General features: G+C 40.1%; 1 protein-coding gene across 2 annotated transcripts; it reads right to left on the reverse strand.

Annotated features, from left to right (window-relative positions):
- Positions 1-53,555: 53,555 nt before the first annotated feature.
- Positions 53,556-116,337, reverse strand: LOC126458147 (transcription factor E2F6-like). Of its 2 annotated transcripts, none has more exons than XM_050095001.1 (9): positions 115,961-116,337; positions 110,314-110,409; positions 109,977-110,122; positions 107,411-107,543; positions 103,577-103,790; positions 79,503-79,615; positions 64,594-64,742; positions 64,212-64,482; positions 53,556-55,165 (listed from the first exon to the last, which is right to left on the reverse strand). In XM_050095001.1, exons 2-9 carry the CDS (start codon positions 110,387-110,389, stop codon positions 55,020-55,022), a joined length of 1,248 nt encoding a protein of 415 aa, XP_049950958.1. In that variant the 5' UTR covers positions 110,390-110,409; positions 115,961-116,337; the 3' UTR covers positions 53,556-55,019. The 2 variants fall into 2 exon arrangements, with proteins under 2 accessions (XP_049950958.1, XP_049950959.1); XM_050095002.1 differs by lacking the exon at positions 115,961-116,337 and adding an exon at positions 114,071-114,214.
- Positions 116,338-144,179: the final 27,842 nt, after the last annotated feature.

A 144,179-nucleotide genomic window follows, 5' to 3' on the forward strand; every position in this document is an offset into this window, starting at 1 on the left:
TGGTGCAGACTATGTTTTTTCCAACTAGGCTGCAGGGGCACAGTAGTACAGCCATAGACAATATTTTTATTCACTTTTCATTATTAGATGGGCATTCTGTTAGTAAAAGGGTGAATGGCCGGTCAGACCATGATGCACAAATTTTAACACTGAAAGGCTTTTGTAGTCAAACAAGTGTCACATATAATTACAAACTATGTAGGAAACTTAACCCAACAGCAGTAAAGAGTCTTTTAAATCCTGTCAAGGAACAAGAGAGGCAGGATGTTTATTGTGCTGATGACATAGATGATAAATATAATGCTTTCCTTAACACATTTCGCATTTTCTTTGAGAGTTGCTTTCCATTAGAATGTTCTACACAGGTACTAGCAGTAAAAGGCGCCAGGATGGCTGACTCGAGGGATAAGGATATCATGTAGAACAAAGCAGGAATTACATCAAAATGTTAGAAGTAGTCACAATCAAGCTACTATAGTCCACTACAAACAGTATTGTAAGGTGCTTAAAAATGTTATTAGGAAAGCAAAGACTATGTGCTATGCAGACAGGATAGCTAATTCACATGACAAAATTAAAACCGTATGGTCAGACGTGAAGGAAGTGTCTGGTCAGCAGCACAAGGTAGACAAAAAAGTCAGTTCATAGTAAAAATATTTCTGTTACTGATGAGTCAGGTATATGTACAGTATTTAAGAATCACTTTCTGAGCATTGCTGGTGAATTAAACAAAAACTTAGTTTCTACAGGGAATCGTATAACTCTCTGGGAAAACACCTTTCCAAGATTGATATCTGAAATACTTCTCTGTGATACTGACAAGGGGGAGATGGAGTCAATAATTAAATAAATGAAAACTAAGGACTCTCACGGATATAATGGAGTGCCTAGCAGACTATTACAGGACAGTGCTGCACATATTAGCCCTGCTCTTAGACATATTTGTAATTTTTCCTTTAAGTGTGGTTAGTTTCTTGAACGATTAAAGTACTCAGTAGTAAAGCCACTTTATAAAAAGGGAGAAAGGGAAAATGTAGATAATTTTAGACCTATTTCTATGCCATCAGTGTTTGCCAACGTTATTGAAAAGACTGTGTATGTAAGGATAATTGATTATTTTATATAACACGATTTGCTATCAAATGTACAGTTCGGCTTTAGAAGTCGTTTAACAACTGAAAATGCTATATTCTCTTTTCTCTGTGAGGTACTGGATGAGTTAAGCAAAAGGTTTCGATAGATAGGCGTATTTTTTTAACTAAGGCATTTGATTGTGTTGATCACAAAATATTGCTTCAGAAGTTGGACCATTACAGAATACGGGAAGTAGCTCACAATTAGTTCACCTCTCACTTTAACAACAGACAGCAAATGTTCATTATTCATGATGTCGAGAATGGCTGTGATGTGGGGTCTGAGTGGGGTACGGTAAGGGGGGGTGGGTGCTCCCTGGATCAGTGTAATCCTTATTTACATAAATGATATGCCATCTAGTACTACAAGTAACTCTAAAATATTTCTGTTTGCTGATGACACTAGCTTGGTAGTAAAGGATGTTGTGTGCAACATTGGCTCGGTTTCAAATAGTGCACCTCATGACATAACTTCGTGGCTTGTAGAAAATAAACTAATGCTAAATCACAGTAAGGCTCAGCTTTCACAGTTTCTAACACATAATTCAACAAAACCTGACTTCTAATTTCACAGAATGGGCATATGATTAGTGAAACTAAACAGTTCAAATTTCTAGGTGTTCAGATAGATAGTAAACTGTCAAGGAAAGCCCACATTCAGGATCTTGTTCAAAGACTTAATGTTGTAATTTTTGCTATTCCAACGGTATCTGAAGTGAGTGATCGTTTGACACGAAAATTAGTCTACTTTGCTTATTTTCATTCGCTTTATGTCTTATGACAATTTTTGGGTAACTCTTTCCATTCTAAAAGGATATTTTTAGCTCAGAAATGGGCGGTTCAGGCAATAAGTGGTTTAAGTTCACGAACCTATTGTCAACACCTGTTCACGAGTCTGGGTATTTTGACATTGCCCTCTCAATATATATATTCCTTACTGCCATTTCCTGTTAACAATATTAGCTTATTCGCTAGAAAAAGCAGCTTTCACTCAGTCAATACTCGGCAGAAATCAAACCTGCATTTGGATCGGACTTACTTAACTCATGTTCAGAAAGGTGTGCATTACACTACTGCATCCGTTTTCAGTAAGTGTGATGTAACTTTTGCATTTCTTACTTTTATGTTTTTGTTTTCTTTAAAGGCAAAGAGAAAAGGTGAAGTGGTAGCCCAGCATAGAGCCTTCGCCTACGTCATGTATCTATGATTTTCAAATGTTAAAAAAACATAAGATGTTTTTCCTGTTCCTGGGTAAGAGGAAGGACTCTCTCTCTGATAATGAACGAAGGTAGATGCACGTTATTTTAGAGCGTGATCAGAGATAGTCATTTTAGTTATGTGAATAAGTGAAAAGTCTGTATTTTTATGTGCATTGAAGAAAAGAATATAGTATCATTTGCTAACTGAAAGATTGTATCAGTCATTATTCCAAGTAGTACTGTAATTAGAAGAACTGAAGCCCACCTGTGTACATCTGAGTATTCACAAAGATCCAATTAACATAATACGGACATGGTCAAGATTTTGTATGTGGATATAGCAATCGGACGTAGTATTATTAAATGGTAAGCGGAAATCTACGACAAGAAAAAGAATATTTCCTTAATGCAGAACTAATATGAACTAATATGAATCCATTTGCAGGTATAGCCCAGCTTATTGTGGTTGTTGGAGTGCCGAAAAATTAATCTCATTAACTCAATATATCCAAACGTTTTTTTAATATTTTTTATTATATTATAAAGTGGCGACAAGTGACAGGCACGATACATAGTGGGCAAAACTGAGAGCACTAGTATCGTTAAGACAATGAATATACATGTACGTTAATAATTTCTTTATGTTCCATGTACGTTGATGCCATGACAGAGACGATGATGTAACACTGTAAAAACACTAACAGTAAGAAGAAATAATAAATAAATTAGAAGGAAGAAGACAACAATACCAAGAGTGGACAAAAAAGCACAACAGAGGGAGTGCCAGCCACAAGATAACAATACGGTAGGACCACGCAATGCATGTACGAGGGCAGTTCAATAAGTAATGCAACACATTTTTTTTCTCGGCCAATTTTGGTTGAAAAAACCGGAAATTTCTTGTAGAATATTTTCAAACATTCCCGCTTCGTCTCGTATAGTTTCATTGACTTCCGACAGGTGGCAGCGCTGTACGGAGCTGTTAAAATGGCGTCTGTAACGGATGTGCGTCGCAAACAATGGGCAGTGATCGAGTTTCTTTTGGCGGAAAACCAGGGCATCTCAGATATTCATAGGCGCTTGCAGAATGTCTACGGTGATCTGGCAGTGGACAAAAGCACAGTGAGTCGTTGGGCAAAGCGTGTGTCATCATCGCCGCAAGGTCAAGCAAGACTGTCTGATCTCCCGCGTGCGGGCCGGCCGTGCACAGCTGCGACTCCTGCAATGGCGGAGCGTGCGAACACACTCGTTCGAGATGATCGACGGATCACCATCAAACAACTCAGTGCTCAACTTGACATCTCTGTTGGTAGTGCTGTCACAATTGTTCACCACTTGGGATATTCAAAGGTTTGTTCCCGCTGGGTCCCTCGTTGTCTAACCGAACACCATAAAGAGCAAAGGAGAACCATCTGTGCGGAATTGCTTGCTCGTCATGTGGCTGAGGGTGACAATTTCTTGTCAAAGATTGTTACAGGCGATGAAACATGGGTTCATCACTTCGAACCTGAAACAAAACGGCAATCAATGGAGTGGCGCCACACCCACTCCCCTACCAAGAAAAAGTTTAAAGCCATACCCTCAGCCGGTAAAGTCATGGTTACAGTCTTCTGGGATGCTGAAGGGGTTATTCTGTTCGATGTCCTTCCCCATGGTCAAACGATCAACTCTGAAGTGTATTGTGCTACTCTTCAGAAATTGAAGAAACGATTTTAGCGTGTTCGTAGGCACAAAAATCTGAACGAACTTCTTCTTCATGACAATGCAAGACCTCACACAGGTCTTCGCACCCGAGAGGAGCTCACAAAACTTCAGTGGACTGTTCTTCCTCATGCACCCTACAGCCCTGATCTCGCACCGTCGGATTTCCTTATGTTTGGCCCAATGAAGGACGCAATCCGTGGGAGGCACTACGCGGATGATGAAGAAGTTATTGATGCAGTACGACGTTGGCTCCGACATCGACCAGTGGAATGGTACCGTGCAGGCATACGGGCCCTCATTTCAAGGTGGCGTAAGGCCGTAGCATTGAATGGAGATCACGTTGAAAAATAGTGTTGTGTAGCTAAAAGATTGGGGAATAACCTGGTGTATTTCAATGCTGAATAAAACAACCCCTGTTTCAGAAAAAAAAGTGTTGCATTACTTATTGAACTGCCCTCGTAGAAAAAGCGTTCCTAGTAGACCTATTAGAAAATCCAAGCACCTATTTCCTAAAATCCAGAACCTAAAGCTTCAGAGGTGAACGGAATTACAATCAAGTAGAGAGAATGACATTTCTTTATTAGCACAAAAAGCATACTGAGTGAACAACAATTGTGACTACAATTAGAGATAGCTGTATATGCATTCTGTTGCGCGAGAAATAGCGCGGAAGTAAAATCCAAACAGAGAAAATATTAATTTTGTTAACTGCAGAGGCGTAAGGATTTGTATAACGGATGGACAAAACAATAAGGGAATGTCTTCCAAAATCAAAATGCCAATGTAGTAGCCTTCAATTTGCAAAACGCAGCTATGAGTGGTCTGGAACCGTCAAGCGATGATTATTTGTATGCTGGGCGCGACATGCCATTGTTCCATTCGACGCCAGTGAATACGAAAAAAATTCATTACAAGTAATACGTTGATTACAGCAGACGAAATTAATGACACCTCAAGGCAAAGGAACATTTTAAATAAAGGTAGTACGCGTAGTACAGACGCAGATGCTGACAAGCGTAGGCCAGAAGTGACTAGGGAAGATACGCAAGCCTTATTTCGAGCCTTAACAGACATAAATTCAAAGATGGCGAGTTTAGACACAATACAAACAGACATGAATAATATGAAAGCAGACCTGATTACAGCAAATTCAAAAATGTTGAGTTTAGAAACAATACAAGCAGACATGACCACAGTAATGTATGAAGATGGTCTACGAAAGAACAAAACATGGTTCAAATGGCTCTGAGCACTATGCGACTTAACTTCTGAGGTCATCAGTCGCCTAGAACTTAGAACTACTTAAACCTAACTAACCTAAGGACATCACACACATCCATGCCTGAGGCAGGATTCGAACCTGCGACCGTAGCGGTCGCTCGGTTCCAGACTGTAGTGCCTAGAACCGCACGGCCACTCCGGCCGGCTACGAAAGAACAGATACCATCTTCATATAGTTAAGGCTAACCAGCCATTGACCTTCTTCTTGTGTGCGGATGCACACGCATTGCCTGAACTCTTACGGGACTCTGTAAGATTGTCCAAGTTATGAGTGTAGTGGGCAGGGGCACTACGAATGTAGTGTGTAGACATTAAGTTGGGAATGTGGATCTCATGGGGAGCGTGCAAGGAATAAATCCCTGCAGTCGTACTATCCTCTGTGCCCTCGGTGGCTCAGATTGATAGAGCATCTGCCATGTTAGCAGGAGTTCCCGGGTTCGAGTTCCGGTCGGGGCACACATTTTCAACTGTCCCCGTTGACGTATATCAGCGCCCGTCGACAGCTTAGGGTCTTGATTTAATTAACATTTCATTGACCACAGTAAAGTCCGAGATCGGGAAGGTAAATACAAACATGACACACATTTCAGACGAGGTAAAAAATTTGTGCACAGAATTCAGTAACTTGGATACGAAGTTCACAGAGCAGATTTCGCAAATCTCCACAGAAGTGGATTGGAAAATTAACGAACAAGTACAAACTTCAGTTCACGATGTGAGTGAGAAATTAAAATGCATAGTGGAAGAAAAATTTGAAACAGTCACACGCACGTATGGACAGGAGCTATCCAGAATCAGAGACACTCAGGATAATTTACAGGTAATGCAAAAGAATACGCAGGTTAACATAGATAATGTACAATCAGAAATAGTGAGGCTGCATTCTTTCTGTGAAGACTTACCAGAAAATGTAGAGAAAAATCACAACGGAGATAGGATTAGTTAAGTTAGAACATAAGAGAATCAACTCAGACATTTGTAACTTTACGATACAGTAAAGGGTAATACAAAAGATGAAAACACAACGTTCGCGGTGTGGAAGTCGTAAAGGAAGTGATGCGGGACAAGGAAGAAGAAATTTTAAAACGCGTAGAACATGATATCAAACAGGTAGAACAAAGGTTAAGGGATGAAATAGTTAACAAAGAAACTACGGTAATACCATAGCCAGGGGCGGTAAGCGGAGCTATAAGCAACCGTCCGCCGGTGAGTAACATAAGTGGCGCGGACAACAATGCCCAACCCACGCCGCGCGACCGCATGACGACGCGCGACGCGAGCAACGGGCAAAACTTTTGTGGACCAGATATGTCATCACCGCGTGTAATTGCCGTTCCGTCTTGCTAGACAGCGTTGTTAGTGGACGAGAGTTCAATAAAACATCAACAGTTTCCTATATTTTCAAATGAAACAAAGCGAACGCACTTGGTAGTGTTTGTCCGAGGCTGTAGGAATGTACTGCCTAGGACTTGGACAGAAGCTCAAAAGATCAAGTATGTGGTAGGACACACAGAAGGTGACGCAACTTTTGTGGGATACCGTGATGTTGGAACTCTGCGAGACATTTCATCAATTTGAGAATGCGTTTTTAGATAAATACTGGTCAACAGCTGTCCAGGAGAGATTAAGGCGAGAGGTATTTCATCCAGTATTATATCATCCAAAATTCCGAGGGCTAAGAACTATTTTGAAACATATCTAAACAAGACCCGCTACTGGAATAATCCAATACCTCATGTCGATGTATCGAAAATCTTAAAGAACAAGTTGCCTGCAAATGTTAGGGAAAAAATTAGTAACCATTCCCGAATATGATCTCGAGTATTTTCTCTCAGCGCTCGACTCAATAGATCTAATTCATGAAGATGGGCAAGCCATGCCTAGTTATCTTAATGGTAATGAACACAACCTAAATGGGAAGAACAACTATGGTAACGGCAATGGCTTTGGAAAATATAATGGTCGTGTGCGTATGAACGAATGGCATCCTTATGCACCGGCGCGCCACAACGAAACTCCGTAAAATCGGTTCACCTATCAGCCACAGGGCGACCAAAGGTACGAAAATAAATATCAGCCTCATAGGTACGGCAATGGCCGAGATAGGAGAAATTCGAGAGAAAACTTTGATACTCGGCGACAAGGAAATGCAAATTACCAGGATCGGAATGTGGAACACAGGGATCCGAGAGAGAACCGGCAGCCCGTACAGTCAAACCGAATCAACCGGGACACGAACTGGCAAGCACGCGAACATACGGTGAGCATAGTAGGAGTGACGGCAGAAAATGAAACAATATCTTTACTGCCCCCCAGGAAATAATAATCGAGCATGACTACAGGAAAAAGGTAATGAACTGTCAGTGTGCCACAGTAATAATATTAGCGACATAAACACTAACACGAGCAGAAATAGAAAGGAGGAAGTAGACACTGAAACAAACTTACACGTACAGCATATCCGTAATCTATTTTTAAGATATGATAACGAAGCAGAAATGAAAGAAGATTTGAGAACGCATGGTAAGTGAAACTATTCAAGCAACAATAAAGGTTAAGGTAGGAAACATAGATGTACCAGTAATTTTGGATACTGGCGCGTCAGCAAGCCTGACGTCAACCAGCTTGTTTAAAGAGATATCGCGGGAAGTAAATGTACCCACACTACCCATAGAGAACTGTAAGATCGTAACGGCGATGGGAAGTAAATCTAAAGTTATAAAATTACAGGCCAACATACCCATTAGCATATGTGGTGAAATTTTGAAAAGTACTTTCTTGTTGGTAGACAGACTTATAGTGAACTATATACTTGGTAAGAAAGTGTTCAGACATTGTTGTAGTTGTTGTGGTCTTCAGTCCTGAGACTGGTTTGATGTAGCTCTCCATGCTCCTCTATCCTGTGCAAGCTTCTTCATCTCCCAGTACCTACTGCAACCTACATCCCTCTGAATCTGCTTAGTGTATTCACCTCTTGGTCTCCCTCTACGATTTTTACCCTCTAAGCTGCCCTCCAATACTAAATTGGTGATCCCTTGATGCCTCAGAATATGTCCTACCAACCGATCCCTTCTTCTAGTCAAGTTGTGCCACAAACTCCTTTTCTCCCCAATTCTATTCAATACCTCCTCATTAGTTATGTGATATACCCATCTAATCTTCAGCATTCTTCTGTAGTGCCACATTTCGAAAGCTTCTATTCTCCTCTTGTCCAAACTACTTATCGTCCATGTTTCACTTCCATACATGGCTGCACTCCATACAAATACTTTCAGAATTGACTTCGTGCCACTTAAATCTATACTCGATGTTAACAAATTTCTCTTCTTTAGAAACACGCTCTTGCCATTGCCAGTCTACATTTTTTTAACCTCTCTACTTCGACCATCATCAGTTATTTTGCACCCCAAATAGCAAAACTCGTTTACTACTTTAAGCCTCTCATTTCCTAATCTAATTCCCGCAGCGGCACCCGATTTAATTCGACTACGTTCCATTATCCTCATTTTGCTTTTTTATCTTCATCTTATATCCTCCTTTCAAGACCCTGTCCATTCCGTTCACCTGCTCTTCCAGGTCCTTTGCTGTCTCTGACAGAATTACAATGTCATCGGCGAACTTCAGAGTTTTTATTTCTTCTCCATGGTTTTTAATTCCTACTCCGAATTTTTCTTTTGTTTCCTTTACTGCTTGCTCAATATACAGATTGAATAACATCGGGGATAGGCTATAACCCTGTCTCACTCCATTCCCAACCACTGCTTCCCTTTCATGTCCCTCGACTCTTATAACTGCCATCTGGTTTCTGTACAAATTGTAAATAGCCTTTCGCTCCCTGTATTTTACCCCTGCCACCTCTACAATTTGAAAGATAATATTAAAATCAACATTGTCAAAAGCTTTCTCTAAGTCTACAAATGCTAGAAACGTAGGTTTGCCTTTCCTTAATCTTTCTTCTAAGATAAGTCGTAGGGTCAGTATTGCCTCACGTGTTCCAACATTTCTATGGAATCCAAACTGATCTTCCCCGAGGTCGGCTTCTATCAGTTTTTCCATTCGTCTGTAAAGAATTCGCGTTAGTATTTTGCAGCTGTGACTTATTAAACAGATAGTTTGGTAATTTTCACATCTTTCAACACCTGCTTTCTTTGGAATTAGAATTATTATATTCTTCTTGAAGTCTGAGGGTATTTCGCCTGTCTCATACATCTTGCTCACCAGATGGTAGAGTTTTGTCAGGACTGGCTCTCCCAAGGTCGTCAGTAGTTCTAATGGAATGTTGTCTACCCCCGGGGCCTTGTTTCGACTCAAGTCTTTCAGTGTTCTGTCAAACTCTTCATGCAGTATCATATCTCCTGTTCCATCTTCATCTACATCCTCTTCCATTTCCATAATATTGCCCACAAGTACATCGCCCTTGTAGAGACCCTCTATATACTCCTCGCACCTTTCTGCTTTCCCTTCTCTGCTTAGAACTGGGTTTCCATCTGAGCTCTTGATATTCATACAAGTGGCTCTCTTTTCTCCAAAGGTCTCTTTAATTTTCCTGTAGGCAGTATGTATCTTGCCCTAGTGATATAAGCCTCTATATCCTTACATTTGTCCTCTAGCCATCCCTGCTTAGCCATTTTGCACTTCCTGTCGATCTCATTTTTGAGACGTTTGTATTCGTTTTTGCCTGCTTAATTTACTGCATTTTTATATTTTCTCCTTTCATCAATTAAATTCTACATCCCTTCTGTTACCCAAGGTTTTCTATTAGGGCTCGTCTTTTTACCTTCTTGATCCACTGCTGCCTTCACTATTTCACCTCTCAGAGTTACCCATTCCTCTTCTACTGTATTTCTTTCCCCCATTCTTGGCATTCGTTCCCTCATGCTCTCCCTGAAGCTCTGTACAACCTCCGTTTCTTTCAGTTTATCCAGGTTCCATCTCCTCAAATTCCCACCTTTTTTCAGTTTCTTCGGTTTTAATCTACAGTTCATAACCAATAGACTGCGGTCAGAGTACACATCTGCCCCTGCAAATGTCTTACAATTTAAAACCTGGTTCCTGAATCTCTGTCTTACCATTATATAAACTATCTGAGACCTTCCAGTATCTCCAAACTTCTTTCATGTATACAACCCTCTTTTATGATTCTTGAACCAAGTGTTAGCTATGATTTAGTTATTCTCTGTGTAAAATTCTACCTGGTGGCTTCCTCTTTCATTTCTTACCCCCATTCCATATTCACCTACTACATTTCCTACTCTTCCTTTTCCTACTATCGAGTTCCAGTCGCCCATGACTATTAAAGTTTCGTCTCCCTTCACTATCTGAACAATTTCTTTTATTTCATCATACATTTCATCAATCTCTCCGTCATTTGCGAAGCTAGTTGCCATATAAACTTGTACTACTGTGGCAATCGTGGGCTTCGTGTCTATCTTGGCCACAGTAATGCGTTCACTATGCTGTTTGTAGTAGCTTACCCACATTCCTATTTTCCTGTTCATTATTAAACCCACTCCTGCATTACCCCTATTTGATTTTGTATTTATAATCATGTATTCACCTGACCAGAAGTCTTGTTCCTCTTGCCACCGATCTTCACTAATTCCCACTATATCTAACTTTAACCTATCCATTTCCCTTTTTAAATTTTCTAACCTACCTGCCCGATTAAGTGATCTGACATTCCACGCTCCGATCAATAGAACGCCAGTTTTCTTTCTCATGATAACAATGTCCTCCTGAGTAGTCCCCGCCCGGAGATCTGAATGGGGGACCATTTTACCTCTGGAATATTTTACCCAAGAGGACGCCATCATCATTTAACCATACAGTAAAGCTGCATGCCCTCAGGAAAAATTACGGCTGTAATTTCACAAGTTTATATGCCAACTAGCTCTGCAGATGATGAAGAAATTGAAGAAATGTATGATGAAATAAAAGAAATTATTCAGATTGTGAAGGGAGACGAAAATTTAATAGTCATGGGTGACTGGAATTCGAGTGTAGGAAAAGGGAGAGAAGGAAACATAGTGGGTGAATATGGATTGGGGGACAGAAATGAAAGAGGACGCCGCCTGGTCGAATTTTGCACAGAGCACAACATAATCATAACTAACACTTGGTTTAAGAATCATGAAAGAAGGTTGTATACATGGAAGAACCCTGGAGATACTAAAAGGTATCAGATAGATTATATAATGGTAAGACAGAGATTTAGGAACCAGGTTTTAAATTGTAAGACATTTCCAGGGGCAGATGTGGACTCTGACCACAATCTATTGGTTGTGACCTGTAGATTAAAACTGAAGAAACTGCAAAAAGGTGGGAATTTAAGGAGATGGGACCTGGATAAACTAAAAGAACCAGAGGTTGTACAGAGATTCAGGGAGAGCATAAGAGAGCAATTGACAGGAATGGGGGAAATAAATACAGTAGAAGAAGAATGGGTAGCTTTGAGGGATGAAGTAGTGAAGGCAGCAGAGGATCAAGTAGGTAAAAAGACGAGGGCTAGCAGAAATCCTTGGGTAACAGAAGAAATATTGAATTTAATTGATGAAAGGAGAAAATATAAAAATGCAGTAAGTGAAACAGGCAAAAAGGAATACAAACGTCTCAAAAATGAGATCGACAGGAAGTGCAAAATGGCTAAGCAGGGATGGCTAAGGGACAAATGTAAGGATGTAGAGGCCTATCTCACTAGGGGTAAGATAGATACCGCCTACAGGAAAATTAAAGAGACCTTTGGAGATAAGAGAACGACTTGTATGAATATCAAGAGCTCAGATGGAAACCCAGTTCTAAGCAAAGAAGGGAAAGCAGAAAGGTGGAAGGAGTATATAGAGGGTCTATACAAGGGCGATGTACTTGAGGATAATATTATGGAAATGGAAGAGGATGTAGATGAAGATGAAATGGGAGATATGATACTGCGTGAAGAGTTTGACAGAGCACTGAAAGACCTGAGTCGAAACAAGGCCCCCGGAGTAGACAATATTCCATTGGAACTACTGACGGCCGTGAGAGAGCCAGTCCTGACAAAACTCTACCATCTGGTGAGCAAGATGTATGAAACAGGCGAAATACCCTCAGACTTCAAGAAGAATATAATAATTCCAATCCCAAAGAAAGCAGGTGTTGACAGATGTGAAAATTACCGAACTATCAGCTTAATAAGTCACGGCTGCAAAATACTAACACGAATTCTTTGCAGACGAATGGAAAAACTAGTAGAAGCCAACCTCGGGGAAGATCAGTTTGGATTCCGTAGAAACACTGGAACACGTGAGGCAATACTGACCTTACGACTTATCTTAGAAGAAAGATTAAGGAAAGGCAAACCTACGTTTCTAGCATTTGTAGACTTAGAGAAAGCTTTTGACAATGTTGACTGGAATACTCTCTTTCAAATTCTAAAGGTGGCAGGGGTAAAATACAGGGAGCGAAAGGCTATTTACAATTTGTACAGAAACCAGATGGCAGTTATAAGAGTCGAGGGACATGAAAGGGAAGCAGTGGTTGGGAAGGGAGTAGGACAGGGTTGTAGCCTCTCCCCGATGTTGTTCAATCTGTATATTGAGCAAGCAGTAAAGGAAACAAAAGAAAAATTCGGAGTAGGTATTAAAATTCATGGAGAAGAAATAAAAACTTTGAGGTTCGCCGATGACATTGTAATTCTGTCAGAGACAGCAAAGGACTTGGAAGAGCAGTTGAATGGAATGGACAGTGTCTTGAAAGGAGGATATAAGATGAACATCAACAAAAGCAAAACAAGGATAATGGAATGTAGTCTAATTAAGTCGGGTGATGCTGAGGGAATTAGATTAGGAAATGAGGCACTTAAAGTAGTAAAGGAGTTTTGCTATTTGGGGAGCAAAATAACTGATGATGGTCGAAGTAGAGAGGATATAAAATGTAGGCTGGCAATGGCAAGGAAAGCGTTTCTGAAGAAGAGAAATTTGTTAACATCCAGTATTGATTTAAGTGTCAGGAAGTCATTTCTGAAAGTATTCGTATGGAGTGTAGCCATGTATGGAAGTGAAACATGGACGATAAGTAGTTTGGACAAGAAGAGAATAGAAGCTTTCGAAATGTGGTGCTACAGAAGAATGCTGAAGATTAGATGGGTAGATCACATAACTAATGAGAAAGTATTGAATAGGATTGGGGAGAAGAGATGTTTGTGGCACAACTTGACCAGAAGAAGGGATCGGTTGGTAGGACATGTTCTGAGGCATCAAGGGATCACTAATTTAGTATTGGAGGGCAGCGTGGAGGGTAAAAATCGTAGAGGGAGACCAAGAGATGAATACACTAAGCAGATTTAGAAGGATGTAGGTTGCAGTAGGTATTGGGAGATGAAAAAGCTTGCACAGGATAGAGTAGCATGGAGAGCTGCATCAAACCAGTCTCAGGACTGAAGACCACAACAACAACAATTTCCTCTTGCTTTCAGCTGTTTGCAGTACCAGCACAGCAAGGCCGTTTTGGTTAGTGTTACAAGGCCAGATCAGTCAATCGTCCAGACTGTTGCCCCTGCATCTAGTGAAAAGGCTGCTGCCCCTCTTCAGGAACCACACGTTTGTCTGGCCTCTCAACAGGTACCTCTCTGTTGTGGTTGCACCTGCGGTACGGCTATCTGTATTGCTGAGGCACGCAAGCCTCCCCACCAACGGCAAGATCCATGGTTCATGGGGATGTAGATTTATGTGGAAGACTTTTAATGAATAATTATATGGGTATATGACGATGAATATGAAGAGTAATATTACAGGGATACCTAGAAAAGGGCACGAAGGCGATGTAAGAAAGAAAAGATTATATAGTTTTAAGTCTTAGAAAGAATGATTGTATGAGTGTGAAAAGTGAAGTATGACGATATGTGTACGGTAAGTAATTGTGAAAACGAACATCTCGAAGAAGCAGTGAAGAGTAAAGAAGAAACAGTGAAGTCAATAGTAACAAAGGTACACGGTACATTTAACATACACCACAGCTTCACATACATCATAATGTAAATCAACTTAGTATGAAACATATTTCATTAGCGACTGTTACAGCTAGAGCAACTATAAGGTGAATGTAAATGAAAATATGATATACAATTCGTACGAGGGATGAACACAAAATGCAGTGAAACAATGTTTTCTACATTGAGCTCTTGACACACGGAGAAGCGAAAGAAGTACATTTAGCTTAAGCACCTTCTCCTTTAGTGCGAATTAATTATGAGTGGAATTACACATGACAAAAATACAGTAAAATTACCGGTCAGACGTTACGAAGGTAAACATGTATACATCGTAGCACCAATAAGGCGGAAATGCAGATTGAAATATGTGTACATGAATGTGAATTATTACGACGGTTAACCAGTAGTGATGAAGTCAGGATTGTCAAGGGATAAAACATCCCCCATACTCGCTGACAAATGAGCACTTGTCAATATTGTACATATTTATCAAATGCCAAGGACAGAAAAAGTACACTAACGGCGCACTACAAGTATCAGTCCTAGAAGTAGCTTGATCTCTGAAGCAGGCCCTAGCAAATCCCCTTTTTTCTTTGTAGTGAGTAGTGCTGGAAAGTATTTTCTATGTGTAGCCGTGAAGGTAAAAATGCGCAGGAAGTTGGTCCTGCAAGACAAAAAAAGAAAATGGAAATATTCAGAATAAATGCAAGATTCCTTCTAATTTACTTATTAGTGTGTAAGATGGTGCCTAACACGGAGCCTATATATGAAATGTGAATGTGAAATGGACATTTATTTGTCAACTTTAATACTGTCAATGTCTATGTCTATTTATAATGTATGTACTATTTTCTACGTGTAGTTGTGTAGGTAAAAACGCACAGGATGTCTACCCTGCAAGACAAGACAAGAAGATGCAAGTTTTCAGAATAAACGCAAGATTCCTTCTGATTTACATACACTACTGGCCATTTAAATTGCTACACCAAGAAGAAATGAAGATAACTGACATGTGATTACATTTTCACGGAATTTGGGTGCATAGGTCCTGAGAAATCAGTAACCAGAACAACCACCTCCGGCCGTAATAACGGCCTTGATACGCCTGGGCATTGAGTCAAACAGAGCTTGGATGGCGTGTACAGGTGTACGGAGCCTATATATGAAATGTGAATGTGAAATGGACATTTATTTGTCAACTTTAATACTGTCAATGTCTATGTCTATTTATAATGTATGTACTATTTTCTACGTGTAGTTGTGTAGGTAAAAACGCACAGGATGTCTACCCTGCAAGACAAGACAAGAAGATGCAAGTTTTCAGAATAAACGCAAGATTCCTTCTGATTTACATACACTACTGGCCATTTAAATTGCTACACCAAGAAGAAATGAAGATAACTGACATGTGATTACATTTTCACGGAATTTGGGTGCATAGGTCCTGAGAAATCAGTAACCAGAACAACCACCTCCGGCCGTAATAACGGCCTTGATACGCCTGGGCATTGAGTCAAACAGAGCTTGGATGGCGTGTACAGGTACCCCTGCAGCTTCAACACAGTTCCTCAAGAGTAGTGACTGGCGTATTGTGACAAGCCAGTTGCTCGGCCACCATTGACCAGACATTTTCAATTGGTGAGAGATCTGGAGAATGCGCTGGCCAGGGCAGCAGTCGAACATTTTCTGTATCCAGAAAGGCCCGTACAGGACCTGCAATATGCGGTCGTGCATTATCCTGCTGAAATGTAGGGTTTCGCAGGGATCGAATGATGGGTAGAGCCACGGGTCGTAACACATCTTAAATGTAACGTCCACTGTTCAAAGTGCCGTCAGTTCGAAACTGAGGTAACCGGTACGTGTAACCAATGGCACCCCATATCATCATGCTGGGTGATACGCCAGTATGGCGATGACGAATACACGCTTCCAATGTGCGTTCACCACGATGTCACCAAACACGGATGCGACCATCATGATGCTGTAAACAGAACCTGGATTCACCCGAAAAAATGACGTTTTGCCAATCGTGCACCCAGGTTGATCGTTGAGTACACCATCGCAGGCACTCCTGTCTGTGATGCAGCGTCAAGGGTAACCGCAACCATGGTCTCCGAGCTGATAGTCCATGCTGCTGCAAACGTCGTCGAATTGTTCGTGCAGATGGTTGTTGTCTTGCAAACGTCCCCATCTGTTGACTCAGGAATCGAGGCATGGCTGCACGATCCGTTAGAGCCATGCGGATAAGATGCCTGTCATCTCGATTGCTAGTGATACGAGGCCGTTGGAATCCAGCACGGCGTTCCGTATTACCCTGCTGAACCCACCGATTCCATATTCTGCTAACAGTCATTGGATCTCGACCAACGCGAGCAGCAATGTCGCGATACGATAAGCCGCAATCGCAATAGGCTACAATCCGATCTTTATCAAAGTCGGAAACGTGATGGTACGCATTTCTCCTCCTTGCACGAGGCATCACAACAACGTTTCACCAGGCAACGCCGGTCAACTGCTGTTTGTGTTTGAGTAATAGTTTGGAAATTTTCCTCATGTCAGCACGTTGTAGGTGTTGCCACCGGCGCCAACCTTGTGTGAATGCTCTGAAACGCTAATCATTTGCATATCACAGCATCTTCTTCCTACCGGTTAAATTTCGCGTCTGTAGCACGTCATCTTCGTGGTGTAGCAATTTTAATGGCCAGTTGCGTATTAGTGTGTAATATGATGCATGTCATGGAGCCTATATATGAAATGTGAATGCGAATCGGACATTCATTTGTCAACTTTATTGTCAATGTCTGTGTCTATGTGAAATGAATGCACTATTGTGAATTTTATGTGAAATATGTATTCTCGAAGAAGAACCATTTATGGATGTATGTGAAGTGCAACGCGATGGACGAGTAAAATACTCGCACGTGTGAAGTGATAGAAAAATAGTAAGGCCTGATAATAGTGACAATAAAGGCTGAGCCGCGATAAGAGTAAACGCTACAGTAAAGCGAAGTGATTACAGTGAGTGTGATGCGTGCGCGACGGAGAAATCAGAAGAAATCCGTATAACAACTAGTTAATGTGTGAGGACCGCCGAACTACAGTGCACAACGGAAGATAATGCCGAGTTCTGCAGTGTGGCCCTTACCTTCAATGGAAATTCCGTGTGGCAAGGGCCTCCCGTACGGTTGACCGTTCGCCCGGTGCAAGTCTTTTGAGTTGACGCCACGTCGGCAACTTGCGTGCCGATGGAGATGAAATGATGATGATACGGACAACACAACACCTAGTCCCTGAGCGGAGAAAATCTCCGAGCCAGCCAGGAACAGAACACGGCCCGGTAGGTATGACATTCCGTCGCGCTGACCACTCGGCTACCAGGGGCGGACACCTTCAATTCCGCTGGCTGAAAACCTCATCCAGGTGTGAAATGAGGTATTGGTGTTCTTCGGGTTGAGCGTTGGAGTTGAATCTGTTGTATCCAGTCTCCGGACTGGAGGGCATGTACAACACCGACTTCATAAGCCTGGAGCGACATTCTGATGAATGCGCGGGCAGTGCTGCTGCTCACATGGCCCTTGCGTCACTGTGGACGTTGCGTTAAACAATGAGCTGCTGGTGGTAGCGAACAATGAGGTAACATGTGCCGAAAGGACACCTGCTCAGAATTGCCAATAAACCGAAAGCAAGTGAGAAAAACAATTTTTAAGACCAGGATGGAAGGACGATTTAAGAATTTTAAAATTTTTCCTCTGTTCACACCATACAGCTTAACAAATGTTAGAATAAATAACAGACTAAGACGTTAGCGCAACATGGACGTGTAATTGTGTAATATAAATATATGTGAATGTATTTATATGTATGAATTGGCAATAGACAAAGAAATGAAGTTTTGTAGATATACTTGTAGTAGCATCAGGGTATTAAAACTCCACTGACGTCCACTAAGTGACCAAACTATGAGCCCCAATGTATATAAGGCTACTGTATACTGTCTCTCTAAATAAAGAGACTTATTTCCGACTATACAGTAGGGGGCAATTGTGATGTGCCTTTTGCATTTCTTGCTTTTATGTTTTCGTTTTCTTTAAAGGCAAGGAGAAAAGGCGAAGCAGTAGCCCAGCGTAGAGCCTGCGCCTATGTCATGTATCTACGATTTTCAAATGTTAAAAAAACATAAGATGTTTTTCCTGTTCCTGGGTAAGAGGAAGGACTCGCTCTCTGCTAATGGATGAAGGTAGACGCACGATATTTTAGAGCTTCATCAAAGGTAGCCATTTTAGTTACAGGAATAAGTGAAAAACCAAATTTTAATGTGCATCAGAGAAAAGAATATAGTATTATTTACTAACTGAAAGACTGTATGAGTCATTATTCCAAGTAGTACTGTAATAAGGAGAACAGAAGGTCACCTGTGTACTTCGGGGTATTGACAAAGATCTGATTAACGCAACATGGACACGCTCAAGATTTGTAGGTGGATACGGCGATCGGACGTAGTACTTTTAATTGGCGAGCACAAATCCACGGCAAGAAAAAGAATGTTTCGTTCATGCAGAACTAATATGAATCAATTTACAGGCATAGCCCAGCTTATTGTGCTTGTCCAAATGCCAAAAAATTAATCTCATTAATTCCATATATTCTGACTTCTTTTCATATTTTTTATTATGTTATATAAGCTACCACTTGTACTCAAAAATCTTAGCAGTAATCCACGCGCTTTCAAATCGAAACTGAAGATTTTCCTCCCAGGTCACTCCTTCTATTCTGTCGAAGAGTTCCTTGAAAAATTAAGCTGATGCTTCTTGTATTGTTGATTGTGTTTACTGAAATTTATGGATTGACTTTTTTCGAGTTCACAAACATTTCATTTTTCACTGTTATTACTTTTACGTTGTAATTTCATGTACTGAGACGTTCCATGACGTTGAAGACTTGCTCTTCAATTTGGTCCTACGGAACTTGACCTGTAAATAAATAAACCGTTGCTCCAGAACTGTAAATGGTAGCTCTGGAAATGTTTGCCATGACTTAACGTGTGTTTGTTCAGAATTACTTCATCCTTTTCGCCATTGTGTGTCGAGAAACATTTTCCTTCGGAGATGTCGATTATTGTGTCTTTCTCTCTCAGAAAAGCTACCGACTATCAGTTAATCAGTAACTAAATGATCAGTTACTAGGAAACAGGTGTTCCATCAGCCCATTTCCAGGCTCAATTATCACAAAAATATGCATTCTAGCCCCATGTGACTTAACGTCTACTGCATTCGTGATTCAGCATTTCTCGATAGGAAAATATGAAATGGAGCCTGTTGTTGTTGTTGTTGTGGTCTTCAGTCCTGAGACTGGTTTGATGCAGCTCTCCAAACTACTTTCTACTGTGCAAGCTCCTTCATCTCCCAGTACCTACTGCAGCCTACATCCTTCTGAATCTGCTTAGTGTATTCATCTCGTGGTCTCCCTCTACGATTTTTACCCTCCACGCTGCCCTCCAATACTAAAGTGGTGATCCCTCCATGTCTCAGAACATGTCCTACCAACCGATCCCTTCTTCTAGTCAAGTTGTGCCACAAGTTTCTCTTCTACCCAATTCTATTCAATACCTCCTCATTAGTTATGTGATCTACACTTCTAATCTTCAGCATTCTTCTGTAGCACCACATTTCGAAAGCTTCTATTCTCTTCTTGTCTAAGCTATTTATCGTCCACGTTTCACTCCCATACATGGCTACAATCCATACAAACACTTTCAGAAATGACTTCCTGACATTTAAATCTATACTCGATGTTAACAAATTTTTCTTCTTCAGAAACGATTTCCTTGCCATTGCCAGTCTACATTTTATATCCTCCCTACTTCGACCATCATCAGTTATTTTGCTCCCCAAATAGCAACACTCCTTTACTACTTTAAGTGTCTCATTTCCTAATCTAATTCCCTCATCATCACCTGACTTAATTCGACTACATTCCATTATCCTCGTTCTGCTTTTGTTGATGTTCATCTTATATCCTCCTTTCAAGACACTGTCCATTCCGTTCAACTGCTCTTCCAAGTCGTTTGCTGTCTCTGACAGAATTACAATGTCATCGGCGAACCTCAAAGTTTTTATTTCTTCTCCATGGATTTTAATACCTACTCCGAACTTTTCTTTTCTTTCCTTTATTGCTTGCTCAATATACAGATTGAATAACATCGGGGATAGGCTACAACCCTGTCTCACTCCCTTCCCAACCACTGCTTCCATTTCATGGCCCTCGACTCGTATAACTGCCATCTGGTTTCTGTACAAATTGTAAATAGCCTTTCGCTCTCTGTATTTTACCCCTGCCACCTTCAGAATTTGAAAGAGAGTATTCCAATCAACATTGTCAAAAGCTTTCTCTAAGTTTACAAATGCTAGAAACGTAGGTTTGCCTTTCCTTAATCTTTCTTCTAAAATAAGTCGGAAATAAATCGTAGGGTCAGTATTGCCTCACGTGTTCCAACATTTCTACGGAATCCAAACTGATCTTCCCCGAGGTCAGCTTCTATCAGTTTTTCCATTCGTCTGTAAAGAATTCGCGTTAGTACTTTGCAGCCGTGACTTATTAAACTGAGAGTTCGGTAATTTTCACACATGTCAACACCTGCTTTCTTTGGCATTGGGATTATTATATTCGTCTTGAAGTCTGAGGGTATTTCGCCTGTCTCATACATCTTGCTCACCAGATGGTAGAGTTTTGACAGGACTGGCTCTCCCAAGGCTGTCAGTAGTTCTAATGGAATGTTGTCTACTCCGGGGGCCTTGTTTCGACTAAGGTCTTTCAGTGTTCTGTCAAACTCTTCATGCAATATCATATCTCCCATTTCATCTTCATCTACATTCTCTTCCATTTCCATAACATTGTCCTCAAGTACATCACCCTTGTATAGACCCTCTATATACTCCTTCCACCTTTCTGCTTTCCCTTCTTTACTTAGAACTGGGTTTCCATCAAAGCTCTTGATGTCCATGCAAGTGGTTCTCCTTTCTCCAAAGGTCTCTTTAATTTTCCTGTAGGCAGTATCTATCTTACCCCTAGTGAGATAAGCCCCTACATCCTTACATTTGCCCTCTAGCCATCCCTGCTTAGCCATTTTGCACTTCCTGTCGATCTCATTTTTGAGACGTTTGTATTCCTTTTTGCCTGCTTAATTTACTACATTTTTATATTTTCTCCTTTCATCAATTAAATTCAATATTTCTTCTGTTACCCAAGGGTTTCTACTAGCCCTCGTCTTTTTACCTATTTGATCCTCTGCTGCCTTCACTATTTCATCCCTCAAAGCTACACATTCTTCTTCTACTGTATTTCTTTCCCCATTCCTGTCAGATGTTCCCTTATACTCTCCCTGAAATCTGTACAACCTCTGGTTCTTTCAGTTTATCCAGGTCCCATCTCCTTAAATTCCCATCTTTTTGCAGTTTCTTCAGTTTTAATCTACAGTTCATAACCAATAGATTATGACCAGAGTCCACATCTGCCCCTGGAAATGTCTTACAATGGAGCCTAATCCTCTTATATTCGTACACAAAATTATATGATACAGTTTATATTGCTACCTCTGTATCTATAACAAATGTGATTGGTACACCATCCTGATGTGCTGTGGTCTGTATTATTTCATTTTGTGTGCCACAGCATTTCATATTTTGTTTGGTTAACTCATTGTGAAGATCTATGTCTTTGTTGCCCCTCAACAGGAATACAGGATCTGTCTGATTACTATTTTGTTTATTCTGGTTCTTGTTATTAGCTTGTAACAGGTTGTTGCCCACATTATGATCCCAGTCATCATCTGGGGTTTAGGTGACACCGGATCTAATTTGAGGGGCCGTCATTTGAAGGTTGACGCTGATTCGCTAGCTTTATTGCGTTAACATGAGGATGCTGTGTCCACCAGTCACCTGGGACCATACGACTTAGCGTGCTACTTGTGAACTATGCTGGTTGTCACTGTTATCATTATTACTATTGTTACTGCTGTTATTATGGTGGTTACAGTAGTTGTGGTTTCCATCGTCATTTCTGTTCCTATTCCACTAGCTATGTCTGCTATGACTACTATTGCATCCTGCATGGAAACGGCTTGCATTCTTTCTTATTAGGCGCATTCGGCCCACAGCTCTGAGGGGGCCAAATTCGTATTTGACAACTGATTAGCCAGTACTATATAGTCAACAAATTAAGTTGGCTGTTAGTTTTTGATTATACATGACCTAAAACTTGGGTAAGTTGTCGTGATGCAAGTGGAAGTCTAGCTGATACCGACTTAATTTCTTTCTTTTCTTATAGCCATGTGGACAATGAGCTAGTTCCCATACGACTGCAAGATCAACTAGCAACAAAATTCTTTGAACATCGTTTCAGATCTGTTTGTGTTTGAACAAAACATTGCAGAACATCAAAATATGAGACAATTTCATTATTTGCCCCTACTATACAACATGAAACTAGTGGGGAACTGAGCACCAGACATTTTCACACTGCCAAAATTTCGTGCAGTTTGCATGTGACTGAAACTTTCAGGTGTGGGTGCAACTGTGAGTGTGTTACAGTGTCCTGCACTTGTTTTTAGTTACTTTTGCAAATTAGACAACTGTGAAGACAGATTTTGTTGCCAAACAGGCAGATCTTTGTCAAATGTTTGTTTGAACTGTTAAAATTCATGACTGTTCAGGTTTTGAAATCTCATTACTTGCAAAGTATTAATTCACCAACCATTGCAGCACTTGCAGTAACTCTTCACTAATACATTTATCAATGTGCTTATCTTTGTCATCTATACATTTGGAATAACTAATGCTAAACATATATATTTGGTCATCGAATTACAACATAAAATCTTTTGCCCATTCAGTAGTGAAATGTGCTATTTGAGATTGAAGTGTATGTTAAGAGTTACAGAGAATGGTATTTTCGCCAATGTGCTTCCTGTGGTAGCAGGCACAGTATGACAAACACTACTTTTATTCAGTTGGGATATTTGCCCCATATGCAGGGAAAACATACTAAACTGTGACTGCAAATCAGATACAGTCGATGAAAGCTCTGAACCTTGTGTTGTGATATTATTTGTTGTTTCTTCGAACTTTGAGTCATTTCGTCTGACATAATTGTAGCAGTTCCTTTTTTAAAAATACAATGGTATCCAAAATTAAAGCAACAAACCGCTATTTCCCCACCTTGTGTCTAATTCATAATATAATAATGCAGCATCAAGAAATGTCCATACGATCGTGTTCTGCACGGAAGATGGGATTTTGGTCAACGGAAAACCACGCCAACGATGACGTCAGGGGACTTATCAAACAATCGCTGTGTACAAAGTCACAGACGGTGCAGTATGACACAGAGAAAACATCTAACAGACACTCTGTGGTGGAGGGCCATTGGAAGAATGGAAGCAGGACAGTCGCAAACTTATGTGGGTTGATGACTTAATGTGACTCGTTCTGTTGTATCTCGGATGTGGAGACAGTTGATAGAGACCTAAACTGTATTCCGAACATCATGGTACAGCCGACCACGAGTAAAATCAGAAACAGAAGACCGTTATTTGGCTGTAAGGGCATATTCGCACTGCCTTAGTACTGCGCAGCGACTGCCATTTGACCTTGCAGCATCCACTGGAAATGTATTATTGAGGCAAATGGTGTAGAGAAGGCTTCGACAGAGTGACATTTACTATTGGAGATCTGCCGAATGTAAGCCTCTGACACGTCTTCTCTGAAGGGAACATCTACAATGGAGTCAACAACATGCCACTTGAACAGTCGAACAGTGGGCCAATGTTCTTTTCACAGATGCATCCCAAAGTGGTCTGGAGAGTGATTCTCGACGGATTTGCGTCTGAAGGCAATGTGGAAGACGATTTCGAGACCCGAACATTGTGGAAAGAGACCGATATCCAGCAGGATCGCTAATGATGTGGGCAGTGATTGTGTTGACCGCTCGAACACCTCTTCATGAAAGTGTATAGGTGAATCGGAAAGGTTTAACTGCTGTCAGGTAACGTGACGATGTCTTGGGGCCTCATGTATAATTGTTACGAGGTTCGCACCCAGACGTCATACTGATGGACGATAATGCTCGACCTCACAGAGCACAAGTGGTTGATGTTTTCTTGGAAATGGACGATACAGCACACATGGAGCGGCCTGCTTGCTCTCCCTATTTGAATCCCATAGAGCATGTCTTGGATGCCCTAGGGAGATGGGTTGCATCACATCAACATCCACCAACCACTCTTCAAGACTTCCAAGCAGTTCCACGGGAACAATAGGCGTTACTGCCTCAAAATGACATTGATGACGTTGTTCACACCATGCTCCGTCGTTATCAGGCCTCTGTTGCTGGCAGATGTGATCAAACACCAAGGTGAGCACATTAATAAGTTGTCAGAGTGTGTCTGCTCTTCTGCATGTTTCAGTTGTTTACTTTCTCTGTTCTTTACAGTTTCTACTTTCCTATCACCTATTTATACTGTTCTGTGACAAAATAAACGCAACGTTGCAGAATTTCGGTTTGTTGCTCTAATTTTGAACACCAGTGTAGTATTTCATCGTTAATGGTAATATTAACTAACATCTTTTGGAACATTTTCTGTACATCAAGTTCATTAGAAACTTGCACAGGCGGAAAAACAAGGTCAGCTAAAGGTCGAACTGTTGCATTCGTGGTCTGTACGTAACTTGTAGTTGATTAAACATCTGATTGAAATGTGTCACTTTCCGAGTGTGTTGGTTTCTCACACAGCGGCATTAGTTTGGATTAATTTCTATATCGTTACTTTCTTCTTCTCAGGATATGTTACCAGAATTTGTTTCTGCCATTTTTTGTTCCTTTCCAATTTTGACCATAACATTACTTGTTCACGGAAAATATTAACGCTGTTGCAAAAATGACCACGATACAGACTGCATTTACCTCAATACCGAAACGTGCCATTATGTGTGAGATACAACGAGATTGTCCATCTTGGACCAACAAAACTGCATATTGTTACTTCTGTTACTGTTAACTGCATTATACTGTATGAGAGAGTGTTTGTGACTAACTAAGATAGAAAAGTAATGTACTGCTGAGGTACTTAAATAAAAAATCATAAGATCACAGCTTAGCACTCACTACTTCAAACAGTACAACACAATAATGAATTATCTCTTACCTTAAATATCTTCATTCCGCTTCAGCTTCTTAATTTCTGATTTATATATTTCTTTGTCTATTTTATTTCTTAGTTTATTACATTCAGTTTTAGTTTACAATTCGTTTGTATGTCAATTCTACAATGAGGTTACAAAAGTCATGGGATACCTCCTAATATTGCATCATACCTTCTTTTGCTTGGCACATTGCAGCAACTCGATGTGGTACAGACTCAATAAGTCATTAGAAGTTCCCTGCAGAATTATTGAACCACGCTTCCTTTATAGCCGTCCATAATTGCCGGTACAGGATTCTGTGAACGAGCTGACCGCTTGATGGCATTACTGTCAGGCGACGTGGGTGGCCAAATAATTCGCACGAATAGTCCAGAATGTTCTTCAAACGAATCGCGAATTCTTCTGACCCAGTGACATGGCGCATTACCATCCATAAAAATTCTATCACTGTTTAGGAGCCGGCCGGGGTGACCGAGCGGTTCTAGGCGCTACAGTCAGGAACCGCGTGACCGCTACGGTCGCAGGTTAAATATCCCGCCTCGAGCATGGGTGTGTGTGATGTCCTTAGGTTAGTTAGGTTTAAGTAGTTCTATTTTTTTTAACTGTTTAGGAATATGAAGTCCACAAATGGCTGCAAATGGTTTCCAAGCAGCTGCACATAAACATTTCCTTTCTTAATTTGTATGGCTATGTTGTCCGTAGTTGCTTTACAATTCCTGAGAGTATTTTCGTTCTGTCGTTGCAACTACAAGAAAATGCGTGCTTTTTTCACCAGATGAGTTTCGCTTTATTGAGGTAAAGCGTCATCAGTGGTGGTGATTTCCGCTTGGTTTCTCGCCAACATCGGGAAATGCCGTGTGGTAGCACATCTTCGGTGTTTTTCTTCATTAGACACTAATACTTCTAGTTTGATTTTTAGTTTCTCTGCAGAACTATGCATTTCTTATGTTTCACACAGTACACTTTTTCACACACCACTGAAAGAAAGGCATAGTTCTGCAGAGAAACTAAATATTAGACTTTTTTGTTTTTAACTCTTTCAGTTGTTTGTCTGCGCCAGGGACGCTTGTTACTATGTTGTCCATACAGAGTCTGTCTGATGGTCAAACGAAAGTATGTTTGTACAGTTCGCCTGCATGAACGATTTCTTGAATGTGAAATTTAAAACTTCTGCTTTCGTTTTGCTATCTTCAACTGCCACACTAGACTGGTCAACTAGTAACTGGCTCGAAGCCTTAGACCGACTTAGCGACTTTACATAGGACCAGAATTTTCTCGAGTTCTCTGGCGGATCTTTTGCTAATGTATGACGGTAGTAGTAGTTGTACGCTTCACGCATAGATCTTTCCACAGACGCACAAATCTCTACTAACTTTTGCTTGTCATCATTTGCGTGCTCTCTTCTGAACTGAGAGATCATCAGCCTCTGATTCCTCAGTATTTTCCGAATCTTGTTATTAAACCATACTTGATCTTTTCCTGCCTTGATCCACTTACAAGGCATATAATTCTCTAGGCCACGAGTTATAATCTGCTTAAAATTTGCACATAATTCCACTAAGTCCAATTTACTGGAACTAAATGATGTCAATTCACTGTCTACGTGAGATGCTAACAACACCTTACGCGCTCTTTCAAGCAGAAACACTCTCAACCTTCTTAACTGATTTGTTAACTTTCGTAACCATAATTGCTATAATGACATCATGATTGCTACGCCCAGTTTCTATACTGACATTGTCGATAAGGTCCGACCTACTTGTAACTGCTAGGGCTAAGATATTTCTGTTGGTTGCAGGCTGCCGATCTAGCTTCTCAAGAAAGTTTTCAGAAAATGTATTCCAAAGTACTTCACATCTCAGTCCTTCTGTGCCCATTGCGGCCGGCCGGTGTGGGCGAGCGGTTCTAGGTGCTTCAGTCTGAAACCGCGCGACCGCTACAGTCGCAGGTTCGAATCCTCCCTCGGGCATGGATGTGTGTGATGACCTCAGATGTTAAGTCCCATAGTGCTCAGAGCCATTTGAACCATTTTTGCCCATTGCAATGAATCTATAGACATCACAGTCTATATTCAGTACCCTAAAGTCGCCTCCAACTAGTATTGCATAGTCTGGGTATTTACGACCTACTGACTGTAGACTTTCTTTGAATGATTTTAAAACTGTCACAGTAGAATTGGGTGGGTGATAAAAAACATCCAACAATTAACTTGGTTTCACCTCGACTTGGTTTCACTATCACACTCAACTTCGATCTCAATGGAGACAGTATTTTTGTCATCTACAATGAACACTCCACCGCCTATGGCCTCTATTTTGTCTTTCCGATATATACCCCATGGCTCACTAAATATCTAAGAGCCTTCTACTGTGGATTTCAGCCAGCTCTCGGTCCCGAGAATAATTTGAGCGCGAGAACTTTCCTGGAGGGCAGTTTGTTACGAATAATTCGAAAATTTACTGATTAAATTTTGACAGTCGAACTGTCTTTACTCTGAACACAGTCTGACTTCCCTGCATGCTTATCGACTGGAGAGTGTTGATCAGAATACCTCAAATTACTGCCTAGCCTAAAAAACCCTCATGTGCACTCCACAGGTACTCTGCTACCCGAGAAGCTGCTTCCTTTGTGTAGTGCACCCTTCACTTATCACACGGGCACTCCTACAAATACCCAACTGATAACGCAGGTCTAGAAACCTGCAGCCAAGGGCGTCACAGTCAACAAATACTTTGGTTAAGACCCTCCACTTGGCTCCAAACCAATCCTGTCATTGTCGCAGGTGAATTGGTTTCCACCTCCTCTCAGTAAATAAGTACTGAAACAGTGAAGTAATGCATACTATAACTATCCCAGATTGGTGTCGGAAACAGTGCAATAAAAGATGTGGACCAATGGAATTTTTGAAAATGCACATTGAATATCATGATCTGATAACCGCCCTATGCTGTGCAATTAGTCTAAATTCTCAAACTTCTTCCAGTGACTGCAGATTCAGGTTGTACAATAAGAGAAAACAAGACACTGAAAATTAGTAACAAGGGCACGCCAATGGCGGATCCCTGCCACATCGAAAGGTGTCTCTCCCACAAAAAGCTGAAAAATGGAACTAGCAGCACAATGATTATAACATAAAAATGTGGACTGGTATCGTAATAAAGTATTAACACATTTTGGGAAAAGTTAGTTCACTATATTACAAATTATTCAGGGCTACAGAGAACAATGCTTACATAATAAGATCGGGATGATGAAAGACAAAAGCGAACAGCCAGGTATCTCCTAGCTGCCCTAAGAAAAACTGAAGGCCACACCCCTACTTATTTCTACAGATAGTATAAGTATTGGCATATGGACTCTTTGGTCCTCAATCAAAACATCAATTACATGTTCTTTTGCATACACAAAATTTTACTCACAAAAATAAATATGTTACCAACCACTATTCTCGTAGAAAATATCATACATTCCCATTATTTCCATTTGCCAAATTTTTTATTGCTATAATTCGACTCGTACATAAGCATTTCCCATTATCAGAAATTGCTGTTATATGCCTGGCACACATTAGTTCATTTGTTGGACGGCTCTGTGGCGGTTGGTTATGTTATTGCCGATGAAACAGGCACCATCGAATCCACATAGAAATTTTTATGATGAATTTTACAAGCACAAAACCTGAACCTAATTTTTTGGCTTCAGAGCCACCATACAAGTGTCCCTTGCCAGGAGAAAGAATGTGAATCTTTAGATTTTTCAATTTCCATGCAATATGTATGTATGGGTTATTTTATATTCACATAAATTTTGGCTCCGTCATTTGGGTTAAAGTACAAGTGAACACCCAAGATGCAAACGCAGCTATGTGACCAAAAAACAAAAATTGTGTTAACGCCGCCATCTTGTACCGTTTTTCACTGGCTATCTAATGCTGTATCGATCAGGCTGCAAAAATTATTCTGACGTTTAAAATGAGGTGCGAAAATCGCACGCAGTGGAAAGGCGGCCATGTCTTCAGTGCACTGGGTTGCAAAACCTATCAAATCCTAATTGGTTGCAAAAGAGGTAAATTGTGTGGGTGCAGAATCATACATGTCGCCATGCCATACAGCACCCCGCCACTTCATAAAGTTTGAATTTTTGAGCAACCTGTGACTAAACTGTTTAGGTTGGCAGTATTGGAGAGAATCGTTGCAGTCTTGAGTAACCTGTGACTAAAATGTTTACGTTGACAGAACTAGGGATAATCTTATATGTTTTGCTTCTATTGCTCCCTCATAAGAAGGAAAATGCGAGTAGATTTTTTTAATTATAAACTGACCAGCTGGCATGTTTATGCCATTGTTGATTTTAGAACAACTTTGTGGTCAGTTTTATTGTAGGACAGTCTGTAATGGACGAGGATAATGAAGAGGAAACTTCTACCATTGAAGAAGTCAATGAGCCCAACGAAAATAATGCTGAGTGGCATTAGTGATGACAGGGAAGACACTACGAGAAACTGTAGTTCCAGGAGGAGACGAAGGAGTACAGAGCAATGGCAACAAAATGTTGAGAAAAAGAAGCAGTAAGGAAAATCATTTCTTATAGTAATATTCAAATATTTATAAGTTACGTGTTTACTGTTGGAGGAGGTGGAGATTAATGTTTAACGTCCCGACGACAATGAAGTCATTAGACAGAGCACAAGCTCTCACTAGGGAAGGATGGTGAAGGAAAGTGGCCGTACCCTTTCAAAGGAACCATCCAGGCATTTGCCTTAAGCAATTTTGGGAAATCACGGAAAACCTAAATCAGGATGGGTGCATTCAGGTTTGAACCATCGTCCTCGCAAATGCGAGTCCAGTGTGCTATCTGCAGTGCTACCCCACTCGGTAATATTGTTAGAATTAATGACCTAGCCATATAACTAATCCTGTTCTTAATCTCTTCATTGCTGGGTAACTTCTGCAAATCTAAAATATGATTCTCCCTTCGCACACATTACTTGGTAACACAGTGTACCTGAAAATATAAACAATGAACTTTTGATTGTTTTGACATACAACTATACTCCATTCACTGAAACGAGATATGGCCTGTAAACACCTGAAGACGGATAACCATAGCGCTGCCGCCAAGGGGTGTATAAGGCGGGGGCTACTCGCTCCATATGATCGTTTCCTATCCAGATATAAGTAATCAGTGTGTCTTGTTTTATAGCAGTGTTCTTAGAATCTGATTATAAAGTTCATCACCTATGCAAGACCGGTTTTTGATTATTAACGTTAAGTATCAGTGTTTATAATCACAGTCAGCAGTCATTGTTGCTCTGCCCACCGAATAACTATTCTTTATTCCCATTCGTAAGATGTACGAGTAAACTTGTTATGTAATCCTACACGAATTCGGGGAGCGAGGTCAATATGTTAGTTTTGAGACCACCCAGGAAGCGACTAAAGAAGAAATCATTAAGTTTTGCAGAAAAACACATGGTTCTTCGTGTGTGTAAGACGGAGTTTTTGTATACCTAGCAGTCAATGACTGATGTTTTGAAAACAATTCGTTCTTCAGTGTATTTTGCGGTAGGTGGGTACAAGGCCACACACGCTTCGCAGAAGAAAGAAATCACGACAAAAGCTTTCAGAAAGTGTTGGTGACTTACATAGTAACACAGTACGAAAGAAAGTACACGAATCTTTTTCGTAAGGAACTGCTAACAATTGTCAATGTGCTTGCTGCCATGAACGAAGATCCAGATTTGGGCAATTTTCGTAGAAATACATTTTATAAATTACTAAAAGAAATAAATTTTAAATATATTCAGCATGAATGCAGTAACATAATAACAGGCAGGGATGACATCATTTTATGGAGGTAGTGTTATCTATGAACCATTAAATTGTTGAGAGATGGAGGAAGACCATTTTCTACTTGGAGGAGAAATGGATGAACGCAGGATATATCTGAAGTAATGGCTGCATAGATAACGCCATAAATCCTCGAAGCATGCGTTTATATTCGGATTATCCAACGGAAACAAAGGGCCACCATATAAAGGAAAATGCGTGACTATCACACACAGGGAATGAGGCAGATTTCGTCGACGGCTGTTTGTGGATTTTTGAGTCCAAGAACAGTGGAAACCACTATGATGAGATGGGCGCCGATACATTCGAGAAGTGGTTTCAAGGTGTTCTTTTTCAGCTTCAGAAAAACGCAATTATTGTTCTTCACAACGCGCTGTACCGTTCTCCTCGAAAAGAAAAAGTTCCTAATGCAAATTCCAATAAGCACAAGATATCATAATGGCTAAAATCTAAAAATATCGCGTTTGGAAACGGTATGTTGAAGAAAGAAATACTGGAAATCGTAAGAAAAAACCCACAGAGTAGTGCACAATGAATACACATTAGATAAAATGGCTAAGAATGCAGTTGTGGTATTTCGGTTCGGTTGTAGCCCTAGGAAACACACTCATTTCTGTAATACTTGGTATATTTCATACAGACGTCCACATTACAACAAATCATACAGCAAACTGAACAACCATAGTGGCGGTGGGCCCTTATGTTACAGAGTCGAAGAATCTGCGATGGCGGAAATATGTCGTTCATACCTGTCAACGCCCCCCCCCCCCCCCCCCCCCCCCTCCCCGCAATTTGGAGCACAGTGGAAGGCAGCAGTGAGGGAGACGGCAGTGATGTGATGGGGATGTCCATCTCCAGAAGTTGTTGTGGCATGGACCACACTGAGGATGCAGAGGTGTGGGGAGGGACTGTATTCCTCGCATGACTGGCTGGGAGCATTCAGACTGTAACCAGAGGAGCGTGTTGTCGACCCCAGGCGGAAGCAGTCGGGAGCCAGTAACCGACTGCCAAACCGGGCCCCGGTTGGGTTAGGCGAGTTGTCTCGCAGCAGGATGAAGGTGTGGTTGTCGCTGAAGAGGATAGTGACATCCTCTACAAGTTCGGACGGGACATTGGTTTGCAGAACCACTAGTGGCGGTAGGGGGGAGGAGGTAGAGAGAGAGAGAGGATGAGAATCCGAGGAATGGCATTGATGGTGACACAAATGCATGTTCGGGTGAGGACTGTGGTGGCATCTCTGAGGGGTCATAACTTGAGCGTGTTTCCTCCATGCTGGGAGGCTGCATAACATCATCGGGTGTGAAAGACGCTGGGTCAAGGTGTGCCGGTTTCACATGGTGGAGAGAAATAGTGAGTGGTGAACCTTTAACCCAGATGTCCGTAGTGTTAGCAGTGCAGTTTATGGCATATGGACCTGAATATGGTGGGGCAGGTGGGGCCCAGATGGTGTCATCACAGAGAAAAACAAACTTGCATGAAAGGAGATCAAAGGGCATGTAGGAGTGGGGGAGGGGGTATGGCTAGATGGGGGCTCAGGGAAACATTTGCAAAATGCATTCAGATCTGGCTTACAAAGTCGGGGAGGGGGGTAGGATTGTCAGGGGAGGTAGGTTGCAACAGATCCCCAAGGAGGACGGGGTTTTCATCAGACAAACTCACTTGTGGCACCCTCAATATCTGGTTTGTATGACGACTGCAGGCCAAGGAGCATCCACAGGAGGGCCTTGATCCAAAGACTGTCATGACACCGCAGTGGTGTCTTGAAAGTGCGATGCCACCATTCTACCAGTCCGTTTGCCTGAGGGTGGTAGGCAGTCGTGCGACATTTGTTGATGCAACACAGCTAGCAGAGTTGGGTGAAGAGTGCTGATTCAAACTGCCAGCCCTGGTTGGTGGTGATGGTTGTGGGGTAACCGAAGCAAGAAATCCAGGAAGAAACAAAAGCCTTAGCCATGGTTTCGGCGGTTATGTTGGTGAGAGGTATGGCCTCTACCCACCAAGATAAATGATCGCTGCAACAAAGATCACAACAGAAGTCCTCTGGGGGGGGGGGGGGGCGGGGGCAGGGGGTTGATAAAGTACAGGTATACATGGTGAAAGCGGCCAGAGGGGATGTCGAATTTGTGGAGAGATGGAACAGAGTGCCTGGTGACTTCATTGTGCTGACAGGTGACGCAGTTCTGGGCCCAGGTATGACAATCATGCTTCATGTTTCGCCACACGAATCATTCGGACATAAGGCAAGTCGATGACATAATTCTGGGGTGTGCTGATGGAGTAGTACCAGGCTTCCTCTCGGACACCGGTGAATTTTGCTTTGGTGAAACACAGCAAAGTGGAGGTGCTGTTGAGAATTTACTATGTATCCCCGTCCTGGTTCTGTAGGGACGCAAGGTCGGAAAGGTCGACCACTGTTGAAATGGTGCTAATGCGGGAAAGGAAATCTGTAATGATGTTGTCGGCAACTTTGATATGGTTGGTCAGGATGTGGAAAGGTCAGCCCTTGACATAAGGGCATAACTGTTTCACCACCTCATAAACTGCTAAAATTTCAATGTTGAAGGCTGAGTATTTTTGTTGGGCACATGAAAGTTTCTTCAAAAAGAACTGAAGTGGCATCTGTGATGATGAAGAGTTTGGCATCTGAGACTGGATGAGCAAGGGTGACGGCTCATGCAAGAGTGTCTTTCAGAGCCTGGAAGGCTGCGCACATTGGTTCTGTCCACGGAACAGGGTAGATCCCTGAAGATGGCTTGCTGTCTGGGTATTAGTGTGGGCGGCCTGGGTGTCAGCTGGTGCAGGCAAATGACGATGGTAGTAGTTTATTGTTCCCAGGAACCGATGAAGCTCTTTGTCTGTAGTAGGGAGTTGCATGGATAAGACTGATTGCACCTTTGATTCAGGGGGGTGTACACCGGCAGCCAAGACTGTGTACCCCAGGAATTGAACAGACTGTTGGTGCACTTGCAGTTTGTCGATGTTGATCTCGACTCCGTTTGATGAGAGAGTGATGTGGTGTTCATGATCTTGCGCAGATTTGCTGAAGATAAGGATGTCGTCAAGATATACGAAACAGAAGTTAAACTGGAGCAAGAGAGAGTCAATAAAGCGTTGCCACATCTGGGCAGCGTTTTTTAACCCGAATGGCATGAAATGGTACAACCCAACAGGCGTGACAATCGCCGTTTTCGGAATGTCGTTGGGTGTGACTGGGATTTGGTGATAACCGCGTTTGCCATCCAGTACAGTGAAAATTGTAGCACCCACAAGAAGGTAAGTGAAATCGGAAATGTTCGGTATAGGATAATTGTCCATCACAGTTCCAGCGTTCAAGCATCTTTAATCACTACGGATATGAAAGGAGCTGTCCTGTTTGGGAGTGAGATGTAAAATTTCCGCCTCAAGACGTTTCTGTATTTGCTGATGAGCCGAGCGTAACTGGAGTGGGTTAGGGTGGCGAGCCGTGTGGTGAATAGGTGGGACCTCGGACGTGATGTTGTGATCAACAGTTCGGTTCATGACAGTGGAAACCGAATGTTCGATGACTGCGTAGGCGGGACGTGGTGTCAGTTGATTTATTAGGGGCGCATGGCTTGAAAGCAGCGTAGTTGTCTATTGGAGAGGGGAATGGCTGCGAAAAAGTCACATTTTTGTTATGTTTACACTGGCACAGATGGCAATTTGCGAGTGCCGAGCGTGAGCGGTGCGCGTAGAGGCTGTCTATTGTCTGTAGTGCGCGAGACAGGCGCGTTTGGCGGCGGCGGCGCTGCTGGAGATATGGAGCGAGCCATGTGAGGAGGCGCGAGATTTGGGGGGGGGGGGAGGGGGGTTATGTGTATCAGCAGATATGGCGGGCGCGCGTGTGATGGCAGTAGGCGTGGTCGGAGCCTGGCCAGCTGGATTGTCATGAGGCAAGTGAGTGTCAGTTTGTGAAACAGGTGAAAGAGATGTTGAGCAAACACACTTGATGGGGGCGGGAGTAACACTGTGTGGTTGAGACTGGAGTCACACGAGACAGGTATGGTGTTGCTAAACTGTTTGCTGTTCTTGACAGAGCTGTCAGGTGCGGCAGAAGAAGGCTCGGGTGACGGCGCTGCCGAGCGGTGTGAATTGATGCGGGTGGGATGAAGAATGCGGCAAGCTCGTTCTCGACGCATGCAATGTGATATTTCAAAACGGCGTTCTCACAGTGAAGGGTGCATGTCTTGACACTTTCCGCCAGGATGAGATTCACAGTTGTACAAGTCCTGCTCGCGGGAGCCGCGCACTGATGCACTAAACAGATAACGGCGTTTACACTTGGAGCAGGTGGTGGAGCACAGTCACAAAGGATGTGAGTTAGACGTATGGTGAAACAGAGAACCTCGAACGTCATTTGGAGGTGTGATAAAAATTCAATTCCCAGGATCGGTTCCATGATGTCCGCCACATGGAAGATCCAGGGGAGGGAGAGGCCGTTAGAGAGACAGAGTTGAAGCTCGACAGAGCCACAGGTCTGGAGTGTAGATGAGTTCACAGCTTGCAGGAGTATGTGTGTGTGTGTGTGTGTGTGTGTGTGTGTGTGTGCGTGTGTGTGTGTGTGTGTGAGAGAGGGAGAGAGAGAGAGAGAGAAGGAGAGGGAGAGGGAGAGGGAGGGGAGAGAGAGAGAGAGAGAGAGAGAGAGAGAGAGAGAGAGAGAGAGAGAGAGAGTGACTATGTGTGACCATCGATTTAGGTACGATTGAGATGTCAGCGCCGCTGTCTGCAAGGAAGCTGCAATTTGAAGAATAGTCACTGATGTAAAGGCACCCGTTCGACAGGACAGAGCCATGGGCGGAATGAAGCGTGAATTGGCGATTATCAGATGATTGGCTTTTCGGACGCTTGCACGGGGGATAGCACTATTTTGTGTCAACGCCAATTACGGTGCAGTACCAACAGTGAGTGTACATTGGGAGACGTTGCAGCCGATCTTCCACCATGTGTTTGTACACCGAGGTGGTCGGCGCAGACGTGATATGAAGCGGTTGGGCAGGCAGAGAGTGTGCATGCTGGGTGCCAGGTGGTGCAGCAGTCTAGGGGGGGGGGGGGGGGCAAGCGTGGCCTGCGGCGGAGAGATCTACTGGACCAAGAGTGCCAACCTGTTGCATGAGCTCCTGCTGGTGGCACTGGTGTGTGAGCAAATAAACCCGGTCAGCCATCCACAGACACAAACCGATGGATTTCAGGGCGTGGGGGAGGAGATGAACCTGGAGGTCTGTAGGCAGTTTTGATAACCACACCGACCACAGGGTTTCGTGTGGCATGATCTGCTCACTGACCAGGAGGTGTAGCCGGCGCCAAAGCTGGAATGAGATGTGGTCACTGAGATGTTTCTCGTACAGTACTCGCAGAATAACCTCTTGTGGAGAATGCAAGAAGAGATCGATGACAGTCTGTTTTGTAAAATCGTCATCAGAAGTAGGTTGCAGATCACTTCTGTGTGCCTGTGCAGTTGAGTCATAAGGCACAGGAATTTTGAATTGTCATTGGTCAGTTCGAACAAGTTCTCCACCAGTGCAAACAATGTTGCTGTGTCGTCCTCGGATAGCGGGGGAAGGGTCGGTAAGTGGCCTGGTGCTGTTGACGAAGGCACAACTAGTTCTGTACCTGAGTCTCTCGTGTCACTCATATGATGTTGATGCTGAGCCAGCACGGTCGAAACAGACAGCACTCCGTAGGGTGCAAGTCAGCAGTCTGCTGGAGGGAATGAGAAGGGCACTGAAGCACTATGAAATAGTGCTCTAGAACTGTCCGATGCAACGTTTGTGGCATGGATATCCAATGTGGAAGGGATGACCGGTGCCATGTCAAAAGCGAGCAGGTGAACGGCTGCAGCCAAAACCCCTTGCAAGTTTACTTTTGGTGGCCGGAGGCTGGAAGAGTCTGCAGAGCAGAGCAGCACAGTAAAATGTTCCCATTTCACTGTTGACATGACGAGCCGGGGCATGTTTGGAGGGGCAGAACCCCATCACTGTCACTACGTGGCACATTGTCCACAACTGGTGGGAGCCTGTAAAGTGCACTGAGGAGCTGAACAGTCACTTGGGGGGCGAAAACAGGCCTGGAAATGTTCATGATATACGCTGGGCGTTGTCTGCTTTGTAAACCAATAAAGTAGTAAAGTACTCGGACATCGTGGGAGTGCAATCGGTACACGTGGTGTCCTACCAAAGGCAAGGTTTGTCCTACCAAAGGCAAGGTTGCACACTGTGCTGCCGTAATGGTCGCCCGGGTGGCCAGTGTCTGATACATAGCTTGTGCATGAAACGGAGAATCCACATCACCATGATGAAATGCAGGAACTTTGCTCTCCTTGTTATCGTTTTCGAAATGCATATGTCGATGCACATTCGCTGGAGAGGTAAGGCCTGAGTCTGCAGCCACATGTTGCACTGTCAGATGGCGAAAGTGTTGAAGAAACTGCAGGAAACGTGTTGTAGAATCCAGGTGGTGGTAAAGCGACGAAATGTCCTGTTGTAGGTGCAGGAGCTTCGGTATCCACGCGCTGAGTGGCAGGATACATGGCCAAGCAGAACGGATGAAAGCGTATACAAAGCCTGTGCGGTAGACGCGAAAATACTTACACTACGAGGAAACGGCGCGCGAATACTCAATTGGGGTCACCACTGTGAGATTTCGGTTGAAATGTAGCACAAGGAAACACACTTATTTCTGTAATACTCGATGTATTTCATACAGACGTCTACATTACAACAAATCATACAGCGAACTGAACAAGCAAGGTGGCGTGGGCCGTTATGTTACAGTGTCAAAGAACTTGTATTGACGGAGATATGTTGTTTGTACTTGTCGATGCCCAACAGGGAAAGGTGTTTTTCGAATTCGTCTCTATCATTGCGAATTAAACACCATTATTCTGGTTTGGGACAGAATCAAAGGCTGTGTTGCAACAAAAAACAGTACATATACAATGTTGGAAGTTAAAGAACCTTTAGAACAAGCAGAAGAGAGTAACAATGTGTCCTCTATGTGGTGGAAAAGAGTGAAACTCAAATATGGAAATTAGACTGCATTAGAGAAGGGAGAGCAAAGCATTTTGTTATAAACCTATATGAAAGCAATTCAAGTTTTACAGAATGAACTCAGTTTTATTGTTCCTTTAATGCTAGTCTAACTGGTATTGTTACTAAAATCGGCTGTGCCTGAATCTGCTATGCCACCTGTCGGTTTTTTTACTCTTCTTTCGTTCCACTGTGCCCAAGTTTGTAATAAAGGGTTTCTCATGAGAGACACATTCTTCATTTTGACATCAGCCAGGCGCGCTCTATGAATTTTCGACACCCCTGCTTTTGCTGGAACAGGTGGAGGTCAGTCATGTGAGACTGTTTCTGATTCATCCCCGCTCTAGGTGAGCAGACTGTAGTATCTGTTGGGTTTCAATTAATTTTATTTTCGCTTATCTTTAGGTAGCAACTGAAAGGGTTTCTGCAGAGGCCAAGCTGTAAACATCCCGCTGGAAAGCTGAAACCCAAGGAACTCATTATGCAAGAAATACAGCAGATCCATTAAAATTTTTTCAGGAAAAAGGAAAAGACTCAACAAAATCTGCCATGGTATGATGAACGATTCCTCACCTGCAACTGGTGAACGAAGGGAAGGTAACAAACGAACATTGTTGTACAACGATATTGTCAGACACACTGCACAATTCATGCCTATCGAAAGTCACTAATCTAAAGTAAAAGTGCCTTGTCGCCAATGTTGAGCAGTGAGTTGAACGTGAAAGTATGTGGGAAATTTACTATGGCAAACATCCCAATCTGGACGTAAAGTATGGCTATGACTGGACAGCATTTGCAATATTTTTATATGACCTTTGGAGCACCTTATGTTCACAAATGCTTGTCACTACAAAGTAGCATTTTCTTGGAAAATAAACAACTGAAAAGGAAAAAACTGGAACATTAACTCATAGATCATAACATTAACTCATAGATCATAAAATTTGAAGCAATGTTTTCAGACACTGATGGAAGACATTGATGTCAGCTCATTTTAAGTTATGACTGCCAAAAGAATTTAGTCCTTGCAAAAGTTCCAGATCAGGCTATCTATTACACAGGTCTGTGGCTAAAAAACTACATGGGATTTTTTAACATTTTTTTATCGATTCGGACCTCCCAAAAACAGGAAAAATATTCAAAAAATTCTATCACACAAGTTTTTATGTATATTGCAGTATTTATGTTCATTAGTAATAAACCTATATGTTTTTTTTAATTTAATAATTATTAAAAATTATATCAATGATAAATTGATAAAATACATTTAAAAAATTTACAATGTTGACTATTCTTTGCTAGCACTTGCAGGTTTTACTTGAACTCCTTGGCACCAGAAGCAAATGTAAACAATCTTATCGTTCAGTTTTATCGTGTTGCGACAAGTCAAACGACGATTTGTATTTCGCATGAAATGAAGATAAACTCTCAGTAGACATATTGCTATTCAAGTGAACTGTGCTGTTGTTTCTGTCTAGTCATGGCTACAAGAGGTTAGTATTTCTCCAAATCGTTTTTGTTATATCTGTGGTGAATACACTATTAAAAGTCAACGGAGAAACATAACTGATATTGCCAGGAAAATTTATTTTGCTTACTTTACATTAAAACTTGGTTATCAAGATGAACCATGGGCCCCGCATAATGTGTGTAGAAGATGTGAAGAAGATCTTCATTTGTAGTTTAAGGTTAAGAAAAATGCATTTCGATTTGGAATTCCTATGATATGGTGTGCACAGAAAAACCATACCACTGATTGCTACTTCTGTTCAGTTGACGTAAAGGGATTCAATTCAAAAAACAAAAGAAGCATAAGTTATCTTAACCTTGACTCAGCTATACGTCCAGTGCCCCATAGTTCTGAAATACCTATCCTACAGCCACCTTCCAGTTTGGATGAATACCCGAGTGAGTTGGAGGACGAAGTTACATTACCTCCTCAGGGTGAATCAAACTCAGATTTTTCTTCAGTCGAAGGCCTCAACTATTTACCCAAAGTGAGCTCAATGCTCTAGTAGGAGATTTAGGTCTTCCAAAAGATGCAGCCAAACTGTTAGGTTCCAGATTAAAAAATAAAAACCTTCCATCATCTGGCACCTCATTTTCATGGTACGACACTGAGAAAAAGAATTTACCCAGTTTTTCTCAAAAGAAGGAAATTTAGATTTTGCAATGATGTGGGACTCACGCATTTCTTTGATATGCAGTACGACTCATCTGAATGGCGCCTTTTCATTGATTCATCCAAAACTAGTCTTAAAGTACTATTATTGCACAATGGAAATAAATTTGCATCGCTTCCGATGGGACATCCTGTGCATATGGACGAAAATTATAATGATTTGGCCATTATCCTGGAAAAAATCAAACATCAAGACCATCAATGGATGGTTTGTGGGAACTTCAAAACACTCATGATGCTTTTGGGTCAGCAGGCAGGCTATACTAAATACCCATGCTTCTTATGCTTGTGGAACACTAGAGCCAGAGAACAGCACTGGACTAAAAGTGATTGGTCACACTGAGAAACAAATTGGGGTAAAAGGAAAAAGAAGCTTGGGTATCGTTCAAGGATGTAGTGCGAAAGTTTTTGGGACTACAAAACCATTGTTCAATGGATGCTAGCAGCATACGGAGCTCAAGGCTGCAAGATGAGCTTCAAGGTCCATTTTTTACACTCCCACATAGACAGTTTTCCTGAAAACCTGGGAGCTTACAGTGAAGAACAGGGGGAGCGGTTTCACCAGGATGTCCATGATATTGAGACACAGTACCAAGGAATATGGGATGTCACTATGCTTGCTGACTACTATTGGATGCTTAAGCGGGAAACTAAAGATGGAAATCAGAAAAGGACTCAGTGAAGTATCAAGGAAAAGAAGAAAAAGTTTCATAAAAAACATGAGTAAGTATAATATTGTTACCATATGTCTCAAAATGATGTTTCATTGGTTGTAAAAAAAATATTGTGTTTGATAATTTTGAATAAACGAGTGCTTTTACCATTTTTTTGTGTTTGCGTGATAGAAAAAAATTGACATCACTTCTGAAATCAGCACATTCTAAAACATATAATTCAGTAAAAATATCTCATGCAGTTGACATAAATTTTTTTTTTGCAGACCTGTGTTATTCAAGACAGATGTATAATTTCACAGTTCGCCGTGGTTCCTCTACAAGCACTCAGATGAAGGAAAAATTTGGGTGGAGTACGAGTTTGCAAAGGGGTCGAACTAGACTGCCTCAGCTTCATGTCCATTTGGATGCTGCCACCAAACTGTACACCTTTGTGGATGTATGGGGTGGGGAAAATAAGAATATGACAATGATTGGGGCAATGATGTACTGGTTCCTGTATGAAGCTGCAGTATAAGTAGCAACCAGTGAAACATGGTTCCTGATTGTCAATCATTCGTTTATACCACACAAAAAGGTCTATGGAAACATGGAGAGAAAATTTTGCAAGATGAGCATAATCGAAAATCCTGCAATCTATGTCAGCATAATGGAGCAATTCGCCACAGTAGTCTCCTTGGTTTCGGGCAGCAAAGTGAGAGACGCTCATGGATCTTGTACTTTCAGCAAAAAAAAAAAAAAAAACTCACTAAGAAAGCAAGCAGAAAGTAGTGAATTATGCAGACACACCAATTATTCAATTTTGACATTGGAGAATTGAAATCTCTTTTTAGGAGAGAATAACATTACTAAAAAAAGATGAGTCCCACTGAATAAAGCTCAATCAGCTCCTAGGATTTCACTGAGGAGTGGCATGGTGCAAGGACGAAAATAAAATTCTACACCGAAATTTTTGATCATCAGGAGCATTTTTGTAGTTTCCCCGTAATTTTAACTCAAGTCATGAAGGCTGTGGCTGTGTTGCCATCACAACAGCACACTAGTGTTGGAAATTCGAACTTCTACACTCCATTTCACATGAGGTTATTGGATAAGCAGTATGCGTGTGGTGTGTGTCTGCACGGAGCTGTCCCCGGTGTACAGTTGTACGACTCCAGGGCAAGTGAGACTCATACATTTTATAAGTATGGCAACAACAATGACTGATGGTTCTGCCCTGACCAACCTTCTGGGAGCAACAGCAGTGTACTTTGACTTGGCTCTTAGCAGGGTACCGCAAACAGGGCGGTGGCGGACTTCTTGACCCATTCTCTGATTTTGAACTTTTCGACCATGGAATAGGGAGATCGCTTTGGCAAGTTACTTGTTTAAATAAACACCCAAGTGTTCCTGCTACACAGCATACAGTTTGAACCGTAACTGAGGGAAATAGATCAGGGTGACAGCACAGTGATGTGTCCAGAAGACCCTTTCCCTTCCCCTGGTATTTGTTCAATTAAGACACAAAGTGCAGAGATCCAAACTTAAGAGAAGCAGTGTACAGTGACCATACACCTCTGCGTGAAATGCTGCTTGGGGACAAAAGACTTCAAGTAGGAAATCCTTTGTTCAGCTGACAGGCCTGGACCTGCAGTGCCAGTATTCTAGAACCTGGATTCTGATGTCAGAACCAGTGCCAGTATTCCTGGGCTTGAATTATGACATCATAGGGCGTGCACCAGTATTCTTGGTCAGCCATCTCAGATTTTTGAATTTCCCGCCAATTTATACTTAAAACAGCCCTACTTTCCTGCCATTTTATATACATAGGGCAACTGACCTTTGTCAGATGGGGAAATCCCACGACTCATCACAGTGGATACTCTAAGTTGGAAAAAAAAAAAAAAAAAAAAAAAAAAATTACCTGATAAATCCAGGTGTGAGAAGGAAGATGGTGTCAAAAGGTCCCTAATAAATTAATGGTGAGCAGAGGAGACGGACAGCACACCACAGTAATGACTTCTTTTCCCAGTGAGCTGTATACCAGCCATGAACAGTGGCTTAGCAACAGTTTTTAAACACCGATGATTTGCATGGAATACTATTCACATAATTACTAGTTTGAGATATTAAGTATTTTAAAATTTGTTATTTACAAAACTAAAAAAAATTCAATTTCAATGATAGGTTACAAATGCAGAAATCCATGAGATTTTGTGAATTTCCTCGATTTTCCAAGTAAAAGTAGTTTCCTAATAATTCCAGGTTTTCCTGAAGAATCACCACCATGCCCTTTGACGATGTAGAGGTGGCACACTTTGTGCCGAAACTGTCCTTACATATCTACTTACATACCTGCAAAAGTTTTAAGATGGCTGAAATAGAGTTTATGTCAGGTACAACTGCTTGCGACAATGACCGGACGTCGCTGTTTCACAGACTGACTGACATGCTCCACGAGGCGTAACTGTTTCCAAATTTTCTTTGCTGCGTAAATTAGGTGCTACTATGCAGAAATATGTGTGTACGGCATAGCGAAATTGACATGAGTGTAGTTCAGTTAGTGGGAGAATATCAGAAGCAACACCAGCCTACAGACAAACAGAGCTGCTATAATGGCCATGTCAGAGGCGAGCGTACCAAGCTGGGTGGCCTCTGTCCCATAGCTCACCCCACTCCCAGCATTCATACTCGAACAAGCCACGCCGAAGCGCAGCACGCTTGAGTGAGCAAAAATCCGCAAACTGGACGCTATTATAGATTTCCTAACATATGCCCCTTCTCATACACTTTTCCAGCCACTTGGTTTAAACGTTTGTGTATTAATTGCCAGTTATTGTCTCACACTGACAAAGGTAATCAATAAGAAGTTTCGACTTGCAGAAAGCACTTAATTACCACCAGATCACACTGATTTCACCAGTTTTGGTTAAGAGCCACCATCTTTCACTTACTGCTTTGACTGCTGTTTCAGTTTTGTCATGATGTGGAGGAGACATGTCTCATTCACAGTAACTAATCAGTTTAACTTCAAAACACCTGATATTGCCGACACTTGTTTTGCATTTTCTTAGCTGTTACCAGTTATTAAATAGTAACTGTTTGACAAAAATATATCACACAATTTTTTTTAATGTGCCTATGCATCAGCTAGTTCAGTGCCCTTTAATTTCCAATTGTGCAATACCATACTGCAAATTTTCTCATCACTTTCATCTATGGTTGCTGCTTTTGAACATCTTTCTCATAGATAATCTTCACGAGGATTATGGCATGTCTTAATCCAATATGCAATTACCTAACTGTTGAAAATAAATGAGTAGACTCCTTGAAGACTTTCACTAACTCTGGATGAATTTCAGTGGTTGATAATCCACTCACAAAAATGTTTATGATAAACAGTGTTCCATTTTAATGAAACACAAGCAATTAATTTAAAAATTCGTATAAACAAAATTGAGATAATAGTGAAATTGAGACAATTTACATTATGAACTGTCCTAGGAAAACGTTTCTGAAGCCAAAATAAAAGATGGCCCGTCCCCTCCCCTCTTGCACATACTGTCCTAAGATACATGCCTTAATAACATTATCTTGTAATGAGCAGTTAGTATGTAATTTCTTTGTTGAAATTTCCTGCAGTACAAATGTGGATAACTGCAATGCCCAGGGGGGTGGGGGGGGGGGGGGGGTGGGGGGGGGGGTGGAATCTTTGGAGCAATATGGAAATCTGAGATGTAACATGTATTAAGTATTTCACAACTAAAATGCACAGTGTGACCTCCCTAAAAATTCTAGTACATAAAGTGACAAACAGGGAGAAAATTTCCATTATAAAATTCTACGTCTTTCACAATGAGACTCACAAATGTGAACATACAGAATGCAAACCACCACTGAAGGAAGGGACAGTGCCATGGAATGCTTGAAAACAGTACATTTCATGTTTATTGTTATCACACCGAAAACTTGTAACCAAGTTGTTAATTGGCAGTATTACAGTAAATTACTGTTGCTTTTAACGCAGCATAATTTGGAGAGTTGAAGTCACTGTTTTGTGTGTTTGTTCCACAGCATAAAAACTGCCCTCCTCCAAACATGGGTCTCTATTCAAATTATTATCTGCTCGGTTCCTCTACACAACCTGAGACTGTATCGGACAGTAATTATCCCATTCTTTCCCGAAACAATTTCCAGGTTTTACACAGAGATCCTTTCAAAGTATTAATATAGAATAGGCACTTGTTTCCTCACAACAGCACTTTTTTAACCCTATAATCTCAGTGATGTGTGCACATTTAGAACATGAAATAAACCATATCAGACAACTGAATGAAACTTATTGGTTCATGAGCTATTGAATCATTTGATCTTACAAAAACCCTCACTAGTTTCCATCTTGCACTATCCAGCTATAGCCCTTGATTCAGGGATCTGCATGAACATTTAGTATGAATCCAATTATTTTTGTTTCCTTTCCCTTACCAGCTTAAGGAACCAAACTAGTTTTTGTTGTTGCTTGGTAAGCAGACTGCTGCTTAGTCAGCACAATTTGATTTTCCTGTCTATATCTTCTACCATGTTTTTCTGTCTATGCGAAGGCTAATCTCATGAACTACTATAGGGTAGTAAATACATGGTCCACAAGGAACGTTCGTGTATACAATCTACAGGCAAACCTGGCAATGCTTTGCAATTGTTAATCATGTAAAGGAATTGCATAAATATCCTGATCTCCTACCCGCCCCGTCAGTCTCCTCCAACTTCTCTTTGCATCATGGCCCCCTCTCACTGACCTTCACCCTTGTACTGTTACAATCAACGAAAAATTGACTGGGAACTGAATTCACTTAAAATAAATGAGTAAATCAGTTGGAGTCATTGGTATATGGGGCACGAGATCTATCTTCTGTTGCTGTATTAGTGTGGGTAGCAGCTTCAATGACAGTATTTCACATAACTTTAATCTCCAGATGGGTAGGATCACAGTTTTGCACAATACAGATTCCGTAGTAGTACTCTAATCAGAAGGTGATAAACCAATCATACAATTTTCTTTTAAAACTATGATGAACAAAACAAAAAAGCACTTAGTTGAGAGTTAAAAATTTGACTAAAATTATAAATAAGAAGGAAGATCTAGAGAAGAAATTAAATGGCCTGCTATCATTGTTAAAAACTGAGTGGGAGGAAGAAAACAAAACCACACATTTTCATAGCAGAGCAATTTCTTTCTCAAAGCTGGTTTTACCAGAAAACCTGCCCACTGTTACTTTAAAAAATTGATAGCCTTATGTCTGTATGAATGTTTATTTGTGTATTGTGTAAAAATTGGAAGTAAATCAGTCAAGAACTTTTCCATACACAGCGTACTTATCATTAAACTGTAGCTACTCATGGAGGTCTAGTGTGGGGTCTGTAACTATTGTGTGGCAGTGAAACGTATAGATACGCTAATGTGGAATCGATCCATGCTGGCAAACAAAGTTCTAACTCTGCCCACCACATGCCAATCTTACACTGCATGCAGTTTGTACGACATCCACGCTGTCATTTGACATGGCATAATATGCATGAATGGTATGGCTATGAAAGAGAGAGACTGTGTGCTGTTACTGAAACTATTTTATAGGAATGGCAGCAATTACAGTGCTGCATTGAGAGGATAACATTGCTGAAAGGTTTGAGGAGAGGCCCGATGTCATTAAATGGTTCAAAGATGTTAATGAAATACAAAAGTGCAGATGAGCTTGGTGTGGCACCTGGAAGAGAGAGGCGTCCTATCCCAATGGGAGTTACTGATGAGGTGGTTGTAACTAATCATGCAGCAGATGTCTTGGGTAGTGCTAGTGCTCATGCAGTGCCACGAGTATTGCCCATGTCATGGCCAACAGTATAGAAAGTTTTGTGGTATATTTTAAATTGGTACGTATGCAAGATGCAGGGGACAGTGCAGCAAGTCTGAATCTGCTCTTCGATTTCTGGCGCGGACTGAAGTTGATGACGTGGCTGGACAATATTCTATGGAGTGATGAGGCACGTTTTGTATTGTAGGATGCAGTAAATACACATAACTGCTGAATTATGGGCACTGTTAAACCACCTGTTGTTCACAAAGCGCCACTACACTCACCATACGTCGACTCTGGTGTGGATTCACAAGCACCTTTATTCATGGTCCATTTTTCTTTGAAGAGAACACACCCAGAGGGCCAGTCATCTGCGTGTTATCAAGACAGCCTTCTACAGCCTGTGATTCCTGGTTTGAAAGAGTGGAGCTAAGTGGAAACCATCTTTTTCATGCAAGATTGGGCAACACGTCATGTCTCTTGCCCAGTGACAGATCTGCTTAATGCAACCATCTACAAATGCGTTATCTCCAGAGGTTATACAGATCACATGTTCTTAGTCTCTGGGAACTCCTGAAAGAACACGTTTCAGGGACTAATTCATTCTCTATCTGATCTGAAGGCCAGTCAGTACACAGGAACATGTTAGTATTCCACCGAACTGCTGCAGGCAAATGCCGATCTTGTCATGTCACACATCCAGCACCCCATTGACATCCCTGATGCTCACACTGAACAAATTGTGTAAGCAGTGGTTAATCATAAAATCAACATTACACCTTTCTCATTTGTTTAACCCTTTCTGGCCACATCCTGTTCCTAATACTTTACATATGGAAATGTCTATATGGTTTTCTTGCAGTCACATTAGCAGATTTGCACCTAGTGGCCAAAATTGGAACTAACATTTTTTCCAATGTAAATCAAATATATATAACGAAAAAACTACAAAGAACGAAATTTGTCTAGCTTGGAAGGGGAAACCAAATAGTGCTATGGTTGGCCCGCTAGATAGCGTTGCCATAGGTCAAACGGATATCAATGGCGTTTTTTAAAATAGGAATCCCCATTTTTTATTACATATTCGTGTAATACGTAAAGAAATATGAATGTTTTAGTTGGACCACTTTTCGCTTTGTGATAGATGGCGCTATAATAGTCACAAACATATGGCTCATAATTTTAGACCAACAGTTGGTAACAGATATGTTTTTTAAATTAAAATACAGAACGTAGGTACATTTGAACATTTTATTTTGGTTGTTCCTTTGTGAACTTATCACTTCTCAGAACGCACGCTGTTACAGTGTGACTACCTGTAAATACCACATTAATGCAATAAATGCTCAAAATTATGTCCGTCAACCGCAATGCATTTGGCAATGTGTGTAACGACATTCCTCACAACAGCGAGTAGTTCACCTTCCGTAATGTTCGCACATGCATTGACAATGCGCTGACGCATGTTGTCGGTGGATCACGATGGCAAATATCCTTCAACTTTCCCCACAGAAAGAAATCCGGGGATGTCAGATCCGGTGAACCTGCGGTGCTTCGACGACCAATCCATCTGTCATGAAATATGCTATTCAATACCGCTTCAACCGCACGCTAGCTATGTGCTGGACATCCATCATGTTGGAAGTACATCGCCATACTGTCATGCAGTGAAACATCTTGTAGTAACATCGGTAGAACATTATGCAGGAAATCAGCATACATTACACCATTTAGATTGCCACTGATAAAGTGGGGGCCAATTACCCTTCCTCCCATAATGCCACACCATACATTAATCCACAAAGATCGCCAATGCTCCACTTGTCGCAGCCATCGTGGATTTACCGTTGTCCAATAGTGCATATTATGCCAGTTTACGTTACCGCTGTTGGTGAATAACACCTCGTTGCTAAATAGAACGCATGCAAAAAATCTGTCTACGTCCCGTAATTTCTCTTGTGCCCAGTGGCAGAACTGTACACGACATTCAAAGTCGTCGCCATGCAATTCCTGGTGCATAGAAATATGGTATGGGTGCAATCGATGTTGATGTACCATTCTCAACACCGACATATTTGAGATTCCCGATTCTCGCGCAATTTGTCTGCTACTGATGTGCGGATTAGTCGCGACAGCAGCTAAAACACCTACTTGGGCATCATCATTTATTGCAGGTCGTGGTTGAAGTTTCACACGTGGCTGAACACTTCCCGTTTCCGGCAAACGGTCCGGACACTTGGATGATTTCGTCCAGGATACCGAGCAGCATACATAGCACATGCCCGTTGGGCATTTTGATCACAATAGCCATACATCAACAGGATAGTGACCTTTTCTGCAATTGGTAAATGGTCAATTTTAACATGAGTACTGTATCACGAAGCAAATACCGTCCGCATTGGTGGAATATTACGTGATACCACGTACTTATGTGTTTGTGATTATTACAGCACCATCTATCACAAAAGCGAAAAAAGTGGCCCAACTAAAACATTCATATTTCTTTATGTACTACACGAATATGTAATAAAAATGGGGGTTCCTATTTAAAAAAAACCAGTTGATATTCGTTTGACCTATGGCAGCACCATTTAGCGGGCCAACCACAGCGCCATCTGGTTTCCCCCTTCAAGCTAGACGAGTTTCGTCCTTTGTAGTTTTTTCGTTTGATGCTTATTTCCTGAGATATTTGGCCCAGTCACCATCACCATCAACGGACCACCCTTGACTTCAAATGTCAAGAACATTTAAAGATGTTTCCTCTACACAAATAGAGTGTGATTCAGCTGCTCCTAACACCGTCATCCTAAGCGACACAATGTTATAGCTGACCTTCATAAACCATACATAACATTTTCATATTCCATCACTCGTTACACGCGAACTGTTAGTCCCACAGAAAAAATAAGCACTATCTTTTCTTAGGAAATTTAATGTAGTTGCATTTTGTACCGAGATACATTTTTGCTGGTGGCCACAGTTTGGGTTAGTAAAAAAAAAACATACCAAAGTGACCTTCAGTTGACATTGCAGTGGTTACATTTGCTCAACAAATGCAAACTAATATGAAAATTAATGCTAAATGTTCTCTGTACAACCCAATACGCACACTAGATACTGAAGAATGACACTGGGTGGAGTGACATACAGCACATTGTTTCTTGCAACTATGGCTCACCCCGCGTCCCACTATTGTAATAACAACAAAGGAACAATTTGGAAGGAAAACTTGCAGAAAGAAATTATAGGATAGAGTACGCTGGAAAAATATCACAAAGCAGCCTGTTATATTCAGTAAGAAGAAAACTAGTGAACAAGAAATGTCAGAAGACAATGTAAATTGAAAGTTCCAATAAAGACCAAAGAATAATCAGCCGATATATTAGTAAAAATTTGCAGAATGTAGCTCCGGCAAACTTTTCAAAAGCACCTGATATTCTGACAGGTAGCCTCTGCCAGCAAGAGAGGAACTGCAACCTAATCTGCAGGTGCTCTGCAATATAAACTGACAGCAAGCAAAGCTTTCCACATCCTAACTCCATCCACCAAAAAATCCACTTTATGATGGAGATACAGAAATATACTGTCTTTACTCAGTGTGAGTCAGGAGGTAGCATGATAGGACATTGCGGTATGCTGGTTTGTACCTCAATGAGCGTTTACACCATCTTGCCCATCGTGAAGGGATACTTCGTGTATTACCGTATTTACTCGAATCTAAGCCGCACCTGACAAATGAGACTCGAAATCAAGGAAAAAATATTTTCGCGAATCTAAGCCGCACCTGAAATTTGAGACTCAAAATTCAAGGGGGGAGAAAAATTATAGGCCACATCTCCAAATCGAAACAAAGTTGGTCCATTGTAATATGAGAGACAATTTAGGTCGAATGAATGACGATACAGCTACAGTAGTTTGGTTCGAGTCGTAAGTTAGCAGTTAAGCTTTACCAGGTAGCCATTGCTATGCGTCAGTATTTATATGGGTACCCTTCCTTTTCCTCGTGCTTCGTCTGGTTTGAATTGATAGCCTATTTTTCTTTGATCTGATAAGTGCAGTTTTCTTTGTTAAAGGTGTTTACGTCACTCTAAGCTGAAAATGCGTTACTGTACTGTGTCATGCATTGTTTGTCGCCGCTCTCGGCATGGCTTGCTTTTGTGCGCGCTACCGCCGCCCCCCTTTTTTTTCTTAAAAAAAGAATCGTCTCATTAGCGAAACAATGGCAAGAAACTGCTATTTGTTGTTACTTACACTGCTGCTTTCTTTGATAATGATCAACAAGAACCAAATAATAGACTGTGTATGATAGAAGATGTTCTGAATGAGAGTTTAGCGAAAATTTTTCTCCGTTTGAAAATCTTTGCAGGCGCCTCTTCAGTACATTACATTCTACACAGAAATTAGTGTCATCTTAGATTTAAAAATCTAGTCAATTGCCGTGCTTCATTTCTGACTGTATCACTATTAAGCATAAGAATAATACGAATATAAACATGACATGATATGTATATTCTTCCGTGTTTGCTGTTGTCTCACTCTAGTTTCGTAGTTTATTAGGCAGACCGGATTTAAATGAGATAGCAGCAAACATGAAACAATACATGGCAAAATGTTTATATGCATATTATTCTTAGGGTGACAAGAATACTGCATGTGATTCACAATTTATAAAAGTTCCTATTATAGCTACCATCTTTTCTCACAAATAGGAAAAAATTCAGAACGTAGAGTTGGCCATATTGACAAACATCCCAAACAGTCTTGCCAGTCGGATTTTCGTAGTACATTGAAAATAGCTCGTCTTCCACTTTTTTTTTTAATTTATTTACTGACGCAGAGGTTTTGGCGCCAGTATTTATCTTTGTGTCTACAAAGCATGCCTGTGTAGCGCTGCATATATTCGACGGCAGAAGTAAGTTGTGGCGGCACCCACTAACTTTTTTCAGAATTTCCGCTGGCTTTGCACTCGATTCTAAGCCGCAGGTGGTTTTTTGGATTACAAAAACCGGAAAAAAAGTGCGGTTTAGATTCGAGTAAATACGGTAATGCACAGTGTCCAAGCAATCAGACTAAACAACTGCCTGTTTAACTGACTCACTGAAAGTGTACTTTTCGCCAGATCAGGTATAACGAGCAACAGACAGTAACTGATTTGGAAATCAGGATGGTGGTGGAACCACCATCGCACTGCCTGCGAAAGGCGATTTGTGTCTACAAAAGGCAGGTGTGTCAGTTCCCTTCCAACTGCAGTTTCGTATACATCAATAATACTATCTCGACCACTGTGTGGAAAATAAGTGTTACACAAGCTTACAGTAATAGTGGGACACTGCCTTGATACTAGCCCTCACATATTATAGGCTGCTGCTCAAAATGACTGGGAGTTGACAAGTTCATCCACCTGCATTCCTGTGAGCTATAAAAATGTGTTTTTAAAGGAATGAGTACTGAGGTGCATTAGCCCTATTTCTTGAAGTGATATCCAATTTCTCAAATGAAATGATATCAAGAAAATTTAATGTTGCTTCCACTGTGAAATGAACAATATGGGTGCAGTAAGAACAACCACAACTGCATGTGGAACAGTAGCAGTATTTTTTCTTCCAATATTTCAGCTGTAAACAATTGTGCCATCTTCAAAGCTGTTCAATGTCAAATTGAAACCACTTGACACAATGATAGACTGTGGAATATTCTATCTGCCAGAAAAAACTTCAAGATACACAGTAATAGAACAGTTAACAACATTAGGCAGATTGTACCTTTGTCAATTAATATTAAAATCACAAGTGTTACTTACAATATCATCAACAGGTTGAGACATATCACACACATTTGAGTAGAAGATAGTTGGCACCTGCGGATGGAGGCAACATGGCATTGCCAGTGATGGGATTTGACCTGAAGGCAGTGGTGTGTGGGGGTGTGCAGGGGGGCAGCAGTGGGAGTCCCTGAGAATTCTAGCTGTGGAGGAGAAGACTGTCATCAGAAGTTTCTGATAAATTAATGGTGAGTTAGGTGGAGGGGGGGCACAAAACACAGCACCATGAACTTTGATGACTCAACAGTTGGTTTTTGACAACCAAGACATAGGAGGTCTGGTTTTGGAGAACAAGGAGGTGGAGTCATCTTTTGAAGGTCTCAGCAGGAAATTCAGATACTGAGAGAATATTTATAAATATGACAATAATTTAAAGATGATTTATTTAATGAACAATGGATTTGCATTGTGTAATATTTCATAATGTCTAACCCAAATTCACTGCTCTCAGAGGTTCAGACAAGGAGAAATAGTATCACCATCTCATATCCTTTAAATACTGAATTGTGGTTAACGGATGAAGATTGAAAAGGTATGGTTTCTGATCCTCATACCAATCTACAAGCAGACACTCTTATCAACAAAATGTTTATGTAGTGGACATAATGGCACTCTGTCACCTCAATACACACATACCTGTATCACTCAATGAGACACTTCCAAATAAAAGACACACGTAAATAGAAATATAAGTTCTTTTATTTTCAAAAGTAAAAGATCTTTTTGTATAAGAATATTATTGGATATTATATCACGAACAATAGAAAATAAAATCACACTATAACAAACATATATAATAGTTCAAATCACACAAATAAGTGCAACATCATGTGGGCTGAATCTTCCAGATAAACTTGAGGTAATTACAAAATACAATGAAATGTGCAACATGATAGGACCACGGAGAAGGAATGCTGATAAAAGGTAAATGACAGGGGGAAAAATAAAAAAAGTTACATACAAAACACAGCCTATTATTAGCTGATGTACAGTGCAGTTTGTTAAGCTATAATACAGGATGCACACTCATAAATAACATAAAAAATATTTCATTCCAGGTCAACTACAATCATGGCATTTAAAAAGACATTTGGTGCAACACAATGGATACATTTTGCACAGCCTAGATGACAGAGAACAACTGTCAATAAATTGTTCTGATCGATTCACCTTCCACAGTAACACACTTTTTTTGCATCATAACATCAAATAAAGAACCTCCAATTCATTATGTACTTGGAGTATTTCATTTCAACTGGAACAGCAAAGTTCATAGTGAAAAACAAATAATTAAGAATAGTCAAATTTATAGTAGTAGTAGTATTTACTGTACTTGATCCACTTCCCGATATTAAAAATGATGCTTTAACTTTATATAGAAGACTCATGAGATAGATTTGAATTTTTCTGTGCAAAATAAATTAACTATGCTTATAAATTAAACCTAAATATTTAGTATTACGGTACATAATTTACAAAACGTATTATAATTTATCCCTGACCACAAAGGTTACTCACTGTTTTTTTCTTTAAAAAATAATGGCACAGGTAAGATTAAAAGTTACATTATTAACACTGCAATTGTGTAAAAAATAAATGTTTCAATGCTAACATTTCTCCCATCAGAACAGCACACATGTAATGTTCCAGAAAAAACATTCAACAATAAGCACAACAACCTCATGTCACATAAATAACAGTACTTTCTGTGAGACTGATATTGTTATCCACAAATCCACAACACTGATGCACAGATTACCCTTTAGAGGGCCAAGGAAATAATAATAATAAAAAATTGCAGTAATTTTACAATGAAGTTCATTGCAATAAAGGGAAATTATGGAGTAATCTCCTTTCTTTTGTACACTGGTAAAATTAAGAATTTCTTTGGTGTTTCCCAGATTAAACAATCACTTCTTTATGAAAGATCTCTCCTTTTAACTGCTAGAAATGGGCAAGACTGGTCGTGCAAAAATAGTGTTTCAGCATGCCAGTGCAACGTTACAGTTACATGATTTGTTACATCTACAGCACTTTGAATATAGTATGATTCACAGAATGCATTAGACAATACAATTTATGTACAGGAATGATACCCATATATGTAAGTAACACAGCATCTCACAAGAAAGGGCACTTCTGGTTTTAAGAAAAATCAAAGAGATCCATAAGGCCCTCATCCACATCCAAACTGAAGTTATAGTCTGCATCAGACAGTGGAGGCTCCAGCGACAGGAAAGGCTCGCAATATGACGAAAATCCCATGTCCAGCATGGTATCTGGTTCTGCAGCTGAGAAAATTATGACATCAGATCACAAAAGCATACCAATCTTGCAACTAAATATTAATTGTCTCTACTACTCCAGTAATTTTATTTCACTGTCATCTGAATGTTAGATTTAACATACATACGTACCCATACATGCAAGCATTACAAGCTTTAACAAAAGACAAGATGCCATGCAGCAGAAAGTAAATGAGCTCCCAAAGCAAGCAGTTGTGTCAGTAACACGGCAGTCTAAGCAATCCCGAACTCAGCTGAATCCCATGGTGCTACGGTAACAATATACGTAGCATACACAGGCTCCAACTAAGCTCAGGGCACAGAGCAAAGCAAATGGCACCACATGTGTCTATTTATATTTTTCATTAATAGACACAGGCCCTTCTCAGTAGGCACCTTAAAATATCACAAATGCATAACTGTTACAGGACAACACAATAAACAAGTGCATTAACATGCTTCTAAAATCTTTTGCTGGTTTAGTATATTTTATTATTTGGGAGAATAATGCACTTCCATTAGCTCCTCCAGAAACCAGTTAACTATAATGTAAATTTTCAGATATGACATAAGGAATAGGTTCAAAAAATTTGGCAAACTAAGGAAATATTGTGTTAATTATAGCAGTGGTATGCAAGAACAGTGTTTTTTTTTTCTCATGATTCCTGTTTAAATTTCTTGACCATCTGTAAGTCCCCCTTGCCCTAGAATCACTTATGAAACCTTTGTCTTCGTCAATGTCACCTTGGTAAGGGCCTGAACGATGGAAAAGTAATCCAATAACAAAAATGTTGTCAAAAGTATTTTCTGTGGTTTTCTAAGAGAGAGACTGACCATTCTCCTAAAATTCTCTCAACATACCTAAATCTTCCATTTACCTTCACCAATCTTGAATAGAGGTTTGCATCTTTTCATATTTCTGATGAGTGCACCTACATACTGAAATAATTCAATAAGCTCTTACATCAAGAGTGATTTTTTATTTATCAACATTTTGTTATGTTTATCCCCTTTAATGAGATCTAACTTCATTAAATGAAATGGAAACACCCTCAGTCCATCATCATCACCACTACCACCACCACCACGTGAATATCTCGAGTGCTGGCTATTCTACATCCTGTGTTAAAAGAGGGATCTGTTTTCCAATAAAATAGTGTTTCCCAAATTTTGCTATTTAAAGAGAGAAGGCACTACTTCTTGACAATTATCATGTTTGAATACAGAATATGCTTCAGGATGCCACAAATAATAGATGTTAGGGATGAGGAGGAAATCAGTGTTTAACATCCCTTTGATAACAAAGTCATTAGAGACTGAGCACAAGCTTGGATTAGGGAAGGACGGGGAAGAAAATGGGCCGTGCCCTTTGAAAGGAACCACCCCGCATTTACCATAAGTGACTGGGGGGGGGGGGGGGGGGGGGGTGGATCTGGATGGCCGGACGTGGATTTGAACCATAGTCGCCCTGAATGTGAGTCCAGTATGCTAACCACTGCACCACCATGCTCGGTTCAATGTTAGGGATACAAGACATTTGTACAAGTCTGTCTATGTCAGTTATTTGAGTCTACAAAAGTTCAGTCACGTAAGTTTCCATACTTCAATTAAAATTATCTGATAGCTGACACTTCACACATTGGAGCTGGTTTCCTCCAATCAGAGAACACACACTTTCATGCCCGAACCGCTCACTGTTGCCGAACTGCCGTAACAATTGATCAGTTCACTTCCAATTCCTTGTCTGGCATCTTTTCTTGATGTGTTTGGATCCAAATCCTGGGTCTGCCCATTTCATTCCATCACACTTAACCCCCCCCCCCCCCCCCCCAAAAAAGATGCTAACAACACACATTTCATGCACGGCCCTAACCAAACACTATTGGATACTTCTGTACAAGACGAGATTCAAAACCACTTCAGAAATCAGGTTACGTTAGGTAAACTTCACACAACACTGCAAAAAGGCTAATTTTTAAAGGCTACAACTCATTTCGATTAGGCCACCAGAGACATAAATGTACATAGGATACTACAGTGTGATGTCATATCACAGTGGATAGTGTACAAATCTGACATGTAAAAGGTCATAGGTTTGAGTCCTGTCAAATGCAACAAATTTTTTTTTATTTCTAAACCTAATCAAAAGATTTTGATTACTATTTTCATTCAATTAACCGGTTTAAATGTAATTTTTTTTATTTGCTCTTATTTTTCTTGCTATTATTTTTTTTCTTTTGTTTGGAATCTATCGCCTATAATCTGCAACCAAATCCCAATGAGGACTGCTTATCAGTTGGTAACTTGGCTGCTGGTGTAACTATTATTTCTTTTATCCACTATTAACACTCCATTACGAGGAGCAATCTACCTTTTTGACAGACAATCTACATGCTGAAAATTTCCCTATTTGTTAGATTCACTCAACCATCAACTCCTAATGTTATGCTAGGGTATCTAATTTTTTTGAGCGTAAACACTTCAACAATCAATTATTGCATGGGGTGGGATGGAGGGGTTGGGGAAGGGGTCCGAAAGAATGTGTTTAGTTGCATTACACACACTGGCCAGTTTTTGTGTTTATGTGTCTCTTTGAACATGACACTTGTCAATATCTTTGTTAAGCCTCTAATGTGATTTAACATATCTGGACTGAAAATGATGCGATCTGAGACACCATGACAATCGAACCTGAGGTAATGATAGTATGGGGCTTGAGTTGGCAACCTTTTTCCCCCACTCCTTTATAGGAACTACCATCAAGGTTTGTATTGGAGGTAGTGATAACTGAAACATTATATTTCCTTAGTGTATTAAGATTTCACATTCTCAAAGATTTCCCCTTTTTTATTCTTTAATTTTACCCCAATGTTAATTTTTATCAAGTTGTAAACTCAATTTAAATCTCTACTTGGACAGTGTCTCACAGGGTTTCACCAGATTACTACAAATGTTGGCAATAGGGTTTACCCTAGCCTTTTTGAAGTAATCATCTTATTTGGTTAATTTTGAAAGGGGGTGAGAAAAGAAAGGGGGTGTCTGCTACAGTTGTTCAAAATAGAAATTAAGTTTCTGTTATTTCTTTCCTCGGGCTAGTTTTTGTGAAGAATTATGCCTCCATTCCTTACCATACTATACTGCATTTGCCCGCCCATGTATAAGATGTTGTTATTCCTCAATTTTATATTAATATACAATCTTTATTTCTCCATTTATAATTTGCAAATTGGGCATGGTAACTAGTACAATCACAATTGGTGTTTGCTCTTCCTACAAAATTAAACTGCTCTTACAGCACATAAAGCTTTAAGCTAATAGTACCAATTTGAATCTGTGTTCCAACATTCACTAATATTATCGCTCAATCACAAGAGGTTGTTCTAAAACTCTATCAGCTATTTTTTAATTTTAAAAGTAGTTGGCAGAGTATTATTTACTCCTGATAACATAAATCTATGGGTGACAAAGCACAGACTCCTATTAAGATTTATTAGATTCACTGAGAATGAATTTCAGAATTTAAGATTACTGATATGACTTGACCACAGTACAGCATATAAACACAAAATATGGCTCTTTACCACACGCAAGCATGACAGTTATAAAACTAATGTAAAGGTAACTTTGAACAATATTTTGTACCAACCATACTTAAATCAAAATCAGCCCCAAACAAACAAATTTTATATACCAACAACATCCAATCTCTTATTGCTTGGCATGGCATAGAAGATAAAAAGGGCCTTGGCATTTGTTTCTTGACTAAGTATTTTTACCTTCCATACACTCAAAATAGGGCATGACCAACACTTTCATTAACCCAACTCTTTTTTTATTAGCTGTACCACCCTCTGAGTTCCCATTGTCTTTTTTAACACCTTCGTAAGTATTGTCTCTATATTAGACCTTGTTTCCCTTTCTGATTTCATATTTAAGAGGTTTTTCTTAGTATGTTGTCAGTATTGGCACCTCTATTTTTTTTCATCTTTTCTGTTTTAAGAACAAAACTATGATATCAATCACACTGATTCATCTCTTCCAAAGGCTTTTTAAGGAATTTTAACAATGTGCATTACAGATCACAACACAAATAAAACATTTATTACACAATTTCTTTGAAATATAGACTGTCCTAAATCTAAGAAGAAAGTTATGAGCAAAACACCGATGTTAAGATTTTTCTACAAACCATGTAAATAATTAAAAGTTTGCAGGCTGGAAAGAGGTATGTACAAAATTCCAATGATAGGTTTTGATCTCGTAGTAACTAGAACTCTGTCTGTGATGTGGTTATGAAGGACAGCACAAAGTCACAGGCAGAGATCTGGCACTACCACATCAGTACAGTAGTTTTCCTCCAGAAAGTGCAGTTAGTGATTATAGTAGGCCATTATTTTAATCCAACATTTGAACACAGTTTCAACAGAGCTTAAATTTGATATATCCATTAACAGTTAGGCACTTGCCTATCAACAAGCAACAATTACTCAATAAATTTTTATTTTCAAGTTTACAATATTTTTCTCAAAAACTGGCTGTATAAAGCAGTACGCACACAAATATAACAATGGACACAGGAGTAGGAAGGAAAGAAGGCTGGCAACAGAACGAAAAGCAATGTCATGCAAACCAAGGACTATGGATGTTTAGTGCATTGAGAAAGAACTCAGCTTGGAAAACAAAGCAGTATAGAGAGTAATATCAGATGATGAGGAAGAACTACAATGGGAGAGAGAACATATGTTCACACAAAGTAACAATCCGGCATATCATTTACGATGTCAAAATTCGAAGAACCACCTACATTTAAGAGCTTTACAGCAGCAGCTGCCAAGAGACATTCAATGTCAAATGTTTATCATATGAATGCAATAAGTTGGAAATAGAATTATTTCTCCACAGAAACAAAAATTTCGAACTTTAAGAATATAATTTTTTTCATGTCCTGCAAAAAAAATGTGTCCTTAATAGAATTTTACAGTCAAAAGTCATTTCTTTGAATTTAGGTAATTAACTCTACTATTATTAAAAAACAAATGGGATGCACAAAAAAAAAAAAAAAAAAAAAAAAAAACAAAACATCCTGCATCATTAACACAATTTTGCCTTCTATAATAAATGTTGATTCAAGTGTACAAGTAACTACACTCCTGGAAATGGAAAAAAGAACACATTGACACCGGTGTGTCAGACCCACCATACTTGCTCCGGACACTGCGAGAGGGCTGTACAAGCAATGATCACACGCACGGCACAGTGGACACACCAGGAACCGCGGTGTTGGCCGTCGAATGGCGCTAGCTGCGCAGCATTTGTGCACCGCCGCCGTCAGTGTCAGCCAGTTTGCCGTGGCATACGGAGCCCCATCGCAGTCTTTAACACTGGTAGCATGCCGCGACAGCGTGGACGTGAACCGTATGTGCAGTTGACGGACTTTGAGCGAGGGCGTATAGTGGGCATGCGGGAGGCCGGGTGGACGTACCGCCGAATTGCTCAACACGTGGGGCGTGAGGTCTCCACAGTACATCGATGTTGTCGCCAGTGGTCGGCGGAAGGTGCACGTGCCCGTCGACCTGGGACCGGACCGCAGCGACGCACGGATGCACGCCAAGACCGTAGGATCCTACGCAGTGCCGTAGGGGACCGCACCGCCACTTCCCAGCAAATTAGGGACACTGTTGCTCCTGGGGTACCGGCGAGGACCATTCGCAACCGTCTCCATGAAGCTGGGCTACGGTCCCGCACACCGTTAGGCCGTCTTCCGCTCACGCCCCAACATCGTGCAGCCCGCCTCCAGTGGTGTCGCGACAGGCGTAAATGGAGGGACGAATGGAGACGTGTCGTCTTCAGCGATGAGAGTCGCTTCTGCCTTGGTGCCAATGATGGTCGTATGCGTGTTTGGCGCCGTGCAGGTGAGCGCCACAATCAGGACTGCATACGACCGAGGCACACAGGGCCAACACCCGGCATCATGGTGTGGGGAGCGATCTCCTACACTGGCCGTACACCACTGGTGATCGTCGAGGGGACACTGAATAGTGCACGGTACATCCAAACCGTCATCGAACCCATCGTTCTACCATTCCTAGACCGGCAAGGGAACTTGCTGTTCCAACAGGACACTGCACGTCCGCATGTATCCCGTGCCACCCAACGTGCTCTAGAAGGTGTAAGTCAACTACCCTGGCCAGCAAGATCTCTGGATCTGTCCCCCATTGAGCATGTTTGGGACTGGATGAAGCGTCGTCTCACGCGGTCTGCACGTCCAGCACGAACGCTGGTCCAACTGAGGCGCCAGGTGGAAATGGCATGGCAAGCCGTTCCACAGGACTACATCCAGCATCTCTACGATCGTCTCCATGGGAGAATAGCAGCCTGCATTGCTGCGAAAGGTGGATATACACTGTACTAGTGCCGACATTGTGCATGCTCTGTTGCCTGTGTCTATGTGCCTGTGGTTCTGTCAGTGTGATCATGTGATGTATCTGACCCCAGGAATGTGTCAATAAAGTTTCCCCTTCCTGGGACAATGAATTCACGGTGTTCTTATTTCAATTTCCAGGAGTGTATATATTACCTCACTGTTTTCTTTCAATGAGCAGTCAGAAAGAAGTGGTTATTATTGGGAGATGACAAAGTTAACATCAGCATTCAGCACACTTAAAAAGAATGTGCAGATTTAACTATCCTGAAATAAATATGGCAATGCTGTGTATTTCTTATCTGCATTGATATGAACGATACACATAAGCCCAGGGATACATACCAATCTCATTCAATGTATTGTAAACTTAAAGCAGTTCTATGAAGAAAAGTGCACTTAGAGAAGTAACAGCTTTCTTCCTCCAGCTCAACCGTAGTACAGGAAAAAGAAAGAGGAAAACTGCAGTTCTTCAAATGTGTGATATAATTTGCCACAACTACAGTCACCTGCATAAAAATATTTTCCTACAGAAAGACATTGCAACCAACAGTATAAGTGGGACAGCACCAGTAGCAAAATTACAGATTTTAAGATTATGTCCCTGAGAGCAAAAAGGAGGTCACCTTATAGCAGAGCAAACAGCAGTTTTATAACATTAACATTTAGAAAACCAATACTGAGAGTCACTCAAAACAGACCCTGTGCCGACTTACACTGTTTACAATGAGTAGGACCTGAAAATGTAGCAGCTATTTTTGGAGGAATTTGGATGTATTTTCTGGGTGGCCTCTGCAACCAGAGACAGGGGTCGTGTGAGTGAATTGCATTTGCATTAATATGAACACGTACGTGTGTGTGTGTGTGTGTGTGTGTGTGTGTGTGTGTGTAAAAGGCCTTTTAGCTGGAAGATTACTTGTTTAGCAACCTTTTATTGTGCCTCTCTGCTACTTAACATCTCCACTACACGGGGAGTAGCAGCCTGTCCTTTTCATAATATTGTCTGTGTGTAAATATGAGAAGTACAAATTTAAAAGGTTGTCATCATGCTATGGACTGAAGATTATGCATTAATGCTTTGAAATAATTTTCTGGTGATGGGGAAGCTTTTATACTTTAATGATTGTTTAGCAAAAACTTCAAGTGTTTTTCCCCCCTTTCCAAAATGGTCTTTGTACTTTTACTCCTTCTTGCTCTATTTCTTAACAGATGATTGTTTCTGTTGAGAAGCAGCAACACTTTCACATCAGTTAACTTCGTATCTGATTTACAGTATTTCTGGAGATCATCCCCCCCCCCCCCCCCCGCAACTCTATAACAGCAAAATCTGCAGAACATACTTCAATCTTTCATGGGCATTCACAGCAATGCACCCCATGCTACACAACATTACAGATAGAACTGACATGGCGTTTAGTGTAGAAGTAGAATAAAAAATAACTTATTTCCATACAGTCAAAAACATTTCAAGGTTTTGTTTTTCAGTCACTATACTGTATAGTGTGGACATTATAAACTGGCAGTCAGCTGTGGGTGTCAACAAACAACGACTGCCAGAGGGGCAAGGAGCAGAGTGGTAAACAAGCCCCGCATCCCCTAGCAGGGCAGCAGCCTAAACCAGTGGTCTACAATCCCCCGCAGAACTGACACAGAGTTACAGGGATTGCTGATCTCTTCTAATGTCGTCAGGGTCATAACGGAATTTCATGATGGACCAGGATTTCAAAATAAGAAAAGAAAACAATGGAGGCAAAACACAAATCATCTGGTAACAGCTACCACGCAAATACTGGCTATGCTCTCAACAAGGTAGCTAAGGCCCATCCTCTACTGGAATTTGACAACCACAGTGCACAACACCTGCTGCCTAAAAGAGCCACATTAAATGTCTACTTTTTATACCTATATTTGAACTTGAGCTACGGGAGAAACTTACGCCTAAAGCACAATGATAAGTCATAGCATTCGTGCACCTTATATTTTGCACATACATTCTTATGCACACGATCTTTTCAAACTGGGCTTAGACAGATCAAAAATTAGCTACATTTTCGATATTTTTATTTAAAACTATCTCTGAAAAATAGTCCACTTGGATACAGTTCGCAATGAAACAGCAGCTGCTAGATAATTGTGTGTTTTTTGCATTTTGAGATAAAATTTGTATCTATATTAGCATTTATTACAAAATGTAGATTACACAGGTTCCCAACACCGAGTAATATCCTGTCATAATATTGTGTATCTCTCCTGGGATACCAGTACTCTGATGACTTTTTCATGCCGAGTTTTTGGGATAAACTTAACTACAGACACTTTACGCTATTCACTTCCAAGCATTTACTACGTAATGATATATTTGCTGAACTCTCTTAGTTTATGGGTGTTCAATTTATCACACACTATTATTATTGTTATTGTTGTGTTACATCAGCAGTGCTTAGTCTGATTATTCAAGCAATGACAATATAACTCCATAAATAAAGTGATTGAAGGCATTTTTGTACAAGACACACAAGGTATGTTCGTATCGTGATTGAATACATGTTTACTGTGCATGCACACACATATACACAAAGAAAAAATACATTCTACAATAAAAATGGTGTAAATTAATTTTTGATTGATTACCTGTAGGAAGATGTGGATCTGACTGCTTGCCTCCCATAAGAGGACCAAGGCTGCTGGGACCTGGTAATATGTCTTCGTCACATTCCCTTCCTATTGGATCTTCTTCCTTAATTACAAAATCTTCTGACAGTTCCAGACTGTCAAGACCAAGACCAAATTCCCCAGCACTACATGAGGCTACAGGCTCAGGAGTGGGTTGAGGTGCTGGTTCTTCTGGACAAAGGAAAACCTCAATTTCACCGTGCTGGCTCTTCATATGCATTGTCAGGCCCTACATGGAAAAAAAAAAAAAAAAAAAAGAGAGAGAGAAAATAGTAGATGAAAATTATTAGCCATGTAAATACATCAAGTGACTAAAACCTGAAATTTAAGGCATACTAACCTCACTTGCCGATGGTACTTCAAGTTTTGCTTCTGGTGGGGCTTTGATAGCCATCACCGTTTGTTGTCGGTATTCTGCAATGCTCCTTAAGTCTTGGTATGTGATGTAAGCGTAACGTTTATTTTCACTCATTTGGCGAAGATTGGCCTCTGTGAAGAAAGTTGTAATGATGCAGAGAGAAACAAAACATTCTGCACTCTCTAAAGAAATTTGCCTCACTGAGAACATTATCATACAACATACTTTGTTGTTTAACATCACTATATTAATTCTGTAATACCAGCAGGCAATAATTTAGGATATATAATTGTGAGGGTCTTATGCAATACCCTAAACAAACTGTTGTTTCACAATTATTTTTCTGATGGATACTTTACAATTAGTAGAATGAAAGTTGACAAAACTGATATTCTTGTAAAACCGAGGATAGTCTGTTTTTATTGCTACACAAAATATCTAAATGTGGTTTATTAACAGCACAGTTATGCATGCTTGTTAGTAAGAAGAGACTATTTCAAATTGTGGGCATATCAAATACCATATTTACTCGAATCTAAGCTGCACCTGAAAAACAAGACTCGAAATCAAGGGGGGGGGGGAGGGGGGGGGGGGGGGGGGAATAATTTCCTGAATCTAAGCCGCACCTGAAATTTGCGACTAAATTCAAGGGGAGAGAAAAGTTTTAGGCAGCACCTCCATATCGAAACAAAGTTGGTCCATTTTAATATGAGAGACAATTTACGTCGAATGAATGACGATACAGCGACAGTAGTTTGGTTCGAGTCGTAAGCTTAGCAGTTAAGCTTTACCAGGTAGCCATTGCTATGCGTCAGATGCTCCGTCCATAGTTATACGAGTACCCTTCCATTTTCACATGCTCCGCCTGGTTTTAATCGATTGCTTATTTTGCTTTGATCTGATAAGTGCTGTTTTCTTTGTTATAGGTGTTCACGTCACTCTAAGCTGAAAATGCATTACTGTACTGTTTCATGCATTGTTTGTCGCATTCTGATAGTGCGTGTTTACGGCCTGTTGCCGCTCGCGGCACGGCTTGCTTTTGTGTGCGCTACTGCCGCTTACAATTTAAAAAAAAAAGAGAGAGACAGGAATCGTCTCATTAGCGAAACAATGGCAAGAGACTGCTATTTGTTGTTACTTACACTGCTGCTTTCTTTGATAATGATCAACAAGAACCAAATAATAGATTGCGTATGATAGAACATGTTCTATGTTAGGCGAAAATTTTTCTCCGTTTGAAAATCTTTGCGGCCGTTTCTTTAGTACATCAAATTCTGCACAGAAATTAGAGTCATCTTAGATTTAAAAATCTAGTCAGTTGCCGTGCTCCATTTCTGACTGTATCACTATTAGGCATAAGAATAATACGAATATAAACATGACAAGCATTGCTGTTGTCTCACATTAGTTTCGTAGTTTATTAGGCAGACAGGATTTAAACGAGATAGCAGCAAACACGAAAGAATACATGGCAAAATCTTTATATTCGTATTATTCTTATGGTGAAGAGAATACTACATGTGATTCACATTTCATCAGGTTCCTATTAGCAACCACCTCTTCTCACAGGTAGGAAAAAATTCAGAACGCAGAGTTGGCCATATTGACAAACATCCTAAACAGTCTTGCTAGTCGGATTTTCGTAGTATGTTGAAATTCTGCTACTTTCAAAGATGAACAGTACGGAATTTGTATTTACTTTGTTGGATAATGTAAGAAAATGGAGTGGTCGAAACTCTGGGCGGAGAAAAAAAAGCTCGTCTTCCACCTTTTTTTTAAGTTATTCACTGACGCAGAGGGTTTGGCGCCAGTATTTATTTGTGCCTACAAAGCATGCCTGTGTAGCGCTACATATATTCGACAGCAGAAGTTAGTTGTAGTGGCACCTACCAACATTTTTCAGAACTTCCGCTTGCTTTGCACTCGATTCTAAGCTGCAGGCGGTTTTTTGGATTACAAAAACCGGAAAAAAAAGTGCGGCTTAGATTCGAGTAAATACGGTACACTTCTAACAGCAGAAACAGTATCTCAGGGCATCAGCAGTTCCTACACAATTTCCGTTCACACAGTTTCACCACTATTCTTTTTAGATTTACCATGCCCTTCAAAATGATTAGTTGTACTTTGTGACTTAATTCTATTTTCCTTCTACTGTTCTGGTCGTATGTAAAGTACACCAGTGGCAAAAAACAGTCAATACCGTCACTGCGTGATAGCGATGGAAATGCTACCGATGATGGTGCCACTAAAGCAGAGTTACTAAATACGGTTTTCCGCAATTCCTTCACGAAATAAGACAAAGTAAATATTCCAGAATTCGAAACGAGAACAGCTGTTAGCATGAGTGACATAAAAGTAGATGTCTCAGGTGTTGTGAAACAACTCAAATCACTTAAGAAAGGCAAGTCTTCCAGTCCAGAGGAAATACCAATCAGGTTCCTTTCAGAGTATGCAGACACAATAGCGTCTTTTTTAGCAATCATATACAACCGCTCACTTAACGAAAGGTCTGTTCCTAAAGACTGGAAAATAGCACAGGTCACACCAATATTCAAGAAAGGAAATAGGAGTAACCCATTAAATTACAGACCCATATCACTGACCTCAATTTGCAGTAGGATTTTGGAGCATGTACTGTACTCTTAACATTATGAATCACTTTGAAGAAAATGACTTACTGATACATAACCAACATGGATTCAGAAAATGTCATTCTTGTGCAACACAGCTAGCTCTTTATTCCCATATAGTAACGAGTGCTGTCGATAAGGGTTCTCAAATCGATTCTATATTCCTAGATTTCCAGAAGGCTTCTGATACTGTTTCTCACAAGCGACTATTAATCAAATTGATGCATATGGAGTATCGTCTCAGTTGAGTGACTGGATTCGTGATTTCCTCTCAGAGAGGTCGCAGTTCGTAGTGATAGACGGTAAATCATCGAGTAGAACAGAAGTGACATCTGGCATTCCACAATGGTAGTGTCATAGGCCCTCTGCTGTTCCTGATTTATATAAATGATCTAGGTGATAATCTGAGCAGCCCCCTTAGATTGTTTGCAGATGATGCTGTAATTTACCGTCTAGTAAAATCATCAGAGGATCAATTCCAATTACAAAATGATCTAGAGAGAATTTCTGTATGGTGCAAAAAGTGGCAATTAGCACTAAACACACAAAAGTGCAAGATCATCCACATTGGTACTAAAAGAAATCCGATAAATTTTGGGTATACGATAAATCGCACAAATCTAAGCGCTGTCAATTCAACTAAATACCTAGGAATTACAATTACGAGCAACAAGCAACTTAAATTGGACAGACCACACAGATAATATTGTGGGGAAGGTGAAACAAAGACTGCACTTTGTCGGCAGAACATTTAAAAGATGGGTTCACTAAAGAGACAGTCTACATTACACATGTCCATCCTCTGCTGGAATATTGCTGCGCGGTATGAGATCCTTACCAGGTAGGATTGACGGAGGACATCGAAAAAGAGCAAAGACGGGCAGCTCGCTTCGTGTTATCGCACAACAGGGTTGAGAGTGTCCCTGATATGATACTCGATTTGGGGTGGCTGTCACTGAAACAAAGACGGTTTTCTTTGCGGCGAGATCTATTTATGAAATTTCAGTCACCAACTTTCTCTTCCAAATGCGAAAATTTTTGTTGACACCCACCTACGTAGGTGTGATCATCATAATAAAATAAGAGAAATCAGAGCTCAAATGGAAAGATTTTCCCACGTGACATTCGAGAGTGGAATGGTAGAGTAGTAGTATGAAAATGGTTCGATGAACCCTCTGCCAGGCACTTAAGTGTAAATTGCAGAGTAGCCATGTAGATGTTCCTATTCCTTATCACTTTTGCATGTATTTTATACTGAAATTTCTTCATACAATTATCTCTGCGTTTTCATCTCTCTTCCCCCCCGCCCCCCTTTAGGCCGTTACAAATGTCTGCTTGTGTGTGTGTATGTGCGGATGGATATGTGTGTGTGCGCGCGCGCGCGAGTGTATACCTGTTCTTTTTTCCCCCTAAGGTAAGTCTTTCCGCTCCCGGGATTGGAATGACTCCTTACCCTCTCCCTTAAAACCCACATCCTTTCGTCTTTCCCTCTCCTTCCCTCTTTCCTGATGAGGCAACAGTTTGTTGCGAAAGCTTGAATTTCGTGTGTATGTTTGTGTGTCTATCGACCTGCCAGCACTTTCGTTCGGTAAGTCACATCATCTGTGTTTTTAGATATATTTTTCCCACATGGAATGTTTCCCTTATATATAAAAACAAAGATAATGTGACTTACCATACGAAAGCGCTGGCAGGTCGCTAGAAACACAAACAGACACATACATAAACACAAAATTCAAGCTTTCGCAACAAACTGTTGCCTCATCAGGAAAGAGGGAAGGAGAGGGAAAGACGAAAGGAAGTGGGTTTTAAGGGAGAGGGTAAGAAGTCATTCCAATCCCAGGAGCGGAAAGACTTACCTTAGGGGGGAAAAAGGACGGGTGTACATTCACGCGCGTGCGCACGCACACGCACACACACAAACACGCACAAACGCACGCACACACACGCACGCACACACACACACACACGCACACACACACACACACACACACGCACACACGCACACACACACACACACACGCACACACACACACACACGCATATCCATCCACACATATACAGACACAAGCAGACATATTTAAAGACAAAGAGTTTGGGCAGAGATGTCAGTCGAGGCGGAAGTGCAGAGGCAAAGATGATGTTGAATGACAGGTGAGGTGTGAGTGGCGGCAACTTGAAATTAGCGGAGATTGAGGCCTGGTGGGTAACGGGAAGAGAGGATATATTGAAGAGCAAGTTCCCATCTCCGGAGTTCGGATAGGTTGGTGTTGGTGGGAAGTATCCAGATAACCCGGACGGTGTAACACTGTGCCAAGATGTGCTGGCCGTGCACCAAGGCATGTTTAGCCACAGGGTGATCCTCATTACCAACAAACACTGTCTGCCTGTGTCCATTCATGCAAATGGACAGTTTGTTGCTTGTCATTCCCACATAGAATGCATCACAGTGTAGGCAGGTCAGTTGGTAAACCACGTGGGTGCTTTCACATGTGGCTCTGCCTTTGATCTTTTACACCTTCCGGGTTACAGGACTAGAGTAGGTGGTGGTGGGAGGGTGCATGGGACCTTTCCACCAACAGTTTGTTGCGAAAGCTTGAACTTTGTGTGTGTGTGTGTGTGTGTGTGTGTGTGTGTGTGTGTGTCAGTCTGTGTTTCTATCGACCTGCCAGCGCTTTCGTATGGTAAGCCACATCATCTTTGTTTTTAAATATATTTTTCCCACGTGGAATGTTTCCCTATTAATATATAAGTGGAAGTCAGACTATCGCATCATACACGTTCATCCTGCGAAGATCGAAGGTTAAGCACTTGACCACCAAAAACTCTTAATGTCAGCTGGCACCTACGCATAGATAAATCAATTACGTAACAGACACACAGAACTACTCTTGCTATTTTCTCAAAATTGCCGGAGTAGTGCACCTTGCTACTTGCCCATTATGTTGTTTTAATGGCCTTCTAAAGGTGAATGAAGTTTGAACCAAAGTTCTGATCCAACGTCGTGGCCTCTGCTTGTTAGAGACACAATCCAATGTACTGTGCAGTAAAGCAGATGATGTTTGTCCAATTTCTATCGAGAGAGAGAGAGAGAGAGAGAGAGAGAGAGAGAGAGAGAGAGAGAGAGAGAGAGAGAGACTGATTCCACATATGACTGTACAGATTATTAAGTAACTCTAGCTTATTGGGACACCTAGTTTTGATCATTATCTGTATGCATTCACTGTTATATTGCATAAAAACTGATTGACTCTACAGCCATGTTCTTGTGCTTCCCTAGAAATTAATGTGTGTAAGACCTGACAAGAAATCAATGAGACTACACTGAGGGAGATAAAACAATCATCACCAACACCAAAGAATAATTAATGGACAGTAATGAAATTCCGCGAATTCAGTTGTCCAGGTAATATATTTGAGTGATTAACATTGGAAGATCACAGGTTAATGTAAGGGCGAGAAAAGTGATTGCAAATGTGAAGACTGCGTATGATAGAACATGTTCTGAACGAGAGTTAGGCGAAAATTTTTCTCCGTTTGAAAATCTTTGCGGACGCTTCTTTAGTACATCAAATTCTGCACAGAAATTAGTCATCTTAGATTTATAAATCTAGTCAGTTGCCATGCTTCATTTCTGATTGTATCACTATTAGGCATAAGAATAATACAAATATAAACATGACACGATATGTATATTCTTCCGCGTTTGCTGTTGTCTCACTCTTAGTTTCATAGTTAATTAGGCAGACAGCATTTAAATGAGATAGCAGCAAACACGAAAGAACACATGGCAAAATGTGTATATTCGTATTATTCGTATGGTGATGAGAATACTGCATGTGATTCACATTTCATCAGGTTCCTATTAGCAACCATCTCTTCTCACAGGTAGGAAAAAATTCAGAACGTAGAGTTGGCCATATTGACAAACATCCCAAATAGTCTTGCCAGTTGGATTTTCGTAATACGTTGAAATTCTACTACATTCGATATGAACAATACGGAATTTGTATTTACTTCGTTGGATAATGTATGAAAATGCAGTGGTCGAAACTCGGGGCGGAGAAAAAAAAGCTCGTCTTCCACCTTTTTTTAAAATTTATTTACTGACGCAGAGGTTTTGGCACCAGTATTTATCTTTGTGCCTACAAAGCATGCCTGTGTAGCGCTACATATATTCGACGGCAGAAGTTAGTTGTGGCGTCACCTACAACATTTTTCAGAACTTCCGCTTGCTTTGCACTTGATTCTAAGCGGCAGGCGGTTTTTTGGATTACAAAAACCGGAAAAAAAGTGTGGCTTCGATTCGAGTAAATACGGTAGCTTCTGTTATACCATTACTCCTTACTACAATATCATATTTCTTTGGCAAAGTTGCTTTGTCAAATGTATTTGATGTAGTGTTATACGCACCTTTTGTCAAATTTATTTGATCAAATCTACCACCTTAGATTTGATCAGAGAAAGCGATTGTTTTCTGCCAAGTGCATGTGGCTGGCATGTACAAACACACAGTGAAAATATTACGTGTTTTGTATATGGAGTGGAGATGCATATTAAAAATTCAAACGACATGTCTCGGAGCTTATTGCGGCACTATAAAAATGGAAACCTGTTTTACATTGTGCGATAAAACAAAATGTTTTTCCTTTTTTTTACACAAGGAGATGGAAATCCACTCTTTCTTCAAAGCAAATTAGAATTGTCTACACTGACATTCATATAAGAAGTCAAATTCAACAAAGATTATATTTATTTGTTCACTGATGATACATCAGTGGCACTGAAAATGTATAGGAATTGAGCTTCATGCTAAATGTAATGGAAAGTCTGCTAACTGTAGTTTAAGATACACACATAAAGAAGAAAGCACTACGGGCAGACATGCTAGAGGACTAAATGTTGCAGCCAGGAAAGAGAAATTTGATGGGTACTTGCAAGTCACAGAAGCAAGGACAAGTCTGAGAGGTGTTTAACAAGAATAAATAGCTGCAAATGTTCAGGAATGTATGAATCATGCCTAATTTTAAATGTATTAAAATTAGTTCGAAATCCGTAAAGAAATTCACAATATTAACTACAATCTGTGTGAAGTTTCAGAAAGCACTTGGTAAGCACATAGATATACTCGTAATCAGTTCCTTTTGAACTTAAAACACACCTGGTCACAATTAATTTAAGTTAAAGGATTTGATGATGCCATAATTACGACTTGGCTACTATGAAAAGTGGGAGAGGATGCAAGAGGGGGAGGGAGGAGGGAGGAATGAACAATCAATTAGTGCAGGAAGCATTTGAAGCAGAAGATTTAACTACAACTAATGTTACTGACGAAATTGTCATAAAAACTGAGCAGTTAGCTATGTGTGTTAAAGTGCCACTTCCAGGATGGGGAGGTGTACCTCTCCAGAACAAATCAGCGCAACAGATTAATGCCCAGGTTCGGTGTGTACTGGCAAGTCTGGATGTTTTTTTACACGTTCTCGCATCCCGTTACATAAATACTGCGTTGTTACCTAAAAAGTCCCATCTCATTTACACACCCCACAAACATTTAGAAAACTTTCACGTGAGCCAACACTACACACTGACAGTTTTGGAACACACATTCCATTGTGGGATGTAGCAGGGTGGCAACAGGTCAGTACCTGACCACTCCTTTCAATTAACCATGCAAGATTTGTTAATAAATGCCAGTCCTACACCAGTGTGAAACAAGGGCACAAGAGGAGGAGGAGGAGTAAACTGTCCAAATGCCTGGAGATAAAATTCATGGGAGAGGAATGTTAATGGTTTTTCCTGCAGCTGACGAGACTACGACAACTACATCTTAGTTCTGCATGTTGCAGGCACAGCTATTTGCACAACTATTCAGATGACTTTTGACTAATCAATTTTCCAGTAAGATACAAGATTCACACACTGAAGTATTAATGAGGACATGTCACAGACGTGAATTGGGCAACCTGTGATGGATGACTTGGTTAAAATGTGATAATTTCTTCAGCCTTCTAATCTTACGTGGCATCCATTTTTAAAGAGGGGGCGGAGGAAAGACAGCTTTGGAGATGAAGTGCATGTAACAACGTCACCAGCAACACAGGTGAACTCTAGTACAACTTCAATGCAGTATTTATAATGACTCTTAATTAAGGACAACATGTGAAGATCAAACTACTTCCACAGAGAACTTTTGTGTGTGGTGATATATAGAACTGTTTCTCTACAGAATCATATCGGCAGGATCTGTCATTACTCATCTATTTGTCTGCAAGTGGCATATCAACGGTAGACCTAGGTACCCTGTGTTGGGTGGACAGGGATCAGGGATGACTCAGGGTATTGTATTGATTCCCCTAGCCAAAAAATTTCAGGTGCTGCCCTTCACTGAAACTGAGCCAGTGGGACTCACTTTACCTGTTTTGGGGAAATCTGTTCTGTCCAGCGTAGGGGGTCTATTAATCATTGTCCGTTCAAATGTATGATGAATGAAAGTACCCCTCTGAGAAATGGCAGCAAGGGACAGGAAAGGACACCAGATGCACACAGTATGTACGCCTGGGGGCCCCATTCAAAATACTGAAGAGGCTATTCTGACAGCCACTGAGGGAATAGGGTGCAACCAACTGCAGATTGTGGCACACGCTGGAACAAATGATGCCTGTTGTCTGGACTCCAAGGTAATACTTGGGTCATCCCAGTGACTGGCAGAGAAAACCAGCCTTGTGCATGGAGTTTCAGTGAGGCTCACAATTTGTCATCAGAACTGATCCTGGCCCTTTGGTTCCAAATCAAGAGGAAGAACTGGAACAGAGACTTCGAAGGTTCTGTAACAATTGAGATTGTGATTTCCTGGACTTGTCCCATAATGTTGAGAACTGTACGCAGCCCCTAAATGGGTCAGGTGTACGATAGCTGGACGAAAGCCAGAAGTATCAGTGAAAGATCAAAAGAAAGGCCTTCCACAGGCGAGAGTATTAAAATCCTAGTTGTTAACTGCTCAAGCATTTAAAACGACGTGCCAGCATTTGAAGCACTGCTGAAAAACAAACTCTCCCAATACTAGAAACAGAAAGCTGGTTGAAACCTGAAATTGATGAATTTTTGAAGAGTATCTGAGTTTTTATTGAAAGGATAGGCAAAGGGGAAATGGAAGTGGGGTATTTGTCACAGTAGAGAAGAAACTCAAATCCACCGAGACAGAAACTGATGCTGCACAAAGACTGTTTGGGAAATGACAGGTGGGCATAAAATAATTGAATCCTATCGCCCACCACTCATCTCCTGATGCAACCAAAAACTTTAGAGAGACTTCAGTTCACTTGTACATAAGTTGCCCAATCATACTGTAACCATTGGTGGAAACTTTAATCATACAACAATCAATTGGGAAAATAGTTTCGTTAGTGGTGGACATACTAAGACATCGTGAGAAACACTCCAAAACAAATGCCTTCTCTAAAAACTACCTAGAACAGATGGTTAGGAACCCCACTTGTGAAGGAAATACACTGGACCTAATGGCAACAAAGAGACCTGACTTATTTGAGGATGTCCACATTGAAACTGGTATCAGTGACCATGATGCAGTTGTGGCAACAATGATTACCAAAGTACAAAGGACAACTGAAACAAGCAGAAAGACTTCAGTAAACTAGATAAAAAATCAGCTGTGTCATATCTCAATGAGGAACTTGAAACTATCAGCACAAGGCAAAAGCACATACTGGAACTCTGGCTCAAGTTTAAAAGAATAGTTGACCATGCACTGGATAGGTATGTACCCGCATATACAGTCACTGTAGAGAAACTTTGAAAGAAACACAGATTACTGCATAAGAAGTGTAAAACAAAGCATAAGGCTATAGACAGACACATGATGAGTGAAACACTTTTGGCTGCCAAAAGAGTAATGCTTAATGCCTTCAATAACTACCATAGCAGAATATTATCAAGCGATCTTTCACAGAATCCAAAGACATTCTGGTCATATAAAAAGGGTGTTAGCAACACCAAAGCTAGTGTGCAGTCCCTATAGAATGAGACAGGAGCTGAAACCCAGTATAGCAAAGCAAAAGCTCAAATGCTTAACTCTGTTTTCAAATGTTCCTTTACAAAGGAAACCCACGAGAATTGCCCCAAATTTAATTCTCGTATCACTGAAAAGATGAATGGAGTAAGTATTAATGTCTGTGATGTGGAGAAACAGCCGAGATTATCAGAACTAAACAAAGCTCCAGAGCCTGTTGGAATCCCTACCAGGTTTTATACTGAATTTGCTGCTGAATTGGCCCCTCTTCTAACTATAATCTATCTTAAATCCCTCGAATAAAAAACCGTGCCCAATTTTTGGAAAAAGCAGGGTCACACCCTTCTATAAGAAGGGTAGTAGAAGTGATCCACAGAAAATACCACTTGATGTCCTAGATATCGATTTGTTGCAGTACCTTATAATATATTTTCTGCTCAAACATAAAGTATCTCAAACAGAATTACTTTCTCAATACCAACCAGCGTGGATTCCGAAAATATCATTTATATGAAACCCAACTACCACTTTTCCCACATGAGATACTGAAAGCTTTGGATCAATGCAATGAGGTACACACACCCAGTACTACGGCTACACTTATTGTCAAAAGTATGACCATATAGGGTATCAAGTGAAATTTGTGACTGGATTGAGGGCTTTTTGGTAGGGAGGACACAGGATGTTATCTCGGATGGGAGTCACCGTCAGATGTAGGGAAATGTTGGGACCCTTGCTGTTCATGCTGTATATCAATGACCTTGCACACAACATTAATAGTAACCTCTGCAGATGATGAAGTCATCTAAAATGAAGTACTGCCTGAAAGAAGCTGCATAAATATTCAGCCAGATCTTAAGATTTCAAAGTGGTGCGAAGACTGGAAACTTGCTTTAAATCATTAAAAATGTAAAATTGTGCACTTCACAGAATGAGAAACAAAACAAATAAACATTGCATCCTATGACTATAATATCGATGAATCGCTCAACACCTACAAATACCTGGGTAACACTTTGTAGGGATATGAAATGGAATGATCACATAGGCTCAGTTGTGGGTAGACTTCAGTTTATTGGCAAAATACTGGGGAAGTGCAAATCAGTCAACAATCTACAAAGCAGACTGCTTACAAATCACTCATGTGACCAGTTCTAGAATATTGCTGATGTGAGAGACCCCAATACCAAATAGGACTAACACATGCAGAGAACGGCAGCATGAATGGTCACTTTGACACTTAAGAGAGGTTCACAGACATACTGAACTGGAAGACTCTTTTAAGATAGACGTAAACTATCCCGAGAAAGTCTACTTTAAATGATGATTTTAGGAATATTCTACAACCCCCTTATGTATCTCTCACATAGGGATCTTGAGCATAAGATTAGAATCATTACTGCACACACACACACACACACACACACACACACACACACACACACACACACACACACACACACACACACACACACACACAGAGAGAGAGAGAGAGAGAGAGAGAGAGAGAGAGAGAGAGAGAGAGAGAGGCATTTAAATACTCATTCTTCTTATGCTCCATATGTCAATGAAATAGGAAGAAACCCTAATAACTGGTACAATGGGACATACCCTCTGCTATGCACCTTGTGGTGGTTTGCACAGTATGGATGTAAATGTAATTTACTTTTCATATTAAATGTGAGAAACACTCAGTTACATCATGTGGCACAGAGTATGCTCAACTTGTGCTCCCTTTACAATTGACAAGGTATGTTAGGTCAAAGGTAGCCATGGGTATTGCATCTCCATCGGGAACAAGTTTAACAGAGTCCTGTGACATTCAAATAATGCTTCAAGTTGAGAAACATGGTAGCACACACATACTTCTTCAAAATTCAAACACAAAAAAATTATCTCACACTGTTCAACAGTTCTGTATACCCAGGCCACTGACATAGTAAAAGACTGGCGATGTTTTACAGAAGCTTAAAATTTAGCGCAGACATCAATGTGAGATTCCTATAATAGTTTACACAGCAAAACTGTCTTTAAACTTGGCAGAAAATTCAGAGAGATTCTGGTCATACGTGAAGTACACTAGCGGCAAAACAAAATAAATGCCTTCTCTGCGCAATAGCAATGGAAATACTACTGATGACAGTGCTGCCAAAGCAGAGTTACTAAACACAGCCTTCCAAAATTCCTTCACCAAAGACAACAAAGTAAATATTCCAGAATTCAAATCAAGAACAGCTGGCAACATGAGTAACTTAGTAGTAGGTATCCTCGGAGAAGTGAAGCAACTTAAATCACTTAATAAAAGCAAGTATTCCGGTCCAGACGGGTATACCAATTAGGTTCATTCAGAATATGCTGATGCAATAGCCCCTTGCTTAACTATATGTACAACCGTTCACTTAGCGAGAGATCTGTACCCAAAAACGGAAAAGTTGCACAGGTCACACCAATATACAAGAGACGTAGTAAGAGTAATCCTCAAAATTACAGGACCATACCATTAATGTTGATATGCAATAGGATTGTAGAAAATATACTGTGATCAAACACTATGAATTACCTCTAAGAGAATGGTCTATTGACACAGTGAACACAGATGCAGGAAACACTATTCTTGTTAAACAAAACTAGCTCTTCACACACGAAGTGTTGAGTGTTAGTGACAAGGGATTTCAAATTGATTCCTTATTTCTGGATTTCCAGAAGGCTTTTGTCACTGTATCACACAAGCAGCTTGTGAAATTTCATGCTTTTGGAAAATTGTCTCGTTACATGACTGGATTCATGACTTCCTGTCTGAGATGTCACAGTTAGTAGTAACTGACGGAAAGTCGAGTAAAACAAAACTCATTTCTGGCATTCCCCAAGGTAGTGTTATAGGACCTCTGCTGTTCCTTATCTATATAAATGATTAGACGATCTGAGCAGCCACCAGCCTGTTTGCAGATGATGCTGTAGTTTATCGTCTAGTAAAGTCATCAGCAGATCAAAACAAATTGCAAAATGATTTAGGAAAGATATCTGTAAGGTGCAAAAACTGACCCTAAATAACATAGAGTGTAGGGTCATCCACATGAGTGATAAAAGGAATCCGTTAAACTTCGGTTACACGATAAATCAGTCAAATCTGAAGGCCATAAATTCAGCTAAATACCTAAGAATTACAATTACGAACAAATTAAATTGGAAAGAACACAAAGAAAATGTTGGGGAGAAGGCAAAGTAAAGACTGCATTTTAGTGGCAAGACATTTAGAAAATGTAACAGCTACTAAAGAGACTGCCTACAATACGCTTGTCCATCCTCTTTTACAGTACTGCTGCACGATATGGGTTCCTTACCATATAAAATTAACAGAGTACATCGTAAAGTTCAAAGAAGGGCAGCATGTTTTGTATTATTGTGAAACAGGGGAGGGAGTGTCACAGACAGGATACAGGATTTGGGATGGACATCATTAAAACAGAAGCGTTTCTTGTTATGGTGGAATCTTCTCACGAAATTTCGATCAGCAACTTTCTCCTCCGAATATCTGTTGATGCCAACTTAGATAGGGATAAACGATCATCATAATGAAATAAGGAAAATTAGAAAGATATAGGCGTCCCCCCCACCCCAATGCTGTTTGAGATTGGAATAGCAGAATTATTATTAAGGTGGTTCGATGAATCATCTGCCAAGCACTTAAGTGTGATTTGCATCACTCAACAAGCCCTCAAGCCAACTGACGAACAAGTAACATTAGGTGCTGTGTCTTTTGAACAAATTACAGCACAGCAATAGAAGCAGGCTCCAGCATTGATGGTATCACGATGCCAGCTTCTATGTAAACAATGTGCTGTCAGTGTACAACTGCCTGGTTTTATATAGTTTGTATAGCTTCGACCCCAGTTTTTGTTTACTACAAATGTCACCAAAACGACATCATTCACCGAGTGACAATCCGTTGCATTGTGGAGTGGCAACTACTGTGAACTCTCCATCACAGTATAGTCAACTACAAGTGGGCTGTCAAACATGTTTCAGTGGCACGGGTAAAAACTGTGGTACTAAAAAGGCAGAAACAAAAATTAAAAAAGCATATAATTACTTTTGTTATGTTTAATATGTAATGATTAGGGTCTTTCATTTATAAAAATAATAGTGTTTCACTGTTTAACTTATTATGTTGACAGTAAGCACTAAATACATACTTTTGCAATTCTTGCATCATCTTAAGATGATACACTTACCAGCATTTTGTATCAGTGCATCAAGATCATTTTCTTTGGCTTCCAAGTCTTCTATATCACACTGCAGTTTACTTGCAGATGACAGCCCCGAACCGCCAACCATACTGCCACCTCTTCAAAATGAAAAAGAAATTTGCATTAGAAACTTTCACTATACATCTACCATTCATTAACAGGGCTGTCAATAAATTACACTTTCTTCTAATATTTTAATACAATCATGTCGCAGGGAATATAGGCCAAATATGGGAATTATTCATATTTTTACATGCCCCATAATCACATCAAAAATTAATTTTCAATGCATACTATGATACAAATAGAGTGATTTTAATACTAAGAAGTCACAAATAGCAATCTAATGAACATCTGCGACAATAATTTGCATATATGGTGGCTCTCCCAGCATGACTGGCAAAAGGAACAGTACATTCTGAGGGTCTCTTTGCATCAGTTCCATTTTGCCACACAATACAGGGTGATTCAAAAAGAATACCACAACTTTAGGAATTTAAAGCTCTCCAACGACAAAAGGCAGAGCTAAGCACTATCTGTCGGCGAATTAAGGGAGCTATAAAGTTTCATTTAGTTGTACATTTGTTCGCTTGAGGCGCTGTTGACTAGGCGTCAGCGTCAGTTGATGCTAAGATGGCGACCGCTCAACAGAAAGCTTTTTGTGTTATTGAGTACGGCAGAAGTGAATCGACGACAGTTGTTCAGCGTGCATTTCGAACGAAGTATGGTGTTAAGCCTCCTGATAGGTGGTGTATTAAACGTTGGTATAAACAGTTTACAGAGAATGGGTGTTTGTGCAAAGGGAAAAGTTCTGGACGGCCGAGAACGAGTGATGAAAATGTAGCACGCATCCAGCAAGCATTTGTTCGCAGCCCAGGAGAATCGACTCGCAGAGCTAGCAGAGAGCTGCAAATTCCACAATCAACTGTACGGAGAGTCCTACGAAAAAGGTTAGTTATGAAACCTGAACATCAACTACCCGAGGCGATGGATAGGCCGCCATGCAGCCCGTGACAGAGCACTTCATCACTGGCCTCCAAGAAGCCCTGATCTTACCCCCTGCGATTTTTTCTTATGGGGGTATGTTAAGGATATGGTGTTTCGGCCACCTCTCCCAGCCACCATTGATGATTTGAAACGAGAAATAACAGCAGCTATCCAAACTGTTACGCCTGATATGCTACAGAGAGTGTGGAACGAGTTGGAGTATCGGGTTGATATTGCTCGTGTGTCTGGAGGGGGCCATATTGAACATCTCTGAACTTGTTTTTGAGTGAAAAAAAAAAAAACCTTTTTAAATACTCTTTGTAATGATGTATAACAGAAGGTTATATTATGTTTCTTTCATTAAATACACATTTTTAAAGTTGTGGTATTCTTTTTGAATCACCCTGTATTATGACATTCATCTTAAACTGGTATTGTGAGAGTGTCAAAATGTGGTTGTTGCCCAGATTCCTGTCGGACTAACATAACCAAAATGCAGTTTTCAGTCTATATCGGCACCAGAAAGCAGTCAACCATTACAAGAATAAGTAATTTCCACAATCAACTGTGGAAAGATGGTGAAAATATTAACAAACACACCCATTGCCTACAGGAGATAAACCTTTAATGTGTTGCCATCAGGAACAAATATCTGAAGATGCTCGGTCTCAAGATTGTATCTAACAATAAATGAATCATATCTGACATCTGGTTTCTATCTCCATATAACAAAACTGCCTGGAAGGATAAGGGTACAGATTACTAATATCTAAAGAAAAAGACAAAATCTAAGAACTGTAATATAAATAACTGCCTAAAACCTCTGGCAAGAAAACATCCACAGCTATAAACAGTACTTCACAGGGACTGTGGTTACTACTTAATTTATTTTCTCGCAATCAAACTTCTGCACTACTTCTCCAATATTGATTTTGGTGGAATATAAAATGGGTACAAAATGTACAAATATTACAATGATACAATGCATACTAAAATCAAATTACTTAGCACAACATGGCATAAAAACAGCGACATACAAAGAAAAGCTGTTTTCAGTTGTAATGTGGATGCAACTGCTAGTATGTGTTTCACTATTAGAAAGTTGTCTTTTTAAAATTACCGTATTTATCTAAGTACAAGAAGACACTGAATATGAGGCAACCTTTTTATAAGATGATCCTTGGGAAAAATTTAGTTTCAATCTGGCTAATCAATATTACAAATTGTTTTATTGCTCTATACAGTGGAACTTTGATTTTACATTTACTGTTTTCACATTTTTCATGACTCTACACATAAATTTGTAGCCCCCTGTGAAAAGTCTTAAGATCAACGCTAGGAATTCCCGGTTTTACGTTTCTTCCCAGTAAGGTTTAACTTGAGTCTATATTCTTATTCAACATCTCACTTCTGAGTTCATCCCGCTTTCTCCCTATTGACATTCGCTATGACAGAGTGAATTATAAGTGGCACAAAAGACAGAGGGTTTGCAGCGCAGGTGGGAGGAGATGCTGACAATCCACTACTGCCATTGGCAACACAACTTTGCTATGTTTAGCTTCACTGCGCAATTATAATCTCCGAGCGGTAACATTTTGTGTAATTTATAGTCTTCGGCAGAACAGTGTATGAGGTCTGCTAAAAAAAAATTCTGGAAGTTTGTCTACAAAGTTTTTCTACACTTACCGTTTACTTATTGTGCGTGGTCTTGTTCAAAATACTCTCATTTACAACTGATACACCACTCCCAAAGCTATTTCCACTTCTGGAAGCAGTCTTACTACCACTCCTTCTGGATCATGTGAACCGCCATCTACGAATTTTGTTTTATCTTTTCTATCATTGCAGATATTCCTCCTTTCAGCAGGGTTTTCTACTTTGGAAATAAGCATAAGATCACAGGAGGCAGGTCTGGAGAGTGCGGAGGATGAGGCAGCACAGTGATTTAATTTTTTGTGCAATAGTCACACACCAACAAGAATGAATGTGCGAGTGCGTTACTGTGACGCAAGAGCCATGAATTGTCTCATCACATTTCTGGCCGTTTCCTTCTCACATTTTCTAGCAAGTGTCACAACATAGGCCAATAGTACCATTGATCAACAGTCTGTCCCTGTGGCACGAAATCATGATGAACCAATTCTTCAAAATCAAAGAAAACTATCAGCATGGCTTTGACATTTGACCTGACTCGACGAACATTTGTTTGGTCTTAGAGAACCTATCCTGACCCATTGTGAAGACTGAACTTTGCTCTCAACATCATAACCGTGGACCGAAATTTCATCACTAGTTACCAATCTCTTAAGGAAAATCTCATTCTCATTTGCTCGGTCCAAAAGCTCTACACAGATTGCAAGGTGAAGGTCTTTCTGGCCTTGACTCATGGGACAAACTTGGCAACATGATGCATTCCAAGATAACATGTCAGGATTTCATGACATGAGCCAAACAAAATGTTACGTTCTTCAGCAATCTCTTGGACAGTCAGTCTTCAATTGGCGTGCACAATTTTGTTGACATTCCTGCTGATGAAGCCAAATGGCACTTACGTTGTAGGAGATGTCCAATACCCAGTAGCAGAGCATGCCCTCCAGCATAATTCTAGGGACCTAGGAACCTGCTACAACATAGTGCCATTGGCTTCTCCCACCCAACACCAGTCCCTCGGAACTGCGGAGATGGGAACTTGCACTCCAACACATCCTTTCATCCCGCCATCCCCCTGGCCTGAACCTACATTAACCAACCTCACTCCCATTTACTCTTCAGTCTTGTCCTTTTTCCCCTCTCCTCTCTAGCCACTCACGCATATTTTCATCCTACATAGTTGTGTTTATCTTTATACTATATACCTCTTTACTTCTGCATACATTCTCTTTGGTTTGAAGCTGGCACAGTACTTAACAGTAGAATATCTTTGGCTTCCCTCTGACAATCATGCCTCCATCCTTGCTACCCTCCTTGTTGCTTCATAACCTGGGTTGTGAGTAACTGAATCCACTTTCCCTTCTTCCCTTTCCCCTCCCCCCCTCGATGAAGGAACAAAGTTCCGAAAGCTAGGAATGTAAATTTTCTGTTCTGTTTGTGTATCTATTGGCTGTACTGAGCTGAGGTAAGTACTTGCCAGCCCCTCTATCTCTTTGTTAATAATAGATCTATTAAGAAAGAAGAGGGTACTGCCACTAGTAATACTGTAGGGTACATGATTAAAAAGAATACCACTTTTGCTAATGATGTACAATGTAATTCAGCCTTTCCCAACACACTATTACCACAAATTAAACCTTAAAAGACGCCGTTTTGAGGGCTCTTTCATGTTCACCTCAAAAAAAGCAAAAATTTATAGCCTATATGGTGAAATAAACAGAAAACTGCTGGATTACAGCATCTTGTATGTTTGCTTCCCAGCTGTAGCCAATAGCTGGATAGCATGGTGACATCATACTAATGCAGTGGCTTCTTGCATACTGAGTGATAAACAGCAAGCTTACTAGGCGGCTTGTTCCAAAATATGGCTGATGTGATTGATGTACAGCAAATGGAGTGACTGCAGCTTCCACTTTGATTTAATTTATATCTCGTGCACCTTTCACTACCGTGCGTTAATTTTACTTACAACAGTTCTGCTCGGAGCCTCTAGATAGAATCTGCAACATATTGTGCCTCTACTGACTAAGCCATCATAGGCTACTCCATTTGCTCCTTGTGGCAACGTTATTAACAGGTCGTGTTCAGTGAACAGTTGTGCAATGGCTTGTTGTCTTTGTTGCAGTCCTCAATGGGGTTTTAATATCTCGTGATGGGAGACAAATTGTTATAAACATAATGGATTGTTGGGCCAGAGAAACACAGGCTAAGTGTTATTTCATATTCGCTGGTATAAATAAGTAACACATGTGAAGCAAACCTTCGGTGCATATACGTCCTTCCATGAAACCGGCTATGTTTACACTGCAACAAGCGAGCAGTTTGAAGTGCAAATGGCACGTGTTGACAGTACAGCAGAACGCTCCAGTTCGACCAGTCAGCACAATGAACAAGAAAAAGTTTACAAGCAATATTCTAGAAGTCACTGCATTCTCATCACCAGTGTGTGCTGCACTGCCACCGGCTACGGAAGGGTCTAAGGCTTCCATTCAGTCCTTTATTGCAGAGTCTAGCGCTGCAGTTGAAGATAGCAAAACGAAAGCTAAAGTTTCACATTTCACGTTCAAGAAATCAATCACACAAGACAATTGTCCAAACATGCCATCATTTGACCATCGGACAGACTCCCTTATGGATAACATAGTAATAAGCATACCTGGAGTAGAGAAACATCTGAAAGAAAATCATTGTGTCCGGACATAATCCCAGTTCAATTTTACAAAGAATACCTATGGCATTGGCACCTAACCTAGCGATGCGAAAATAGCGCAGGTGACTCCGGTATACAAGAAGGCTAAAAAGAAAGGACTCGCAAAATTACAGATCAATATCCCTAACTTCTGTTTGCTGCAGAATCCTTGAACAAATTCTCTGTTCAAATACAATAAACTTTCTTGAGACTAAGAAGTTTATGTCCATGAATCGGCAAGGTTTTAGAAAGCATCGCTTGTGCGAAACTCAGCTTGCTCTTTTCTCAGATACAGTGAGAACCATGGATGAAGGGCAACAGGCAGATTCCATATTTCTAGACTTTTGGAAAGCATTTGACACAGTGCCCCATTGCAGGTGTTAATGAAGGTACAAGCACATGGAAAAGGTTCACAGGTATGAGAGTCACTTTAAGACTTTTTAAGTAATAGGACCCAGTATCTCTTGAAATTTTTCTGGCGTATCGAATATTCCACAAGATTTCGGGATTGCAGCCGGATCTCATCGACTTCTTTCCATGATATTTCGGCTGACAACCTTACAGCCATCTTCAGGCGAGTGTTTGGCACTGGAGATTGCTAGTGCAAGTCGCTCTATTTATACGTAAAAGTGCCGCAGGCGCGCATGCGCAAGTTACCGTAGCATGCGCGCCACCTGTCGATTCCAAGGCCCTCTACAATATTACTGCATCTATGGAGCGCAAACGAATGCGTGAAAAAAGTAAAACCTGCACGCAGACGTGTCCAAAACAATAAAATGCAAAATTTCAATATTAAAATTAAAATTACTTGTCGTTCGACATGTCAGAAGCCATAAAAAGTTTTCTTTTGGTTGAAATTAAAGAAATCAACGTATCCCAGGCCTTATTCAATAAAAAGCCGCCATCACGATTAATGAGATTTTCCGCTAAACGTATTTCCACGGATTCCTTCACAACTCAAACCCAGAAGGATCTCGATGGGGCCAAGATTTTCGTGGCTGAATAATCCATAGTATGTCCTGTGGAAATACAATGTTCGGCTATGGCCGACTTACTGGGCTGTAAAAGGCGAGTGTGGCGCTCATGTTCAATGCAGCGGTCGTGTACTGTGCGTGTGGTTTGACCAATGTAGGCTCTCCCACACTCGCAAGGTATTTTATAAATTCCAGCCTTCCCTAATCCCAGATCATCCTTGGCTGAGCCCAGAAGAGCACGAGTCTTTGTAGGTGGCCGGAAGATGGCTTTCACACGATGTTTCTTTAAAATTCTGCCTACTTTCAACGAAATGTTCCCGACGTATGGGAGAAATGCTCTGGACTTAAACACCTCCTTATCCTCTTGATCTTGTGGGTGATCACGTTTTTTCCTCCTTAAAGCAGTACTGACCTGATGTGCAGAATATCCATTATGTTGAAATACCGATTTCAAGTGCTCTAATTCGTCTGCAAGGCTGTCTTTATCAGACACGACATGTGCCCTATGCACCAACGTTCGAAGGACGTCCATAGTTTGTGACGGGTGATGACAGCTTGACGCCTGCAGGTACAGATCCGTATGCGTGGGTTTTCTATAGACAGAATGTCCCAATGACCCATCCACCCTGCGTTTAACCTTGACGTCCAGAAATGGTAGGCAACCATCCTTTTCAACTTCCATCGTAAACTGAAGGTTTGTGTGGATGGAATTCAGATGTTGTAAAAACCGTGAAAGCTCTTCTTCACCGTGAGGCCACACTACAAAGGTATCGTCCACGTACCGCCAGAAGACTGTTGGTTTCAACATCGGCGAATCGAGAGCCTTCTCCTCAAAGTATTCCATATAAAAGTTTGCTACCAGAGGGGACAGAGGACTGCCCATGGCAACACCGTCAAGTTGCTCAAAATATTCATTATTAAATAGAAAGTAAGTAGAGGACAGGGCATGGTGAAACAGCGCCGTTATATTGGCCGTAAACTTATTGCCGATAAGTGACAATGAATCCAAAAGAGGGACCCTCATGAAGAGTGAAACGACATCGAAACTTACTAACAAGTCCGAATCCTTCAGCTGTAGTGTTCTCAGTCTATTGATAAAGTCCGCAGAGTTCCACCATGCCCTGTCCTCTACTTACTTTCTATTTAATAATGAATATTTTGAGCAACTTGACGGTGTTGCCATGGGCAGTCCTCTGTCCCCTCTGGTAGCAAACTTTTATATGGAAGACTTTGAGGAGAGGGCTCTCGATTCGCCGATGTTGAAACCAACAGTCTTCTGGCGGTACGTGGACGATACCTTTGTAGTGTGGCCTCACGGTGAAGAAGAGCTTTCACGGTTTTTACAACATCTGAACTCCATCCACACAAACCTTCAGTTTACGATGGAAGTTGAAAAGGATGGTTGCCTACCATTTCTGGACGTCATGGTTAAACGCAGGGCGGATGGGTCATTGGGGCATTCTGTCTATACAAAACCCACGCATACGGATCTGTACCTGCAGGCGTCAAGCTGTCATCACCCGTCACAAACTATGGACGTCCTACGAACGTTGGTGCATAGGGCACATGTCGTGTCTGATAAAGACAGCCTTGCAGACGAATTAGAGCACTTGAAATCGGTACTTCAACATAATGGATATTCTGCACATCAGGTCAGTACTGCTTTAAGGAGGAGAAAACGTGACCACCCACAAGATCAAGAGGATAAGGAGGTGTTTAAGTCCAGAGCATTTCTCCCATACATCAGGAACATTTCGTTGAAAGTAGGCAGAATTTTAAAGAAACATCGTGTGAAAGCAATCTTCCGGCCACCTACAAAGACTCGTGCTTTTCTGGGCTCAGCCAAGGATGATCTGGGATTACGGAAGGCTGGAATTTATAAAATACCTTGCGAGTGTGGGAAAGCCTACATTGGTCAAGCCACACGCACAGTACACGACCGCTGCATTGAACATGAGCGCCACACTCGCCTTTTACAGCCCAGTAAGTCGGCCATAGCCGAACATTGTATTTCCACAGGACATACTATGGATTATTCAGCCACGAAAATCTTGGCCCCATCGAGATCCTTCTGGGTTTGAGTTGTGAAGGAATCCGTGGAAATATGTTTAGCGGAAAATCTCATTAATCGTGATGGCGGCTTTTTATTGAACAAGGCCTGGGACCAGTTGATTTCTTTAATTTCAACCAAAAGAAAACTTTTTATGGCTTCTGACATGTCGAGCGACAAGTAATTTTAATTTTAATATTGAAATTTTGCATTTTATTGTTTTGGACACGTCTGCGTGCAGGTTTTACTTTTTTCACGCATTCGTTTGCGCTCCATAGATGCAGTAATATTGTAGAGGGCCTTGGAATCGACAGGTGGCGCGCATGCTACGGTAACTTGCGCATGCGCGCCTGCAGCTCTTTTACATATAAATAGAGCGACTTGCACTAGCAATCTCCAGTGCCAAACAATCGCCTGAAGATGGCTGTAAGGTTGTCAGCCGAAATATCGTGGACAGAAGCCGATGAGATCCGGCTGCAATCCCGAAATCTTGTGGAATAGGACCCAGTATGTTGTCCTCGACGTCAAGTGCTCATCAGAGACAAGGGTATCGTCAAGAGTGTCCCAGAGAAGAGTGATAGGACCATTTTTGTTCCCCATATACATAAAAGATTTGGCAGACAGAAATCTGCAGTTGTTTGCTGATGATGCTGTGGTGTACGGCACGTTGTTGAAGTTGAGTGACTGTAGGTGGATACAATACAGCTTAGACAAAATTTCTAGTTGGTGTGATGAGTGGCAGTTAGTCCTAAATGTGGAAAAATTTAAGTTAATGTAGATGAGTATGAAGAACAAAACTAATTTTCAGATATAGTCACGCCAGATCAGATTGAAGGAAGATATCAAAGCATTCCGAGGCGGTCTGCTAGATTTGTTACTGGTAGGTTTTGACAACACTCAAGTGTTACAGAGATGCTTCGAGAACTCTAATGCAGATTCCTGGAGGGAAACCGATGTTCTCTTCGAGAAACACTTTTGACAAAATTTAGAGAACTGACGTTTGAAGCTGACAGCTGAACAATTCTGCTGCTGCCAACATACATTGTGCATAAGGACCATGACGATAAGTTACGAGAAATTAGGGCTCATACAGAGGCATACAGACATTCTTTTTTCCCCTCGCTGTATTTGCGAGCAGCGCAGGAAAGGAAATCACAAGTTATGGTACAGCATACCCAGCACCACACATTGTATGTTGGCTTGCGGAATTATCTGTGTAGATGTAGATGATAAACACACACCCCTACATGTTAGATTCCGATACCTTTCACCTTACTTCACAGTTTTCAGTTTAACTCACCATGTTTATCAATTTCTGCTTTTTTTTGTGTGCGTAAGGGTAAGATCTCTCAAAAACACTTGTTTTTAAATATAATTTGTGGTAATAGCATGTCGGAAAATTGCTCTATTACCTTGTACCCAGATACCAGTTTGAATTTTTGCACGAGTTTTTACTTGCTGTTGCACATCTGTGATTTTTTTTTAAGAACTGATGAAATTCATCACCACACATTATTGTATAAATATTTTACTGTTCATTTAATTTCCTTCACTTATACAGATTTTATATAATGTATTGGAGAGGATTACGATTTTTACTCATACATGCCAAATACATATGTTTTTGCTCGTATTTTGAGGGTTTTAAAGTTTTCCTCAATTTAGAATTTTTAAGTCTGGACTGCATGAGAACATCAAATAGAGGTTTCACTGTATCTGTAGAAAGCTAACATTCTACCTAATCTAAACTTATGGCATTTACTGATTATCTCCATTTTGATAATAAAAAGGGTAAATAAAATAACCAAAAAGAAATGGTTTACACTTATTTTTATTTTCACTTCCTTTACACTTGCTCACTGATATCACTATCACTGTCTTCCTCCCATAGTATGTCCTCTTCTGAGCCAACCATAACACTGGATATGGGGCACTTTTTGAATTCTTTGTCCCAGGCAGTACGGATCCACTGGCCCAGAATGGATACCATAAATACCCCGTGGAGTGAGGACGTTGTCTCCTTGAAGGAGCCATTCGCTGTAAAACAGTCACAAGTGAACCAGGAATTATTACCAGGTCTGTGCTGCTCTTTGTTTTCAGATCTTTAACTTTCTGGTAATGTGTCCCCGAGAGAATCCAGCAACGTTTTCCTTCTATTAAGTGAAACGTCTGTTATTCTTTTCCAAACAACCTTCAACTGATATCTTATCAAGTCATTTATCATCCACTCCATTCCTTGGCATCCGACAATAACCGCTGTAGGTAGTTTTTCTTTCAGTACCTTTTCCTTAGGAAGAATGACATATAGGGAAGCTTCCTTTGATGTGCTAGTGTGCCAGCATTATTGTCATTCTGGCCTTTTCACTACCTTTAGTCCTTATAGGAACACTTAACACTCTTATATTCAATATTAACATTTGACAGCGTATCAAAACAAATGTGTCTGATTGGTATTGCCCATATGACCTAGCAAATAGTTTTTCATCTTACTCCATGGGAAGTCTCTCAGTTCGCATAGTTCTACATCTTAATGCAAGCCCTGTTTGTCATCCTCACACACCAGCCAGTACTTGGTTTGAATTGCATCATGCATGCTGTTGGAAAATTACTCTTTCTTCAGTGCCTTCCATCAGCGATTTTCTTAAGTAATTGGAAAGACTTCATTGCATTTCTCTTGTACATACTGTGCAATCTGCTGTTCCTAATCAAGAAACTTTCCCCACTTTAGTCCCCTGGAAGTTTAGCAAGTAGAACTGGTGAGTGTGTTTACATTTTGTGGCGTGCACTGCAGCTGTAGCGGTTATAAGCTAAGTACTGACTAACTTATTTGTGCTCTGTAATACAGTTATTAAATTTAATAGAGTTCGGTGGTGTTGCATGCCGTTTGTGGCGAAATAACAACTTAATAAACTTTTGTAATCGCTCGCTCGCTGTGTTTTCAGTGTGTTGAAGTTGTTTAGTAAATTTCGTGCTTTAGTTTTCAACTGACGTTTATTATTCTTTCTAGTGAAATATTTCAGTAAAATTTTCATTCAGTGTTTTAACTTCGCTTAGTGTTACAGTGGTTGTTTTAATTTTTTGGTTTTAGCTAGTAATTTTGTGAAGTTTTGCTGGTATTGGCTGTGTTGTAGTAGTATTAATACAAATAGCTGCTTTCTTAGTAGGCAGAGAATTTCGAGACCATTATTGTTACTTCTTAAATAGTTCTACTGGAGTAATTGAACTTTGGTAACGTAGAAGTATATTCCCCCCACCCCCCGGTAACTGTAAAATTTTACCATGAGTGAAAAGTGTGGGCTCTGTCATAGGTTTGTGAGTAGCGGATTACGGTGTGGGATTTGTTCAAAGTATTTTCATTGGGGGGAATGCAGTGGGGAAGCCAGTGGTCATTTTAGGGAGATCCTCTCCTGAGAATGTAGAATCTGTAGTAGAAACAAGTTAATAGAGGAGCAGGAGCATAAGATCTGTGCCATTCAGGTGCAGTTACAATGCGCAAAGGAGGAACTAGATAGGTTGAGGAGGGTGAAGGGTGGTGGGGAATGTGAACTGGCAGTTGGCAAGAAGGTAGCTAGGAAGAGGAGGTATTGCATACATGCAATAGATACGACCAACTGTCAGAGTTGAGTGGAGAGGAGCCTCGTGTAGCTGTAGATGTAGGGAACTTGCAGCAGTCCTCAGCAATTAGAAGGCCTAGGTTAGTTGCAAACTCTAGCAGATACAAGGTGCTGCTGCTAGGTAGTTCCCACAGTAGAGGTGTGGGCCAGCACTTGCAGGAAGTGTTGGGGAGTGAGTACCAGGTCACCAGCATTGTGAAGCCTGGTGCAGGGTTGGCTCAGGTGACTGAAAGCATAGGGGAATTATGTAAGAATTTTACGAAGGAGGATCAGGTAGTGATAGTGGGTGGAGCAGGGAACAGTCTTGATAGGGACGGGGAATATGATGTCAGTGGTGACTTGGTTAAGATAGCTACTCAAACTGGTGGCACTAATGTGCATTTCGTGCAACTGTTTCAGCGTTATGATCGGCCTCACCTTAATGCGGCTGTTAGGCGTGTTAATGTGGGGCTGGGGAGGGCACTGATGGCGGAGGGCTTGGATCACATCTCAGTGGCGCCAGTTGGGTCTATCAGTAAATGGGGTTTCACTAGGCATGGCCTGCACCTCAATGGGTGGAAGGGGAGGCTGGCTAAGCTTATAGGTGACAGTGTAGTGGGAGGTGGTGGTGGTAGTGGTGTAACTCATGGAAAAATTCCTGTAGTAGTTGGTGTTAGAGCTGCACCATTTTTTAGATTGAAGTCAGCTAATAGGGATACCTGCTTAAAGGAAGTGCCTCTAACTAAGGGCTCACCTCCAGAGGATGTAATGTTTCCAAGTAGAGAAGGAATTAGCATATTTCATCAAAATATAAGAGATATTAGAGATAACGTTAGTGAATTGCTAATAGATGTTAAATCTGAAATTATTGGTATATCAGAGCACCACTTAAATAATTTGATAATTCAGAGGCTTCCTTTACCAGGCTACAGATTAGCTGGCTGTTTCTCAAGGAATTCCTTGCGGTGTGGGGGAGTGGCTCTGTACCTAAAAACACAGTATTTCATTTGAGTCCATAGACTTATCACGACACTGCACTGAACACATATTTGAAAGTAGTGCAGCATTAGTTGAATTTAGTGAAACTAAACTTCTAATTGCTTTTGTTTATAGGTCCCCTAACTCTGACTTCAGAGCATTTTGGCTCAAGCTAGAGAGGGTTCTTGATTCACTTTGTAGGCAGTACCAGAAATTAGTTACACGTGACGACTTCAATATAAATTTTGTATATGACTGTGCAAGAAAATGTCAAGTTCCGTAGGACCAAATTGAGGAGCAGATCTCCAAGGTCATGGAACGTGTCAGTACATGAACTTACAACATAAAAAGTAATAACAGATAAAAATAAATGTTCATGAACCTGAAAGAAAATCAGTCCATAAGTTTAAGCAAACGCTATCATCAATACAATGAGAATCATCTTAATTTTTCAAGGAACTCCTCGACAGAATAGAAGGAGTGACCCATGAGGAAACTCTTCAGTTTCGATTTGAAAGTGCGTGGATTACTGCTAAGATTTTTGAATTCGAGTGGCAGCTTACTGAAAATGGTGTGTGTGTGTGTGTGTGTGTCGTTTGAGGTTTTCGGGCGCTAAACAGCGTGGTCATCAGCGCCCAAACGCATAGAAACAAGAACACATGCAGTGAAGGGACGAAGACGGACAGCGAACAAGGAGAACGGCTAAAAGACACAGACCTGACGCAGTTACAAATCCTCACATACAGAGGCAAAACAAGAGGAGAAGAAAAGCACTAAAAAAGGAAAGGAAACACAAGGAAAAGAGAAGAGAAATCGAAGTGAAACAAGTAGGTAATCGTGACTGGCGGACCTCTTACCTAAAGCCTGGGTGAGCCAGTCGCCCAGCAGCACATTAAAATCCTCTCCTTAAAATCCGAAGCAACAAATTGGACAGGACACAAAACCGTAAGACCTTAACCACAGCCATTGCGTCGTCTTGCAAAATAGAGGGCAAATCCGGTGGCAAGGAAACCACCGCCCTCTGGTCAGAGAATAAAGGACAGTCAAGTAAAATGTGGCGGACAGTAATCTGGACGCCACAAGCACTGCAGATTGGGGGGTCCTCCCGCCGGAGCAAAAAACCGTGCGTTAAGGGACTGTGCGCGATGCGGAGGCGAGTGAGGAGAACCTCATCCCGCCTGCATGACTGGTCGGACGTACGCCATGGCCGCGTGGTGGCCTTGACCAGACGCAGCTTATTTTCACCGACTGCCAGCCACTCCTCTTCCCATTGACACGTAACACGAAAACGCAGAAGGGAGGTAACAGCATGGAGGGGGACGGCACATTCAACAACGTGAGGGAGGGAACATGCATCTTTGGCAGCCACATCCGCCAGTTCGTTTCCCCTAATACCCACGTGCCCCGGCACCCAGCAGAAAGAAACCTCCTTCCCCTGCCGTTGCAGGTGGCGTAGGGCATCATGGATGTTCTGGACGACCATATCCGCTGGGTACAAGTGTTGCATGGTCTGAAGGGCACTCAGGGAGTCAGAACAGATGAGAAACTTAAGACTGGGAACACATCTCATCTGCTCCAATGCCCGCAAGATCGCAAACAATTCGGCATCAAAGATGGTAAACGCTGCAGGAAGCTGTATCTTCACGACTCGATCAGGGAAAACAACAGCACAACCAACAGAGTCCCCCTGTTTAGAGCCATCTGAAATACTGGTACATGCTCGGCATGCTGGTTTAAAATATTGTAAAATAAGGAGCTAAAAACAAACGCAGGAGTGCAGCTCCTCCGGTACTCTGACAAGTCTAAAAGGACGCTGGGCCTCAGAAGCAACCAGGGAGGCAGGCGGGTAAAACCCTGGAGTTGGGGTGCCACACGCTCCACACCAAGGGACTCAAGCAAATGCTTGGCACGAATACCAAATGGTCTCGTTGCCCTTGGACGACTGGAAAAGAGACGTTCCATAGGCGGTCGGATAACAGTAGGGTATGCAGGGGAGGTAGGACAGGCAAGGAATACTGAAAATGGATGCAGCAGTATACTGCACACCTTTTTGCACAAGAGTTTAAGGAAGTCCGATCCAAATGGAGGTTTGATTTTTGCCGAGTATTAACCGAATGAAAGCTGCTTATTCTTGGGAATAAACTAATCTTGGTAACAAGAAACGACAATAAGGAATATACATATTGAGAGGCCAATGTCAAAATACCCAGACTCGTGAAAAGAGGTCCGTGAAGTCACACGACTTATTGCACAAACCACCCGTTTCCGAGCCAAACATTTTTATCCTTCTAGAATGGGAAGAGTTACCCCAAAACATAATGCCATACGACATAAGTGAATGGAAATAAGCAAAGTAGACTAATTTAAGTGTTGAAATATCACTCACTTTCGATACCGTTCGAATAGTGAAAATGACAGTATTAAGTCCTTGAACAAAATCCTGAACATGGACTTTCCACGACAGCTTACTATCTATCTGAACACCTAGAAATTTGAACTGTTTAGTTTCACTAATCATATGCCTGTTCTGTGAGATTAAAACGTCAGGTTTTGTTGAATTGTGTGTTAGGAACTGTAAAAACTGAGTCTTACTGTGATTTAACGTTAGTTTACTTTCTACAAGCCATGAACTGAGGTCATGTACTGCTCTACTTGAAACCGAGTCAATGTTGCACACAACATCCTTTACTGCCAAGCTAGTGTCATCAGCAAACAGAAATATTTTAGAGTTACCCATAATACTAGAGGGCATACCATTTATATAAATAAGGAACAGGAGCGGCCTCAACACTGATCCCTGGGGCACCCCCCACTTGACAGTACCCCACTCAGATCCCACATCACAACCATTATCAACATTGTGAATAATGACCTTTTGCTGCCTGTTGCTAAAGTAAGAGGTGAACCAATTGTGAGCTACTCCCCTTATTCCGTAATGGTCCTTGGAGGAATACTGTGTGATCAACACAGTCAAATGTCTTTGTTAAATCAAAACATACGCCAAGGGTTCGAAACTTTTTGTTTACTGTACTTACTCGAATCTAAGCCGCACTCGAATCTAAGCCGCACCTGAAATTTGAGACTCGAAATTCAAGGGGAGAGAAAAGTTTTAGGCCACACCTCCAAATCGAAACAAAGTTGGTCCATTGTCATATGAGACACAATTTAGGTCGAATGAATGACGATACAGCTACAGTAGTTTGGTTCGAGTCGTAAGCTTAGCAGTTAAGCTTTATCAGGTAGCCATTGCTATGCGTCACGCCCTCCGTCCATAAGTGCCGTTTTCTTTGTTATAGGTGTATACGTCACTCTAAGCTGAAAGTGCATTACTGTACCGTGTCATGCATTGTTCGTCGCATTCTGATAGTGCGTATTTACAGCCTGTCGCCGCTAGCGGCATGGCTTGCTTTTGTACGCGCTACCACCGCTTACAATAAAAAGAAAGAGAGGAATTGTCTCATTAGCGAAACAATGGCAAAAGACTTATTTGTTGTTACTTACACTGCTGCTTTCTTTGATAATGATCAACAAGAACTAAATAATAGACTGCATATGATAGAATATGTTCTGAACGAGAGTTAGGCGAAATTTTTTCTCCGTTTGAAAATCTTTGTGGCCGCTTCTTTAGTACATCAAATTCTGCACAGAAATTAGTCATCTTAGATTTATAAATATAGTCAGTTGCCGTGCTTCATTTCTGACTGTATCACTACTAGGCATAAGAATAATACGAATATAAACATGACATGATACGTATGTTCTTCCGCGTTTGCTGTTGTCTCACTCTAGTTTCGTAGTTTATTGGGCAGACAGGATTTAAATGAGAAAGCAGCAAACACGAAAGAATACATGGCAAAATGTTTATATTCGTATTATTCTTATGGTGAAGAGAATACTGCATGTGATTCACATTTCATCAGGTTCCTATTAGCAACCATCTCTTCTCATAGGTAGGAAAAAATTCAGAACGTAGAGTTGGCCATATCGACAAACATCCCTAACAGTCTTGCCAGTCGGATTTTCGTAGTACATTGAAATTCTGCTCCATTCGAAGATGAACAATACGGAAGTTGTATTTACTTCGTTGGATAATGTATGAAAATGCAGCGGTCGAAACTTGGGGCGGAGGAAAAAAAGCTCGTCTTCCACCTTTTTTTTAAAATTTATTTACTGACGCAGAGGTTTTGGCGCCAGTATTTATCTTTGTGCCTACAAAGCATGCCTCTGTCGCGCTACATATATTCGACAGCAGGAGTTAGTTGTGGCGGCACCTACCAACATTTTTCAGAACTTCCGCTTGCTTTGCACTCTATTGTAAGCCGCAGGCGGTTTTTCGGATTACAAAAAATGGAAAAAAAGTGCGGCTTAGATTCGAGTAAATACGGTAGCCCATCCAGTACCTCACAGAGAAAAGAGAATATAGCATTTTCAGTTGTCAAACGACTTCTAAAGCCGAACTGTACATTTGATAGCAAATCGTGTGATATAAAATGATCAATTAACCTTACATACACAGCCTATTCGATAACTTTTGCAAACACTGATGGCATAGAAATGGGTCTAAAATTGTCTACATTATCCCTTTCTCATTTTTTTAAAAAGCGGCTTTACTACTGAGTACTTTAATCGCTCAGGAAACTGACCATTCCTAAAGGAAAAATTACAAATATGGCTAAATACAGGGCTAACATGTGCAGCACAGTACTTTAATATTCTACTAGACACTCCATCATAACCATGAGAGTCCTTAGTCTTCAGTGATTTGATTATTGTCTCAATCTCCCTCTTGTCTGTATCACAGAGGAGTATTTCAGACGTCAATCTCGGAAAGGCATTTGCTAAGAAATTTATATGATTTCCTGTAGAAACTAAATTTTTATTTAATTCACCAGCAATGCTCAGAAAATGATTGTTAAATACTGTACATATATCTGATTTATCAGTAACAGAAATATTATTACTGCAAACTGACTTGATATCGTCAACCTTGTGCTGCTGACCAGACACTTCCTTCACAACTGACCATATGGCTTTAATTTTATCCTGTGAATTAGCTATTCTATTTGCATACCACATACTTTTTGCCTTGCTAATAACGTTTTTAAGCACCTTACAATACTGTTTGTAATGAGCTACTGTAGCTCAATTGTGACTACTTCTAACATTTTGATATAATTTCCACTTTGTTCTACATGATATTCTTATCCCAGTAGTCAGCCAACCGGGCTGTCCATTACTGTAGTACCCCCTTTAGAATGTTCTAATGGAAAGCAACTCTCAAAGAGCATGAGAAATGTGTTATGGAAAGCATTGTATTTATCATCTATATTATCGGCACTATAAACATCTTCCCACTCTTGTTCCTTGACAAGTTTTAAAAACTCTCTGTTGCTGTTGGATTATCTTTCCTATGTAGTTTGTAATTATATACATTGGTTTGAGTACAAAAACCTTTTAGTGTTAAAATTTGTGCATCATGGTCTGAAAGGCCATTCACCCTTTTACTAACAGAATGCCCACCTAGTAATGAAGAATGAATAAAAATATTGTTTATGACTGTGCTACAGTTGCCTTGCACCCTAGTTGGAAAAAAAAAAGAAAAAATCAGTTTGCATCAGATCATATGAATTTAGGAGATCTACCAACGTCCTTTTTCTTGCACAATCATGTACAAAATTAATATTGAAGTCACCACATATAACTACTTTCTGGTATTTCCTACAAAGTGAATCAAGAACCCTCTCTAGCTTAAGCAAAAATGCTCTGGAAGTCAGAGTTAGGGGACCTATAAACAACAGCAATTAGAAGTTTAGTTTCGCTAAATTCAACTAATGCTGCACTACTTTCAAATATGTGTTCAGTGCAGTGTCGTGATAAGTCTATGGACTCAAATGAAATACTGTGTTTTTAGGTACAGAGCCACTCCCCCACCCCGCAAGGAATTCCTTGAGAAACAGCCAGCTAATCTGTATCCTGGTAAAGGAAGCCTCTGAATTATCAAATTATTTAAGTGGTGCTCTGATATACCAATAATTTCACAGTTAGCATCTATTAGCAGTTCACTAACTTTATCTCTAATGCCTCTTATATTTTGATGAAATATGCTAATTCCTTCTCTACTTTGAAACATTACATCCTCTGGAGGTGAGCCCTTAGTTAGAGGCACTTCCTTTAAGCAGATCTCCTAAATTCATATGATCTGATGCAAACTGAGTTTTTTCCAACTAGGGCGCAGGGGAACAGTAGTACAGTCATAGACAATATTTTTATTAATTCTTCATTACTAAATGGGCATTCTGTTAGTAAAAGGATGAATGGCCTTTCAGACCAGGATGCACAAATTTTAAACACTAAAAGGTTTTTGTACTCAAACCAATGTCATATTTAATTACAAATTATGTAGGAAAGTTAATCCAACAACAATAGAGAGTTTTTTAAAACTTGTCAAGGAACAAGAGTGGCAAGATGTTTATAGTGCCGATAATATAGATGATAAATACAATGCTTTCCATAACACATTTCTCTGAGAGCTGCTTACCATTAGAACATTCTAAACAGGGTACTAGCAGTAATGGACAGCTCGGTTGACTGACTAGTGGGATAAGGATATCTTGTAGAACGAAGCGGGAATTATATCAAAATTTTAGACGTAGTCACAATCAAGCTACAGTAGCCCATTACAAACATTATTGTAAGGTGCTTAAAAATGCTATTAGCAAGGCAAAGAGTATGTGGTATGCAAATAGAATAGCTAATTCGCAGGATAAAATTAAAGCCATATGGTCAGTTTTGAAGGAAGTGCCTGGTCAGCAGCACAAGGTCGATGACAAAGTCAGTTCACAGTAATAATATTTTTGTTACTGATAAATCAGATATAAGTACAGTATTTAACAATCATTTTCTGAGCATTGCTGGTGAATTAAATAAAAATTTAGTTTCTACAGGAAATCATATAAATTTCTTAGCAAATGCCTTTCCGAGATTGACATCTGAAGTACTCCTCTGTGATAGAGACAAGAGGGAGATTGAGACAATAATCAAATCACTGAAGACTAAGGACTCTCATGGTTATGATGAAGTGTCTAGTAGAATATTAAAGTACTGTGCTGCACATGTTAGCCCTGTATTTAGCCATATTTGTAATTTTTCCTTTAGGAATGGTCAGTTTCCTGAGCGATTAAAGTACTCAGTAGTAAAGCCGCTTTTTAAAAAAATGAGAAAGGGATAATGAAGACAATTTTAGACCCATTTCTATGCCATCAGTGTTTGCAAAAGTTATCGAAAAGGCTGTGTGTGTAAGGTTAATTGATCATTTTATATCACACGATTTGTTATCAAATGTACAGTTCGGCTTTAGAAATCGTTTAACTACTGAAAATGCTATATTCTCTTCTCTCTGCGAGGTACTGGATGGGCTAAACAAAAAGTTTCGAACGCTTGGTGTATTCTTTGATTTAACTAAGGCATTTGACTGTGTTGATCTCACAATATTGCTCCAGAAGTTGGACCATTACGGAATAAGGGGAGTAGCTCACAATTTTTAGCAACAGGCAGCAAAAGGTCATTATTCACACAATGTTGATAATGGGTGTGATGTGGGATCTGAGTGGGGTACTGTCAAGTGGGGGGTCCCAGGGATCAGTGTTGGGGCCGCTCCTGTTCCTTATTTATATAAATGATATGCCCTCTAGTATTATGGGTAACTCTAAAATATTTCTGTTTGCTGATGACACTAGCTTGGTAGTGAAGACGTTGTGTGCAACATTGACTCTGTTTCAAATAGTGCAGTACATGACCTCAGCTCATGGCTTGTACAAAATAAACTAATGCTAAATCACAGCAAGACACAGTTTTTACAGTTTCTAACACAATTCAACAAAACCTGATGATTTAATCTCACAGAACAGGCATATGACTAGTGAAACTGAACAGTTCAGTTCAAATTTCTAGGTGTTCAGATAGATAGTAAGCTATTGTGGAAAGCCCACGTTCAGAATCTTGTTCAAAGACTTAATACTGCCATTTTTACTATTCGAAGGGTATCAAAAGTGAGTGATACTTTGACACGTAAATTAGTCTACTTTGCTTATTTTCATTCACTTATGTCGTATGGTATTATGTTTTGGGGTAATTCATCCCATTCTAGAAGGATATTTTTGGCTCAGAAACAGGCGGTTCGTGCAATAAGTGGTGTGAGTTCACGAACCTCTTGTCGCCCTCTGTTCACAAGTCTGGGTATTCTGACATTGGCCTCTCAATATGTATATTCCTTATTGTCGTTTCTTGTTACCAAGATTAGTTTATTCCCAAGAATAAGCAGCTTTCATTCGGTTAATACTCTGCAGAAATCAAACCTCCATTTGGATCGGACTTCCTTAACTCTAGTGTAAAAAGGTGTGCAGTATACTGCTGCATCCATTTTCAATAAGCTGCCACTCAAATTGGTAAATCTTAGCAGTAATCCACGTGTTTTCAAATCGAAACTGAAGAGTTTCCTCATGGGTCACTCCTTCTATTCTGTCGAGGAGTTCCTTGAAAAATTAAGCTGATTCTTGTTGTACTGTTGATTGCGGTGACTTAAACATACAGTTTGACTTTTTCGGGTTCATAAACATTTTGTTTTCATCTTTTACTACTTTTACGTTGTAATTTCATGTACTGACACGTTCCATGACCTTTGAGATTTGCTCCTCAATCTGGTCCTATGGAACTTGACGTGTAAATCAAATAAAATAAATAATAAATTCTTTTAATTTATTCTTCATGTGATGCCACAATGATCTTTCACTTCTCTGACACCAAATTTTCTTTCTGTTTCACAATTGTTTGCAGCCTCTGCTTCACAAATCACCATTAACTTAAAATTAGATTTGATTTGTCTGCGAGAACCAGTTGGGAACTGAACATTGAGATCCATGCTTCTCAATTGAGTCATGGCTGTAATTTGCATCTACAATTTACGGTTCTTACAACGCAGACAATACAAGCATACTGAATGAAAACAACCGTGTTCGCTGCTTCCTACAGGTAAATCATCAGGAACTGTCCAACTTTAACACTAGCCAACCTTGAAAGTCAATAGCACTGCAGAACAGTTGGCAGCTTTAATGGCCCCACACATGACTGATAGAAATCTGACATATTGGAAATAAGCCAAATATTTTCGACAAGTACGAGAATAAACATTGTTGCTGCCTGTGAGCTGTGCCACTAGGTTCCTCACCAAGCACCATTAGTGAAGTCATAGTTTTCCTTTCTACAATATTGTTTGCAAGTAAATCTTGAGACAGTAACTTCAGTTGTGGGGCTATATATTGTACTTAGTTGCTATATAAACCATAAACACAAAGTATTTCAAGACGTCCTCTGCAACTACAAGGAAACGCCTATTTTGTCACCAAACACATTTCCTTTTATTCAAATAAAACATTATCAGTGATCTGCAATGAAACAATTTTGCTTGCTTTTTAGAACAAAAATAGTTTTTCGTAAAATATACTGATTTCACATAAGGTAGTTGAAGTCTGATTTTCACTCATGCCAGGAAACATCGCCTGCGTGCGCATTTATGAGGTACTGGTTTGTTTGGCACAGTTGATTCCAACTTACCTACCCCCCCCCCCCCCCAAATTTCTTTGTGGTGCTGCATTGCGTTTTTTTACTTCAAGAAATACACAGTTTTGCAAAGCAATGTGAGGTTAGGCCGGATGATATCACGTGTCCTGTGATTTTCTGCTAAAGAGGAGGAGCAGGAGGACTGAATTGAGCCAGACAGCTACCAACTTGTTTCATTGTTTACAAAGCCAACACATGCCATACTTGTTAGCTGACACATCATACCTTTGAACTTAGTTCTTTCAATCTGTGCTCGGAAAATCATATTTAGATTGCTTGTTGCTGCCGCCAGTGTGCCACAGCAAAATGTTTTCACATAGTTGTGTACATAAGTAATTCACCATCTGGCACTGTTGGCAGCTCATTTAAATGACATTGACTACTGCAGGCGAAACCACATTCTGGTCCTCTCATGGGAATCTTTGCTTAGGTGCAGCCGACATCCACATGACTAATGTTAAATAGTTTTAATCACAGAGCGCACTGCAAAATATTTCATGGATGACCTGTTTTCCTTTCCTTCATCCTCCTCCTCCTCCTCCTCCTCCTCCTCCCGCCCCTCCTCTTTAGCAGGCAGTACCCACTCATCATATTGGACACAAACTCTAAGAACTTCAATAGGAAAATTACAAATGAATTTTACAAAACAGTAGTTGAGTAGGGGCAAATTTAAGAGAACACTAAGCGTCACTGAAGACTAACTTCTTTCACACTGGAGATCAAAAGACAGAAGAATAATTTTAGAGGAAAGAAAAGGCATTTACCTGAGAAACAGATGACTTCCGTGCATCACCAGAACATACAAGGACAGCTCAAACAAATGACAGTATTAGTAAGTTTTAAAAAAAACCTACTTCATGAATAAATATACTGAATAAAGCTGATGCCAATGTTTCTGTTTACCACAGATTTCGTCCAGAACACAGCTACACTACATGAATTCAAGGGGGGGGAATTATGTTTAACACTTACAAATCCACCTTCCCTTTCCTTTCTTTCAATTGGCCTTTTCAAATTGTGAACCAGAACATACTGTCCCAAGGATTAGGCAGTGGCAACCTGGTGGAACAACTCATACACTTTGGTGTACAGGAAACATAAAAACCAGCATTGTGTGCATTCAAGCTTCAGTAATTTATTAGTTTTAAAAGGTTTCTAGGAATACTTATGGAACTATTGTAATGAATAATATTATGAGAAAGACCAGCTGCTACTCACCATAAAGATGACATGCTGAGATTCAGACACGTACAACAAAAAGACTTTACATATTCAGCTTTCGGCCAATGTCTTTTTCAGAAAGGAACACACACACACACACACACACACACACACACACACACACACACACACACGCAGTTACATCCTGGACAGAGATAGTGGCCGTGTGCATGATTTGTATTTTTTCCTTTTTGAAGAATGCTTCGTCTGAAAGTTCAGCATTTAAAACATCTTTCTGTTGCACCTGTCCCCAACTCAATATAATGAATAATCTTAAGAAGAAATAGGTTGTTCAAACAAACCTCCATTGTATGTTGTTTTTTGACTTCTTTTCCAGAATTCCAATGCCTTCAAGCACATTAGTGATGTCATATATCCTCCTCTTCTGGACATCCAAAGATTCTGATGCTTTATTGAGATCAACAACACCATTTGGTGAAGACTGGAGTAAATTTAAGAATTTTTTTGTCAGTAGGCCAAGGGATGTATCATATCGCGTTCGTTCTACATTTTTCCCTGAAAGAGTAGAAATTGCAGTTCTTTCATTTTTAAAGCATCTGATCAATGGAATTTGGTACGCCAGCATTTACATGATCGAACGAAACTACACAGTAAATTAAAAACTTTCAAGTATTAATAAAATACAAAACAGACTTAAAACAACAAAACAAATTTATGATGCTGGATGGAGAAGCAGAAATACGAGACAAATTATGGCTATGAGGCTGCTGCGGCAGAAGATGTTGAATGCTCAGCTGAAGGTTTTAGATATCTGACAGGTTATATACTACATTCGTGCTACTGGATATGGAAGCACACTGGGGACATAATCAAGCTTTTAAGCAATGTTCACAAACACTGTGCAATTAATATTCTTGAGCTCTCTTCTCCCTAGTTCTGAATTTGTGAAAGTCAAAAGTTGGAACAACTCGTGCTACTATAGTTCAATTCTTTTATCTTGGCAGTTCACGCATGCCCACCCAGACGCAGGAGATTGCTGCGTTGCCAGTTGCACACTACGCACGCGCCAAGAGAAGCAGCGCCATAGTATAGCATAGTTGGCAAACTTACATTTAGGAGGGAACACGCAGTTCATGAAGTAAAGCCACCACGGCCGCATTAACCCTTTCGCTGCTACAGAGACGTGCTCCCCGCATTCCGCGCTGTGCGCGATTTTGTCACTGCACTGCTCGCCTGTGCTGGCACATGGTGTTCCGACTGCTTTGACACATTTATCATTCGATTCCACAAAAACTATTTGGCCCAAAAATTAGATTTTTACACCTCTTCTTGACTGATACCTTCCCCCCATAAATGACTTAATTTTGTTTCGATGTTCAACCCAGTTATTATGCAGCATTCGATATAGTAAACCATTGTACGAAATTTTGAAGAGTTTGCAGAGGTTAAAGTCCATAGAGTATACTTTCCGTACGGTTGATTTTAGTTGCCACAATGTTGAAAATGAAATGTGGACAAGATACCTAAATTTCGTATAAAATTTACTGTATAACAATATCTCATTTAATTTAAGTACCACATAGGTGTCGTATGTAATACTGAGAAATATTCCGTCTTTCGCGACTGTAACAAAAGTCTTATTTACACCAGGAACGTTTGGCTTTATTTTAAAGCACTTCAATCAATCAAAAGGAAGTAGACAAAATACATTAAACAAAACTGTGGACTTACAAAACCATTAGGACTTGAATATACCGTCTATCAGTGAAGTGCTCTGAGCTATGTCAAATGTAATTTTTGTGTGTGGCACACACAAACAGCATTTATTTGCTAAAACACTGATCAGCCGACACAAACGTTGAATATTGTGTTACCGCAGCACGAAACTACGAAAGGTCACTTGGCAATGAAGGAGACAAAATACTGTCCACTGAAGATGCTTCAAAAGAGAGAAACACGTCTTGTCTAAATAAGTCGCTTATTACAGTTGCAGAAGAAGAATATATTTCAATGCCATTGGTATAACTGCAACTGTGGAACAAAAACAAGGAAGAGAACACGAGTACCATTGTGTATGTGCCATACCTTTCATTGATTGAAGTGCTTTAAAATAATGCCAAACACGCCCGGTGTAAATAAAACTTTTATTACAGTCGCGAAAGACGGAATATTTCTCAATATTACATACGACACCTATGTGGTACTTAAATGAGATATTGTTATACAGTAAATTTTATATGAAATTTAGGTATATTGTCCACATTTCATTCTCAACATTGTGGCAACTAAAATCGACCATACGGAAAGTATACGATATGGACTTTTACCTCTGCAAACTCTTCAAAATTTCGTGCAATGGTTTACTACATTTAATGCTGCACAATAACTGGGTTGAACATCGAAACAAAATTAAGTCATTTATGGGGGGAAGGTATAAGTCAAGAAGATGTGTAAAAATCTAATTTTTGGGCCAAATAGTTTTTGTGAAATCGAATGATAAGTGTGTCAAAGCAGTGGGAACACCATGTGTCTGCATAGGCGAGCAGTGCAGTGATGACAAAATTGTGCACAGCGCAGAATGCGGGGAGCACGTAAATGCAGCAGCGAAAGGGTTAATGAAGAGATAGAGCACTAGAAATTTCAAAAAATCGCATTCAAACGAATAAAATTCGTAAAGTAAGACACTTCGATATTGTTTTTAAATAAAGAAAATATTAAGCACCGCCCAAGGTTTGAACTCATCACCTTTCGCTCACTAACCCAACACCTTAACCGTTACGCTAACGCAACTCGTCTTACAATGTAACTCCATGAGGGGACTAAAAGGTCACGCAAAATACTGAAACACTGTTGGTATGACTATGAATTACTCACACTTCGTCGAAGTACAATAGGAAATAAACAATTACCGCTGTTCTTTATTGCGAAAAAGCGGTTCGTGAGATTGATACAAACATCTTTCCTTGCTATCGCCTGAATTATGAGTCTTATTGCTTGTTTGGTTTAATTAATTAATAGAATATGAAGCAATTGGTATAAAGAATGCTTTTTCCAAACTTTCTATAAAAGAAAGTCTGCTATCAAGACATTACTTTTGTTCTATTACTTTATTTATGACTGAACGTTTCTAAAACTGAAGACACTCATCCGTGCTCTGCTCTGCAGTAGAGATCTGGCAACGTCGTTCTCTGTTCATTGGCCGACAGTTTTGTGACGTCAGACGCGCAGAACGAACCTAAACTCGGCCGCCAACATAAATGACGCGCACTTTAGCTATTTGTCACCTAACACTGTTTGTAGAAGTAACTATACTGTATATAGTAAGGTTTGTAGCTGTATAATTGAATAAAATATTGGGCTGAGCAAAAATAGTTCAGTATTAGTCTGAACAGAAAGACAGTTGGCAACAACAAACAAGCTACGGCAGAGCATCTTCTGAATAATACACATGAACTACTTTCAATTGTTACAGATGTGGGACCTTTTTTGAAAACAGTACAAACTACATGGGAACTGCTAGTAATACGTTTGTTAAAATAGATGAAACAATTTAGAGAGGCATTCACTTTGGTTTGCAGGGAGACGTTATCAAGTGGTGTATGGTATACAGTTTTTCCCAGAGAGTAACAATTTCTGAAGTGGTCATTTTTCGGGAACTAATAGGAAGCCCAAACATTCTAAATACAATCTTAATGGTCACACACTTTTGGCACTTCTTTTGGAATGTGTGTCTCAACTTTGTTAAACTTTTTATTTACACATATAAACTTTCGGATGAATTAACGAACTAGAAAACCAGACAAAACATTTTAGTAGAAGAAACTGGAAAACTGTAACACAGAATATTTTTATTTATTTATTTTCAAAAGCACAAACTACCAACATGTCAATGAAACATAAAACTTGCATATGTGCTCAAAAAGGAATTTCCCAACATTTACATTTTCCCACAACTTTTTTTAAGTCCCCTGAAAAGTATAAAATACAACTCCACTGTAGTCGTAAAATATGTATAACACTTATTACAGCATCATCCAAATGCATATGTAACTCCCATCCAAATGTGCCTTACAGTTTCACTCTTAGCTCCTATCAACCACTACCATTAGTGTCACTGTAAAGTGAAAGATTCAGTTTGATTTCCCTCTTACTAAGTTATATTCTTCATTATGTACCTTTTGGTATTGGACTTCCATATGAGCAAGAACTTGAGCTGGATGCTGTCCTCAAACGAGTTTTGGAGCGAGGAGTCTTGAAACCAGCATCACTTGCTGGTGATGTTTCCAGATTTAAGCGCCGTTTAACATTCTGAAAATAAGATAATCCATCATAATGACCTAGGTAAACAAACACATAACAAAGAAGTAAAAATTCACAATTACTTACGTATCATTTTTCTGGATCAAAACCCTAGCCTTGAAAAGAAAGAAAAATAGTACATTAGGTCCTGTGGGACCATCAGAGCCAAACTACTCAGTCAAGGTATAAGTTATTACATGTTCCTTATCAAGTGCAATGCGGAAAGAAAAGACTTGCGATATTAAGTCCATTAAGAAACAGTTTATGGTGAAAGAAATCAACAACTGTAACACACACCTACATAGAATAAATAATGTGTGCAACAAGAAAGCCTTCAGCACATACCTGAAAATACAGGGCTCGTCAGAAATATATAACACTTTTGCTGGAAGCTTACCAAAAATGGAACTTTCAGAGGAGTTCACACCATAGTGCACAGTGGACAAGTGCCTAGTTTCCAATAGTGAAAACCAAAAATTGTTTTGAGTTTGGCAACATTGTTGCTGACCTTACTCCAAAGACTGATTTGATGCAACTATACGCATTAGTCTATCCTCACATTCACTAGCTCTGTGTAACTACTACAACCTGCTTGTACTTGAATCTGCTTTATACATTCAATCCTTCATCTCCCTCTGCTGTATTTACCTGCCATTATCAAACTAACAATTCCTTCATGCTGCAGGAATATTCCTATTAACTGATACCTATTTTTAGTCAAGCTATGCTGTAACTTTTTCCCCACAGCTGATTTACTACCTCCTCATTAGATACCACATCTACTTATATAATCAGCAGCTTTCTTCTGTAGCACCACATTTGAAAAGCTTCTCTTCTTGTCTAAACTGTTTATCATCCATGTTCCACTTCCATACAAGGTTACACTCCAGACAAATTTTCAGTTTTTCTTCAAATGAGGAGAGAATTACAGATGGTGACGTCTTTGTCAACATTAAGTTAGTTTTCTATTGTCATATATTGCTATAAACAAACTTCCATGTTCTTGTACAGGAAGAAAAGAGTACGAGTTGCAGTGAGACAAAGAAAACACTATATGGTAGCACACAATTTTGTTATCAGCAATCATTTTTGTAAACAAAATTGGGAGCAAATCCCCAGAATTAGTAAGGGACACTCCTAAAAGGAAAGAACAATTTGAGGAGAGCATCAATTCAATCAAGATTTTAACATAAAACTTGGTTATTTTTTCCACAATTTTCTTTCTTCCAAAACCACTAGCCCAGAAAATTACACAGGAATTGCTGGAAAGTAAGGGGGAGGCACTAGTGGAATTGAAGCTGGGAAAGAGGATCATGAGTAATGTTTGGGAAGCACGATTATAGCAGTCTATGTGTGACTCTTCATCTGTCAGTTTCTGTTGTAAGGAAGTTTCACAATAAAAACTCTCCAGTACAGAGTTAAAGATTCTTTCTACAGTAAGGACATTACTTGTAATTTCAAAAACTGAAAATAGCTCTGGAGTACCATTTCAAGCGAATGTTCCCGATGAGTATCCACTACTGAAATCCAGACGTATCATTCTCATAAATGCTTGCTATGGAACACTCCATTACATCATGCTAATAATTAATGGTGAGAAAGGATATAATAAAAACTGAATATAGTTGGCAAAGTGGCCAGTAGCCATACATTACTACAACACAAATTAAATTACCTTTTTTCCACTCACTTTCATTCAAACTGTGGCCAATGAGGTGAAATAAGTAACACTTCTGGCTTAGATATGTTACAAGAAACAAACAATTTTCACTTCTGGCTTAGATATGTTACAAGAAACAAACAATTTTACCAGCAAAATTGTGTGTAATATTGATTCCCACAGCCTTTTCAAATTGAGCAAGCTGAATAATGCTTAACTTCCTTCAACTACTACTGAATAACTGAATCAAATTGACAGGAACTTTCATGTGGCAGGGTGCAAACATTGGAAAACAGAGCCAAAGGTTTGCATTTTGATTCAGAAAAATTTAAACTGTAAACAGCTCCACCCAAATCTTAAATTATCTGGGTCTGATATGTTCACATGTTCTTTAATATGGTTATCACCTCAGAAAATGGGTATACTAGCAGCATAATTTGGAGGATGAAAAAGACTGCTATACAACTCTTATTAGTAAGATCAAACATTATGTTGAAACCCAACTAGTGCTGTCACCAAGCAATTTATCACCAATCTCTTAGTAACTGAAGTGCCTCCGCTCTCCAACCCCCCCCCCCCCCCCCCACACACACACACACAGACACACACACAGAGAGAGAGAGAGAGAGAGAGAGAGAGAGAGAGAGAGAGAGAGAGAGAGAGAGAAAACCACGACAATAGCTAAATCATCAGCTGCCTGTTTACTGTACACAAACTCCCTTCAAAATGATGAATGTTTTAAACAAACCTGCATACTAGTGTCTATTCAGACTCAAACTCACCTCACTCCTTGGTGGTGGAACTGCAGGGCACCTTATTATCTGGTTCTGTGGTGTCTGACCATATTCATGATCAAGCAGATGATATGAAGTTGGTGTAACAACTGTCACCTCTTCTGCAGTTGTGATATCAACATAATGCTGCTCACCTGTGTATTGGAAGCAAAGTTATAATGTGTCAAAAATAAACAGCACATTAATTTGGAACATGCAAAGTCAGCAAGTAGTAGAACCCCTCCCCCCTTTTCCCCACACACACACCAGGACCCACACAAAACCACTACCATCACTCAAAAATAAATAATTTACAGAGATGAGTGTTGTTCAGAGCTTATCATACCCAGTTTAGCTTCTGGTGTGCTGATATTTCGGGTCCCATTATTAGTCAATGCAGCAGGCCTTCTCCCACGAGGCATGCCGCTAGTGGCACACTATCCTGAAAATTACAGAACAATTTTTATCAATAACTGAAACTACTGATTTGAGAAGCAAGGTGGCAGGGGACAAAACATATGATACATGAACAATCATTTGAAGCTTTAAAACTAGAGCTGACAGACACTTTTCCATGTAACGAACAATGACCTTTGGTTTCTGTTGACACATTACCACAATCAGAATGTAAGTCATTAATGATGGTTGAAACTTCAGCCTCTAAGTAGACAGTACCAAGGTTGGAGAAGTAAAAGTACAACACTGAATGAAAATTTAGTAACGCAATACAGCCTCTTGGCAAATATATTAACAGCAAGACATTAAAATTGGGAACTGTTTGTGATTATACACCAGTAGACCAAATTCCTATCTTGGCTGTTGGCAATATGAACTTTGTCGGGAAGCCACCAAATTTTATCAACAGCACAGCACATACATAATCATGCACGTAATACAAGTATAATATAACTTTGCATTCCAAGTGTGAGCTGGTCACAGCAACTGTAACAGATTCCATCTATTGTGGAATTCTCACGCCCTCCACGTAAGAGTGCCAAGTGACACTGTACGTATACATACCAGAGGGGGTGATAGTATTCCTCTCGGGTGTGCAGCCGGATCATAACGTCTTCATGACACAATATTTCCATGGTCCAATAGGCCGCCATCTTCAGGTGAGAATGCTGGTGCACGATCTCGCCGGAACTGTCTTCCCAGCGCATGCCTATATTGGCCGCAGAAGGCCCACAACGCATGCGCGAGAATGTGCCATTTTGCCAGTGGTGGAAACAGGCGAAATCGAGATATCGCTATCAAAAATTTAAAAATTTTATACCAACGATCGAAACACAGACCGTTGTTTTTTAATGTCTGATAACACCGGGTCCCAAGTCTTACTTAAAGGATAACCATTGTCTCATTAATAAGATTTTGAGATAAACGAATCTCTATGGATTCTTTTAAAACACAGTACCAACAGCGAGATGCAGGGGCAACCATTTGTGTCTAGTCATACAGCATTCTGTGTCCCTCGGTGAGACAGTGCTCCGCCACTGCAAATTTCTCAGGTTGGAGCAACCGTGTGTGCCGCTGGTGCTCAACACATCGGGTCCTGAATGGTCAGGATTGACTGACCAATATAAGCCTTGCCACAGTGGCAAGGGATCTTGTACACACCAGGCATCTTCAAACCCAAGTCATCCGTAACAGAGCCAAGAAGTGCTCTAATCTTGGCTGGAGGACAAAAAATACTTTTCATATGAACAGATGCTAAATACGTACTTTTTATTCAATGACAAATATTTTGAATAGACGGACGGAGTGGCTATGGGGTGCCCATTGTCCCCAATAGTTGCCAATCTTTTTATGGAAGATTTTGAGGACACGGCACTGAAGACGGCGTCCTTAAAAACAACCTGTTTATGGAGGTACGTTGACGATGCGTTTATGCTGTGGCCTCATGGGAGAGAAGCTCTTGATCGCCTCCTAGATCATTTTAATTCCCTGCATCAAGTTTACCATAGAGGTGGAAAGTGATGGAAAGCTTCCGTTTCTGGATGTTCTGGTGTGCAGAAAGGATGATGGGACACAGTGTTTATCGCAAGCCTATGCACACGGACCTTCACCTGCATGCTCCTAGCTGTCATCCATCGTTCCAGCGTACGGGGGTCCTGTGGACGTTTGACTTGGGTTTGAAGATGCCTGGTGTGTACAAGATCCCTTGCCACTGTGGGAAGGCTTATATTGGTCAGACAATCCTGACCACTCAGGACCCGATGTGTTGAGCACCAGCGGCACACACGGTTGCTCCAACCTGAGAAATTTGCAGTGGCGGAGCACTGTCTCACCGAGGGACACAGAATGCTGTATGACTAGACACAAATGGTTGCCCCTGCATCTCGCTATTGGGACTGTGTTTTAAAAGAATCCATAGAGATTCGTTTATCTCAAAATCATATTAATGAGACAATGGTTATCCTTTAAGTAAGACTTGGGACCCGGTGTTATCAGACATTAAAAAACAACGGTCTGTGTTTCGATCGTCGGAATACAATTTTTAAATTTTTGATAGTGATATCTCGATTTCGCCTGTTTCCACCACTGGCAAAACAGCACCTTCTCGCGCACGCGTTGTGGGCCTTCTGCGGCCTATATAGGCATGCGCTGGGAGGACAATTCCGGCGAGATCGTGCACCAGCACTCTCACCTGAAGATAGCGGCCAGTTGGACCGTGGAAATATTGTGTCATGAAGACGTTATGATCCGGCTGCACACCCGAGAGGAATATTATCAATTATTACGCCGGGAAAGCCTTCGTAGTCACATACCTGAGGGGTATTTAACCATCACTTAATTTCACAAGTAAAAAGCCGGTCCATATACAAAATTTTTCAATCATTATTGGCCAATGTGAGAATCTGTAAGCTATGTGTAGGGTGCCCTGCAGCAATTTTCAGACATAAATGTAACCTTTGCTATAATTTGGGTTTCTATTTAATACTTTGTGTGATATCTCACCCTTTACATGGATAAAATTTCCTTTATCTCCAACAAATCACAAATTAAAAAACAAAAAGGCATCTGGAGTTCAGCACAAATAAATTGTGTAAATCTCTGGATAATGAGGAATATCAATACTTCTTGTCAGCTTTGATCAGTGATGTAGGAAAAGTGCGACAAACATTGTAAACAATGTGGTGACTTATGTGACATTGGTGGCAATTTTTTCGAACTAAGTGACTATGCTACAGATCACGCTTATTTGCTTTTCCAACCCACAACCAAATCTGTTGTCCTCCAACATAAACTAGAACTCGGGCTAAGCTAGAGATCAATTTGTCATGACAACCAAGTTTTGCGCTTCCACATTTGTTGGCTTTGTCAACTAACAACCAAACTGTGGAAATACAAACCAAAAGGTGCTGCCACAACAGTCATTAACATTATGTCACTGATCCAAGTCAACAACTGGTATCAAATATTCTTCTTGAATAGGGCTTAATTTTGACTGCAAGAGCATTCAGGCACTTCCCAGAGACTTTTTAACATAACAGAACAAGCTGATACCGAAGATTTAAAATATCATGTATTAAATTATGGCATAACTATAATTTGCCACTGCACTGGCACCAGTGAACTTTATGATGTGTGACTAACATGATGCAATGGGCTGTAGCTTCTTCCACCAGGTACGAAATCTAATCTGGAACAAGGAATTCCCTCGAGGAATCAAACAGACCATGTATAAAATTTATCTCCTGCCAATCATGATGTATAGTCTAGAGGTGTGTGTCATAAATAAGAGAGTCAAATACAAGCATGTGAAATGAAGTTCCTTAGGTCAGCACTACAAAAAAACTAGGAGAGACTGTCAGGAATGATTATGCAAGGAGAGACCTGCAGGTGACACTGACTACAGAGGAGAGAATGAGTGCTTTGAGACTGAAGTGGTTCGGTCATGTGAAGTGAATGCACCTGACAAACTCCACACCAGTATTCGGAGATGGAGGTACCAGGAAGAAGACCAATTGGGCGGCCTAGAAAGAGATGGACAGACCAGGTTAAGGAAGATCTCAAGAGGAGAGGAGCAACATGGGATGTAGTGGAGAGGGAAAAGCTCAGGACAGAAACCAATGGATGCATATCGTTCACAAAGTTCCTACCAGGCCTGCTGGAAGGAAATCCTGATGATGATTTCCGATGCACAGGAATTTTCATTCACTTCAGTAGTAACTGTTAGCAGTTAGTCCTCTGGGTAAGATTTTCCTATCTTTGTGTAAGAGTGGCGGTTTTACAATTGACAATTTTTTGCCTGAAACAAATCAAATTTATTTGTTAGGACCACTCACAATATGCTGCCTGAAAATACCCTAACAAATATAAACACACACCAGTTTTTTTTTTCCTTTAATTCACTTCTCTGCTACACAATTGTACAGGAATTTTATGTCTGGCTTGAATACTGCTTAATATAGGCTGGTAACTCTGGTGAAAATTGAGCTATTGTTGATGCTCTGGTACCATGGGAAATTAAATTTTAAGTGATAAAACAAAAAGTTTAGCACAAATTTTTTTGCTGTTTCCTAAAGTTACATTACAGTAAAATAATACGATTAATAATTTAACTTAAAACACAAATAACTGCTTGAGAAAGACTTAGGCAATACCAAATCAATGTTTAACAGAAACTTTGATTCCTGCAGGTGTGATGAGGCTGTCAATTAACTATCCCCAGTTTTCATGTATGAGAATTATTATCCCACACTACACTGCAATTTCAAAAGATTAAGTGCAATATAAAAATTTTAAATTGCAAGCCAGATACAGTTTAGCAAAACTTATATTTTGATGGATGGAGCCTAATTTTAAGGCTCAAATTTAGAGAAACATGGGTTAGTATGTAAATTTGTTTTCCAGTCTACAACTGCAAAAAGACATCTTCTGAACTATGTGATTACTGTTACTGTAAAGAAGGCTGTCCACAAAAGTACATCTTTTTCAGACAATAATGCCAAGCATTTCCAGAAAAAAGCTCGTACACACACACACACACACACACACACACACACACACACACACACACACACACACACACAGAGAGAGAGAGAGAGAGAGAGAGAGAGAGAGAGAGAGAGAGAGAGAGAGAGATATTACAAGGAAGTAACAATGCAACAAGTAACGTGTAACAAGATCTGACCTGCAATTTTTATGCCAAAAACTCCTCACAAGCTCACACTGAAGTCTGTGTTGCAATAATTATAGTCATCACATATCTAAGTTTTCTAACAAATTATTCTAGTTTTATAAACAAATTCTGCATTGTTAATGTACCTAAAAACAAGCTTCCAATACAATATGCTACCCAATTTTGTTGCTGCACGTTAGAAGATATTTAAGGTATACGTAAAAAAGACATACTTTCCAAGTTACAAGTATCACAGATGAATGCAAAATATAACCATAAACAAGTACACTGAACTATTGCAGGAACAGAAATCTATATGCAACAAAATCGCACACGTGTGACGTACTGAAGTGCCTGCATGGACTTTCAAGACAAGAATAGCAGTTCAAATTACTCCCAAATAATTGCACACGTCTGTATATAACAACTCTCCAATCAAGAAACTGTGGCACGCGTTTTACTTCACGTCAATATTTTAACATCTAATACAAAGACTGCTTTTTCCCAGAAACATTCAACACGACACGTGGTTCAGTAATTAGCATCTTACAAATATCGTTATTTCTTTCTTTCCACTCGACGCTGATCGTTATTCCAAAATCTAGCATGAAACTAAACGTGTTATCCGAATATCTATCACGAAGCTAGACGATGTATCATACTGTCTTAACATTTCACGTTACTTCGTTTCTCGTGCTATATGAACTACCCACACTATTGAATGTTAACGGTTAACATTTTCAATTTTCGCATTACACACAGGACGCTTCTTTGCTTGAGAAAGGCCGATCATGTTACCAAACTCAAACTTAAGAGTTCACTTACGACCCACACTGCTTTACCAAAAACTGTAACTCGTTATACTTACTATTAATGAAAAGCAAAAACATCCAGCCACGGCATGAAGTATAACTGCAACTCTTCACTAAAATTTTAAAATGTTACATGATCACAAAAAAAGGATGCAATGATGCCGAGCATTTGAAGGTGTAGTCTTTTGTTTTGTGATTGGCTTGGTTAGCCGCAGTCACCGTGCCATAATTACAAATTTACGTTCATTTACTTTCCTCAATACACTCGATTTAATGCCCACACTAAAACCAACTCAAAAATCATACACGGCACGTGCTTATTAACAAGTAATACCATCAACAGGCTCCAAATTTCCACATATTTCAACCACACAACCTCCCTCACATCCAGCCATCTGCTGCAAACAGCCAGTAGCAACAATGAATGTGGCGCGAACTTGTATTTCCCGCAAATAACGTACATTCGGTCTCGGCCCTAGAATCGGGGCCCAGAACGTAGGTACGATTCACTGTATTAACTTCAGAATCACACCGTTTTGGAGCTCGGAATATCGCATAGACAATATACGTTAAATATGAAGTCATATTTTCTAATTTATAAAGACCGAGTACTCAGTAGTAGCACATCTAACACAAAAATTGGTCGTTATGCTCGGTCAAAGTTTTGAAAAGTTGCTCGCCAGGTGACAGCAGCGGAGCAACATGGCGGAACTTTACATGTGGTAGCAGATGATTTAGTCTGATGTTTAAAGCTGCTTTGTGTGTCGTATAATATAAATCAGAATTATTTGCTCGATAAAGAATTAGTATTATTGCTCTAATTAATTAAATCCAAGGTGTCAAGTTGAGAAACGATTGATAACGGGAAGAGAGTGCATAGTAAACAATTATGAATACGGATTTTAGTGCCAGATTGTGAACCATTAGAGGAAATAGAATTTTAATGTGTACGAGGGTCAACCGCCAGTTCTTCATTATTATATATACAACGGTGCAATATGTGTAATTTCTCGTCAGTATTTTTATCGATTTCTCCATTACGTATGCCCACGCACCCTACTTCTGGCTCTGACTGAAATTCGGGCGCAAAGGACAGTTTTGTTCATGCTGTAAATAGAGTTATTTTCACATACGTATGTAATTATTGAGGCTTACGTGACAATTTCAACGTTGTTACTACTTGCAAATGATGAACGAAGCGTCAATTTTGTCTCAGAATGGTGCCTATGATCAGTTGTGCTGTGTAAAAATTGCACATGTATACATTCGGCAAATTTCTTTAGAAACGATTGAACTGTGATCATTGTTGCAAAGAGCGAAATTTACTGTTGCAACTGCATGCCTTGTTTCATAAGGTAAGCATAGACCAAAGCTCTTATTAGGTTTGCATGAGATTGTCACAAGCCCTGCAATATGTAATGGTAAATATCTCAACACTACCAATGTACAAACCTTTTAACTAACGTATGTTATATACATGGCATGCAAATTAATCCTACAATGGATATAAATCACTCGGTGTTTTTCTGTTTTAATGTGGGCAGTAAGTTGCAGATGGACAGCTGTAGACTAGTAGTACATTTATTGAACACAGAGTACTCAGGTGTAGATGGTGCAGCAATGCAGTAAATTTTATGAGGTCTTCGTCTCTTTACTACTGTGTGTGCAGTTGTTTTATTTTTTACTATATATTTCTCTTATGCTGCTATGTTATAGCAGTCTATGAGCTGTTCCTGGTTGTCCATGGTCAGATATTTGTAATTCATTGACATTTCTAATTCAGCATTTTGTTGGGAGTCATGAAGTAGGACCTACTGGGCACAACTGTGTTAAAGTTAATATTAGGTAGGCGTACTTAGCATGTAACAATATTATGACTGAATCCATTAAAAACTTTTGTTTTCTGTTTTTACAGTGCAGAAAAAACAAGCTATTCAAAATAATCACTATTATGCAAGAACACTATAAGTTACTTAGGTACCTTTAGCCAGTTATCCTACACTTCATGAAGAATAAACCACTACATTCGTTTCTGTCAACTCCTTAGAACTATCAGGCAAGTAGCTCCGCTCGAAAATTGTATCATACTGTTTTTAGTGTTTGATAATTAGGAATTTTCTGTTCTATATCTGTTTTAAAATAACTAAGTGGTCATCAGCCATTATTTTTATTTTGCCCTGCTGTCAGCTGGGTAAGTGCCATTACAAATTAAGAGGACCAGTCAGTCCTACATTTATTTGTTACTTTCTACTTGTTCCACATATGTTAATGAAAGAAATGCCAAGGTGCATAATGGTTTACAGTCCACATTAAATTGTACGTCCTCCCCACCACCACCACCACCAAACAGACTGGTTCGCAGCAAAGGCAGGCAAAGGTGTACCGAAGTTAACTTGGGAACAGTTCATCAATTGAGAGCATGAGACTGTATTCACAGTAGGCCTAATGAGATCATTCCCATCCAGTGATTTAGTGGTTCCTGTGTGACGATAAAGAATTGTGATGAAACTTTGAGAAAATGTATGTTCCCAGCAAACATTGTTAAAGATTTAAGATCACATATTATATACTTGCACAAGATAGTCATTTGACATCATAAAGCAACTTTTGTGTGACTTGAGTTTACAGCAACTTTGATATATAATACCTCTGGCAATAATCTTTTTTTAGAAAAGCAAAATTAGGCCATTTTGTACAACATTTTTCACTCTGTTAAGTGACAAAAGGTATATGGCCCTAAGAAAAGGCAATAAATTGGAGGCATAGTGAAAATGCGCACATATAGCTGATATTGGAATTAAATTGAACCTCTTTTATTGTGTTTTACAATTGCTAAGTACCCAAGTTCTGACAAGTAGGAAATAAACTCGAGTCAGAACACATCCCCTCGACTCATTGTGACCTCATTTGGCACTCTGCTAGGGACTTCTGCTGGTAATTGTGTTCTTTTTCCATTTTCATGTTAGTTTCATGTTCCATGGATCATTTGCATGAAAGTTGTAATTTTCTGAAACTAGTCATTTTACATTCACTTCACAAATTAATCTGTAAATTTAGCTCCCTGCTGACCACTCACAATGTTTCTAAACATACAGACGCGAGTTAGTAGTTCCTACACAGCACCTTTCACGCATTACAACAACAGAAATCCTTTATGGAATAGAAAGATTTGTCAAGGAGTAACTTATTCAGTTTGTTTTCAAATTTTACTTGTCTGTCTGTCAGATATTTTATACCACTGGGTAAGTGGTCAGAAGATTGGGTTGCAGCATTCTGCACCTTTTTTTGTGCTAAAGTTGACCATAATGTGGAATAATGACACACTGAGGCTTGTCTCTGATGCAAACGGTCAGTTTCAGTGATGAAATACCAATTGATGATAATGGTAAGTTAGTGTGTAGCCCTTCATTTGGTGCCAAGTCTCATCAGACTGGAAATAAGGCTGAGAAAACTGCTTCCAGATACTTATTTACTGCACTCTTGCAAGCTGGACAAATTTACTGACCTGATGTTACGAATAGGGTGCTTCTTCACCAGAGCACAAACCTTATCTCCTGTTTCTGTATCGGGTATCCAAATTCCTGTCTTTCCATTATGATTGTTTTCGCCGAAGAGATTACAACATTTTTTAGTTAACTTATTTATGTATTTTTGAGCCTCTCGTGTTGAGTTAGCAACGGAGTTTCGTGGTGCAGACAAACTTGGGATGTATCATCCAGCTTTGATTCAGTGTGTTGGATTAGTAACTCTTGTTGACAGTCATTAAAATCCATAAATAATGTCAAAGTAGCTTTTCTTGCATACAAAATTACATAGCACTTTGATGCTCTACCTCCTTGCCCAGTTTAACAGGGAGATAGCTACTCCGGTCACTGTCCATTTGTACTCAATCAGAGAAGGATTACTTGCAAAACACCAAAGTTGGTTCACATTGCAATTGGATGAAATTAGTCACTTTGTATAACACTAGAATAAAACTTCTAACAACAAAAATGTAACTAATTCACAATCAAAACAAACAATGGAAAATCCAGGATGGAAAGTAATAATATTATGAGAAGTAAAGTTGCTAGTCTCCATATAGCGGAGATGATGATGAATCGCAGATAGGCACAATCAAAACAAACAATGGAAAATCCAGGATGGAAAGTAATAATATTATGAGAAGTAAAGTTGCTAGTCTCCATATAGCGGAGATGATGATGAATCGCAGATAGGCACAACAAAAAGACTTTCACATTTAAAGCTTTTGGCTAAAGGCCTTCATCAAAACACACACACACACACACACACACACACACACACACACACACACACACACACACACACATGCAAACGCAACTCACACACAACTGCAGTCTCGGGCAACTGAAACCACACTGCGAGCAGTAGCAGCAGTGCTTGATGGGAGTGGCAACTGAGTGGGGGCGGGGAGGGGGAGGGATAGTATGGTGGAGATGGTGGATAGTGAAGTGCTGTAGGTTAGGCAGAGGGGGGGCTGTTAGGGGGAGGTAGCGAGAAAGGAGAGAAATAAATTAAAAAATAATAAATAAATAAATAAAAAATAAAATGATTGGGTGTGGTGGTGGAATGACGGCTGTGTAGTGCAGGGATGAGAGCAGAGAAGGGGCTGGATAGGTGAGTACAATGACTAACGAAGGTTGATGCCAGGAGGTTTACAGGAACATAGGATGTATTGCAGGGAAAGTTCTTACCTGCGCCATTCAGAAAAGCTGGTGTTGTTGGGAAGGATCCGTATGGCACAGGCTGTGAAGCAGTCATTGAAATTAAGGATATCATGTTTGGCAGCATTTTCAGCAACAGGTTGGTCCAGTTGTTTCTAGGCCACAGTTTGTAGGTGGCCATTTATGCAGACAGACAACTTGTTGGTTGTCATGCCTTCATAGAATGCAGCACAGTGGTTGCAACTTAGCTTGTAACCACATGACTGATTTCACAGGTAGCCCTGCCTTTGATGGGATAGGTGATGTGTGTGACAGGACTGGAGTGGGGGATGTATGGGAAAGGTCTTGCATCTAGTTTTATTACAAGGTATGGGCCATGAGGTAAGGGATTGGGAGCAGAGGTTGTGTAAGGATGGACCTTACCCCACCCAGTCTCCACTCCCATCATTCGCTGGTGCTGGTGCTGGTGCTGCTGCTCGCAGTGTGGTTTCAGTTGCCTGAGACTGCAGTTTTGTGTGTGTGTGGGGAGGGGGGGGGGGGGGGTGCGCGCGCACCTATTGTTGGCACAGGCCATCGGCCAAAAGCTTTAAGTGTGAGAGTCTTTTTGTTGTGCTTATCGGCGACTCGGCATCATCTCCGCTATACGATGAGTAGCAACTTTCCTTCTCGTAATATTGGCACAATCAAAACAAGTATAATTACAAACAAAGGTCAGATTATAAAGCTTGTTTGGCTATATGAAGCTCATAAGGACTATACTCAGCCAAGAGAACCCACTCACTATACTGCACACACAACAATAAAATGCAGATAGTTTGAACAAAGCTACATAAGAATGAAGTAAACTAATTATAGCCAATTATTAAAGTAATTTCGACATATTTCCTATTAAATGTGTATCTTGTGATATTTTCCATGTGAAATAAGTCAGTTAAATAGTTAAGATTAGTATATTAGTTTAAAAGTAGTGAAATGCAGACATAGCTATTTAATAGACTAATTTTACATAAATCATAAGATACACATTTTGTAGAGTGTCAAATGTGTTCTAGTATTGATCATGAACATTTGTATTACCTAATGCACAGTTCAAGACATAGGGCTGATGGTGTAGGGAAAACGTTTGATAGGGCAGAATCCAAAAGAATTAAATTTTTCAAGTAAGATTACCGCAGATTGTTAGAAAAACAATAAATATAAAACTGTCTTTTTTTTGCTGGATTTTATGCCTTTTTTATAAAAAGTATTTACGAGAGTCAAATGCTTTGGAGGGGATTTAAATACATTTTTGCAGTTTTTAGATGTCTTAAGACTCAGATTTCACTTCCAGTTCAACAAGACTTCTAATTTTACTATCCTCAAACACCAGTAGACAATTCTAAAACAAAAATTGTCAGATTTGAGTTCTAATGGAATATGAGCGTATTTTCATTGTGCCTCCACCGATCTTTTGTGTTTGCATTGCAAAATCAAGTCTAGCTTTCTTTGTAGATGGTTTGGAACATGGGGTAGCTAATGAAAATGGTTTAAAAGAGACTACAGAAAATATTTTATATTAAGTGGCCAAAAATACCTATTTTTGGTGTTTTTACAAAATTGTCAACTTTGCCCTCAATTTGTAAACTATTGGAAAATGGTAGGAGATTGAAATTGTATATTGGTTGTGTTGGTAAGTTATTACTTGCAAAGTTTCAGATTTATCCTGCTATTACTTTCGGAGAAATAAAAAGGCTAAACTTCAGGTAGCTATTTTCTTCCGACCGACTTTGCTTCAGATTATCCATATGAATCTTGCTCATGAAATCCTTTATTATTTCACTTAAGATAGTACAAAAAGTTGTACAAGATGGCGTAGTTCTGTTTCTTCTAAGAAAATACTGCCAGAGATATTATGTCTCAAAGTTGCCAAAAACTCAGAACTACACTGCCGAAAGCTGCACTATGTGGTCAAACAGATTACTCTCTCTCTGCAAGAATTAAACTGGTGAAAGTGGAAACTTTACCAATGTTCACTGAGGGCACGTGTGTACGGTAATCTGACATTAGGCCACTTATCATAAACTGCCCTATGCACAGATGTTGATGCTGCAACCTGCATCCCATTCTTAAGTGGTAGAACCCAGTATGTTGTACAGGACAAAGTGTGTTCTTCAGAGACATGGGTATTGTCAGAATTGTCCCAGGGAAGTATGACAGTGAATTTGCTTTAAAATGCAGGAAATTGTAAGTTAACACAGATGAGTAGGAAGAACAACCCTATAATGTTTGAACACAGTATTGATGGTGTGCTGCTTAACACATTCATGGTGATGAAATATGTAGGGATAACCCTGCAAAGCAATATGAAATTGGTAGTAGAGAAGGTGAATGATTGACCGTGGTTTATTGAAAAAATTTAAGAAACTGTGGTTCGTTGTAAAGGAGATCGTATATAGAACACTAGAGTAACTGTTTTGCTGGATTGTTTTGGATTCCCAACAGGTCGGGTTGATGGCAGGCATTGAAGCAGTTCGAAGTTGTGGTCTTAGATTTCTTATACCGGCAGGTTTGATCAACTTGGCAGTATTATGAAGGTGCTTCATGAGCTGAGCTGAAATGGGAATCATTGGAAGGAAGAAGTTCTTTTAACGAAAAACTACTGAGAAAATTTAGAGAACCACTGTTTACATTTGGCTGCAGAACGATTCTACAGCCGTAAACTTATATTTCACATAAGGACCGTGAAGAGAAGATAAGATGATGGTTTAAAAAGTTCTCGGAAAGGACTTTAAAAAAAAGAGTACTTACATCAGTGAAACTCTTTTTTTTATTTTTCAATGTAGTCTCCTTGTAGATTAATGCACTTGGTCCAATGATGTTCCACTGCCTTGATCCAGTCTTGAAAATGAGTTTCCTCCAGGCCTGCAAAATAGTTGTCAACTCCGGCTATCAGTTCTTCATTTGAAGTGAATCTTCGTTCACCAAGAAACTTGCAGTTTTTGGAAGAGATGGAAGTCTGGTGGCGTCATATCGGGTGAATAAGGTGGGTGTGGCAACAGTTCATAAAATGTTATCATGGTGACGGCATGCATTTTTGATCCAGCATCAAGAGTCGTGGCACTCATCTTGCAGATAAATTTTTTCATTTATAATTCTTCAGTTAAAATGTGATATACCCTTTCAGATGACATCTGGCATGCATGAACAATTTCACGCACTTGCAACTGGCAATCCTCCATGACCGTTTTGTGCACTTTTGCAGTGATTTTTGGAGTAGTGGCACATCTTGGCCGACCACTGCGCAGATCGTCATCTAAGCTCTCCTGACCAAATTTAAATTCATGTGTCCACTTGGCAACAGCTGAATATGCAAATCACTATGCAGGAACAACAACAGAGCCATGCACCGCAGAGCTCTCTTCCAAGAGCACTGACATGGCCTGTGTTTACAGGCAACAGTCCAATGAATATCATGTGAACAACACGTTGCGCTAGTGCTGACACGTTGCGCTAGTGCTGACCTATCGTGGTGATTCCAAGAACTTTTCAAACCACCCATGTAGTACTCATGTGGAGGCATATAGGCAGCAGTTTTTCTGTTGGTCCATTTGGAATGTAACAGGAAAATAGGTGCCCTCTGTCATGCACCATATGGTGGCTTGCAGAGTACATATGTAGGTGTAGAGTAGAATCCCATCCAGTAAATCTAAATCATAGATTCTCCATCCCTAACACTGATTTTGCTCGGCCACCCCACTTCTTATTATTACCCCTAAATATTTATAGGATCCCTAAATATTTATAAGATGGTGTGTGCTCAAGTCATTTTAAATCAGGTGATCCTGTGGGAATTTGACTAGGAAATGAGACACTTAAAGTAGGGGATGAATCTCGCTATCTGGGGAGCAAAATAACGGATGATGGTTGAAGTAGCAGGGATGTAAAATGTAGACTGGCTCTGGCAAGGAAAGCGTTTCTGAAGGAGAGGATTTTGTTAAAATCGATAACATAAAGTATAGATTTAAGTGTCGGGAAGTCTTTTCTGAAAGTATTTGTATGGAGTGTAGCCACGTATGCAAGCGAAACATTGGCGATAAATAGTTTAGACAATAAGAGAATAGAAGCTTTCAAAATGTGGTGCTACAGAAGAATGCTGAAGATAAGATTACATAACTAATGAGAATGTACTGAATAGAATTGGCGAGAAGAGGAATTTGTGGCGCAAACTGACTAAAAGAGGGGATTGGTTGATAGGACATGTTCAGAGGCATCAAGGGTTCACCAGTTTTGTATTGGATGGAAAGGTGGAGGGTAAAAATTGTAGAGAGAGACAAAGAGATGAATACACTAAGCAGTTCCAGAAGGATGGAGATTGCAGTAGTTATTTGAAGATGAAGACGCTTGGACGGAGTAGAGTAGCATGGAAACCTGCATCAAATCAGTCTCTGGACTGACGACGACAACAACAACAACAACAACAACAACATGTGCTCGAGATGTTCACTACTAAATAAGTAACCAGATACAACCAGATTCTTTGTTGTAGGTATTATCTTGCACTGATTCCTACTGAAAGAGAGCTCCCATCTATTATACCAAGGAAAAAATTTGTCAAAGTTTCGCTGCATTTTCTTGTGATTGTCCAACAAAGGTACTTCCATGTATACAACAGCACTGCCAGAGAGCAATCAGATTACCCTGCTGATGCCGAGCCAATCACATATCTGCAAAGATACTCTGCTACAGTCTTGAATGAATTTTGGAAATCTAAGATTGAATCTACTATTTGCAAGATATATAACATGAATGAAACAAGCTGCGTTTCGCATGAGTGGTTTTTCATGAATCTGTCCTGATTATCTGAGAGAACTTTGTGTTCCTGCAGGAATGTTATTTGTGGCTGAAGAAGAAGAAGAAGAAGGAGAGGGGGGGGGGGGGGGAGAGAGAGAGAGAGAGAGAGAGAGAGAGAGAGAGAGAGAGAGATGATGAGCGGTGTTGGTCTGTAATTCTCTGCCTATTTTCTTTTGCCTTTTTTATGCAAAGCAATGAGTTGCACCCTAACTAGAATTCATTTGGGGCATGAAGCTTCACTTGGAATATTGTTAATTGTTTTTAAGTACCGGGGGTGCTGATGTGTATCTCATTTAGGAGTCTGTCAGTCACACACTGGTATGGTAGCATCAACGTCTGTAAAAGTTTTAATGCAGAATTTGGTATTTCTGTCAGCTGTATTCAGTTCCAACACCAGACTAACCAATGAGACATTGTTTTTAATTGTTGCTACTTTCTACTAGCATATAAACACTTTTTCCACACCCTTGCTGGTTTCTTTTCCTGATGATACAAAGTGTAAATGTCACATTTCTATTCTCATCTCATATAGAAATTGTTTGTAATTAACTGCAAGAGACACAGATGAGAATAGAAATGTGTAATTTACACTTTGTGTCATCAGGAGGAGGAACCAGCAAGGATGTGGAAAAAGTGTTTATATGGTAGTAGAAATTAGCAGCAGTTAAAAACAAAATAATAATAATAATAATCATTGTGCTATGCTGTCTATGAATAACAAGAAAATATGAGATAATCTGCTTATGTTTTGTGAATAAAGGGTGTTTGCTTTACTTTAGGTAGTAAGATGCTTAGATTAACTTCAAATGGTAGCCATCCTCAGTTCTTGGAAAAAGGCACAGGTCACACCCATCTACAAGAAGGTTAATAGAAGTGATCCACAAAACACTGTCAAATATCCTTGACATAGATTTGTTGCAGAATCTTAGAATGTATTCTAAGCTTGAACATAATGAGGTATCTTCAACAGAATGACCTCCACAATGCTAATAAGCATGGATTCCGAAAACGTAGGTGAAACCCAACTCGCACTTTTCTCAGGTTACATACTGAAAGCTTTGGATCAAGGCAATCGGGTAGATGCAGTATTTCTTGATTTCAGAAAAGCATTTGACTCAGTACCAAGCCTATGCTTATTGTCAAAAGTATGATCATAAGAGGTTTCAAGTGGTGTTTGTGTCTGGATTGAAGACTTTTTGTTAGGGAGGATGCAGAGTGTTATATTGGTTGGACAGTCATTGTCAGATGTAGAAGTAACTTCGGGTATGCCTCAGGCAAGTGTCTTGGGATCCCTGGTGCTATGTTATATATTAATGACCTTGCAGACAATATTAATAGTAAAATCAGGCTTTTTGCAGATGATGCAGTTATTTATAATGAAATGCTATATGAAAGAAGCTGCACAAATATTCAGTCAGATCTTGATAAAATTTCAACATGGTGCAGAGAGTGGCAATTTGATTTAAATGTAAAATTCTGCACTTTACAAAACGAAAAAACATAGTGTCCTATGGCTATAATAGCAATGGGTCACTGAATCGGCCAACTCATACAAACACCTGGGTGTAACACTGTAGGGATATGAAATGGAATGATCATGTAGGTTGAGCTGGGGGTAAAGCAGTTTTTAGACTTTGGTTTATAGGTAGAATACTGGAGAGTGCAATCAGTCTGCAAAGGAGAGTACAAATCACTCAAGTGTGTGGGACCTACCAAATAGGACTAACAGCGATTTGAATATGTACAGAGAAGGGCAGCAGAAATAGTCACAGATTTGTTTAATCCGAAGGAGAGTGTCACAGAGATACTGAAGGAACTGAACTGAAAGACTTTTGAAGATACACGTAAACTATCCCGAAAAAGGCTATTAACAAACAAATAACACAGTGGGATGCACCCTCTGCCAAACATCTAAAGGTGGTTTGCAGAGTATAGATGAAGATGAGTTTGTACTGTTTGTTTTATTTAGCACTAAGGTCCACAACTGGTCTAATTTCAATCCTCCTTTGTGTTGAAATTGTTTCTGTGCTTCTGAATTTGTATGGCTTCTCTGTACATTCTAGCTTAGTAATTATTAGATCTTGCTAAAACCACAGTCTCAGAGAAACAGATATGCTGGTTTCCTGGTCCTAGTACATGGTTGCTACTGCCGAATTAACCATCTTGCTCAGGCGGTAATTGCCTGTGTTTTTTGAGGCAGGTGTTATGGCTTCTTTTTGTAGTTTCTATATACATTTCATAGCAAGTGCATGGGTTTTATATACACTGGATGTGGCAAACGGCAGGTGTAGGTCCATTGTAGTGTTCAAATAGTCATGCACCTTTCTTCTTAGTTTAAGTTCTTTATTTTCTGAGTACTTGTTTTTTCTGTTGATGGGATCTGTGATAGTTTTTACAAACAGAAGAAAAACTTTTTCTGAGTTTTTTTTTTTTTTTCTATTAAAGTTCACCCCTTTCAGGATGTAGTTAATGTGTGTCTCAGTTTTTCCTATAAAAGGGCTGTACGAAGGTTGCTAAGTGTTTTGCGATCCCATATGTCAGACAACCAATAGCACTAACAGTCAGTCTCAATGAAATTCCCCGCTTGTGAACGTTTGGTAAACCATACAGTCTTGGTAGCCATGCTTCTGATTTGATGAGGTCTTTCTTATCAGTAGGAGAAATCGAAGCTGCCTTTAGTAGCTTATTTGTTATTCTGAGAACAGAAGTTGTTGGATCTTCCCTAACTTCTCTGTATCTTCCTGGTTCTAATCAAGCCCAAATTTTACTGTGGTCTTCTTTCTTCGTTACCACTGTAGCATTGCCTTTATCTAGCAAAAAATTATAATGTCTTTATCAGTATTTAAATCACAGAAAGCTGTCATCTTATCTTGTCCCCAGGGCAATATGGATAAATCAGTAGTAACAGATCACACACTAGGACCAGGGAACCAACAAATTTGTTTCTCTGACACTGCAGATTTAGCAAGATCTAATAATTGCTATGCTAGGATGTACAGAGCGGCCACAGAAATTCAAAAGCACAAAATTTTGACAGAAGAAGAAGGGCTGAAATTAGATGAGCTGTGGGCCCTTATGTTAAATAAAACAAATGGCACCAACTCTTCCTTACCACAAGCTCCTTGGTATGCCAATGAAATAATGACATTTTGAGCCTTCAGCTGTTCGTGCGCAACTTTCTCAACAGGTTTCACTTATTACAACAATCATCACTGGACAAAAAGCTGTGTAGTGAAAATTCAAAATAACATTAACATCAAATAGGGTGTGATCTTATGTTCTTTACAAGGTGTTCAGAAATTGCCATTACAAACTTTTAGGATTTGTAGTGGGGAGTGAGTACATAATATTTTGAATAGGAACCCATGTCCAGAAGCATCATCCAACGACCTACAGAGTATCAAAATTATAAATGCCATCTCCTGAAAATGCAACTGGGCATTCCATGATGATATTACAAACTTTCTAGGATGGTGAAGACAGATAAATATATCAATTTGAGGTAATGGTCCCTGCTTTGGAAGTGAAATGAATCGAAATTCATTCTAATACAACAGCGGAATATATGTACTGGTAATATTTGTTGCTAAAAAATAGAGTACACAACTTTCAGAGGTGATAGTATGGACCAAAACAAGAAAAAATGTGAGGTAAACATTTTTTTCTTCTTCTTGTTTTGGTCCATACTTAGCCTACATTCTTAGCAACAACAGTACCGGTACATATTCCACTGTCAGAGTTATCAGGATGATTTTTCGCTTGTAACTTTCAATTCGTTCGTTTCCGAACCAGGCACCCTTACCCAAATTGATACACTTAACCACCTCCATTATTCTTGAAAGTTTGTAACATCATTATGCTGTACATACATACATGTATACATTGACAGATGCCGGTGCCTACTCATGGTCTGTAGCATCATTGGATGATGTTTCTGGACATTATTAAAAATATTATGTATTCACTCCACTTTACAGGTCCTATACGTTCGTAATGGGAATTTCTGAACATCCTGTATAAATAAATGTCTTGATGAAGTGCATACAAACAATAAAACTGATTTCATTGTGATTCATACAATTAGTTTCATTGCCAGTACATATATGGATTGCACTGAAGTCAGTTTTATTGTTTGTAGGCATTTCATCATGACATATATTTATATTGACCTAGTTGTTTTGATTTTTCGCTGTGCAACTTCTTCTCCAGTGGTAGGCCTAATGCTTATATTAAGTGAAGCTGGTTGAGATATATAGCTCCATATGTACAGCTGAAGGCTCAATATGCTTTGCTTCAAATATATGACAGCTGTAAGCAGTTATCTTTATAAAGGTAACTCCATAGCACACATCAGCACAACTTTGCAATCTTAGGTGGCAGTCTGTTGATGTCACGAACTGACCATTGCATGGCTACATTAAACAGTTCAGCTTGCAGCGCTCATTTGAGTCTCTAACAGCTTTCTGAATCTTTAAAGCCTCTGATGAAGTCTCCGGCAGAAGAAGACAAAACATTAGGTAGAGAATTATGCTTTGGATCATGGCCTTATTGGATTTATAGCCATGTCAGCAATCTCTGTGTATAATGTCTGAAATCAGTCATTCAGATGGTAAAATTAAGTGTATATGACCAACAGTTATAACAGAAACTGAGAAATCAGTTAAGAAATGCGAGGACTTTGACTGTTTTCTTTAATAACAAATTATAAATGACATCAGTCACGTAACCAATATGATTAATGATCTCTTCCTTGAAATAGATCAGAACATTGGCATGAACTGTTGAAGAGCTAAAGTAATAGGATATATGCCAAAAGTAATGCCTCAGACATTCTGGCAAATTAAAGTTACTCTATGCTCTGCCAAAGAAATTATGTGTATGATTAATTTCCTCATTACCTAAAACTCTGTAAGAGTTGACAGTGTCTTATGTAAACTACTAAAAAACCTGTTCTTCGCATATGCATCATCATCATATGATAATGATGTTGCATATGATATCCGTACTGAAACATTATTAGTGCCAAAACAATATTCAAGAAAGTAAGAGAGATACTGACCAGTCTTGCTACTTACCTCCTCCTTGAAGGTATTGGGGAAAAAAGTTATGCAAGAACTATAACATGTCTTAAGATTAAATTTAGTCAGTCTCGCTGTGGATTTCAGAAGTTTCTCTTTACGAAACGGTTATTTTTCAGTCCGTATATCCAAGAAGGAGAAATAGACCACTACATTAATGATGCAAGTACTGTAATGAAGATATGAAACTGTAAATAATATATTTCCTTGAAAATTAATAATTGGCTTTCTGCTGCTGGACTGTCATGGAATTTTGATAAAACCCAGTGCATGCAAATTAACTGCTGCACATGGCCTGACCACAACATTAGAAATAGTGTAGGAGGTTAAATCAATAGATGAAACAATATTTTAAATTTTTTGGGTATTTATATCGATAACTTGAGCTGAAAAATTGCACTACAGTTCTTAAAAATCTGAGATGTGTAGCTTCACATGATATGAGTGTCAGATTTAGGAGATGAAAATGTCAAAAGTTGACTTACTTTTCCTAGTTTCATTCACTTATGTTGTTATGGCATCATAATCGTCATAGACGTAAAAAAATGTTTGTTTTATGGAAGTGTGTTGTGAGGATAATATGTTGTGTAGAAAACAAAGAATTGAGCTGGTGTGTAAAATGTACACAGATCAGGCAAAGCAATTTACCACCAGTTTTTCCCCAAGAGTCTAAGCAATGGGACCATTAGACATGTTTGATGAGGAAGGACCTGTCCCGAGTACCAGCAGCTTTTCCTGCAACAGCCCCTGGTTCGGAGAAAATCAGTATTGAAATTGTGACCATTCAGCTTACACTTGTAGTGGTTGGCACATTTCATCCGAGAGAGCATAGTGCGGGTTCGAATCATGCCCATGTATTTATTTATTCTTTTGTACAATGTCATTGTACAGAATATCATTAAATTAGTATATGTCGATCAAAATTTTCTCTATAGTAGTTTCATTGATGTATCGAGCGTTAGAAGAAACTTTCTTCAAATGCATATTCCATTTGTTACAGAACAGATTACATATTCACCTTACTGTCGCTTGCTGGGCTAAAACAATTCTCAATGGTATCTACCATAGAAGGAACTGGAACACAAATTTGTAGAATGCAATACACATTTAATGAAAGCTACTGCCTTGCAAGCAAACAGATATTTCAGAAGCAATATTGGAAAAAAAAAATATTTTGATTCAATTCTAAAAGATTATTCTGTCTTCCATCAACGTTGAGGTGACCCCTGCATATTTTATGATTCTTATGCAATCAGGTGAGCTAAATTGGTGCAGAATTAAAGAATGTACTTTTATGAAATATTTCCTTGACAGGATAAAAACCAAAGAAAAAAAAATTCAGGATCATGATTTATACCCATAATGGTAGCCACGGACTGTAGCCATTGTGCTATGCTCGCTTTGCCGAAATATTGCTTATGTGACGGTATAGGAGATAAGCATAACATTTGAACATCACTCGTCTCGGAAACTGGGGGCAGTCGCATGAAAGGGTGCTAGCCAGGCACCCAAGAGAGGTCCCTCTGCCACATACCCAAGCATAATCAAAATCCGTGTTTAACAGGTCTGTTGGTCATCTTGGAAGACTAGTGTATCCAGTGCAGTTCGTACTGCACCAACGAATAAAAAAATCATATTCTTGAAATAATAATTTATCAACAGAAGGGGGAAGATAGAGAATAAGAGAAAGGGTGCACAGGAGCTGGAAATCGGAAGAGGAGGAGATTAGTGTTTAACGTCCCGTCGACAACGAGGTCATTAGAGACGGAGCGCAAGCTCGGGTGAGGGAAGGATGGGGAAGGAAATCGGCCGTGCCCTTTCAAAGGAACCATCCCGGCATTTGCCTGAAGTGATTTAGGGAAATCATGGAAAACCTAAATCAGGATGGCCGTAGTATGAGGTAGAGAGAGTGAGTGAAATGGCAGTGGACTTACAATAGAGATACATTCCAGAATACTGTTAATCGAAGGTCAAATAAGCGAGTTAAAATGGAATTAAAGTGATGAAAGAAAACTTAAGTGAAATAAAAAAGCATTACTATAAATTAAGACAAAGTAGCTGGCAGTTAGCCCAGTACAGTTGGAGGGCCAGTGCCAAAAAGAAGCAGCACTAGTTTTGAGAGTGGGATTCAAATTAAACATGGTTTCAGATTACATATCAACAATATTGTTACTGCTGTAACAATATTGAAAAAGGTAGTTGCCACTCACCATATAGCAGAGATGCTTAGTAGCAGTTAGGCTCAATAAAAAGACTGTCAGAAAATGAGCTTCTGGCTAACAAGGCCTTATTTGGAGATAGAAAACACAAATCAAGAGCGCACGCTGCTTGGACGTGTGCAAGGGTGCATGCGTGTGTGTTCTATCGCCCATGAAGGCTTTGTTGGCCAAAAGCTCATTTTCTGACAGTCTTTTTGTTGTGCATATCTGCAACTCAGCATCTCCAATATATGGTGAGTAGCAATTATCCTTTTCAACATTGTTACATTCCATCTTGGATTTTCTATTGTTGAAGGTAGGCCTACTCTTTGTTTTCCACAGCAGAATTGTTGATTGTTGTCATTGCATACTGCTAACTTAGTCATTCACTATTATTGAGAACCTTATCTTGGCCATGCAACACATTTATGAAGAGTTTGTGTATGGCTGTTGTGGGAAGGGTCTTTTGTAATGTATGTTTCAGGTGTGATTTGAAGTCATACTTGTGACGTAGCAGCTAATGCTTATATTTTACTTCAAAGAGATTTTGGGCAAATAAGGAATAGTACTTTCGTTTTTGTGGGTTATTTTCTCCTCGAGTTCAGCTGTGGGTTTTTTTTTTTTTAAATAAGAAAAGCAATCTTGCTTTGCTTTGATCTGGAATATCCTACCATTTACAGCAATTGTTTCAAACTAATCAGCTTATGTGACTCCAATCCCATTATTGACATGTTGTTTACCTGTTAAACAATATCTACTATAATATCACCATTTGAGGGAGAAAGGCTAAAAGGCTTGTAGAATCAACAAGTGTTTGTTGTTGTAGTGAGCCATATATGTAACCTTTCTGTGGAAAATATTTATGTGTAGTGTAAAAATCAAAGTATGATTGCAAGAATGCTTTGGAAGATCATTCTAAGAAAGCCATTCTCTCCATTAACTATTTCCATTATTTTGTTTATTCCCTCCAACCCAGATCTTCTTCTTCTTTTCAGTTACGCTGTTACGGTTATGTACACAAGGATAGAGCCAACTAATGTAGCTAGCTGTGATCTGTGGCTGTAGTAATGCTTCTACTCGTAACAGAAATTAAACTTAGCAGAGATAAAAAGGAAAGAAAAATATATATTGTAATGCTCTTTTAATCAGATGATTGTGGAATGTCATGCTTCTCGATGTTCTCATTTGTCCCATGCACGACTAAGAGACTAAGGTGATGAGCTATTGTGTAAGAAGTCTTCATGAATATCAGGGTTTCTTTCTACTTACTTTGACCCTTAAGTCCAGAGTCATCTCAGTAGAACTCAACATTTTGTTCAGGTAGTATTTGCCATCATCTGCAAATGCCATTAAATGCTGTATTGTACGCATACTGTTGTCTTAACTGTTTTATTGTGAGTACTAACTTTTGAGTTGGTATCTATTTTAGTAACTGCAGTGTTTTCATTACATGAGTTACACTATTACCATTTTTATGTGTAAAGATCATTTCTTGTTTCTGTTTTTCATTCCACATTTGTTGACAAAAATGAAATTTGTAATGATAGTCTCATTTTTAATGTAAAATTGTGCAGTTACAGGGTGGCACAGATAAGACAGTCCACCCCAAATACATCGAAACTGTTTAAAAATAGTGAAATGCAGTTTTTGCACCCCCCCTCCCCCAATATAGTGACAATGTAACAGCACTGCAAACCATACTCCGTCCATCAGGAGAAGAGGCCCCACAAATGTCTGCCTTACTGGAACATATATAAGCAAACACACAACTCGGCTATGGTTTGTATTATTATTATTATTTTGATATACACTATTCTATATACACGATTCTACACAGTACTGCATATTGACTTTGATTTGGACATATCACAGTACAGGCCCATGTAATTTGGCATTTCGTGTCTTCAGTCAGTGTTTCCTTGTTGTTTTTTTTTTTTTTTTTTTAACACACCCCACCCCAAGTAAGTGTGTGTGTGTGTGTGGGGGGGGGGGGGGGGGGGGGCATGCGCGTGTGTGCTGACACTTTGCTATCATTTACCATGAAGGAAAACCATATCGTTTCCAACTGTTGTAGACACTGTGAAATGTAACTAGCTTCACGAGCAAATTGTCTCGTCACATTACCGAAGCAAAGCACAACCATATGGATTTCAACCACACAAACTATACCAGAGTTAAGAGTTTGCTTACATTTGGTAAAGAACGGCAGATGTGCATGGGACCTTTTCTCCTGATGGGACAGGGGTTTGTGATGTCACTATTATGAATGTTAGAAATCACTTCAATACATAAGGCACTATACTGTAGCAAAAATTGGATCAATACATTTACTCATTCTGGATATTGTTCAGGTGGCCTGTCTACCTGCCTCATTTTGTAATCTGCAAATAATTAATTCTGCCTGACAAAGTGATTACAGCATATCAATGTTCATTGTGTTCGTATTCAAAAGATTTAGGAATGTAACGTGACAGCTGTGCCGGAAGTTTTTAGCAGCTCTTAAACCAGATTTTTTTTAAGTCTATGTACGGAAGTTCACCCACCACTGGATTTCAAACAATGCTGTGAACGGTGATTGAAGACATGGGCAGTGCTAAGTAATACACAGTGCAAGAGGGAGAGGGATCTGTCATGCAATGATATATGACTGCCAAAGGAAGTTAAGTGCAGAAAAATGCTGCTATTCTCTGGTGCATGTTTTTGGTGAGTTTTCTCCTCCTAGGGTCACTGTTGGAAATTGGTTACATGAATTTTTGGGGGATGGAAGTCTCTTAAAGATAAAGCTTGTCCCAGTTGCACAGCATTGACAGTGACCCAAGAAAACATTGAAGGGGCCCTAAATATTGGATAAGCTGCAGCTGCAATTTTGCAGCTGCAACGCAATAATATATGCCTAAGAGATGTTCCTGTTGGGTGCCACATTCACTGACAGAAGCCTGAAAAACACAAAGAATGGATTTTTGTCTTTTTATGCTTGAAAAATTCGAGAAGCGGCAGTCTAAAGACACTTATAATATGTGCCATTATAATTCTGAAATGAAGAGGCAGTTTTCAATGTGGTGCTGTCCCAGGTGACGAACCACCCACAAAATTTCGGAGATGTAAGAGCTCTGGAAGGAAGATGGTGACCACTTTCTTCACCAGGCTGGGTCATCTCACCTCAGCGACCTTGGACACACATTGTACAGCCAATACTGAGTGGTACGTGACAATGTTTGTCAAAAGTCATCGCCACATGGAGGTCACAGCACCCAAAGTTGAAGATTGGGCATCTTCTGCGTCAAGCCAATGCCTCAGCACACACCCCCGGCTGTCTTAATAGTGGACTTCTTGGAGAAGGAAAACATGCAAGTGTTACTGCACCCAACCTGTTCACTGTATTAGGTCCATGTGACTGGTTCCTGTTTCCAACAATGATGGAGAAAATATATGGGCAACATTTTTCATCTGATGAAGAGGCTATTGTAGCATGGAACATTGCTTTCAAGTGACCTCCCTAAAGATGTATATGAAGATGGTATCTGTTCTTTCAGGCATGTCCGAAAAAACAGATACCATTGGTGATCTTGCAGCTCTTGAATGAAATTACAATTAAATTCTGACCAATAGCTGCTTACAGGCGTTGATAAATATCAACGAGGACAGTTGAAAATATGTGCCCCGACCAGGACATGTCCGAAAGAACAGATACCATCTTCATATAGACATGGCTTCTCCGCCAATGATCTTCTTCAGTGTGGATGCACTCACATTGCCAAAACTCTTACGGGAATCAGTAGATTGACAGCTGCGAGGAATGAGTGTGGTGGGCAGCGGCACTACAAATGTAGTGTGTGGACAGTAAGCTGGAAGTGTGGGTCTCAATGGGGAGTGTGCCAGAGATAAGTCCCTGCAGTCGCACTATCCACTGTGCCGTCGGTGGCTCAGTCGGATAGTGTGTCTGCCATGTAAGCAGGAGATCCCGGGTTCCATTCCCAGTCAGAGCACACATTTTCAACTGTCTCCGTTGATATTTATCAATGCCTGTAAGCAGCTAATGGTCTGAATTTCATTGTAATTTCATCCCTAAAGATGTGTGGATAGACATTTTCAAAGTGGTTTCAAAGGATGGAAAATTTTGTAAGTGCTCATAGAGAGTATTTTGAAAAGTAACAGGCTTTTTTATTGAGCAAGACACATTAATAAGACTAAATTGCTAATTTTTTACGTAATACAAAAGTGTATGCTGTGGTATGCACTGACACACTTCCACACATTTATGGCATTCATGGTGCCTAAAGTTCAAATAGAGCAAAATTTTTAGTACCCCCATGGAAAAAACTGTACATAGACACAATAAATGAGGGGAGAGCGACATATGTTTCCAAATTTTGAAATAGCCCCATTGGGAAACAAACTACGAGAGCCCCTTGTTGAATTTAACTTAAATGGGGACAACACGTGATGTCATCGCCAATTTTGTTACAATTTATGGTGCATGCAGGGTTTGGCTAGAAATGAAAGTGACAGAACAGTGAGCTCTAGATGGCCAAATGTTTAGAAAAAAATAGTGTTTTTGGCATGGGTTGAGCTAGCCATGAGTCATTTATGTTAGCCAGCTGTCCAGGCAGCACTTCGCACAGCAGGGGTCATAGTCGAGTACCTGTTTGGAAACTTTTTTGTATTTTCAATTTTTACATCACTTACACTGCAAAGAAACCAAAATAACACCCAATATATTGCATTTATTTCATAAAAGGGCCAAAAAGGAAAGGCAAAGGAAAATTTGCGATTGTTTCCAGGAAGGGGTTGTAAGGGTGTACACAAGTATTTATTTTACAGGTGATGATTCACAAGTGTTAACATTGTCCCCAACAGTCAATGGGCCGATTTTACTTGCGTTGGAAACCTGCTGTTCATGCGCAGCTTTAGAGATCTAGTCAAGTACAGAATAAAACTAATGGAATAAGATGCCATGTACACTTTAATTACAGTTACTTCCTGGAAAGTTATCTGCAGGACCTTGTGAATGCCGTAAGTACAATCCTTTGTTGGAAATGTATTTCAGTCCTAAGTTTTCCTTTGCCCTTTCTTTTCATGCCTCTTGTGAAAATAAAAGTAAATACAATATATTGAGCATTATTTTTGTTTATTTGCAGTGTAAGTGAAATAAAAACTTTCCACATGGGGATTCAATCCCACTACCCTTGGATTCAAATTTTAAATTTCTTCCACTGCACCAAGCACTACCTGGAGACTAGCTAACATAAATGGCACCTGAATTTCCCAATTCTGTCACTTTCATTTCTAACCAATCCCAGCACATACCTTAAATTTCAAGGAAATGAATGACGGTGAGTAGGCACAGTCAGCTTGTCAATACTAACATGTTTGGTATTACAGTCATCTAGATGAATTTTAATCAATTAGTCATCAAAAAGATCACATTTCTTTTTCTTTATACTGTGTGGCATTTTCTGTACAGATAGTTCATTGTGGATGAGGGTACTTCTTTATGACCTTTTCAGTCGTTAATTAGTGTGGATGATGTTACTTGTCAAAATATGCATAGTAAATCTGTGCTGTACTACCTGCTGAACCACAATTTCCAATGTCCCACTCTTCTCAAAATAACTGTTTACATACATGCTGTGTTCTAACATCCTCAGTGGCATGATGTAAACTGAACAGAGATGGAATGAGATTTTCACTCTGCAGCGGAGTGTGCACTGATATGAAACTTCCTGGCAGATTAAAACTGTGTGCCTGACCGAGACTTGAACTAGGGATCTGATGGTAGAGCACTTGCCCGCGAAAGGCAAAGGTCCCGAGTTCGAGTCTCGGTCGGGCACACATTTTTAATCTGCCTGGAAGTTTCATATCTGAACAGAGCTGCTTTGAAACAGGAAACTACCTACCACACAAACACCACTTTAAAGATACTGTCTTGTTCTAACATTGTGTGTGGATGCCTCTATGAACTACTTCAAATGTCTTAAGACAAATTGGTTGTAACTAAGACGTATTTATTATCACTTTTTGTCAGTGAACTATGTTATTTTTAAGAGTTTTACTTACATTGTGGTGGTAGTGAATGTCTGTTTCTGATGTGTTGTAGATAGTTGCAAATATAGATTTATTAAGAAGTTGTACAGTAAATGAATCCAAGATGACAATATGCAACTGTCATTCAGTTGAGATTGCTGGAAAGTTTTCTGATGGTACCTGCCATTCCCCATTTTTTGCCTTCTTTTTTTTCTGGTACTAAATGTGATGTTGACATATTCAGTACATATAATAGTCAATGCAGCAACTGCATAGACATTTTTTTCTGGCAGGAGAGGACTAGATGAGTATGTATAGGGCAATATTGTATGAATCCATTTCATTATATTTTACAGGTATTATATGTCTCCAGGTTCTTTGTTAATGGTGATATTGTTAACTGGAAAATACTGTGAAAGGGAAAGCCAAACAGTGCTCTGGCAAACCAACAAAATTAAGACTGGTCAATAAAATTGAGAGCTTCCTTTATAAACTAGTTATCAAAGGGCCTTAACCAGCTACAACTGGAGATTTCCTTTGCAGCATAGTTACATAGGCTGCTAACAGAACCACCAATCAAGATATGATGGTCCTCTTGTTTCTGTTCTTATGAAACTGAATGACTTTGCGAGATTAGGGGAGTAATGGAAGGTTTCACGGAGTAACTAGTACACGTGATGTAGCACTCTAGCGTAGGAAGACCTGAGTATTTTGCAATGGAATTATTCTGTGCATGGGGATGATGTTCTGGAGGTATTTTTGTGTGCTCAATCATTAGACTTGTTAAATGACAAAATGGCATGCATTTTTGACACTAACATGTTCACAATGTGATAACTGTTTGAAGTCTACTGGACTGGCTTCTTAATTCCCTTCAGCTAAAGAACACTAGGCATCACTTCAGTCAATCCCAAAGCTGCTTGTATGCCAGATAAACTCCCCTAAGAACCTGCGATAACTGCTAATCCCACCTTGGAAGAACAGAAACAAATTTGGGTTTGGTGCATTTAAAAACCCTTCTCCAAAGGATTAACAGTACAATAGTAGCAAAAGAGATCTTGCATTTCATTAAAACATGGATGGCATGTCGTCTTTGGTGTAGCTGTTTGCACTACTCTATTAATCCTGTGCAAGCCTCCCCATCTCTAATTACTGCAACCTCTACATCCATTTGAGCCTGAACCTCCACCTTTATTCATCTCTTGGGCTCCTCCTACAATTGCACCCCCCCCCCCCCCCCCCTCCACGACACACAATGTCTTAATTTGTCGTATCAAGGTGTGTCACAAATTTCTTTTCTTCACAATTCTATACAGTACTTCCTCATCAGTTAGCGATCTTCCCACCTCATCTTCAGCATTCTTCTGTAGCGCCCCATTTCAAAGGCTTCAATGCCCTTGTCTGAATTGCCTATCATCCACATTTCACTTACGTACAAGGATGCATTCCAGACAAATACCTTCAGAAGAGACTTCCTAACAAACTTAACAAAGTCATCTTTTTAGAAATGCTTTCACTGGTATAGCCAGTTTGTGTTTTACATCCTCTCTACTTCGACCATCATCAGTTATTTTACTGGCCCATAGCAAAACTCAAAGTATTAGATGAGTTTCATTTCCTAATGTAACTCCCTCAGTGTTGCTTAATTTAATTCAACTACATTCCCATTGCAGTTGTGTTTATTTTATTGATGTTCATCTTATATCCTCTTCTCAAGGCAATGTCCATTTTCAACAGCCCTTCCAAGTCTTTTGCTGTCTCTGACAGAAGTATGTAATCACCAAAACCTCAAAGTGTTTATTTCTACTCTCTGAGCTTTAATTCGTTCAAATTTTTCGTTGGTCTCCTTTACGGCTTGTTCAGTGTACGGACTGAATTTGTTACGCCTAGAGTCAATTGCAAAGCAAGATTCCAGTGGTGGGTACAGTTACATTAGCTGAAAACTGCACTGAATTTATCACACGCAACCCTGTGGAGTTCAGTCAAACACACCTAAATTACTTCTGAAAGGAGATGTTCACAAAGGTTTCTAATAATATGAATTGTTAATTGAAAACTTCCTTTTCAAGTTAAGTATGTACTTAGAACTACTTAAACCTAACTAACCTAAGGACATCACACAACACCCAGTCGTCACGAGGCAGAGAAAATCCCTGACCCCGCCGGGAATCGAACCCGGGCGTGGGAATCGACGTGCGGTAGCGTTCTCGATTCCCACGCCCGGGTTCCCGGGTTCGATTCCCGGCAGGTCAGGGATTTTCTCTGCCTCGTGACGACTGGGTGTTGTGATGTCCTTAGGTTAGTTAGGTTTAAGTAGTTCTAAGTATGTACTTATTTATTTTGTCTTATAATAGAAAATTTTAAACACTGGGGATTAGGGGGTTAGCACCCTATTGAGGGCAAGGCCATTTAAGACAGAACACAAGCTCAGAATATGAAATAATAGAGAAGGAAAATCTTCCTTTTTAAGGGATCACCTCACCATATTTGATTTAAGAAATTGTAAATTGAACCACTTACACCAAATATGAACACAGGGCCTTAATACATCAACTTGCTTGGTAAGGGCCAAATTAAGTGTGATGGACATATGTGCAGAAAAATGTACAGTTTCAATTTCATTGACAGTGTGCTGCACACTATACATTACATTTCAGTAGACGAATAATTTCCACATCATTCCTTGAGCCAGGTTATTGGAAAATCCCCTGAGATATCGCATTGATGTGAGCACTTCACGATGGCACCATAGGCAATTGCTGTATCGATCCTATTAGGTCATGACAGCAAAAGTGTGTTATAGCCATTTGAAAAGCTATTTATTTGTTGTCGATACTGTTCATATCTCACATTCATTTTCATTCAAATCTACACCACTTCCAGAAGATATTTCCCAATACTTAAATTTGTATGTTACCACATCTCACATTCACCAAACCTCTTCTTGCAGTTGCAAGTCCGCATTTTATGTCCTCCCTACTTTTACCATCATCACTTATTTTTCTGCCCAAATACCATTAGAATCATCTACTTTCAGTGTCTCATTTCCTACTTTAATACCATCGGTATTACCTGATTTGACTATATTCCATTACACTTGTTTTCTCAAAGTTCATCTTACAAACTCTTGTAAAGACACTATCAATTACATTCAACAGATCGTCTAGTTCTTCTGCCAACTTTGACAGAATTACAATGCCATCAGCAAACCTCGAAGCTTGTATTTTTTCTTCCTGGATTTCAATTCCTGTCCCAAATTTCTCCTTCGTCTCCTTCACTGCTTGTTCAAACAAACTATTTCCAGTACCTTCCACCTGCTTCTTTTTGTGCATAATACAGTATTCAGCCACCCCCATGAACCATGGACCTTGCCATTGGTGGGTAGGCTTGCGTGCCTCAGCGATACAAATAGCCGTACCGTAGGTGCAACCACAACGGAGGGGTATCTGTTGGGAGGCCAGACAAACGTGTGGTTCCTGAAGAGGGGCAGCAGCCTTTTCAGTAGTTGCAGGGGCAACAGTCTGGATGATTGACTGATCTAGCCTTGTAACACTAACCAAAACGGCCTTGCTGTGCTGGTACTGTGAACGGCTGAAAGCAAGGGGAAACTACAGCCGTAATTTTTCCCGGGGGCATGCAGCTTCACTGTATGGTTAAATGATAATGGCGTCCTCTTGGGTAAAATATTCCGGAGATAAAATAGTCCCCCATTTGGATCTCCGGGCAAGGACTACTCAGGAGGATGTTGTTATCAGGAGAAAGAAAACTGGCGTTCTACCGATCAGAGTGTGGAATGTCAGATCCCTTAATCGGGCAGGTAGGTTAGAAAATTTAAAAAGGGAAATGGATAGGTTAAAGTTAGATATAGTGGGAATTAGTGAAGTTCGGTGGCAGGAGGAACAAGACTTTTGGTCAGGTGAATATAGGGTTATAAATACAAAATCAAATAGAGGTAATGCAGGAGTAGCTGTAACAATGAATAGGGAAATAGGAATGCGGGTAAGCTACTACAAACAGCATAGTGAACGCATTATTGTGGCCAAGATAGATACGAAGCCCACGCCTACCACAGTACTACAAGTTTATATGCCAACTAGCTCCGCAGATAACGAAGAGATTGATGAAATGTATGATCAGATAAAAGAAATTATTCAGATAGTGAAGCGAGACGAAAATTTAATAGTCATGGGTGACTGGAATTCGATAGTAGGAAAAGGGAGAGACGGAAATATAGTGGGTGAATATGGATTGGGGGGTAAGAAATGAAAGAGGAAGCTGCCTAGTAGAATTTTGCACAGAGCACAACTTAATCATAGCTAACACTTCGTTCAAGAATCATGAAAAAAGGTTATATATATGGAAGAAGCCTGGAGATACTGACAAGTTTCAGATAGATCATATAACGGTAAGACAGAGATTCAGGAACCAGGTTTTAAATTGTAAGACTTTGTAGGGGCAGATGTGGACTCTGACACGATCTATTAGTTATGAACTGTAGATTAAAACTGAAGAAACTGCAAAAATGTGGGAATTTGAGGAGATGGGACCTGGATAAACTCAAAGAACCAGAGGTTGTAGAGAGCTTCAGGGAGAGCATAGGGAACAATTGACAAGAATGGGGGGAAGAAATACAGTAGAAGAAGAATGGGTAGCTTTGAGAGATGAAATAGTGAAGGTAGCAGAGGAACAAGTAGGTAAAAAGACAAGGGCTAATAGAAATCCTTGGGTAACAGGAGAGATATTGAATTTAATTGATGAAAGGTGAAAATATAAAAATGCAGTAAATGAAGCAGGCAAAAAGGAATACAAACGTCTCAAAAATGAGATCGACAGGAAGTGCAAAATGGCTAAGCAGGGATGGCTAGAGGACAAATGTAAGGATGTAGTAGCTTATCTCACTAGGGGTCAGATAGATACTGCCTACAGGAAAATTAGAGAGACCTTTGGAGAAAAGAGAGCCACTTGCATGAATATCAAGAGCTCAGATGGAAACCCAGTTCTAAGCAAAGAAGGGAAAGCAGAAAGGTGGAAGGAGTATATAGAATGTCTATACAAGGGCGATGTTCTTGAGGACAATATTATAGAAATGGAAGAGAATGTAGATGAAGTTGAAATGGGAGATATGATACTGTGTGAAGAGTTTGACAGAGTACTGAAAGACCTAAGTGAAACAAGGCCCCGGGAGTAGACAACATTCCATTAGAACTACTTACAGCCTTGGGAGAGCCAGTCCTGACAAAACTCTATCTGGTGAGCAAGATGTATGAGACAGGCAAAATACACTCAGACTTCAAGAAGGATATAATAATTCCAATCCCAAAGAAAGCAGGTGTTGACAGATGTGAAAATTACTGAACTATCAGTGTAATAAGTCACAGCTGCAAAATAACTAACACAAATTCTTTACAGGCGAATGGAAAATCTGGTAGAAGCCGACCTCAGGGAAGATCAGTTTGAATT

The sequence above is a fragment of the Schistocerca serialis genome, chromosome 2, assembly GCF_023864345.2.
Source record: "Schistocerca serialis cubense isolate TAMUIC-IGC-003099 chromosome 2, iqSchSeri2.2, whole genome shotgun sequence".
In the NCBI taxonomy this organism is placed as follows: domain Eukaryota; kingdom Metazoa; phylum Arthropoda; class Insecta; order Orthoptera; family Acrididae; genus Schistocerca; species Schistocerca serialis.

Bases quoted from the DNA above. Each gene is read 5' to 3' on its own strand.
- LOC126458147 (XM_050095001.1), bottom strand. From the start codon at position 110,389: ATGCCTCGTGGGAGAAGGCCTGCTGCATTGACTAATAATGGGACCCGA. The intron at 110,123-110,313 runs GTATGATAAGCT...TCCAATACACAG, and splicing joins CACACCAGAAGCTAAACTGG to GTGAGCAGCATTATGTTGAT. The intron at 64,483-64,593 runs GTTAGTATGCCT...TTTTCCATGTAG, and splicing joins AAGTACCATCGGCAAGTGAG to GGCCTGACAATGCATATGAA.